This window comes from Corythoichthys intestinalis, chromosome 10 (assembly GCF_030265065.1).
Source record: "Corythoichthys intestinalis isolate RoL2023-P3 chromosome 10, ASM3026506v1, whole genome shotgun sequence".
NCBI classification, from domain to species: Eukaryota; Metazoa; Chordata; class Actinopteri; order Syngnathiformes; family Syngnathidae; genus Corythoichthys; species Corythoichthys intestinalis.
Window position 1 is genome coordinate 6,935,317 of NC_080404.1, and position 128,218 is coordinate 7,063,534.

The 128,218-nt window shown below is 40.1% G+C and overlaps 3 protein-coding genes across 5 annotated transcripts; 2 read left to right on the forward strand and 1 right to left on the reverse strand.

The window, feature by feature from the left end:
- Positions 1 to 3,760: 3,760 nt before the first annotated feature.
- oga (O-GlcNAcase) lies at positions 3,761 to 46,625 on the forward strand. Of its 2 annotated transcripts, XM_057847748.1 has the most exons (19): positions 3,761 to 4,261; positions 6,901 to 6,952; positions 10,473 to 10,570; positions 10,700 to 10,830; positions 21,193 to 21,364; positions 21,454 to 21,552; positions 21,633 to 21,917; positions 22,003 to 22,161; positions 22,239 to 22,423; positions 27,466 to 27,714; positions 27,806 to 28,009; positions 28,310 to 28,484; positions 31,989 to 32,042; positions 35,242 to 35,327; positions 36,352 to 36,456; positions 36,556 to 36,647; positions 40,197 to 40,389; positions 40,464 to 40,623; positions 44,874 to 46,625. In XM_057847748.1, exons 1-19 carry the CDS (start codon positions 4,093 to 4,095, stop codon positions 45,008 to 45,010), a joined length of 2,805 nt encoding a protein of 934 aa, XP_057703731.1. In that variant the 5' UTR covers positions 3,761 to 4,092; the 3' UTR covers positions 45,011 to 46,625. The 2 variants fall into 2 exon arrangements, with proteins under 2 accessions (XP_057703731.1, XP_057703732.1); XM_057847749.1 differs by lacking the exon at positions 31,989 to 32,042 and having other exon boundaries at positions 44,874 to 46,624.
- A 192-nt stretch (positions 46,626 to 46,817) lies between these two features.
- npm3 (nucleophosmin/nucleoplasmin, 3) lies at positions 46,818 to 80,941 on the forward strand. The gene is made up of 5 exons (XM_057847750.1): positions 46,818 to 46,983; positions 47,224 to 47,309; positions 71,132 to 71,251; positions 77,321 to 77,414; positions 80,676 to 80,941. Exons 1-5 carry the CDS (start codon positions 46,911 to 46,913, stop codon positions 80,798 to 80,800), a joined length of 498 nt encoding a protein of 165 aa, XP_057703733.1. The 5' UTR covers positions 46,818 to 46,910; the 3' UTR covers positions 80,801 to 80,941.
- Positions 80,942 to 82,847: 1,906 nt separating this feature from the next.
- sufu (suppressor of fused homolog (Drosophila)) lies at positions 82,848 to 112,965 on the reverse strand. 2 transcript variants are annotated; one of them, XM_057848715.1, is made up of 12 exons: positions 112,159 to 112,965; positions 111,753 to 111,887; positions 111,316 to 111,452; positions 108,495 to 108,637; positions 104,045 to 104,130; positions 103,724 to 103,796; positions 100,954 to 101,107; positions 100,780 to 100,876; positions 97,303 to 97,437; positions 91,624 to 91,762; positions 88,179 to 88,247; positions 82,848 to 88,101 (listed from the first exon to the last, which is right to left on the reverse strand). In XM_057848715.1, the coding sequence occupies exons 1-12, from the start codon at positions 112,305 to 112,307 to the stop codon at positions 88,012 to 88,014; spliced, it is 1,407 nt and encodes a 468-aa protein (XP_057704698.1). In that variant the 5' UTR covers positions 112,308 to 112,965; the 3' UTR covers positions 82,848 to 88,011. The 2 variants fall into 2 exon arrangements, with proteins under 2 accessions (XP_057704698.1, XP_057704697.1); XM_057848714.1 differs by having other exon boundaries at positions 100,954 to 101,110; positions 112,159 to 112,960.
- Between the last annotated feature and the right edge of the window lie 15,253 nt (positions 112,966 to 128,218).

Here is a 128,218-nt window from a genome sequence, read left to right on the forward strand (position 1 = left end):
AACGTGGCTTATATGTAGAACGATTACATGGTTTTGCTGAGAAAGATGAAAGGTCAGCTAGACATTTGGACACATCCACTGTGTGTTCTGGCTTGTCAAATAGAACACAGCGATCTAATTGAAGCAATCCTCTCCATTGAGGCGGAGAGATTTTTTTAAAGTAAAGGAAATTAAGGAGGACTTTTACAAAAAGGGCATAGGTTTGCATAGGGACGGTAGGGACATAACACTACCAACTTTTCAGGATGCTAAAATTGTCCCCACCAACGTTTAAGCAACCTTACCTTTTTTGCATGATATAATGTTCAGTTATATAGGGAATTTAGATCTTTCAATAGTTCCATATGTTGTAAGGATAGAATTGACCCTACCATTATTAAGTGAATTATTTTCATTATGTTTATGCTAATAAAAACCAGACATTTATTCAGGAAGTTTTCTAAATGTTTCTTTAGTATTTTTTTTAAAACAAAGGTTTGAATCGAACAGTGTATCATCTGAACCAATGCACGTAAAAGTTATTATCAGTAGATAAGGATTTATTTTGCATTGATCATTTTGCCTATTAATTAATTAGGTTCATATACATGAGAAATGTGGCCCTTTGCCCCCTTCATCCAATCTGTTTGGTCTTATTAATGTCCCGTCCCCAGCAAAAAGTGTACCTACATGCAGGTTATGCTGTTATATCGTCCCTACGAATGTTGAGACCAAACCTATGCTCTTCCAAAGTAACGGCGGTTTTTGTGGTGAAGGACAGGCGCAAGACCACAAACAGTTTTCATTTCAATCTTATATAAAAAAATAAAAAATAAAAAAATAAAAAAAATAAAAAAAGAACTTACACTAAGAAAAATACAATAGAATATTTAAAAACTAAATTTTGGCCTTAAATAAAATATTCCTTGTTTTCCTTTTCACACTTTTTGTTTAGCAATCTGTAATAAATTGATTAAAGTATCAGAATTACAAGTTTTAAAAACAACTGAATTTTTCACTAAAGGTCAGAATTGAATTATGTGGTTTTGTACACCACTCTTTACTCTCATTTATGTTGCATGAATTATAGAATTGCGACGGCCAACACATTGAGGGTGGACAGCAAATGCATGTTATTTTCTTACTTTTACGTATCGATAATATGTACCGTGTGTGCGTGTTTTGTGAAGAATGCTGATGAGATATGAAATAACCAGTAGCCAATTGAATAAGCTACCCTTTTTGGTTTATATATTTGGAAATCTGACACTAAAGGAGTCAGTGCCTCACCAACCATGAACCTCACCGCACGTCACTGGCCCAGAGTTAGCTGGGATAGGCTCCAGCACCACCGCGACCCTCGTGAGGAAAAGCGGGATGGAAAATGAATGAATGAATGAATATATATAAATTTATACACTAGTATATATAAAAGCAGTTTCTGCTCTTGCACCCCTCTTTAAAATAAAGTGCTGTATTTTAAGCCATAAGAACTGTTGTGTTTTATAAAACAATAAGTCTACTAGTATATGCTGCCATAGCAGTTTCATGGCGCATTAAGCCCCCAAACTATTTTTTATTTGTCCGTTTTACCCTGAAGACTCCCGTTTACAGACACCGTGCAACCGCGTTTGTTTCAACCCAGCCATAAAAAGAAGCAAAGTAATTATATTTATTATATGAAATGTCATTTTTAGCTTAGAATCATTCAGTGATGTCTAATATTTAGTTTTTTTTTAAAATGACTTTAAAAAGTTATTCACTCGCATATTTTGAACTTTTAAACAAATTTCATCAAAACGAAAAAAATAGTGTCTGTAAATAAGTAACGGATATCTACCTCATATATATATATATATATATATATATATATATATATATATATATATATATATATATATATATATATATATATATATATATATATATATATATATATATATATATATATATTAGGGCTGTCAAAATGATCGCGTTAACAGGTGGTAATTAATTTTTTTAATTAATCACGTTAAAATATTTGACGTGATTAACGCACAAATGACCCGCTCAAACATATTAAAAGGACAGCAAAGTGAAAGGTGTACTTGTTTTGCCGCCCTCTGCTGGCGCTTAGGTGCGACTGATTTTATAGGCTTGAGCATCCATGAGCATTGTGTAAGTAATTATTGACATCAACAATGGCGGGCTACTAGTTTACTTTTTGATTGAAAATTTTACATATATATATATATATATATATATATATATATATATATATATATATATATATATATATATATATATATATATATATATATATATATATACATACATATACACAGTGGGGCAAATAAGTATTTAGTCAACCACTAATTGTGCAAGTTCTCCCACTTGAAAATATTAGAGAGGCCAAAATACCAGCGTGTGTGTGAAAAGCTTGTGAAGAGTCACAGAAAACGTTTGGCCTCCATTATTGCCAACAAAGGGTACATAACAAAGTATTGAGATTAACTTTTGGTATAGACCAAATACTTATTTTCCACCATGATTTGCAAATAAATTATTTAAAAATCAAACAATGTGATTTTCTGTATTTTTTCACATTTTTTTCACATTCTGTCTCTCATGGTTGAGGTTTACCCATGTTGACAATTACAGGCCTCTCTAATATTTTCAAGTGGGAGAACTTGCAAAATTAGTGGTTGACTAAATACTTATTTGCCCCACTTATTTATATTTGTGGGGGGTGCGTGCGTGTGTTTGTGTGTACAGTATGTACTGTATTCTGTATGTTGCTGTAAAATGAGTCTATTGCAAAGTTAACAATTAGCGTCATCTAGTGGGGAAGTACTGTACTGTCGCTATCAAGAACACTCAAACAGCTGTTTTTACTTGCAAAAAAAGTGAACTTTTGAAAAATAATAAAAAAAAAATAATAATAATAAAAATGATCGGGGTTAATTTTATTAACATGAATGAAATCTCATCTTGTCCCTTCAGACAAAAATAAATAAATAAATAAATAAATAAGAGTACATCAATAGGATCGTGGGATTTATTGTTTTGTCTGTTTACATTATGAAGTATTGTAAAAGTTCTTTATCAAATGTGATTATTTTAACCATTAATTTTTTAAATTTGCATTCCTAATTTGGTTCAAACTACTAGGTAAAATTAATATTTTGATGGGAGGGTGGATCTCACTTTTGTGTCCCTTCCAAGGTTGCCTTTTCGCTCCTGTTGGGGTTTTTCCTTGCTCTTTGAATGGTTCAACTCGGAGGATGTCTGAATTGTCTGTCATCTGTGGGCCTGTGGAGCCCGTTTAGACGCTTGTGTCGTGAAAGGCTAAATAAATAAATGTGACTTGACTTGACAAAAAATATTCACTCAGTACCATGTAATGTTTGGTGTTTAATTGCAAGCGGATATGCATTTGCAGTATGTTGAAGGGGGACAAAACACTCAATGTTGGTTCCTTGGAGATGTTAAAAAAAAAAAAAAAAAAAACTTTCGTATTTAAAACAACTGCACCACCAATAAAACGATAGGTGTTCCATATCTTTAAGTATCGCGTGAATGTATTTTCCCATTAATCTTAATATGAAAGTTTATTCTATGTACTGACATTCATATGCAATGTTTGCCGTGTATCTACATTTACCAAGATTCTGAATTAACATCTTGGTGTGTCGGCGTTGCTGCTATACTATGGATGTGAACTATCTTGACAGTTGAAGTGCATTTGTGCTAGTTTGTTGGGTCAGATCTGGTTTTGACTGGTTTAAACTAGTCTAGTGAGCATGCGCACTGGGTGTAAACAGGAAGAACGAATTGAAAAAACCGGACCAAATCCTCCAGAAAGAGCGAACGCTCCGATTATACCAACTGTACAATGGTTCATTTTATCTTAACACGAAGAAGTTCTCTTGTAAAATCCGAATGAGATTCTGATTAAGTAAACTAAAAACAAGTGCGACTTTTCTACCATATCTGATAGGCTTGCATAAAAACCGAGAGACAGCTTTGATCGTGACGCATTTGACTTGCTTGGCATTTTGCAAAAATTTTTTTTTTCCCCCTCGATTTCAAGTTTTCCACTCGTCTCTTAGGGTTTTGCGCCCTTTTTAAAAAATGGTCCAAAAGGATAAGACGCTGGAGACCGCACAGGTGGAAGCAGGACCGAGCACTAGCCCATCCTCGGTAGAGGCTTGTGCGGCGAGTCCAGGCCTGTCGAAAGAGTCTGACGACGCCACCGTGGAAGCAGCGGGCCACAGAAAATTCATCAGTGGAGTTGTAGAAGGTATACTTTGAAATGGGTCAATCGAACTTTATATGGGTCATGCGTGTTGTCTAAATACGCTTATCGCTATGTTGACACACTACCATTGTTTACTTAGGCTCAATAGTCTTTCCCCTACAGTTAACAGGATTGTACTATTTTTATGTTAACATAAAAACTAATAATTTGTTGGCCATCTCTCATAAATGACCCAATATGGCTACGTTCATACCGAAGGTCTGAATGTAAAAATCAGAATTTCTTCATGTCTGGTTGTTTTTTTTCCCCAAAAAAAACATTGAGCCGTGAATGTAGCACGCATGCGCTCTAACTCAGAGTCCGACACGCGCTGAGCAAACTGACCCGCATGCGCAGATGCATCAAAACAAACATGATTACACATGCTGGCTCTGCGTAATTCTAGGGTAGGGTTGCCAAAAGTCCCAGATTGTGAGGGACAACCCGGTACATAGACAAATTTCTGAGGTTCTCCCGCTTTACTTCCACATTTCTGCTTGCGACTTCCGTTTTGCACGTTATCTAATTAGGGGTGGGAACCTTTTGTACCTCGCGGTACGAAACAATTTGCGATACAAAGCTCACGATAACGATGATCTCACGATATAACAATAATGGCGTACCGCACGCAACACGTCACTTTTGCTCATTAATATTCATGACAATAGCAATTGTTGCTAGGCGAGCTTGCATTTGTTCCAATGGTAAATGCATGTAAATAGTGTACGAACGAGATGTTTACTGAGCTAAACCTACCAATTCTGTCCGGAAATGATATCCCTGGTGCCTAATTCACTGGTAGAGATGTGGAAGATCATACAAATGTTCAATTCAAGAGATGGCTTGAGTGTTGAGGGCTGAAAATGACGAGAAAAAGGGCTTACCTGATCCAGAGATAGTTCTTTTATCGATACCTTTTTCTTGTGTGCATCACTCTACGCCACTGACAATGACATTCTCTTGTTTCAACAATCTATCCTTTACCACCATATGCCCTGTCTTCCTTATATATTATATCCTCTGTAAGTCTTATGTCTCTGACCGTTCTTGGGGGAAATTTACATTGCTATTTTTGTGTACCGACAAAGCCAACGAACACATAAATTTTTTCATTAATAACAAATCTTAATTCTATTTTTTTATTTACACTTCCCCCTAAATAAAGTTTTTTTTTTTTTTTTTTACAACAGAGAAGGTAAAACAGTGGCAGTCAGATACAATCTTTTTTCCGGTCATTCATTGTCAGACAGAATTAGCATGGCAGAACGCCACGCTAAAAAATAAGTAAAAATAACAAAACGGCTTACCTCTTCGTCCTCTGTAGGACCATGGCCCCCAACAAAATGTTTACTGACTATGAAGGTGAATGGCTTCACCTTGCTGGCGTTAAACTGGTCTTTTGGACGTCCCCACAAGTTGATCTATTGTTCACATTTTTTCCTCTTTTTTGGCTTCGGGAAACGTATGAAGAAAACATCCTTTATACGTCATAATGTCTAGAGTCGTTTCTACAAGTTCAATAGCAGCGGTGTTTACTCGGCATGTTCTTTTTTGAAAGATTACCGGCAGAAAACAAGTGCTGTAGTAATAAAATGAGTTGTATGCAAGGGCGTGACTATGTTGACCCACTTCTGGGTTACGATGGCGACCTCACGGTCTAAAAATAGCATTCGTGCGGTACACTATTATCGATACATTGGTCAGGAAATGATTCTAGGATATTTTACAAAATGACTAATAAGCAGAAAAATACATTATTTTCATCCTTCTGTTGTGAGTTATCACCAGTATGGCCGTCAGTGGTAATCCATGAGTTCAATTTGGGGTCATTTCAGGTCTTTTGCTTTCGATTTTCAGTCACTTTCTGCTGAATTTGGGGCATTTCAGAGTCACTGCCTGTTGATTCTGGGGCATTTCAGGGTCACTTCCTGTTGATTTTGGGTTACAGAACAGGAAGTGACCCGGGAATGAATAGGGAGTGACTCAACTCACACACTCGCACTCAGCAAAGACTTTTAACGGCTAAAGCTATATTGCATTATTTCTTTGGCCAAGAAACCAAATCTTACCGTGTGTGCAAGCCTGCATTAGGACTGAAGACGACACACTGGTGAGTATCGAAGGCGGTGTGGTGCATCATGTCACGAGTGACACAACCAGACACTGCTACATTCAGGCTAACTACACATAAAATCACATACTGTACATTGTGAACGTGTGACGGAAACTTTCACATTTTCGTCTCGTTCTCGTCAGACAAAAACTGGAATTCATCTCGTTATGTTTTAGTCTCCCAAACATGCTTTTAACTCGTTATCGTCCTATCATCGTCATGAAAAAGTGTTCGTTAACGAAATATATTCGTAATCGTCATCGTTGACGAAAAAACACCTTCTCTAACCCAAACAGCAATGTTGAAAACAACAAACAACAATATTAAAAATGTATTCCTGAATAAAAATCCCATAACACAATAACTTTTAATTTCTAAACTGAAGCAAACCCCAGTTGTTCAGGAGGCCACATTTTGCCCATCACTACTGGCAGTAGCTGAAAAGAATAGCAACACCCAAGCGCCAAGATGGCCACTTCTTGCAGAAGCAGCAATACCTGAAAACTGACGATATTGGTTGTTATTGCAGGCTTTTATGGACGCCCATGGACAATGGAACAGAGAAAAGAGCTATTCAGGAGGTAAGAAAATGTCAACCGGTTTACAATGGGTGGGAACCTCTAGTCTCATACAATAACAATGACAATTATGTCATACAACGATACAACCATTATCGATACACGGTTCAGGAAATAAATCTACACTATTCTACAGTGCAACTATTCAAGACTAAAACACTATTTCTAAATAGAAAAATAAACATATTTCAAAATCGAAAAATAAACATGAGTCATTGATGGTGCTAGACGGCCAATTCATTTTGACTGGACATTCAGTCATTCATTCGCCCCCTCCCAGTCAAAATGAATTGGACGTCTAGCAAGGTCAATGGCAGCCAAGGAGACATAGTCACTATTCATTTTCCTTGCCACTTAATCTCACGAGGGGCGCGGAGGTGCTGGAGCCTATCCCAGCTAACTTTGGGCAGTAGGCAGGGTACATCCTGAAATGGTTGCCAGCCAGTCGCAGGCCACAATGAGACAAACAACCGTTCACGCACACACTCATACCCAATGTTCCCTCTAAGCTGCGCACGTGCGCAATCGCGCACTGCTGGCACCTACTCTGCGCACAAGAAATTCTATGCTGCGCACACAAAAAAAAAAATCAACAGAAACGTATTATTGCGTTGTAACTCGGTGAGTGACAGGTGTCCAGCAATGATACGATAAGGTTCACTTCCGCTACGCAGCCAATCATAGCATTGACATTGCTTGTGTATTGCCCAGCCTACACGCGCGGTGTAGGATAGCAAGCTATCAACAGTGCGTGAGTGCGGCAGAGTTGCGAGACGCAAAGGCCAACCCCTTATCATGGCGAAACGAACGGGCAGTGACACATCCACTCACCAAGCCAAAGTAAAAAAGAAATGTGGTTCATATAAAATGGAGTGGCTGCTGGAGGAGCATATGCAAATAGACGAATAAGCGGTGAAACTGTGTGATATTTGCCACGAAGCCAAAGTATCAAGTGAGTTTTCAGAGGGAAAAATGCGGGCTGAATGGAAGTTGGACTACCTCAAGTGTCATATTCAGCAGAAAAGTCATTTGAAAGCTGTTGAAAATTACGAAGATTCAAGATGGGACAGGAGATTGGTACATTATTGCGGGAGAATGCAAAAAGACCGACAGAAGAGAAACGAGCCGTCCCACAAAACAAAATCTGACCCAGAGCAAGTTGAAGTTCTCATTGACGATATTTTACTTTCCATCGAAATGAATGCGTCAATGGTGTCAGTTCAAAAAATCCGCAATCACATGGCAAAGTATGTAAGTATACCAGAAAGCTAGCGAAGTAAAAACTATGCCTTTGAATTTGTAAACTCAATAAATGAGATCGTGGAGAACGAGACTATGTGCAGTGTTAAAAATGCACCCTGGCATACACCGATAGTAGATGAGAGCACTGACATATCAGTACACCAAATGCTAGTCCTATATATTAAGATGTGAAAAATAAGGTGCAATTTAAGTCAGATTGGTGTGTATTCTAGTGACATTTATTAAGATATTTTAATTATGGATATTAATCATTAAATGCTTTTAATACTAGATAATTTACGGGCAGTAAAAATGCTAATAGGCGTGAAAAGGCGTGATATGGTGTGTGGCCGCCATGTACCGTATTATACAGACTATAAATCGCAGTTTTTTTCATAGTTTGGCAAAGGGTGCGTCTTATACTCTGGAGCGACTCATACTGTATGTGAACTTATTCACACATTATTATATCATTGTTGCTAGTTAGCATGTTCTTTATGCTATAGTTATCTGAATAACTCTAAATAGTTATGTTACATTAACATACCAGGCATGTTCTCAGTTCGTTGTTTATGAGTCATGTAATGTTAGCATACCGTAGACTTATTCAGCCTGTTGTTCTCTATTGTATTTTTATTCTAAATTGCCTTTCAAAATGACATGTCTGTTCTTGGTGGTGGATTCTACCAAATAAATTTCCCCCAAAAATGCGACTTATACGATGGTGCGACATATGTTTTTACCTTTTAATTGCGCATTTTTTGGCTGGTGCGACTTATATTCCAAAAAATACGGTACACATCTGATGTTGCTCACCATGGGCCGCAGTGTGCTCAGGGAGCAGGTGTGTTTGCTCAGACACACAAAAAATTAGAGGGAACATTGCTCATACCTATGAACAATTTAAAGTTTTCAATCAGCCTACATAGTCACTATTTTAGTGGAAAATTTTGGTAGCAACCTGTTTTTTCCTTTGTCAAAAGTGACATCTTTTTAAAACAATATATCGATTCTTGGCGGGAGCATACCGATAACCTGTTGGGATGCAATGTAGAGGTGTGCCAAAAAATTGATGATTAGATGCATCGAGATTCGACACAGGACGATTTGATTCCGATTCATAAATGTTAAAAAAACGATGATTTTTCCCTAATAATGATGATAATGACAACCGCTGGTAGCTGAACGAAATTCAAGACACGTTTGCCGCCCGGACACCTTTAACGGACACAGAACGCTAGGACGGCTGCAGCGGAAGTTACTGAGTGAGAGATTTACTCCAGTTCAAAAGACTTGAAAATAAATTTGTGTATGAGACAGGCAGAGAGCCGGCGGTTGCGCTTTGGGTCCTCTTCTGTGCGCAAGTTATTTTTTAGAGCGAGAGGGGAAGAGAGACAGTTTGTTGCTCCTTGTCTTTCAGTTATCCAGCAGTAGGTTCAAGTCGTGTTTAATTGGAAAAAGTCCTTAGTGTTTTGCTAAGTCCCATGTCCGTCTATCAGAGGTGAGTACACAAACCCTCTTGTACTGTTTAGCTTTTATTGCTGTTGTTTTTGAGATGTTACTAGTTAGCGCCGAGCGCTATACTAATTAGCGACTTCGCTGACATGTATTTCCATGTCAATTTGTGCGTTCTTTGGTAGTGTACAAAAGTTACTTCAGATGCAGAATGTGTAAAACCAGGATTAAGTACAGCGGTAACTCTACAAACATGCAAAATAGTACAGAAATATGTGAAAACAAAGTATTGGTTAAAAGAAGTCTTATTTCTAAAGACACTTTGTTTGTTTCCAGGTGTAAATTTTATTGTATTGTTAAGAGAAATAAGTACTGGCTTTGAAACGGCTATGTTTTTGCACCTTCTTGTGAAAAAGAGCATCTCAAGGTCAGCTGTGTGTTGTATAGGCATGTTGAGAAATACATACTGCCTTTAAAATGGTTAATGCTTTTCCACTTGTTTAAAAAAAAAAAAAAAAAAAAAAAAACAGCTTAAGGGCAGCTTTTTTTGTATGGGCATGTTTCCATCGTTCCTGTTGAATCATTAGGATATGTTAAATAAATAATGGACATAAATATGTTAGACTATTAATTATAATTATTAATGTATGATTGACAATCGTCAATACCGCGATCATTGTTCAGTAATCGAGTCGTAGCACCCTGAATCGTAATCAAATCGTGGGGTGCCTTCTTAGGCACCCCCCGAACACAATGTATCATGATATATTACTGTGTTTTGTATGCCTGCCTATGGGTTGTAATCATTGCAATCATTGTTTCACAGGCAGCAGAAATGGGGACTGAATACGTACCTTTATGCACCCAAAGATGACTACAAACACAGAATGTTCTGGAGGGAATTGTACTCAGTCGAAGAAGCAGGTGACTATTGAGCATATGCAGGGAAAGTAATTATAGTTACCATTTACTGAGGTAAACTGAACATTTCCTCACAGTATTAATTTATTTTTTTTTTTTTTTTTTTTTTTCCTTCTTTCCATTTAACGTCAGAACAACTTATCACTCTAATTGGAGCAGCCAAAGAGTACGGCATTGAGTTCATCTATGCAATTTCTCCTGGACTTGACATCACTTTCTCCAATCAGAAAGAGGTCACAGCACTCAAGAGAAAACTGGACCAGGTATTGCACATACATCAAACCTTCCTTTTAAAGACCATTAAAACTTACCAATGAACAAAGAGAGGGAATAAATGTTATCTGTTATTTGATTCACACCATTATTTTACTTAAGTCACACGGCAATTTCAAGTGAAAATGTGACAATATGGATGTATACACAGTATCCTGGAGTAAGGTGATCTTTAAATTTTCTAACAAATTTACTTACTGTGTGTGAACTTTCTGAATTATTTTGTCAGACACAATCTGACATACTTGCAAAAAGCCATGGTTTAAGGCAGTTCTTCTCAGTTTCTGTTAAGCCCCCCGCAGGAAGACGTACACATTTCGCGCCCTCCCCAAAACCTGCCACCACTGTAAATAGTATAATTTGTCTATAAAATTATCATCATTATAAGTACACCTCTGGATAACACTTTATCCTTTATAATAGTAAAGAAAAAAAGTAGTAGATTAACTTAGAATGAAGTATAAGAAGACCAAAAGCTCATCTATCTGCCTGATTTAAAACACAAAAAAAGTCGTATCCAAACTGTAAAAATACACTCAAAGTACATTTTTTGACCATTTGATACTGAAAAATTCATAAAATCAATAAATAATAATATATTCAAATTGATTAGCAACATTAACTCATGAGGACAATAGCCCAAACAATTTGGCCAAAAAAACAAAAAAAAAGAACAAAAACGGCAGTGTCATTCGACAGAGAGACCGTTTTTATTTTTTCTGCAGGCAGTATCAGTTCCTTTGCTATGTCAAGGGGTTATTTTGCACTGAACAACTTGGTATCAGGCATGAAAATCTCTCACCTTTCGGCGAAATTCGCCGTTTTGAAGTAAAAAATGGCGACCTACGTGAATTGCGTAGATCCGAGGAGAAATTCTTTCTGGGAGGAGGGGGGGGGGGGGGGGGAGTCGGGAGGTTTTATTTAATTATTATTATTGTAACGAATCGAGCTATAATGTGGCGAGGGTGTTAGCATGTGTTCCTGAATGCACCGCATGACGTAGAGGGGTGAGGGAGGTGCGGGAGAGCGAGGGACGTGCCTTCCGTGTTTACGTTTGTTCTGGCGGGGGAGATATGTGCGTTGGCTGCGGCAGATAGCAGTCGTGTTGTTCAATAAATTTCCACAAATAAAGAATTTCAATCTGATAAAACGGTTGACTATTATCAACGTTACATTATTATTATCATCATGTGATTAACTTAGTACGTAAACTGAGCACTTAAGAAATCGGTTCTTTAAAAAATGTCACACTTGGACAGTCAGCAAATCCTTCTAGATGCTTCGCTGACGAGAACCAATCATCGGCCCGAGGTGCCTTCCATTATTCCAAACGCGCGCACTCCTTACCGTACATGGAGTGCTCGGAGAGCCTTTGGGTGGCATTGCATAGCTGCGAAAACAAAAAGCAGGCCTTATCCACACCGGGGCAGACCAGAGCGCAGCATACACACTTGCCTGTATTTGCCAGCAGATTGAATTTGGTGAGTAATGGTTTCAATCGTTTTCACGTTTTGCGATATAAAAAAGTTACTGCCATTCGTTGCAGCTTGCGTTGAACACTGCCAGAGCTAGCCAAATCTCCCATGAAAAAAAATAGCTCCCGTTAAATTGGCGACAAGCTTGTGTATTTAGCGGGAATATAAACGAAGAAACACACTGTTGAGTCAAATTAAGCGGCATTCTCTCGGATGGAGGGGGCGCCTCACATCGCTCCCGTCGTCCGCCGGAGACGCGTTATTTTCGGCTTGGATTTGAGCTGACGGCCGGTGTCGGCACAACAGCGGCCCGACGAGTGGTGGGAATGAGTCCTGCTTCTTAAAGCTTTTCAGAAATACAGGGATCCCTCGTTTTTCGCGGTTAATGGGGACCAGGACCCGCCGCAATAAGTGAAAACCGCGAAGTAGCGCCCCAACCCCCCCCCCTTTTTTTTTTTGTGCGTGTTCAATGCATTTATTCAGATTTTACATTGGAAAAAAGATACACATATAAAAATAAGACATGTTTTTTCACTTTTTTCACCAAAGTATCATTTATAAATTGTTTTCAAGCACTTGAAAATGTAAGAATTATGATAAGTTTTAAACATGTTACTGCCCCACCGAGTTATTTTTAAACAAGAATAAAGTAGTTAGAAAATGCTTGGCTTTATTAAAAGCTTCATAGTGAGTCTACTCAAACCCTCTCAGGCTTTGGTAAATGGTGATTGGCACATGTGCAGTTTTTCTTTTTATATATATTTTTTTGTTTGAAGCAACTTATTTGATTAAATAATAAAGACACAAATGTCCTAGCCAAAATGTGGCCCAAACGCAAAACATTACTTAAATGGAAACATTTGTTTCAATCAAGAAAAATAGTTTTCAAATGATTTTTTTGTCTCAAATTTATTATTGCAATCAAAAACATTTTTTTTTATTGAAGCTACTTTTTGGGATTAAAAGTATATACTGTATTTTGATTGAAGCAACATTGTTTTTGATAGAAGTAACTTTGTTTTTTGATTGAATAATAAAAACACAAATCTAACTCCATTGTTACTGAGTGAGAAAGAAATTAAGAAAGCTTTAAAACTAAAAGCCACCGGGGAGTCTGTTTGTTTTTTTAAATATTTATATTTCATTACATAGACATGCGTCGTAGGGAAGGGAGATTGAGGGATAAAAAAAGGAGTTAGATGAGGCTGCTAAAGGCAGTGGATACCTCATCAGCTGGGTGAATAGCAGACCTGGTAAGAACAAGTTTGCAAGGATAGTCGGGTATTAAATCCAATTATAAACACAATTACAATGTTATTTTTCTATAAGATTTTTATGTCATTGCTTTATTAATCATTAGGTGCTAGAGTTGTTAAGTATGGATAATAATGAAATAATAGTTCTAAGAAAACTGTGCTGTTGGTGGCTCAGTGACCATCTGATGTGGTTTGTTCTCAGATGAACAAGTTGAGGAAGGAAGTTTTGATGCAGAGGTTGAAGGAAGAAAAGAGGCACTGACTGAGTCACAGCCAGAAAGTGTTGATGACAGTTTTGATTTCTATACACTGTTGCCCCCTCCCAATTAAAGTATGTCACAGTCGCAGCCAATTATTATCTAAAGCTGGTTAAAATTGAAGTTATGTTGTTTTAAGGTGTATTAAATACTTGTTCATGTGCCCCTTTTGCTACGAGCACCCACCCCTCCACCGGTCTCTGCATGGCCCTGCTGAAACACAGTGTGGGTCGACAGAGCTCAATATTTTGTTGGGGTGTACAATACAGTGTACTGGAACATATTTCCTTCACACCCTTTTAACCCCTGACCCATTTTCATGCCTGTTTTTTACATTAGGCTTAATCTTTGAGTTAGTCAGGGTTTAATTAGTCGTTGGAGTTGATTTGAACAAATTCTGTGCAGTTTGACAGTTATTTGTTAGTTTCAGGGCTCCGGAGTGGCTAAGCTAGCGTGAGTCAATGGTGGTTGAAATCAACTCCTTCAACTAATTAAACCCCCGTTAACTCGAATATTAAAGAGCATACGACACCAGAAAAAAAGTCTTAAATGGCATTATTATGTGAATTAGAATCATATTTTGAGACGATTCGACTATATACAACAATTTAGCAAAGCGCAGATGACGAGAAATTAGTCTTTTAATCTGCCGGTTAGCCACGCCTACAATTATAGGGCTTTAGCGTCCCCAACAGGTGGATGACGTCAGCGGTAGACTAGGCTCATCGGTTTTACTATTCAGCCCATTGAGGGGGAATTGTTCAGAACGAGGAAAACGAGACGAAGAGAGCTGAAAAATGTCATTGTTTCAGTCTCTCTACTCCCAATATTTTTACAGGATATTCTTTTTATCCAAGTATTTTCCCCAATAGCTATATAAATGGCTTGAGAAGGACCAGTCAGCCCGTCGAGGGGGAACTATTCACAATGAGGAAAACGCGACGAAGAGAGCGGCAAAATGTCACTGTTTCTGTCTCTTTACTTCAATATTTTTACAGGATATTCTTTTAATCCAAGTATTTTTCCCCAATAGCTATATAAATGGCTTGAGAAGGACCAGTCAGCCCGTCGAGGGGGAACTATTCACAATGAGGAAAACGCGACGAAGAGAGCGGCAAAATGTCATTGTTTCTGTCTCTCTACTTCAATATTTTTACAGGATATTCTTTTTACCCAAGTACTTTCCCCAATTGCTAAATAAATGGCATGGTCATGACAAATAACTTGTGCTAAATGGAATATAAAATAATAAAAATCCATTTATTCAAGACGACATGGCAAAATTACTCCATAATGGTCAAAACAGTCGACTTTACCTTTACTGTCACACCTGCCGAACGATATTTTATGACACCTAAATCGGACATATGTCATTTCCCTTCCCCGGCTTCGGAGAATGTAAACAGACCAGAAGGAGTGACAGCTAGCCGACATGCTAACCCGAACCGAGGGATGTTTCAAAGTCTTCGAAGTGGAAAATCACACATAACTAGCCTGGATTATTTGACATGACGACCCGGTTGTCGAGTTTCTTTGCGGATCGGCAAACCGCCCGGCGGAGAGCAATTTACAGTTCGTTCCCTGGAGGAGGGTGGCTGGAATTGTTGTGTAGCTAACGTGCTAACAGCTAACTGCTAATGAGCGTGAGGATAGCTTTTCACATGCCTATCAATGATCAAACGTAAGTAGTCCTTTATTTAAAGGAATTTTATAGTGTTTACTTTGTAATCACTGTATTCGTATTTGACATAATACAAAACAAGATGTTTACTCACTTCCTTGTAAGTCCAATGGTCCCACAGTAAATATCCACGGTGAATGGGAACCTTTTGAAACTCCAAAAAGGCGCATACGCCTCTCCCGCATACAGAATGATTTTTCTGCAGCCGTTTGGCTGGCGTGATGCAAAAAATAAAAGTATTAATCCGCAAAATCAGCTGAATCCTTAGTCCTCATACACAACAGTACACTGTAGCGTGAAGAGGACGTCTTCTACCGTACACGTCACAGCGCCCTCCTCCTCAATGCGAGACCGAAGCCGGAAGTCACTCATTTTCCTGGCGCGGGATTCAAAAAACTAAATAAATATGGCGATCGCTTCCACACACATCCAAGCGGTCCATATCATTCAGGAGCATAAAATACCGCGTGTATTATGAAATAAACATGTTTTTTCGTGTCACAAGCACTTTAAGCCTTATGTGAAAAATTAAAATGGTCAAATTCGCCACATGTAGGACGCTTTGCCGACGGCGGACATTTTGGCAGAACGCCAGAACATATTTCCTCCACACCTTTTTAACCCCTGACCCATTTTCATGCCTGTGGTATGCCACCTTACAGTGGTATGAAAAAGTGTCTGAACCTTTTGAAATTTCTCACATTTCTGCATAAAATCACCATCAGATGTGATCTGATCTGTGTTAAAATCACACAGATGTAAAAACAGTGTCTGCTTTAACTAAAACCGCCCGTTTATAGGTTTTCATATTTTAATGAGGATAGTATGCAAACAATGACAGGAGGAGGAAAAAAACAAAATATTAAATGTGATGGTTCACTTACTTATTTTTCCCCCTTCTGTCATTGTTTGCATACTATCCTCGTTGAAATATGAAAACCTATAAATGTTTGGGTGGTTGTAGTTAAAGCAGACAGTTTTTCATTTGTGTGATTTTGACAAAGATCAGATCACATTTGATGGTGATTTTATGCAGAAATGTGAGAAATTCTAAAAGGTTCAGATGCTTTTTCATACCACTGTATATGATGCTAACAGTGCTCGCTGGTTTACTGATGTAATACTGACAAAACGTGACGATTGTTGGCAATATTCGGCACATTTTTGCTGAAAAACAATCAAGCAGCTTATCAATGTGATTGGGCTCAAATGTGTTTATGTGACGTCTTCATTGATTTGGCTTCCTTCTGTCTGCTGCAAACATTTTTAGACACAGTAAACAGACTGGTCATTCCTCGTGTCCCACTGTATTAAAAGTCAAAGCAAAAAGCAAAACGCTAAATGCGCTTCGTCATATTTCCTCGTCTTAGCTCTTCATATCTCCAGTGCTCTTTGCTGTGTACTCATGTTTAGTTAAAAAATACTGTGCACTCTGAAATTGAAAGTGCTACAGCCACCCACTGAGTGGATGTTCAATTACACTTTATTCTAATACGGCAAAGAACTATGTTATTATGCTATTATCCAAATATACATCTCCACAAAAAACATCACACACAGCACCAAATCTACATTTCACAACTGCCTCAGCGAAATTAAATCCTGGATGCAAGTAAACTATCTTCAACTAAACAGTTACAAATCGGACATTATCATCATCGACCCTGCAGCTCACATCAAACAGTCAATTTTCCCTTACCATCGACATCTGCACCCTCCCCCTCTACACACACTCCCGCAACCTAGGTATCATTTTCGACAATAAACTAAGATTCGACCAGCACATCAACCACATCACCAGAACTGCCTTCTTCCACCTCAAGAACATAGCCCGCCTTCGCCCCTCCATCACCTACTCTGCTGCAGAAACCTTCATACATGCATTCGTCACCTCCAAACTCGATTATTTTAACAGCATTCTTTTCAGTTCTCCAGCCAAACTCCTCAATAAACTACAATATTTCCAGAAATCAGCTGCACGCCTTCTCACCCGTACCCCCTACAGGAATCGCATTACCCCCGTCCTCCACAAACTGCACTGGCTTCTAGAGCAAGGCGGTAAACCGAAAATTTACCGTCACCGAAATTCTTAACGATGACCGACGTAATTTTGACCATGTCAGTAAATTCGGTAAATTAATAAAACAAGAAAATATAGGCTTTTCATCCCGCTTTGATTCTGTGTTGTTCGTCTATGTTCATTCCCCTTTAAGAAAGCAGTGAATGTGCTTACGTAGGGAGTCACGTGATCATCAGGAAGCCAATCAAACAAACGCCCGGTAAGCTAACGCTAGCAGCTAACGCTACAAGCAAAACGTGATGGAGTGTGGCTTAAGGGAGGTTCACCAAACTTTCAACCGACATTTAGTTGACTCTTGGTGGCATCCAGACGGGCTTTCACCCGCTGTCCTCCTTTGTTCTCACGATTTCCGGAGATGGTGCTTTCAGTGCTTTCTACTGGTAGCCAGGCTAACGCTAGCTAGCGGCTAACGCTACAAATGAACGTTATGGAGTCGGATAGCGGCTCTAACCTTGTCGAAACGGCTGAACTTAATGAGTGGATTGGGCACGGACTGCATCTAGCAATTACTATGTGGCGTTATTTTGTATCTGTGTGTGATTCCTCTGATAGCTTTTGTGATGGTAAAGCATTCAGCATAAAGTACAATCCAATGGCGAAACTTATAATGACCGAGAAATGGCCCCAGCTATTTTTATTGTACGTGCATTTATTAAAAAATGCACTGGGGGGAAAAAAACCCTTAAACCATAAAGTAAACACTTGTATTTAATAATTATGTCACAGCAGCCATTAACAATAAGTTGTCTTTTTGAAGTGTAATGTTCAAGCTGCAAGTCATTTGTGTTACAATTACATGTTTGCACAGGCATATTGATTTTGACAATGTACATTGTTCAAGTCATACACGCTGTTATAAATGTTCATACTTGAATTCTTATTGCTTACAATACATTTTTATAAACTTAATGTTTAGACTGCATGTACAATTGTTAAATACAGTACAGTGGTACCTCTACATACGAAGTTAATCCGTTCCAGGACCTTGTTTGTAAGTCGAAATGGTCGTATGTCGAGCAGGATTTTCCCATAGGAATACATTATAATTCCATTCATTCGTTCCACAGCCCAAAAACCTGCACTAAATCCTTAAAAAATACTGCTGGTACTAGAGCTGTCCCGACTAGTCGACATAGTCGACGTCATCGATGACGTAAATCCGTCGACGAGCACAACATCCCGTCGACGGTTAATGAAGGGTTAAAAATATATATATATGCGTGGAAAGTTCAGAATGTCGGATGCTCTGTAGGCAAGCGTGGAAAGCGGCACAAAGCCAAAAAAAAAAAGCGCACCAGTGTCCAAAATATTGACTTATTTCAAAGAAACAACGGAGGGTACACTCTTCTGTCCTGTCTCTTCAATGCCAAGCTTGGCTGCACGTCGGCCGTGAATAACACCTCAAGCGCCGTCACCGTTTGTAATTTTTTTTTTTCATGTTTTGTACACCAGAGGGTGCTGTCGCCTTACTGAATAATAATGTTTTTATTGACAATGGGCCTATAAGTGCTATTAGTATTGTCCTTAATGCTAACTGAAAGGTTTATTTCATGTTATGGTTTATTTTATGGTAAAGAAAATTATATAAGGTTAAAAGGTCATAAATATATACAGTATATACAGTGATTGCACTCAAGGGACAGATTGTCAATGATAAGGTAATAAATTAAGGTAAAGGCAATTCATTGATACATAAATAAGGTTTAAAAGGAAAAAGGTGAAAAGTTTTTGTTAATTTCTAATTGTGTTGTTTTATTTGTGTGCACCATAGCTCTTACGGTGTGATTACATCAAGGATGGAATAAAAGTTGTAAACCATCAGTTTAAGAGACCACCTTTTCAATCGGGATGCTACACTAGTTAATTCTGTCAGCATTTGAACTCATTGTTTATTTGTGATTTATTATTATTTATGTGTTTATTTGTACTTTAATAAATAATTTAAGTGTTCCGATATGTTTTTTATGAATTGATAAGCGTCAACAAAAATTTCATTGCTAAATTAGTAAACAAAAACAAACATTTTTTTTTTTTTTTTTTTAAATTATTAGATTAGTCGACTAATCGTAAAAATAGTCGGCTGACTAATCGGGAGAAAATTAGTCGTTTGGGACAGCCCTAGCTGGTACTATTACAAATGGCAATTACATATAGCAAAACAAATAAATAATAAATAAAAATCAGATTAATAATATAATAATAATAATAATTCCTGTAATAGTGTAACGAAACGGGTTCTAATAAGGCGGACGTTTTTTTCTGTACCTGAAGGCACCGCGGCGCTGACGTGACAAAGAGGGAGGGGAGCGGGTGAGAATTTACTTTCGCTTTCAATGCTTTCTTGAGAACATCGTCAATTGCGGCAGACAGCAGGCGTTTTGTGTTGAATAAGTTGTGAAAGAAATGATGAAAACGTGGCGAAGCTGGCGATTTCTCTGGAGATGTTACCACAATAAGAATTGTCAGCTTAACTTATAAAGACTGGCGAACGATGGTCGGAGGAGGACCGTGGAGATGTATTGTTGAGCCATTTCACCCCACGCTCATATTTTTCTGTCATTTGCATCTTCATTTAGAAGGTAAGCGTCAACTTTTTCCTTGTTTCACCACCTGTACCAACCTTTTCTGAAACCTGTGTTGATTTGTCACACAAGAAAATCCGCCGTGCATTCGTCTGCGGTGCTGCCATTGTCGTCGTATTTCGAGCATGTCGTCGGATGTAGAAACAAATGGCGAGTCAAATTTTACGTCGGATGTCGAAAAGTTCGTGTGTCGAAGCGATCGTATGTAGAGGTACCACTGTATATCAAATTGAATGCTGGTAAATAAATCAACAAGAAATAGTTAATCTGTATTTCATGCATTGATTCAGATTTTCAAATTATATAACAGTCCACTTGGGCGAATTTATCGTCATTTATCGTTATCGAGATAAATCTGCTCAATTTATCGTGATACATGTTTAAGGCCATATTGCCCAGCCCTACTGGCTTCCCATCTCACACAGGATACAGTTCAAAATCATCCTTCTCACATACAAAGCACTTAATAACTTGGGTCCTCCTTACCTCACGGACCTTCTCTGTCCCCACACCCCTCCCGTCACCTCCGCTCATCTAATGGAAAAATTCTCGCTCTACCCCCACAAATAACACACCATACTTGGGGGGACAGAACCTCAGACAGGCAGAACACACTCCCTGAAACCATCCGCACCTGTTGTGATCTTCCAACATTCAAAAAATTGTTAAAAACTCACCTTTTTATATTTCCTTTTAATTTGTAATTCTTTTCTCTATTGTTTTTCTTTGTTTCAACTGTAAAGCGTCTTTGAGCATCGGTAGAAGCACTCTATAAATCAAATGTATTATTATTATTATTATGTTCCCCAAGGTCACATGTGCCACCCCAGCATCGCTGCCCCACTATTTGAGAAGTACTAGTTTAAGGTCTTTTTACTGTATGCCGCAGACCTAAATATACTAGACTACTTTCAAACTACAGGCTAATTTTTAAAGCATTAAAGATATTAAAGATTATGCTGGCGCCTTCATACCACTGCTTTGTTGGGTGTTATTAACAATCTCCTTCTCTGTCCATAAGGTGACACACTTTGGGTGCAAGTCATTTGCCTTACTTTTTGATGACATCGATCACAACATGTGCCCTGCTGACAAGGAGGTTTTCAGCTCCTTTGCACACGCTCAGGTGTCCATCACCAATGAAATCTACCAATACCTTGGACAGCCTGAAACCTTTCTGTTCTGTCCCACAGGTATAAAATAAACTAGCTGTAAGGCTGCAATTGCACCCTAGTACTCAAAGCCTCACTATTGTTTTTTTCCCTGTTGTCTTAATAAACAGAATACTGTGGAACCTTCTGCTACCCAAGTGTCTCTCAGTCTCCCTACCTTCACACAGTAGGAGAGAAGCTACTGCCTGGCATCGACATTCTCTGGACAGGCATGTGCAACACAGTTCCTCAGAAACATCAATACTACTGTTATTTTAGTTTGACGCTAACCAGGATTTTCTATTCCCAGGACCCAAAGTGGTATCCAAAGACATCACAGTGGAGTCAATTGAGGAAGTGTCTAAAATTTTAAGAAGAGCCCCCGTCATCTGGGACAACATTCACGCCAATGACTATGACCAGAAGAGGCTCTTCTTGGGTCCTTACAAGGGCCGCTCCACGGAACTCATCCCCAGACTTAAGGGAGTTCTCACTAACCCTAATTGCGAGTTTGAGTCCAACTTTGTTGCCATTCACACCCTGGCCACCTGGTATAAGTCTAACATGAACGGAGTGCGCAAGGATGTGGTCATGAGTAAGTATGATCAATTTTTGAAATCATTTGTATTATTTGCTGTGACTCATGATTAAAACTTTGAAATCCTCTTGCCTCTTATTAGCGGACGGTGAGGACAGCACTGTTTCTATCCAAATTAAATTGGAGAATGAGGGCAGTGATGAAGAACTGGAAACTGACATGCTATACAGTCCCCAGCTCGCCCTGAAACTTGCACTCACAGAATGGCTTGGAGACTTTGTTGTGCCTCACCAATACAACAGTAAGAGAAATGGTCCATGTTTCTTTTCCTACTCTGTTATAGCACCGCAACCAACGAATTTGTCTTACCTTTCCTAGGCCGACAGGTGCCTCAAAGTGGTGCCAAAAGTACAGTTATCGACGTGTCCTCGGTGGCCTCCCCTTCTCTTTGCTCTGCCACCACGGTCACAACTGTGTTCCAGCAACCAATAATGTCTCCAGCCATGCCATCTCACTTACTGGAACCTCACCCATTGGCAAAAACTCCTGAGCAAGAAGAGGAGGTAGTACCAGGGGTCGCGTTAACCGAATATTTTCCGTCGTTGACCGGTTTTTTAAAACGGTGACGGAAAAAGTCCGTCATTTTGACAGGTTGCAATTCACACCCCAGACCACAGGGTGGCGAGTGATCATATTAATTAGCTATTGTCTCTCTTGATGCATGACGTCGTTGGCCTTACTCGGAAAAATGTCAAGGCAACTGAGTGTTTGCCTGGCACGGCCAGACTGTTCTCCCTATATTTTTCAAACACTGAGAGAAAAGTCTGGGATACAGCCTCTCGAGTAGGTACAAAATCAATCGACACATCAGATTTGTTTATTTGCGTGACGTGTTCTTCACGAGCAACGTCACTCTTGCGCGCAGAAAGTCGTCACTACAACAACACGGATGGCGGGAGAGCCGACAATATGTTCCATTCATTCATTCATTCATTCATTTTCCAATCCGCGGTAAATTCAGTTTCAAATGACCTTAAACACATCGACACGAGACATTGACAACAGTCTGTCTCGCCCTAGCCATGTTGAATAAACTCCGTTCTCCTCGTATGTTTACTTCCGCGCGCAAGTCCCTCGTCCTGCCCTCGTCGCTTTGCTAACGGCACGTCTGCCCGTCGCTGATTGGTGCACTCCGCTGTCCGTTTGCCTCGTTAAGCTTGTTCGGACAGAATATTAATTAAAAATGAATGAAAACTAAATACTATTGAATATGTCATTACTATCATTTTAAAAATGTAAATGACGGGTAAAAATAGATTATGACCGGATTTTTATGACACTGTCAGTCAAAATGACAGACAACGAAAAAGTCTAGCGCAACCTCTGGGTAGTACACTGCAAATGTCTAACATCTTAATCAGACTTTTCTTAGATCTAGTCAAATAATTGTCGCCATCTTGTTTTGAGGGTTAAAATCTAGTTAACAGATTATTTTGTCAGATTATTCCACTTACTTTACGTAAATATCACTTTTTGTTCTTATTAAGTCTATACATCTAAAAGTTGGTCATTTTTTCACCTAAATTAAGCAAAAATTGCTTTCAAATAATGTTTTGAACAATATCTATAAAATAAGTCTGTTAAGCTTATTTTCAGACAGGTATTTTCCTTATTTCAAGAAATCTAAATCACTAAAATTTACTTGATGCACTGGCAAAAAATTTCACTTATTTCTAGATTTACACTGAAAACAAGAAAATTTAACTAGTTTTAAGGAGGTGTTTTTGCAGTGTAGTGTGTTCTGCTTCAGAGATCCTCCCCAAAAATCTCTGAATAATTGACGACAATTGAAAATGCATTGGAAAATATGTTTTTCCGAACTTGCAAAATCTTGAGTAAACACTGATAAGGCACCACAACGTCGTTGCTGCAGTTTTTGGGATACGTACTATACACTAGTGTACAGTGCACACTACAATTTATGCTGGCGCCTTCAGAATTTTTAATTTTTTTGCATTAAATGTGAGAACTATTATTTTGGTAAAATGTTTCTCCTAGGCATGTCCCAGTTGCATATTTTTGCACCCGAGTCACCTGATTTTGAGAATCTGAGTCCAAATCCGATACCAAAAGCCCGCAAACAGTTTGCTGAAGACATGTCAACAAAGCACATGGATTACTGGAACCATGTCTGATGAGACGGGCGGGCTTTCTTGTGTACCGTCTTCAGAATAGTCTTCCTCCTGGGGTGACAGCCATGCACACCAATTTAATATAGAGTGCGGCGTATGGTCTGAGCACTAACAGGCTGACCCCCAACCTCTTCAATCTCTGCAGCAATGCTGACAGCACTCCTGTAACAAGTCACATGACATTTTGGAGGGAAAATGACAAGCAGTACTCAATTTGGACATTTAGGGGACATTTATGTAGTTTCTAAGGGGTGTACTCACTTTTGTTGCCAGGGGTTTAGATATTAATGGCTATATTTTGAGTTATTTTGAGGGGAAAATAAATTATTATATAAGCTGCACACAGACTACTTTTCATTGTGTCAAAGTGTGATTTTGTCAGTGTTGCCCTATGAAAAGATATACTCAAATATCTGCAGAAATGCGAGGGGTGTTCTCACTTTTGTGATACATTGTACAACCATGTGAAATGAACAGATATATATTTGTGTGGAAAATGGAAAAACATATATATCTACAGTCCATGAATGACCTTGAGTATTTTTCATTCATTCTAGAGGGTTCAAGCTATAGGTTGGAGCCGCTACATGCGAGGCCGTTTTGTAGCTTTGCCGTTGCAACGGCCGGTAGTCATCGCTCCCACTCGTCCTCGCGAAGTCGGGAGCATTGTTTACATCGTATTCGTGTTACACATTTATGTGTTCAGGTGCCGTGTTCGTTTAGCATCTTTGGGATGTGTTGTAAAACAGACTGATTTTAAAGTGCTCTGTTGCTGCCACGTTTTGTGGCCAAATTGACCGCGTGTGTGTACGGCGTACTACCAGGTTGTGCTCGCGCATTCGCGCCCGCCCTTACTTTTGTGTTTATTGCACTGTGCAATTCATTTTTGTGTTGTTGATTATTGTGCAGTCAATTCGCATTGTTTTACATTCGCATTAAAAGTCCGGTCCGGGTTTTCCAGCGCACCGATTTACATAATCCATTCCAGTTTTTGCTTCGGTTTCCCTAAAATCCGCTCCGCATTTTACGGCACACCTTCAACACACTACATTTACATTATCGTCTCCCAATTTACCGAGTGACTTTATCGGTAAAAATGTCAGCTGTGTGGGATCATTTCCCCTTAAAGGACGACAAAGACGAAGAGGCAGAGTGCAACATATGCCACAATAAAGTCAAGCGTAGTGGTAAAGCTGTCAGAAGTTTTAATACAACCAACCTAATCAAGCATTTAGCGAAATACCACCACAAACAATATGAGGAGTATGTTAAGAAAACCGAAGACAAAAAGAAAGGTCCTACGCAACTAACACTGGCAGAAACTTTTGCTAAGCGTGACAAACTGGCACTCGACAGTCCCAAAGCCCAGGGAATAACAAGAGTCATTGCCGAAGAATTCATTCTGGATGACGAGCCATTATCTCTCGTGAGTAAAGACGCACCATCCAACACTTAGAACCACGGTACAACATGCCCAGCCATCATTACATCCTTGAGCGAGTCAGCCGTGGAAGATTTGAGAACGATTCACAAACATCCAAATTCCGATTATTGAAATATGTCAAGTAAAGCGGAACTAATACACAGCGCGGTCTTCGGGACGCAATGAGAAACTGACCGCATTGCGTCCCGAAAGTAAACATAATGCTTGTCATAAACCCGGGTAATGCCAATGCTCAACTCATGCCGCTGGATAAAAAACACAAGAATACTGCTGCTGACGGCCGCTACAAACTACGTCAGCGTCGTTTTACTGGGGATAATAGATATCATATGTATATAGAACTAGATGCAAAACGACAGACTCGACTGCGTTGGCAACATTAAAGTATTGAAAACCAGATGCGTTAGTAAACAGCCGCCATCTTAAAGCAGAAGACTTCCCTAGTAGGCTGTTGTGAACCTTCCAAGCGAACCTAATAAACTTTTTATCTAAAATACTCCTAAATCAGCAAAATCTTGACTTGAATCTAACTTCAAAACAGTTTTAAAACTTTCACATGTCGAAAGTAGACAGGAGGGAAATTATGGAATAACGGGAGCAATTTTAACAACTTTAACAGTTGACTCGCAAAATTAAATGAATGTAGTTTAAAGCTGCTGATACAGAATGGGGACTTGAGTATTTTATTTACTGTTTTAAAATGTTAACTTGATACTGAAATAGTCGTTTATTTAAACCTGAGAGGCTTTTTATACAATTTTTGTAACTAATGCACGAAACATTTAAAGCATCTAATAGCTTGGGGGATTTGTGGGATTTTCCACTGAGGTTGTTGGTGTGTTTTGCTTTTTTAAGACAGTTTACAATATTATTTGCACGTTTTACTGACTGACTATGCAATTTCTGTTTGTTATTTATAATGTTTTGTGTTTGTCACTGAATAAACAGGTCAGTTTCTTGTTACCAACCGTTGTTGTGTTATTGAAACTCACCTAATTCAGCTGGCTAGTTATCCAGAGTACTAAAACCTTTTTCAACATGAGTCTGACAACTAAGTAAGGAGGCAAAATACCTTTAAACTTTAACACATGCTCAGATAGGTCGGTATCGGTCGGTATCGGATCAGAAGTGCAAAACAATATCGGTATCGGATCGGAAGTCTGAAAACCTGGATCGGGACATCCCTTATATGTACTTACCTTTTGCATTGGTTGTACCTAACTTTTTTCTTCCGGTGCACCAACACAAAATGTAGGCGCGCAGAACTGTGAGGTGAACTTGCTAACCACTGTTGCACCGTGCCACTTTCATAATGTGAATTATTTTTGAACAAGACTAACGTAGAAAAATGCTTGTCTTTATTAAATGCTTCATTGAGTGAGTCCACTCAAATCCACTCCCGCTGCCAAAAACAGCGTCTCACTTGAATGAGTTGCCACAAACTGGTGTGTAACAAACTAAACGATGATTGACACTTTTGCGCCTTCGATCGTAGGGCTACCGAGCCTTCTCTCGCTAGATCAAAGCTACAAACCCGTCAATCATCGTTAACTTTAAGTACCAAACACCAGCTGATGACCAAGAAAAAAAACAAGTTTGTTCATTTTGCTTAGCTGGCAGGAGGGAGGCGAGAGGCTCCATGAGCATGAAGCAGAAAGACATATGTATTTATTAAATTAAAATCACGATCCTTTTCAACAGATTCCGAAAAATGGCGCGATCGGGTCGATTTACGATCAAGTGATCGGATCGGGACAGTTTTTCCTCAGAAAAAATATCACTTATATGAGTGATGACAATTGCCACTAATCAGCAATAAAATGAATTTCAAAATGTAGTTAAGTAGGTCATTGATCAAACTTTATGGAAATGGTCCAATTGCACCATTCACTAAATAAATGATTAATTGTTTTGGAACTATAGATGTTTTTGTCGGTTTTGAAACTATGCTTTTATTGCATCTGTTGAGGTGGAGAAGAAGGATTCTGATGAGGAGCCCATGGAGATGGTGGTGGAAAAGCTGGAAGAGCCTGACACTGTGGTGAGCACGGAGCAGAAACTTGAGGGCCCGGTCTTGGCTGAAAAGATGGCAGATGATCTTAAGCCAATGGATATGGACAAGGAGAGCTTGGTAGAGTCCAAGTCTTCTGAAGAGTCCCTACAAGAGGACTCTGGGAGTGATATTGCCCCCATGCAGACTGACGATCAACTCAAGCAGGTGCCACAGCCAGATTTGAAGGATTTTGAAGGCGAAAACATAATAAACATAATTCTGAAACGGTCTTTTGTTTTTGGATGTTCCGCTACAGGATGTGTTTCTTCCCGGTCCCACTGAGAAGCCACTGTTCACCGTGGAGCCGCTCTCCATCGAGGACCTGTGTCTGCTGGCGGAACTCTTTTACCTGCCATATGAGCACGGCCCCAAGGCCATGCAGATGTTGAAGGAGTTCAATTGGCTGAGAGCTAACAGCAGCGTCGTTAGTGTAAACCGCAAGATGAAAGAAGATGAGAAGGTTGGTTAACTCTTTGATAATACAGGTAGTCCCAAAATTATTGTGCTTTGTTTTTAAAAAGCCCATATGTAAAGCTAATCCAGTGCTGGTGGGAAGAAAATGGTGGATGATATCCATGTTACTTAAGACTGCAACTAGCAAATATTTTAGCATCCTACTGAAATTAAAATTACATTTTGTTTTGTGGAGGAGTAATTGTAAATACACAACAGAAAATAGCACGTTCCAATGTAAAATGACCTTCGACCTTAGGCAAGGAAAATAACTACTTGCTATTTCTCTCACTATTTTGTCATGCAGGTTGCAGAATGGCAGTTGAGGGCAGAGAAGTTTGAGGAGATGTGCTGCTCAGTCATACAGATGTTTACACGCCTGTCTAATTCCGCCAACCGCACCATCCTGTATGACCTCTACCCTTACATCTGGGACATCAAGAGCATCATTTCTATGGTCAAGTCCTTTGTCCAGTGGCTAGGTGTGTATAAGAGAAACCACACATCTCTTCATCTCAAAGAATAGGAGCAGTTTAGCCACAAGTCCTCAGCAGACATTTAATTGATTCATTTATACAGTGACTGATTTAAAGTCTGCTTCACAGATTGCATTTACAGTAGAGGTCAGCCGATATGGGATTTTCAAATGCCGAAGCCAATTCCGATATCAAAAAAGAAATTCAGTCGATTGCCGATTTTGTAAGCCGATATACCTTTTTTTTCTCAAGCACATAGATTATTAAAGCCAATTTTAAAAAATGCTTCAAAAGCATTTTTTTTTTTTTTTTTGCAAAAGCAAAATTTACTATAATGACCTGAGACTTAAAGGATTAATTAGGTCTAGTGTTACCAAACCAACGAACGCAGTACTTTTTATGATTAATCACACTAAGAAGAATAGTACATTATTTTCAAATAATTGAACCCAGCAAGACGTTACGTCGAGATGTAAACAAGTGAGAGTTTAAGCGGATACTTGCCATGCGAAAGCTATTGCTAACGCGAATGCTACGCTAAAGCTACGAGTTACATTTAGAGTGTAAGGATCACTCGGTAAACACCATTAAAGACTAGAGCAACGTTGCATATTCTTTGATGCAAGATAAAAAAAATCTGACAATATTTACAAAACTGCCAAGCCTGAAGCTTCCTATAGCAGCCTGCAGCAGGGTCCTTCCGGGGTCCTACTGTCAGTCAGCGGCGGCCACAGTTGCCCACAAAGATGCCAGATCAAAATCCATTTTTATTGTCTTATTTTTATTGTTGGAAATAAGTCCATATTTCGGCCCGATATCGGTCAACCTCTAATTTACTGTATTGGTGTTTAACCAAAAAGATAATATAGTGTTTAAAGAACATGGCCAGCCTGTCCCCAGGATTAATATGGCCTTTATAATTAAATACTTCCGTTGTAGTTTTTTAACATGACTTTGCAGCACAATGGAATAGAGTCTTATTTCATCCACATTTGTTGCTTCACCCCACCCCTTTTCAATCTTGACTACATGCTGGTTGTGCTGCTACCATCTACCCGATGTACTTTTCCAAACAAATCTCAGTGGTGAACAACCCATATGGAGTTACTGCTGCTTGCTGTGTATCCTGTAACGTCACAAATGCAAGCCCACGCAGAGCAGTTCACTTCCATCTGTTTTGTGACGATAGGCACCCGTGGGGCATCCCATTCCTCCGCGCATGCGACGCGAGCTTGGACAACAAGTTGATTCACTTACCATGGAAGGCCATTCTGGTGCATAATATAGACATCTATTTTTTTTTGCGGCTTTACAATGTAAACTCAGTAATGAGTTTATCCGTTTTACTTCATCTGGATCAGGGTGGATTCCATCTCCTAGTAAAAGAAAGTATTATTTACTTAATACAGTAGATTAGCAGCCCCTCAAATTGTGGTACAGTGTTTTTTAAGAAGGTGTTCAATTATTTTAGGATTAATATTATGGATGACATGATCATCAGTATTACATGATAAAATACATGTGATAATTGTAGTTGTTTTCAAATAAATAATGCAGCTAAATTCAGGGCTCCAGACTGCCCCCAAACTGGGGCATTTTGCGACTAAAATAAGAGCCAGTGCAAGTATTTTTTTCATTTACTTCCACATGCATGACCAGTACGATTGTTTTTTTTTTGGTTTGTTTGTTTTTTTCACGGTTAAATCGACTAGTTTGCGTTAATGTAATGGGCTGGTTTGCCAATGGAAAATACAACAGATGAAAAGGACCTCCGGGCCACTTCCAGGAGAGCAAGACCCCTGGTCGTCTCCGGTTGTCTGGGCCACTTCCAGGTCAGCGAGACCCCTGGTCATCTCTGGTTGTGGTTTGCGCTTCAAGGAAATATACACGGCGCCACAACATGTTTCTATGTGATATTTCCCAAGTGTTGAGTGCCCAACGATTGTAACATCCTCAGTAACGATGTTTGACTTTGTCGTTTTCCATAGATTTATTTCAATCGCAACTATGCGACTGCTTGTAAAAGCAGAGCGTGACCACGCACTCCCTCTCGTGTGATGCATTCAAATGCGTTCACGAAAGAAACGGTGTTCACAAAACGGAATCGGACAAGCTGGCAACAAAACATAGAATATACAATATATATTACAATATATATATTTGTATGGCGGAAAACACTCAGGTGACTTGAAGTTCAGCTCTGAAACCCCCAGCTTGGCCAGATTTCAAAATTGTCCTATATGCATGTGTGATACATCATTGGAAAGCTTAAAATCTCAATTTTCTGGGGGAAGAAAAATTTTGAACAGGAGGCCATTTTAAAAAAAATAATTTTTTAAAAATTAAACAGCAAAACCCTAACTGGAGGTGAGAGCACGCGAGACGCCATGATTTTGACGAGAATGCGTACTTACCTCTTTTCGATCCCAAAACTCCATGTAGCGTGTATCACCGAGTGTCAAGACGCAGCTGTGAATGGCCACAGCCGGATTTTTGGCAGATTTCATGGCTGAAACATGGTAATATACTGTAACAAGGGTCGCGATGCAGAAATTGCAGACATCAAGGAGTGGTCGAGATGTTCATTTTCATATATTTAATCTTTCAAATGTTTTTTTTTTTTTCTTTCTTTCTTTGTATTGATTATTTATCATCTAACATATCGGAGAAAATGCGACAGTAACTAAAAAAAAAATGCAACTAAGCGATAGTTATGAGGTAGATATCCTTGACTTTTTTACAGGCACCATTTTTTTCAATGTGACATAATTTGTTTAAAAGTTTAAAATATACGTGTGAAAAAATTTTCAGTCTTTTTTTTTTTTTTTTTTTTTTAACGAAATATTAGACATCAATTAATGATTCTATATATATCCTGAAGCATTTCAGAAAGAACACAAAATCACTAATAGGTGTTTATCAGCAAATGGCTTCTAATGGGTTTCATGGAATAAATTTGGAATTTCTGAATGGTGAGCCCCCAATACAGCAGGGATTACTATTTTGTATTGTATTCATCTCCTCAAATTGTCGACGCACTCTTCAACCCAGCAAGGCGTTTTAATACAGCTGTTGCCACCACATTCAGAAGTGCGGTATTTCTTCTATACCTGACTATGATCCACTCTGTTACAGTTGAGTAACACTGATTGGCATGAAAAAGAATGTGTTGTAAGTAGTCTGAAGCACCAGCATGGCCTGTAGGTTAATTTCTGTAACGCAGTTTTGTTCACAGGTTTCTGTCATGTATGGTAAAGCTGAGGACTTCAGTACACAGCAGGCAGCAAACCCATGATGGCAAAACCACATTGAAGGCTTTCAAACTTTAATAGTGACTTTTTATGCTCAGATATACATTGTTAAATACTGCATTTTGCACAATTGGCACCCCATCTTGTTGTCTTGCTGGAAGCTGTGCAGCCGGCACTTAGCCACAACCTCCCTGCTTACTGTACTGAGTGCAACTACTAATAATAATTTTCTACTGTTTTCTCCCTTCACTATGTACAGATGGAAGAATCCACAGTACAAGTTTCTACTGCTTTTGGATCGACAGTGGCCGATGTATGTGCAGTGCAGGCGAAACGGATTCATGCATTTCTCTTGAATGCGACTGATAAATTGTGATAGATAAATTGGAGGAAAGGAGGCAGCCCCCTTCCCGGATGAAGTCACATTTTGGCGCAGCGATTTTGAGCTTCGATCGTTAATTCCCAATTGTTCTCTTTTTTTTCCGGCAGCTTCTCTAACTTGTGCTTTTTTTCTGTCAGTAGGCTTGTAGAAGTGGCTCAGACCAGCCAGATGCACCTGCTCAAGGGAATTTACCCTTTGCTTTCAAAGTTAACCCTAGCACTTTAATCCTACTCTTTAGTTGTGATCATTACACTTGTGCGTGCTGTCTGTGCTATATGTTTTGTGGGTGAAATTAGTCTGTAATAATAACATTTGATTAGTTTCACTGCAATCAGTTAAAGAAAGGTCAGCGTTCCCCTCGTGGGTGCATCCGCTTGCTGCGTCGGAAGCGCTTATGGCATCATAATGCGATTTGTAAAGCAGGTGTGCTCCCATTGTCTGGTCACAAGACACGGCCTCTTTTCGAACTGCTGACATACATAATAACTCTGTTCTTCCATTTATTCCATGCTTGGGCTAATCCGTAATTAATATTGAATTGTACCTTAAGAGTTGTGGCTTTGGAATGGTAAGCAGAAAGGACAGATGCGTTGTGGCTCCTCATGGGTCTTCCTAATTTGATGAGTCGTGCGTAAGGCAGATCAGAAGAGAATGTGACTTCACACCGGGTACTCTGACCAGCAGGGACGGCAGCTGAAGCTTACATAGAATACAGTACTTTTGCTGTGTGGTTGGTAGTTTGGCAGCAAGGAAAAGAATCTTTGCATCATGTTAAGAGGGAGTGTGGACGACATAAAAGTTGTGTAGGCCTGTGCAACTGACGTGAAGTTGATATTGCGCTTATCATTGTCACGTAAGCTAAGCCTGGGCGATATGACAAAAAATGTTATTAGGATTGTCATTAGGGTAAAAGTTTTATCGGTCAAAATCATAATTATCAGGATAGTTGCTTCTTTCAAATTTGAAAGCTGAGTTTTGCACCTTAGTGAAAGTTGACAAAACCTGATTCCGCTTTAACCAATATTTAAAGCCAGAACAAAGGTAGACATGGAATCACAAAAAAAATTAAATGACCATAAATAGACAAACTAATTTTAGTTACACAGAGCAACATGTTAAGTGTTTTTTGCATGAAGTCTAAAGGTCGTTTCAAACTAGCGGCAGCCTAGTGTGTAGGGTTCAGCAGCAACCCATTCATTGTGTATGTGGGAGAGGACTTCCCGGCGAAGTGAGCGATGGACGGCAGTTTTGGGTCGAACGGCAAGTTTGAATGAATTTCCGCCGAGAAGCGGGGACCATAATAAAGCTTCGCTCTAATTTCACAGCAGTGCCGTGCTGACGTCAACAACGCATCCAATAGCAGGGGCAGGCGTACTTATACCAGTGTGATCCGGCCTTTTCGGCTCACAAATCATGGCCAACTAAACCTAGATGAATGCGCTTTTTTAAATGTTTCGCGAGCTCTGGAACACTCGAAAAATGACTTATACCTCTCCTTCCTAAGCTAAATGGTACCTTGATGTGCGTTTGTGTGGAAATGTAGTTCACGAACAACAACAAAAACTATTCACCTTCCCACCGAAACTCGTAAAACTCTTTACACAGCTATTATTATGCTCCCAACTACTTGAAATAAAAGAAGTCGCTGCTTTCTTGTGCAACAATGGAAAAATACACGCATTGGTGCTAGGGACTATAGTAAATATGCTTGCCGCTTTTCACGTCCCTAACAGCGTCTACGTCAGGTTATGTGGGTCATCCTGGTTTTCACTTGCCGTGGACCGCTCTTCACACTGGGCTGACGCTAGTGTAGAAAGGACTTTAAAGGTGTCAGACAATATCCACAAAATGAATGGACTAAAGAAAAATTTCGGTTTCAAAGATTTGACAAATAAACAAGACAGCCTTTGCTTTAAAGTTACGAGCCAGAATAATACGTTTTTATTTCTTTAAGCCAGAGGTTCATAACCTGTGGCATAGACTTCATAATGTATTGACGGGGCTGATAAATAGGGGGGCTACATTGTATATAAAAATAATTACCTCAAATCCTCGAACAAATCCCTTCTGAGACAATCCTTCCTGTTTGTATGCGGTACAGCTTTCATACTTTTTCAACAGAAATCCGGTGTTAGATTGTTGTGTGAGTGTGTTTGTGAATAGCTCCTCTTGATGTGGGCGGGCCCCTACTTAAATGCGAGGCGCAGTGCATGACCGAGCTGACCTGTCCATACCATTATGAGTCTATGTCTGTGGTTCGATCGATCCGCAGAGGTTCAGTGGGTAAGTTTAAAGGGTTTGGCGAAGGGCCTTTTTTCGTACACTGACTTAATCTAGGCAAAGAGGGGTTTTAGACCATGTTTTGGACTGGTTTGCCTCCTGTATTTCCATTTATTTCAACTACTAGCTCGCTGTCTAATGAGAACAAAAACTGGTTTGTTCGGTAAAAGGTTGACTTGCACTGGGTATGCGGAAGTACAGCAGACTTGCGGTCAGCGTGGACTCAAATTTTGACCTATTTTAAAGCATACTTGCAAAATGTGACAAAATCTGAAGAATTCGCTTAGTTATTAGCTTTCTACCTTAAATAGATCAGATTTAGTGTTTTTTAAATTTTTTATTATTGCTTTCTTTATCTAATTTGAAGTATTCGGTGAATACACATTTGAAACTCCTGAGGTTTGGTACCATTAGCAAGGTTAAGAACCATTGCTTTAAAGGTGTAATGCTGCTCTGTGATTGGTCACAATAAATTTCCCTCCTGTACTGAATACCCTCTCAGAGCTCGCGTTAACGTCGCATCCGCACCCTCTAGTGTTCGGGTGGTGTAATAAGTTTAAATCGATCGAATTTTATCGAACGTTTTTAATATTTCTGTTGACAAAAATTAGATGACGATAATTTTTGTTATCATTTTATCGCCCAGGGTTAATGTAAGCTTTAGTTGCTGATCCCCTTTAAATTTAAAATGATTCAAAGAGGCGCTACTGTTCATTTTCAATGCTTGAATTCCAATTGAATCATGCTCTTAAAAACCGATAACTGCCATTCCTTCCTCCCCGCTATTTTCATTTGTGTGCAAGAGCCACATGCTATGGTAACACTCTCCGCTTGGCTCTGCTCCTAACAGGGTGTCGTAGTCAGTCATCAGCACAATTCCCTAAAGGAGACCAAGAACCATGGGCCTTTAGGGGAGGTCTAGCAGGAGAGTTCCAGGTATCTAATTCACCGATTTTGTCGCAATCAAATGGAAACGAAAAAGTTGTAAGCAAAGACGACAATGGTCGAAGTGTGAAGGAATGAAGGTATTTGGTCTGTCAAAGGTGAGCTGATTGTTAAGCAGAGTGGAATTGAACCCCCTTCACCTTTTCTGAAGGTTTATTTCTTTGATCATTATGTGAAACTCAATTGTAAGTTGCTCTTGCCAGTTGTTATTTTTGATCCATTTGGATTTCTTTCAGCAAGTGCCCAAGGAGATGCTGCTCTTCCCTTAGCGCAGGCGGCGCATGCGAGCACTGCTAGCGCTTTTACCTTTTATTTTCATGACATCTCATTTCTTTGCAGGAAGCGCACAAATTCCCTCGCCAGTTCTTTACAAGCGCCCGCGTAAGCATCGCAGCGCGAGCGAGTGCGCATGCTCATTTGCAATGGAGAGAAAATTCCAGGATAAAAAACAAGCGTTCGAATTAAATCAACATACAACCTTGGAGAGGAATTCCAAGTGGCATCTGGCATACAATTGACCGACTCACCTGTCTTGAATGCTTGAGACATGTTTTTGTCCCTCCCTGGAGTTCTCTCAGCGCAAGCTTCATTACTTTTTCTCAACAGGAGGGTTGCGCAGCGAAATATTGCGATGCCTTACTCAAGGGAAAGGAGCATCTCCTTTAGCAAGTAAAACCTTGGTCAGACCAAAAGAGCCCCCTGTTTTGTTTTGCTGTATATTTTAAGCAAACACGTGGTTGGTTGTTGCGCCATGCTCCAAAAGTAATGATGACAATGTGGTGATGTTTGCTCTGTTAGCCCACTGTCAGATCAACAAGGAATGGCACTTGCTTCTTTTGTATTATATGTAGATATTTATTAAAAATATCTTTCTTGAGCAGTAGCCTTTATCTTCCACATCCTTTTGGTTTAACAGTGGTTTCAGTGTAGCAAATGAGTAGCAAGGCGTTCTACCAATGCCTCCAACTGTCCCCTGTTTGAAGGAAACTGAATCACTTTCTTTTGACATTCACAGAGATTATTGCCAATTGATGGGGCAAACGATCTTTTCTACCAGCCTCCACCCTCACTGCCAACCTCCAAAATCTATTCAATAAGGCCGTATTTTGCCAAAGATGAGGTGAGATCTTTTAAAATGTCTGCCCTTGGTTGTTGCTCGTCTTCCCTGCTTCAGAGGCCATCATCTAAAGTAAGGTCCATGTGTCTTTTTTTTTGGCAGGCTTCTGTGTATAAAATCTGTAAAGAAATGTACTATGAAGGAATGGAGGATGCACCTTTCTCTGAGCAGGAATCTGACCTCATTGGTGATAAGTACGACTCATTTTTATTTGAGGATTCACCATTAGTAGTCAGAAGACCAGTGTAGCTTCCTAGATCAGTGTTTCTCAATTATTTTCTGTGACCCCCACGCACTTCCAGGAAGACGTAAATGTTTTTCGTGCCCCTCCAAACTCTCTGCCACCACTGGAAATAGTATCATCTTTCTATAAAATTATTAGCGTATTTTTCGGACTATAAGTGGCACCTGAGTATAAGTCGTACCGACCATAAAATGCCCAACGAAGAAGAAAAAAACATATAAGTCGCACCGCAGAGTAAGCTGCATTTGTGGGAGAAATTTACTTGATAAAATCCAACACATAGATATGTCATCTTGAAAGGCAATTTAAAATAAAAATACAATGTAGAAAAACATGGTGAATAAGTGTACAGTATGTTTTTGTTACATGATGCATGAACAACAAAATGCGAACGTGGCCGGTATGGTAACGTAACATAGCTATTAAGAGTTATTCAGATAACTATAGCATAAAGAACATGCTAACAAGTTTACCAAACCATCAGTGTAACCCCAAAACACCAAAATAACATGTGAAATGATATAATAATGTGTTAATAATTTCACACATAAGTCGCTCCAGAGTATAGGTCACACCCCCAGCAAAACTATGAAAAAAAACTGCGACTTCTAACAGCTCTGCATAATATTTTATCCTTTTTTATATTAAAGGGGAATACAATAACGTATAACTTTATTAAAATTGTTTTGTTTGTAACAGAAAAGACTTAAAGCAACACGAGGTAACTTTTCACATTTGTGATTTGTCGACTGACAACTGCTGGCCAAAAGTATTGGTACCACTGCAATTCTGTTAGATAAAACTCAATTTCTCCCAGAAAATGATTGCAATTACAAATGGTTTGGTAGTAATATATTCCTTTATTTTGCTTGCAATGAAAAAACACAAAAGAGAATAGGAAAAAAATTAAATCATTTTACACAAAACTCAAAAAAAGTATTGGCACCTTTTGAAAAATCATGTGATGCTTCTATAATTTTTGTAATTAACAGCACCTTTTACTTACCTATGGCACATAACAGGTGGTGGCAATGACTAAATCACACTTGCAGCCAGTTGAAATGGATTAAAGTTGACTCAACCTCTGTCCTTTTGTGTACCACATTGAGCAAAGAGAAAAATCTGAGGACTTCAGAAGCAAAATTGTGAGGAAGCATGGGCAATCTCAAGGCTACAAGTCCATCTCCAAAGACCTGAATGTTCCTGTGTCTACCGTGCGCCGTGTCATCAATAAGTGTAAAGCCCATGGCACTGTGGCTAATCTCCCTTGATGTGAACGGAAAAGAAAAATTGACGAGAGATTTCAACGAAAGATTGTGCCGATGGTGGATAAAGAACCTCAACTAACATCGAAACAAGTTCAAGCTGTCCTGCAATCCGAGGGTTCAACAGTGTCAACCCGTACTATCCGTCGGCGTCTGAATGAAAAGGGACTCTATGGTAGGTTACCCAGGAAGACACCACTTCTGACCCAGAGCCATAATAAAGCCAAGCTGGAGTTTGCCAAAAACTTACTTGGAAAGCCAAAAACATTTGGAAGAATGTTCTCTGGTCAGATGAGACAGAAGTAGAGCTTTTGGTGAAAAGGCATCAACATGGAGTTTACAGGAGAAAAACAAAGCTTTCAAAGAGATTCCCACAGTCAAACATGACGGAGGTTCCCTGATGTTTTGGGGTTGCTTTGCTACCTCTGGCACTGGACTGCTTGACTGTGTGCATGGCATTATGAAGTCTTAAGACTACCAAAAAATTTTGCAGCATAATGTAGGACCCAGTGTGAGAAAGCTGGGTCTCCCTCAAAGGTCATGGGTCATCAAGCAAGACAATGACCGAAAACACACTTCAAAAAGCAGTGAAAAATGGTTTGAGAGAAAGCACTGGAGACTTTTAAAGTGGCCAGCAATGAGTCCAGGCCTGAATCTCATAGAACACCTGTGGAGAGATCTGAAAATGGCAGTTTGGAGAAGGCACCCTTCAAACCTCAGAGACCTGGAGCAGTTGGCCAAAGAAGAATGGTCTAAAATTCTAGCAGAGCATTGTAAGAAACTCATTGATGGTTGTTCGCAGTTATTTCGTCTAAAGGTTGCGCTACCAAGTATTAGGCTGAGGGTGCCAATATTTTTGTCTGGCCCACTTTTGGAGTTTTGTGTAAAATGATAATGATTTAATTTTGTTTTTCATTATCTCTTATGCTTTTTCATTGCAAACAAAATAAACAAAGATATTACTACCAAAGCATTTGGAGTTGCAATCATTTTCTGAGAGAAATTGAGCATTATCTGACAGAATTGCAGGGGTGCCAGTACTTTTGGCGAGCAGTGTATATGTTAAATTCAGACATATAAAAGCCACATGCCAGACAATTAAAAAAATATTTATTTTATATGTCCGAATCCCTCGCGTTTATAAGCATAAAGTCAACGAGGGAAGTGACCACAAGCAGTCACGTAAACAGCTGGTCGCAACTGGGTAGCCATACTGCGCATGTGCCATAAAGTTCTTCTTGCCTCAACCTACTTTACAAAATGTGCAGTACACATTCCTTCACCCTTACGATCTTTACATCAACTTTGTCATTCAATAATTTAAAAAGGGCTTTCCTTACACACCTAACTGGCTTCCTCCAGCCTCACCCCAATCAAACCCTTCAGAGAGCATTCATGCTGTTAAAATAAACCCAAAACTTTATTTAAACCTTACAAACTTGGTTATAACATACAAAGTTTTTCAGATATCTGTAGCTAAACTAGCCTTTTTATTTAGTCTTTGATATGTTATATTTAAGAAACAATGTTATTGTAAAATTGAACGAAGGCTTCAGTGTCCTATATTTGCATATGTGAGTATAGTTTGAGTTTATATTCTACACATGTACATTAAAACTGTTTCAACATTTGAATGCATTGTGTTTACTTCTAGCTACAGCATAATCATTGGATGGTTTCAACAAAAAAAATTATCACCCAAAAAAAAAAAAGAATGATAAATGTAAATTTACTGTTTAATCTATCACGTGCATATCTATACCTCCCGTCATCCCTTGAGAGAAAATGGCGTCGGTTCGCGCACGCACAGTAGCCATCCGTCGCGATCGGTAATGACACTCGTCTTAGCGCTTCATATCTCTAGTGCTCTTTGCTGTGTGCTCTTGTTTGGTTCAAAAATACTGCACACTGAAAACGAGAGCACCACTGCCAACCACTGAGTCGCTGTGCAGTTACACTTCTAGTAGGACAAAAAATTATGTTCCCCGAGGTCACATGCGCCACTCCTGGCATCACTCTGCGCCCCCACCCCCGCAGCCCAATATTTGCGAAGTAATGTCCTTGATGGAAGTATTGTTTGCCACACACACACACACTTGTTTTTATTCTATTTAAAAGATCTAATTGCATTGTTTTTAACATTTTCTTTGACTAAAATGAATTTGAGTGGTGATTTTGACATATTGTTGCGTGAATTGGATTTAATGTGTAAAATGTGTAATGTGTTTTGGCAGAATGGTTGGTGGTCTTCTGTCTCTGAGCCCTGACTACGGCTTTGTGCTGGAGGATGATGAGGGCATCTGCGGATACGCGCTGGGCACCGTGGACGTCAAGCCCTTTATCAAGAAATGCGAGATGAGCTGGATTCCTTTCATGCAAGAGAAGTACCACAAACCCGATGGTCAAAAGGACCTCACAGAGGCCGAGGTAACTCCTTCACTCTGTCATCGTCCTATTGATATGACACTCAGTCGCTAACTCTTCCACCCTTGTTTCCGTAGAAGATGATTTTGAGTTTCCACGAGGAAGAGGAGGGCCTTCCGGAATCTTTTCTGTCCAACTTCCCCTCCCTCATCAAGGTTGACATTCATGCCAAGGTCACTGATCCCAGTGTGGCCAAAAGTATGATGGGATGTCTCTTATCTTCCCTCAAGGCTAACGGTAGGTCTAGCTTCAATACACACTAGGGCTGCAACTAATGATTATTTTTATAATTGATTCATCGAACGATGAATTTAACGATTAATCGAATCATCGGATGTATGTCATTTTTTTTCAATTACCATCACAATTTAACTTGAAGTTGTTTTAGGCATGTTGTAAGTAACAATGAAGACAAATTGGATTACTATTTCCTTCGGAAATAATATTTTATTACAGCTTCGTGACTTAACTGTCTACAACTGTATAAAGGTTCTAAGTATAAAACAAATTCTCCGTACACAAATCAGACAAAAGTCATGTTCATTCAATTAAAAAAAGAAAAAAGTGCTGCTGATATAAATTGTGTCAATGACTCAGTTATTTTCTTTAAACAAACAATAATCAAATAAGGAAGACGCAGACTAGGAGTGGGAACCTCAGGGCACCTCACAATAAGATTTACGATACAAGGCTCACGATAACGATTATCTCACAATATCACGATACAACAATTATCGATATGTTGGTCAGAAATTTTATCCATGATATTCTACGATACAACTGTTGAAACAAGAAAAAAAAAAAAAAAAAAAGATATTTCAAAATAGAAAAAATACTGTTTAAGTCATTTATTAAAAAGTGACGCCTTTTCCGTGCAACATTGCTGTAAAATATAAATCTACTGCAAATTGTGTACCTACACATTTAGAGGAAACAAACCACAACCACTGATATCTCTTGGAGAGATCATGATGAATCGCACCCTTAATTTCTTTAAAGTTTTTAATCTTTTTGGGGAAAAAATTTACAGTGCTGTAGGTGTCAGCAGTTGAGCTTGGAGTGGGGCAATGATAAAATTGGTGGGTCTTTTCTTCATATATGACCTTTGTTGCCAAAAGCATTGGTTTGAACACTTCCACCATCTGCTTCAGCATTTGAGATGTCGGACTCAGTCACATTCTTCCTCACTTTAAAAACAAAAAAATAAAACAAAATATTTGCTACTTAATAGTTTTTGAGCTGAAATCCTGATTTTTTGTGTGAGTTGGAAGTATTGAGTGAATTTAAAGAATATGAATTGAATGTATAAAAATTAAAAATTGAATAATTACCAATTTTTAACATGTAGGCGACATTAATTATCATGCACGCCACCTTATATATCTTGGAAGCTATTCAAACCATTTTTATAGCTTATTGTATCAAAATGGCAGTAATAACAGTTTGTATAGTAAACTAGATGGAAAGTGGTTCTCAAATAATATCAAATAAGTCAGTAAATTCATGTAGGCTTGTTCGATATTCATTTTCATCCAGTTTAGGGTCCTGGTTTATTTTATATCATTCAACACCAAATGGCATCAAAATAATACATGTAAATTAAAAAATCAATTACATTGCAAAACGTTCTTACCTCAAGTAATGAAAGCGAAGCCGTGAAGAAATCCGGTATCCACTTCGTCACCAGCTGCCAGTGAACCTTACTTTTGTTAGACAATTCTTGCATACAGCAAAGTCCTTGTTCACCTTACTTCCTTTCTTGTTGGTGTAAAATCTAAAGTGTGTCCACATGTGTGATTTGTAGCAATATTTTTCTCACTTTTTCCTCCACCGTTCCCACAAAGCTTTTTTATTTTTTTCAACCCACTTGGAGCTTCCTCTCTTCTTCTCTAGACGACTTGTGCGCACTTTACCTTCATCGCCACTCTTGAGCGCCCCTCGTGGACTGCCAAGGAATTGCTCAGCAAACATTGAGCAGTTTACAGCATCCATACTGCATTTTATGGCCAATATGTCAAATAAAAGTATCGATACTTGGCAAGCGCATATCGATAACCGATCGGGTTGCAAGATATTGCGATATATCGCTGTATCGAGATATTGTCACACTCTTAACGCAGACTGTAATGAATGTTTTTTTAAGTTATTTATAAATACAATCAAAATCCAATTTCAAAGCACACTCTCTTGTATGACATTTTACAGTTTGAATGGAAGTTTGTGTTGAAAGGAGACTCTAACCTGTTATATGAATACTAATATTAGGGCTGCAGCTATCGATTATTTTAGTAGTCTATTGACCTATCAACTAGTTAGAGTAATCGGATTAGGAACATTTAATGCGTTGCAAAAAAATTTAGGATAACACAAAGAAAACAAAGGCTTGCTAAGATTGCACTTTCAAAAGACCATCAAATTCAAATACAAAAAAAAATTCCGGAGTGTTTCTTAAAGCTATGCATAATTGCACTTGCATTTAAAAATGAATTAAAATACCTGAGTTTAGCCTCAAACGGTATAAAAGAAATTTTTTAAATGAGAATTTACGCACAACAAAAGAATTGCATAGCAAAAGTCCGCTAGCTTAAGTGCTATAAAATGCTTACGCTGTTTTACAACACTCTTACCAAATTGTTCCAACACATATTCCCACAAAAAAACGGCCAAAGATACCTATAAACTAAACTATGGATGCATTACATTAGCTCAAACAAAAACTTACCTTGTGTTGTCTTAAAAGGGGGCAGCTGGATTCAGCCATGTAAATTGTTAAGTCATATCCATGGTTTTTACTAGAGGGCAGTGTATCCACCGAAAGCAATAAAACTAAATGCAAACACTTTCAAAACAAACCATTACAATGGCACTCTGATTAAACCAATAGTTGAGGCAACAAAATTTGATTCGAAGCTTTTTTTATAATCGAATTACTACAGTTAATTGATTAGTCGTTGCAGCACAAATATACAAAAGAAGAAATTAGGCAACTTTAGTATCTAACAATAATTCAAGTGTTAATATACTTCTCCATAACACAAAACAAACGGACACTTAAGACACTGATTAGCATCATCGCTAACTAGCCTAGCACTCTGTGCTAAGTAGTAAAATCAACAAAGAATACAAACAATACAATTGGCTTCATTTACTCACCTCTGACAGAGGCACACTGGATCGAACAACATAAAAGACAATCTAAGTCTCGACACTTCATAAAGTTATTGATTCAGCAACCCAACCTGAGTGTAGCAGTAAACTCTCTTACTTGCTCTAATCACTGGCATGTGCACGCAGCCTCGCATTACACACACTGACACACAAGGACCCAAACGGGACTGCTCATAGCTGCTGGCAAAAATGAATTATCGGCAACTAATTTATTAATCGAATTACTTAATTAGTTGTTGCAGCCTTAATGCACACTACACACAAAAAGTTTGTAATTTTTGGATTCCTGGGAGAATTTTCGAAAATCCTCTAAATATGATAAAATAAAATAATCCTTTATGATCCCTTAACCCTTTCGTGCGCATTTTTTTTAAAAACCCTTAACAAGTACCATAGACTTGATAATGTATTGATGGGGCACGAGGCACAGGGCCGATAAATAGGGGGCCTGCATTGTTGGAAAAGCAGTCAAAGTTGACTAAGTGGAATCACAGACAAAGAGCTTTTTTGTTGTTGAAAATTCTTGTGAATAAACGCTAAAATACCTGAATTCTTTAAAGGTGTGGACGTAAAACAGTCTTGATTCTTAGTTAAAAGCAAAAAACATGCAGTTAGCATTTATTTTACGTAAATATGGTGATGTACAATGCTAGTCTGTTAGTAAAATGTAGCTAGCGGCCGCCTTATTTGAACAGAGCTTTTCCGATGAAATTCTTGTCAATAAATGCTTTAATCCCCAAATTCTTTATAGATATGGACGTAAAACAGTCTGGATTCTTGGTTAAAAGCAAAAAGAAAAAAGAAAAAAAGAAAAACGTGCAGTTAGCATTTATTTTACATAAATATGTCAAAGTACAGTGTTTGTCTGTTAGTCAATGTAGCTAGCGGCCGCCATATGTAAACAGAGCTTTTCCGGTGAAAATTCTTGTGAATAAATGCTGAAATCCCCAAATTTTTTATAGATATGGACGCAAAACAGTCTCGATTCTTGGTTAAATGCAAAAAAAAAGTGCAGTCAGCATTTATTTTACGTAAATATTGCCAACTATGATGCCAATGCAGTAGCTGCTAATTTCTCCCATGGATTTTTTTCACAATGTTTCAAAATGCATTTATGGTATGAAAAATATAGCCCCAACTTGAATGCGAGGCACAGTGCATGATTAATCTGACCCATCAATACCATTATGAAGTCTATGCGAGTTCTCATTTAACTCATTGGCTGTGATTAACGGCGCTAGACTTCCAATCTACTTTGACTGGGAGAAGCAACTGAACGTTTGTTCACGCTCTGATTTTCTTTTGTATGTTATGTCCAGGCTCCCAAGGTGCTTTCTGCAAGGTGCGCCAGACTGACAAGAGAATGTTGGACTTCTATAGTAAGCTTGGGTGCTTCGAGGTGGCCAAGATGGAGGGCTTTCCCAAAGATGTCATCATAATGGGACGAAGCTTATGAGTCAAGCAGACTAAGGAAAGTGCAAGCTCCAGTCAACACTGAACCTTCAAGGAGACACACATTCTATGATGGTTTATAATAGTACGTGACTGCCTATGCTAGCAGGGACACATGTTTTTTTAATTTGTTCTAAGCATGTGTGAATCCCTGCTTTTGAATGAGCTGATTAGGAGCCAGCATGGCCAAATTGTAATCAGTGGTGATGAATCAGCATTGAAGAGTAGAGGTGCGTTTGTTATGCCTGAAGCCTAAACACGTGTCCACCTCCAGGGAGAATTGACATCTTTATTAGCCGCCTTGTTTTGCTGAATTGATCCAGCAGCCATTATGTAGATATGACATACATGACGTTGCCTAAAGTGTCTGATCACACACACGCACCCTGAGCTGTGAAACGAGTGCAGCACATATGTACAAAATGTCACATTACAACGGCCTCATCATGAAGCACAGTTCATTTTTTCTTTGTATAGGAAAAGGTTGCGCTGAATCAAAACCGCGCAATTTGAATGGGTAGTTTACGTTCGACGCATTAAAGAAGTGCCCATTATTGCTCAATGATCCACGCAACACCCCAGTGACCATTTTGCCTTTTGGTTCTTTTGCCTTTGATTGTTCAGATTTCGGTTTCTAATAGACCTCAGTGTCATTTTTTTTTTTCACCATTTTGTTACGATAAGGTTTGTTGGTTTGGGATAATCTTGCATCACAACTCATTTATGTGAAATGATTAGTGCATTAGTGTATTTTTCTCCTCTTCCATCAGTTTACCGATCTAAATCAGGGTTGGGGAACCTTTTTCACGGCCAAAAGGCCTCTTCTAAAGTTCATATTTACTGTGGGACCAAAAATCTGTACAATACTGATCCCTTTTTTTGTGGGAAAATGATTTATGTGCAGCTGTTTTTAGGAATGACTGCACTGTTTCTTTCCAACACCTTTATGAGCACGTGCTGGCATGTTAACTGAGCTGTGGAATATTTCAAACTACGTTATGAAATATTTTTCTATCCAGTTTTGCCTTTCTGAGCATGCTTTTTTATCTGTAATTCCGCACTGTACCACCAACCTCTTGTTCCCGCTTGTCACCAAATGGTCTTTTTGGGGGGTGTAATTCATGTTGAATGTTTTGCTTTCTAATGCATTTTCCACCTTTTATTGTAAAAACATATACAGTATAGTGAACAAACAAGCACTTTGGTCAACATGTTCTGTTGCTCTTCAGCCAGACCTAGTGTTCATTTAGAACCTCATTGGAAGGCACATAAAGAAGATGCATGTCACTCACCTCTGTGAGCGTGATAATGTAAACAAATATTAAACGCTGTCAAACATGTTATTCAGTATCCTTTACTGAAATTGTGTCAATTTATTTTTGGCCCGATGTCAAAGAAAATGTGGTCTGAGCTTAAATTCCTCCACAGGTGAAACATGAACAGTGATGGGCTCTGACTGAGTGAAAGTGTTCATATTGTAAATTTTCATTTATGCAAGTTTTGGGGCAGTTTACATGTAAAATTTGTAAGTGCATTAAGTTGACAATAAAGCGTTCTAAATGATCAAGTTGTGCGCCACGGCCAATTTAATTGCAATGCAACCCTACCTACCATCTTCATTGAATGATGAAAAAATATTTACTTGCAAATAATAAAAGTGCTGCGAGATTTGAGCTCATGAAAAGCATTTTATGGCATTAAAGTCTGCTGTTTTTCACTCGTATTAGTACGCTTCCTTTAATCGACGTATACGGAGTTAAGAACAGAGGTAGCGCGCTTTGATTACGTCACCATCGCGTTTTCGTTCTGCGACGTTGCCTTTATTTATTTATTTTTTTTATTCCCGCGGATGATATAGTTGGACTCCAACGTGTTAGCAGCAAAACTTACTTTCACACGGCATTATGTCTTTCACAGACGACGAATCGTTTGATGTCGACTTGGCGAGCCAAACAAAGCTGGAGAGCTTCCTGTTCAGTAAGAAGTTTAAAATATTTTAAAATGAAACGAAACTCCGTTTGAGAGCTTACACGTGGGTTTGGAAAATGGGTAGCCAATACCGCTTTGTGAAACTCCACTAAATGCCGAAGAGCTTCCTTGGATAAAATATTTTAGTTCTGTATACCTTGCATTGTATGATTGTTGTGTTAGCTGAATGATGTGAATAAACCAAACTGTCGTGAGGCTATGTATTACATTGCTGTGCGTGTTTCGTAGGTTGCGAGCTTTCCTCCAAAGTTCCTTTTTACTGCTTCCAAGGAGATGAGGACGACGACATGGAGCACTTCGTTGAGCTCAGAACGGTACACTAAACTTGACATTATGTGCAAGACAGGTTTTAAAACCTTCAGAGCTGAAAACGTTCTTTGTCCCATTCCGAACCTATGGAAATTAGGTGACGAGTGGTCGACGTTACAAGTGTTTTAGGCTGTCATTAGCAACTCCTTGAACCCTTGTGTGCTGGTTTTTTTTTTTTTTTTTTTTTTTTTTTTTTTTTTTTTTTTTTTGCGACACATAGGAAAAAACGTTCCATTTTGGAACGTTGCTTTGTACGTATGGCTGGGCGATATGGCCTTAAGCACGTATCGCGGTAAATTGAGCAGATTTGCCTCGATAACGATAAATGACGATACATTCGCCCAAGCGGACTGTTATATAATTTGAAAATCTGATTCAATGCATGAAATACAGATTAACAGTTTCTTGTTGAGTTATTTACCAGCTTTCAATTTAATATGTTTAACAATCGTACATGCAGTCTAAACATTAAGTATACAAAAATTTATTGTAAACAATAAGAATTCAAGTATGAACATTTATAACAGCTTGTATGGCTTGAACAATGTACATTGCCATAATCAATATGCCTGTGCAAACATGTCATTGTAATACAAATGACTTACAGCTTGAACAGTACACTTCAAAAAGACAACTTATCGTTAATGGCTGCTGTGACATATTTACTTAACACAAGTGTTTACTTAAAGTTTCAGTTTTTTTTTTCCCCCCTGTGCGTTTTTTAATACATGCAAGCACACATGAACCCCCACACAGACACACACACACATTAAAGCTGCATTGAACTAATGACACAGAATTAAGCACATACAGAAAAATAGCTGGGGTCATTAAACATATTAAAATGTTCACTGTTGGATTGTACTTTATGCTGAATGCTTTACTATCACAACACCCATCAGAAATCACACATAGACAGAGATACACAATAACGTGACATACTAATTGCTAGATGCAGTCCGTGCCCAATCCACTCATTAATTTCAGCTGTTTCGCCAAGGTTAGAGCCGCTATCCGCTCAATGCTTTGAAGTGTAATATCAAAGTCATTTCTGATTTTTTTTTTTTTTTACTTGCGACCACTCAAAATGTTCAGTGGCATCAGACCTCCCATCACGTTTATTTGTGGCGTTAGCCGCTAGCGTTAGCCTGTGGCTTGGCTACTAGTAGAAAGCATTGAAACCGTCCTCTTTGGAAAAGGTGAGAACAAGGGATGACAGCGGGTGAAAGCCTGTCTGGATGCCGCCAAGAGTCTATTTAATGTTGGGTGAAAGTTTGGCGAACCTCCCTTAAGCCACACTCCATCACGTTTGCTTGTAGCGTTAGCCGCTAGCGTTAGCTACAGGGCTCTTGTTTGTTTGGCTTCCTGATAACCATGTGACTCCATACGTAAGCACACTTTCTGCTTTCTTAAAGGGGAATGAACATTGCCGAACAAGTCAGAGTCAAAGCGGGATGAAAAGACTATATATTATCTATATTTTCTTGTTTTATTAAATTACCAAATTTACCGTCATGGTCAAAATTACGTCGGTCATTGTGAAGAATTTCGGTGCCGGTAAATTTTCGGTTTACCGCCCTGCTCTACTTTGTAGTGTAATATCAAAGTCATTTCTGAATATTTTTTTACTTGCGACTAGCGGTGCAACGGTTTGCGGTTCAAAGCCGAACCGTACGGTTCGCCCTGTACGGTTCAATACGCCTTTATGAACCGCGCCTTTTCGGTTTTGCAATTAATGTATTCCGAACGCTTGTGAAATGAATTGATCGAACTCTGGTGCCTATGTGTGACGTGAAGCACCGCTGTGGACAAATTCCCGCCCCGCAAGTAAATGTCAGACCGCTGTCAAGCACCTGTGTAATAGAAGCCGTGTAACGCCCTCTCTCGCTTACGAGCGAAGTGAAAGTGAAACAAGAAAGAAAACAAATAGCTATGGCGAGCGGAGGAGTGGAGACCGAATTTTGAGGAAGCACCGGCTTCTTTCAAATCTGCGGTGTGGCAACATTTTGGTTTCCCCGTGGTCTACAATGCGGAGGGAGAGAAAATATTGAAAGGAAAAAAATTGCAAGCATTGCTCAGCGCTTGTTCCCCATGCTAATGGCAACACTTTTATAGCATGACTCCGGCACCTCAGCCTGCATCACCCACAGATATCACTTTCTCAGGGTAGGACAACCCCAAAGATGACACCAGTGAAAACACGCGGGTTTCCTTAATTTATTTGCAACGCTTGACCCGCGTTACATTGTTCCCTCGCGGACATATTTCTCCAGCAACGTAATCCACGACATTTATGAAATGGCACGCAAAGCCATTGAAGATGATTTTGCTAAAGCACATAGTTACGCCCTGAGCACTGATAGTTGGAAGTTGGACGTCCCGTGCTACAGAGTGCTACTACCTAACTGTGACGGTCCACTATAATTCATACCTGTCAAATGGTACGGTCTCGTCATAATTCGTACAAGTGAGCACTCATTTTTAAATGTGTACGCCGTACGTTACGTTCAAAATCTGCACGGTTTTCGTGCATTACGTTTTTTTTTTCATCCGTTTGGATTTGGTCACCGTTTCTGCAATGAGACAATGCGTTGGTGGAATGACGCGAGAAAAGTCAGAGACTCTGAGAGGGAAGAGTGTTTGTTGAGACGCTGTAGCAAACGCGATGCTAGGCTAGGTGGCTCCAATATTACCTGACTTAGCCGACAACATACAATCTACGCCTAGATATCTCATGCATATAGAACTACATGCGAAATAACAGACTCGGTAGCGTTAGTAAACAGCCGCCATTTTAGAGCAGTAAACTTCTCAGAAAGGCTCTGGTGTAGTAAACCTTACGAGCGAACCGAAGCAACTTTTTATCTAAAATACTCCTAAATTGGCAAAATCTTGACTTGAGTCTGTCTTTAAAGGATGAAACAGTTTAAAATTTTTCACATGTCGAAAGTAGACAGAAGGGAACTAATGCAAAAACGGGAGCAATTTTATCAACTTTAACGGTTGATTTTTTTTAATGAAAAAAAAAAAACATGAAAGGTATCACCAGTTAGTTTGCCAAGTAACTTTTATACTACTGTGTGTGTATTTCAGTAGTCAGTCACTAAGAGGCATTTTAACAGTCGAAAATGTTTACATTTTAAGTGTTTATTTCATTTTTTAAAAAGCAAAATAAAGGCAGTTCAAAAAAAAAAAAAATGCAAAACGCAAACCGAACCGAAACCGTGATCCCAAAACCGAGGTTCAAACCAAACCGTGGGCTAACTGAACCGTTGCACCCCTACTTGCGACCACTCAAAATGTTCAGTGGCATCAGACCTATCCATACATATATTGTTTTTATTTATTTTTGATGCCCTCTATGGACAATAAAAGCAATATTGTGCTAAGAGCAAAAGTAACTGTTATCTGCATATATATAAAAAACACATTCAATTTGAAATATTCAATATGGACAAATTAGAGCCTTCGATATGCGAATAAATCATAACATTAAAATTTTTTGGGAACACAACATTTTTGGAATGCAACATTTTTAACTTTTATGCGACACATAGGACAAAACGTTCCATTTTCGGAACGTTGCTTTGAAGTGTAGTATCAGTCATTTCAGAATAATTTTTTACTTGCGACGACTCAAAATGTTCAGTGGCATCAGACCTATCCATACCTATATAGTTTTTATTTATTTATTTATTTATTTTTAGTGCCCTCTATGGACAATAAAAGCAATATTGTGCTAAGAGCAAAAGTAACTGTCTTCTGCATATTAGTGCTGCAACGATTAATCGATTAACTCAAGTATTCGATTACAAAAAGATATTCGAATAAAATTTTGTTGCTTCGAGTATTCGTTTAATTAAAGTGGCGTTACAATAGTTAAGTTTGAAAGTGTTTGCATTTAGTTTTATTGATTAGGGTGGATACACTGCCCTCTGATCTGCCTCTTCACATAGCTGAATCCAACTGCTCCCTGTTAAGACCAACATAGGCTAAGTTTTTGTTTGATCTTACGTTTTTTTAATGCATTCATGATTTAGTTTATAGGTATATTTAGCCTTATTTGTGGGAATATGTGTCAGAACCATTGTTAAGAGCAGTGTTAAAAAACATTAGCATTTTATAGCAATTAAGCTAACTGACTTTTTCTATGTAAGTTAGCCAATTGTTCTTTTGTTGTACATCGATCCTCATTTAAAAAAAAAAAAGAATTCATATGGTTTGAGGCTCAGCTCAGATATTTTAAGTTTTTTATGTTTCTTATTCGATTATTCGAACTGGTCCATCAATTAATCGACTACTAAAATATTCGACAACTGCAGCCCTACTGCATATATATCAAAAACACATTCAAATTGGAATATTCAATATGGACAAATTAGAGCCTTCGATATGTTAATAAATCATAACATTAAAAAGTTTTTTGAACGCAACATTTTTTAATTTTTTGCGACACAAAGGAAAAAATGTTCCATTTTGGAACGTTGCTTTGAAGTGTAATATCAAAGTCATTTCTGATTATTTTTTACTTGCGACCACTCAAAATGTTCAGTGGCATCAGACCTATCCATACATATATAGTTTTTATTTATTTTTGATGCACTCTACGGACAATAAAAGCAATATTGTGCTAAGAGCAAAAGTAACTGTCATCTGCATATATATAAAAAACACATTCAAATTGGAATATTCAATATGGACAAATTAGAGCCTTCGATATGTTAATAAATCATAACAGTAAAAAATTTTTGGAACGCAACATTTTTAAATTTTTTGCGACACATAGGAAAAAACGTTCCATTTTGGAACGTTGCTTTGAAGTGTAATATCAGCCATTTCTGATTTTTTTTTTTTACTTGCGACCACTCAAAATGTTCAGTGGCATCAGACCTATCCATACATATATAATTTTTATTTATTTTTGATGCCCTCTATGGACAATAAAAGCAATATTGTGCTAAGAGCAAAAGTAACTGTTATCTGCATATATATAAAAAACACATTCAATTTGAAATATTCAATATGGACAAATTAGAGCCTTCGATATGCGAATAAATCATAACATTAAAATTTTTTGGGAACACAACATTTTTGGAATGCAACATTTTTAACTTTTATGCGACACATAGGACAAAACGTTCCATTTTCGGAACGTTGCTTTGAAGTGTAGTATCAGTCATTTCAGAATAATTTTTTACTTGCGACGACTCAAAATGTTCAGTGGCATCAGACCTATCCATACCTATATAGTTTTTATTTATTTATTTATTTATTTTTAGTGCCCTCTATGGACAATAAAAGCAATATTGTGCTAAGAGCAAAAGTAACTGTCTTCTGCATATTAGTGCTGCAACGATTAATCGATTAACTCAAGTATTCGATTACAAAAAGATATTCGAATAAAATTTTGTTGCTTCGAGTATTCGTTTAATTAAAGTGGCGTTACAATAGTTAAGTTTGAAAGTGTTTGCATTTAGTTTTATTGATTAGGGTGGATACACTGCCCTCTGATCTGCCTCTTCACATAGCTGAATCCAACTGCTCCCTGTTAAGACCAACATAGGCTAAGTTTTTGTTTGATCTTACGTTTTTTTAATGCATTCATGATTTAGTTTATAGGTATATTTAGCCTTATTTGTGGGAATATGTGTCAGAACCATTGTTAAGAGCAGTGTTAAAAAACATTAGCATTTTATAGCAATTAAGCTAACTGACTTTTTCTATGTAAGTTAGCCAATTGTTCTTTTGTTGTACATCGATCCTCATTTAAAAAAAAAAAAGAATTCATATGGTTTGAGGCTCAGCTCAGATATTTTAAGTTTTTTATGTTTCTTATTCGATTATTCGAACTGGTCCATCAATTAATCGACTACTAAAATATTCGACAACTGCAGCCCTACTGCATATATATCAAAAACACATTCAAATTGGAATATTCAATATGGACAAATTAGAGCCTTCGATATGTTAATAAATCATAACATTAAAAAGTTTTTTGAACGCAACATTTTTTAATTTTTTGCGACACAAAGGAAAAAACGTTCCATTTTGGAACGTTGCTTTGAAGTGTTAATATCAAAGTCATTTCTGATTATTTTTTACTTGCGACCCCTCAAAATGTTCAGTGGCATCAGACCTATCCATACATATATAGTTTTTATTTTTGATGCACTCTACAGACAATAAAAGCAATATTGTGCTAAGAGCAAAAGTAACTGTCATCTGCATATATATAAAAAACACATTCAAATTGGAATATTCAATATGGACAAATTAGAGCCTTCGATATGTTAATAAATCATAACAGTAAAAAAATTTTGGAACGCAACATTTTTAAATTTTTTGCGACACATAGGAAAAAATGTTCCATTTTGGAACGTTGCTTTGAAGTGTAATATCAGCCATTTCTGTTTTTTTTTTTTACTTGCGACCACTCAAAATGTTCAGTGGCATCAGACCTATCCATACATATATAATTTTTATTTATTTTTGATGCCCTCTATGGACAATAAAAGCAATATTGTGCTAAGAGCAAAAGTAACTGTTATCTGCATATATATAAAAACACATTCAAATTGAAATATTCAATATTGACAAATTAGAGCCTTCGATTTGTTCATAAATCATAACATTACATTTTTTTGGGAACGCAATATTTTTGGAACGCAACATTTTCAAATTTTTTGCGACACATAGGAAAAAACGTTCCATTTTGGAACGTTGCTTTGAAGTGTAATATCAAAGTCATTTCTGAATATTTTTTTTACTTGCGACCACTCAAAATGTTCAGTGGCATCAGACCTATGCATGCCTATATAGTTTTTTGGGGGTTTTTTTATGCTCTCTATGGACAATAAAAGCAATATTGTGCTAAGAGCAAAAGTAACTGTCTTCTGCATATATATAAAAAACACACTCAAATTGGAATATTCAATATGGACAAGTTAGAGCCTTCAATATGTTAATAAATCATAACATAATTTTTTTTTTGAAGGAAAACATTTTTTGACAATGGCATTTTGACAATGGCATTCTTTGGGACACGTAGGAATTTTTTTTTTGATGATATCTCCCAAACCGCTATGCAGAATTGAACCAAAGCTCACCAAGTGTTGAATTGTGTCATATTCTAGTAATTACATTTGGAAATTTGGCTCCTTGACATTTGGTTTGAGCGCAATCCTCAACATGAATTTTGAAATCCATATTTACCTCCTTCGGCGGAAATAAGTACGATATAGAAGATAAATGTAATAGTGATGATATCTCCAAAACTGCTGTGCAGAAGTGAACCAAACTTCACCAAATGTTTAATTGTGTCATATTCTAGTAATTACATTTGTGCTCTCTCTTTGATGTAAATCTTGCTAAAACACAAAAGTCCCAAAATGGGACGTTTTTCCCACAAGGGTTAAAATAGTTGAGTAGGTTTGTGCGTGATGGATAGACAGAGGCGTAGCAAGGGTCCCCGGGGACCCCAGGCGACAAGCAACATGGGACCCTTCGAGCGTGTGCAAGTAAGGGCGACAGTTGGACTTAAAGCAATAGCATATTTAATAAAAGTCTAATAACGCCTCAGTCTCATAGAGCGCTTTTTAGGACAGTTAAAGTGCCCCCCCCCCCCCCCCCCCCCCCCATTGCATTATTCTTTCACTCCACACTCAGGGGCAGTTTACATGGAGACTCTGCGACACAAAGACGCAATGACTGAGTTGCGGACTCGCCTCGCGTGCATATGGTGTCGGCGAAGACGGAAGGCGAAGACACAAAATTCTGAATCCTGCCTCGAAAGTGGAAGAATTCGATTGTGGGGGAATGAGGGGGGCTTGCTTCGCATGCATATCAAAGGCTACTGCCGCGCCGGACCCGCGATGATAACGTCAGCACTCGTACACGTCACATTGGGCGTGTGCAGCGGTGCTATTTAACATTAAAAACTGCAAATGGCGGAACGCCGGCTTTAATTTACTGTTTTAATAATATTTTTACATTTAAATATGTTGAATGTTTCCATGTTTTTTACCTTTTGGAGCAAAAGGAAAATGCCACTGCTTCGAATGGGCGGGCATGTTTTCTTCCGGGCTGAGGAGCCCCGTGGGGTCAAAGTGCATCATTCGCTGTCACCTTGTAAATCTGCACTGCCCCCTAGGGCCTGGCATGAATACTACATCGTTTTCATGCGGAATTGCGACATTGTTTGAATGGAAACGAAACCATGTAGATGCACATTTGAAATTTTTCGTCTTCTCAAAGAGTCACCATGTAAACGGCCCCTCAGTGGATGTAAGCTTCTATTGTAACCACAACTGCTCTGGGGGAGACAGACACCTTCTGAAAAAATTCCCAGATGAAAATGTGTGTATGTTGATTCTAAACACTGATTTTGTGTTCTAGGTAACATCTTTATGTATGAAGAAAGGTTAGCATGCTGCAATGCTGTTAGCAAACGCTAACAAGCTAGTTAAACAAGTCAAGGCAGTTAATTGGTTTAGGACATAAAAATACTATCTCCACTACTACTAGTCTGCAGTGCTTCTACTACTTTAGCACATAAAACTACAGTAACATAGTACACTCACCGCTGTCTTACTTCCTTTTCTCTTCTTTTTCTTTTTTCGCTTCCAGAAGGATAGCTTCTCTTCATTTTGCCAATTAAAAAAAAGGCCAGATCACCCTCCACTCTCAGTCACGTGACACACATACATACTCGCGCAGTATAATGAACACAAGGGTGGTGGGGGGGGGGGGGGGTGAGTGCGCGCTCCGTGCACGTGCGGTCATCTTGGCCATAAAAGTGGCGAAAACTAAGCACTTTATACACTGACTCATATGGATTTACTTACATTCGTTCACGGACGCACTCAGATTACTCTCTGCTCTGAAATGCACACCTTACACCTATTCTCGCTCCCAGAATACGCAGCGCTTGTGATGTAAATTATCGCACACTAAAATTTGTTATCGCGACAGGCCTAACGCTGACGATTTATTAGTAACAATAACCCAACCTACACAAACATTACAAACAACGATTAGAGCACTAGAAGAATACGGAACCTTCTCTGGCTATAAAATTATTGTAAATAAAACAATGATATTAACTCTGAACTACAATCCACCTCAACATATTAAGTAGGAATATAAATGGAATTGGGATGCAGAAATGGTCAAATATTTAGGGATTATATTACATAGAGATTTCTCACAGATGTATGAGCTTAATTATGGACCTATAAATGCCAAATTAAAAGCAGCTCTCCTAAGATGGAATGCGGTGCCATTTTTGGATCTCAATTCCAGAATTGAGTCAATAAGAATGAATGTCCTCTCTCAATTGCTGTATTTATTTCAATGTCTATCATTATTAATACCACATAAACAATTTTTGGAATGGGATAAATTAATATCAAGATTTATTTGGATGGGCAAAAAGCCTAGGGTAAAATATTCCACATTACAACTGAAGAAAGACAGGGGTGGTAGAAACCTGCCTAGTTTATGTGAATATTTTTTTGCTGCCCAGTTGAGACCACTTGTTTGTTTGTGCTCCCCGGTTTGCACATTAGGGTGGAAAGATCTCGAGGAGAAGACGAGACAAAATACTCCATTTATAGCTTTACTATTTGACGCAAAACTACAGCAGGAAACTAACTCTAAACAAAAAATTTCCAGTATGATGTTTGTAGCATTAAATGGCATTATTAAAATTACTGGTGGACGATAATTATTGGTCCGATAATTATCAGTCCGATAATAGGAATTATGACGTCACCCCAATAAATCCAGTAACAATTAATTGGACCGATAATACAGTATGAACTGTCCTCCCTGGCTGGGAAATCAGTTGACCATTTGCGGGGCATTGCTGCCACCTGCCGGTCAGAATAATTCGCTGCATCTATAATTTGGCCCACAAACTCATTCACTTTACACAGTGCTGTGTCTACCGTTAGCATTGACAATCGTGAATGCTTTCTGTTACTTACGTTTCCGCCTCGGAAATATGTCTGTAAGTATTTATGTTTACTATAACATATGGATGTGCAATATGTTTACTTCGGTGGTGAAGGCTCATATGTACAGAACTTCATAAGTTGTTGTGTTATTGAAGCCAGCCAATGCTGAAGGCTAGTAGCTCAAGCTCGTGTGCTATGCTATACATACATATAATAGTTGTTGTGTAATGTTAGTCCTGTCTGCATGCTTGGTAGGATTTTATACTATGCAGTAAGCCTGAACGATATATCGTTTAAACATCGCCATCGCGATGTGCGCGATAGTCCCATCGCAAGCATGTGCGATAGTTTTTTTTTTTTTTTAATCCACATTTGCTTTCTGCTCTGCGCACAGCCTCACACCCTCCCTCTCCCAGCCCTTTGTTCCTCTCAGTCACTGCGGCACTTGCTTATTAAAGTTAACGATGACTTTGATCTGGCCAAAGAAGCAGGGCAGCAATCTGTCAATTATCGTTTAACTTGTTAAACAGTTTCTGCAAGGAAGCCGCGCTGGAATTAATGTGTTTGTGTGTGGAGACGTTGGAGACATATAAATGCCAGAAGTGATCATGAGGAGTTTGAAATTTCTACAGTTGTGGTCAAAAGTTTACACACACTTGTGAAGAACATAATGTCATGGCTCTCTTGAGTTTCCAGTTATTTCTACAACTCGGATTTTTCTCCGATAGAGTGATTGGAACAGATAGTTCTTTGTCACAAAAAACATTCATGAAGTTTGGTTCTTTTATGACTTTATTATGGGTTAACAGAAAAAGTGATCTAATCTACTGGGTCAAAAATATACATACATGGATCTGAAAAAGCGAATCATTGACTTGAACAAGTCAGGAAAGTCACTTGGAGCCATTTCAAAGCAGCTGTAGGTCCCAAGAGCAACAGTGCAAACAATTGTTTGTAAGTATAAAGTGCATGGCACTGTTTTGTCACTGCCACGATCAGGAAGAAAACGCAAGCTATCACCTGCTGCTTAGAGAAAATTGGTCAGGAGGGTGAAGATTCAACCGAGAATCACCAAAAAGCAGATCTGCCAAGAATTAGAAGCTGCTGGAACACAGGTGTCAGTGTCCACAGTCAAGCGTGTTTTGCATCTCCATGGACTGAGGTGCAAGAAGGAAGCCCTTGCTCCAAAAGCGGCACCTTAAGGCTCGACTGAAGTTTGCTGCTGATCACATGGACAAAGATAAGACCTTCTGGAGGAAAGTTCTGTGGTCAGACGAAACAAAAATCGAGCTGTTTGGCCACAATGCCCAGCAATATGTTTGGAGGAGAAAATGTGAGGCCTTTAACCCCAAGTACACCATGCCTACCGTCAAGCACGGTGGTGGTAGTATTATGCTGTGGGGCTGTTTTGCTGCCAATGGAACTGGTGCTTTACATAGAGTAAATGGGATAATGAAGAAGGAGGATTACCTTCAAATTCTTCAAGATAACCTAATGTCATCAGCCCGAAGATTGAGTCTTGGACGCAGTTGGGTGTTCCAACAGGCCAATGACCCCAAACACACATCAAAAGTGGTAATGGAATGGCTAAATCAGGCTAGAATTAAGGTTTTCGAATGGCCTTTCCAAAGTCCTGACTTAAACCCCATTGAGATCTTGTGGACAATGCTGAAGAAACAAGTCCATGTCAGAAAGCCATCAAATTCAACTGAACTGCACCAATTACTGCACCAATTCTGTCAAGAGGAGTGGTCAAAGATTCAACCAGAAGCTTGCCAGAAGCTTGTGGATGGCTACCAAAAGCGCCTAATTGAAGTGAAAATGGCCAAGGGACATGTTACCAAATATTAGCGCTGCTGTATGTATATTTTTGACCCAGCAGATTTGATCACTTTTTTCTGTTCACCCATAATAAAGTCATAAAAGAACCAAACTTCATGAATGTTTTTTGTGACAAAGAAGTATCTGTTCCAATCACTCTATCAGAGAAAAATCATAGTTGTAGAAATAACTGGAAACTCAACAGAGCCATAACATTATGTTCTTCACAAGTGTATGTAAACTTTTGACCACAACTGTACATGTCACTCCAACTGTCACAGCTAAGGTAGATAAACAGAAGCATTTAATAAAGCCAAGCATTTATCTACTACAGTACTTAATTCTTGTTCAAAAATGATTTGGCTTTTTTGGCGTTGTCATTCTGCTTGTCTAATTGGTAGACCAACGGATTGCCTTCCTTCCGCGTGAATATCATCGCGCGGGCTGTTCACAAGGACAATAGCTGGACATTTAGGCGCAAATCGCGAAATGAGCGTTTTAATGACAGCTAACGGAGTTGTTCCGGTGTTCATTCATATTGATTGTTGAGTCATTTCAGTGTTTCCCCTAGGATTTTTTGAAGCTGTGGTGGTGGGCTGCATCGGAGTCGGACAGCCTCACCATGTCGTGCCACAGCGAATTTTTTTTTCTTCATTTTTTCCCCCAAGAAGAACCATAACAAAGATATATTTGAAATATTTCATTAGCCAGGCTAATGTTGTACCTCTCAGCTACAGTACATGTATGTAAAATGCGTAGCTGATTACAGCTACGTTACCCGATGTACTAATGCAACTTTTTTTCTCGTGGCAATAGTACGACTTACATCTCGTAGTGACTCAGGGTTGGCAACCCAAACTGATGAAAGAGCCATATTTGACCCCAAAAAAAACAACAAAAAAACTGATACAGTATGTCTGGAGCCACAAAAAATTAAAAGCCTTGTACAAGCCTTATAAATATCGATACTAGCTATATTAGCCTACTATAGAAATGACTAAGTTGGCTAGAAATACGTAATTAGCCTTCATGATTAAATGTTTATTTTCCCTGCAGTGGATCCTATAGAGAATGACGCACCACGTGACTACTCTGTTGTACTATGCCACCACAAGTTTAACTTCATTACAATATTAATGAATTGAAAGAATGTTTGTGTCATGTTTGTCCTCCTAGAAATCCTATTAAAACAAAAAAATATATTTCCCTCCCCCATCTTTTTCCATTTTAAAAAAAAAAAAAAAAGCTCCGAAGCATCGCTAAAGAGCCGCATGCGGCCCGAGAGCCGCGGGTTGCAGACCACCGTCGTAGTCCTCCTTTTTCCTTTTATTTGACCCTCATAAGTACTACATTACCACAACAATAACAGTCCTTCTGTCAACTGACCCATTTAGAGCACTGGGGGAATTCTAATAGCCGTGTAAAGAGTTTTACTTGATTCGGTGAGAAGGTGAATAGTTTTTTCCCCGTTGTTCGTAAACTAAATTTCCACACAAAGGCACGTCGAGGTACCATTAACTTAGCAAGGAGAGGTATGAGAGTCATTTTTCGAGTGTCCCAGAGCTCGCGAAATTTGGGTGGGGGGGCGCATTTATCAAAGTTTCGTCAGCCGTAATTGTCTGAAGTTGGCGCGCCGGTGTTGTGCCGAAAAATAGCCACTGCACGTGAAATGTCCCCCCTGACGGAGCGCCCACACGTCACTCGTACAAACAGCCTTTTCTTACCAATCGATGGACACAGAAACGACGTTCTTGTACCGTGAATATGTATCATTTTACTCTGCTTGAACTGATAAATCGTTTACTGTGACCAACGCTCTGAAAATAGAGCAAGGCTTTATTTTGGGCCCCGCCTCTCCGCAGTCTCTCAGCGCAAGTTAGTCAAAGTTTGCTTTCCGTCCAAGACGGCCGTCCACCGCTCACTTTCGCCGAAAAGTCCGATCCAAATTATTGTAATGCCCCGGATATGGGCAAGAAGGAGAGAAGTCTGTATTTGCTTACCCACTTTATTGTGGTAACAATAATAAAGAAAAACAATAACAAAATAACAGCGGGCTGCTACGACATGCGACCGCTATCTCTCGCTATCTCGCTCGTTCTCCCATTCTTCCTACTCGTTCCCCTTGCGTCTCTTAAGGGGGGGGCCTGCATAGTTACGAACATTAGGCTACAATACACAATGAATAGGTGTCCGCTGAACTCCTCCCACTCGGCTGCCGCTAGTTTGAAGCGGCCTTAAAAATTTTTTTTTTTATTTAAATAAATAAATAAAATACATCTCATTTGCCAGGCGTGGCGGCTTTCATTTTAGTGTGGCGGTGCGCCACAATCTGTTGAATATAGGGGAATCCCTGCATTTATTTATGCGTGTTAGTGCTGGGCGATTATTTAATGCGATTAAGTGTGATTTTATTCATTCACTGTGCTATTTTCCATTGGATTTGCTATGTGGTTTATATGAAATGTCATCCAATATTTATTGATGGTACATTTTCATGCATGATTGTGTGTTAAAGGGAAAGTGCACAAAATGTGAGGGTTCTAAAACGCAAAATGAACACGCTCCACAGCATGAAAAAGGGGTTCCTAAAATGACAGAAAAGGCTCTTATTAATTTTATTGAAAAATGTCAGGTAGAAAGGCAGTCACAATGCAAAAAGGCAACTGCTTCAATGGAAAATCTCAAAGTGCTAATGGACGCAGTTGAGAATGTTTCTGAAGTTCAAACGCAGTTGGACATTATGATGAAGTGCTTAAAAGATGCTCAGGAAAATCATGACTCACTAAATATTCCTCCTGATCAAGCTGCTTTACAAAATCAATGGTTTGAGAAAAAAAGAACACTTTATTTTGGATTCATGGAAAAAGTGAAAGCTTGGCTTTGCAACGTTGGGCAACCACGTGAGGTTTTTTCATAAGTTTTTTCATGAGGTATTTCATAACGACCCAGTTAAAGATGGCGGAATTACAGATCAAGAGGAAGAAGCCAGAGTCCAAGATTCTCTCAAGCTAGGAAACAGTGCTTCAGTTCTACCTTCAAACCAAAGTCAAAAGTCCAAATCTTCATCTACAACATCTTCACAAAAGGAGCGCATCAAAGCTGAAGCTGACAAGGCAGCTCTCATTGAATGTGTTGCTGCTTTGAAGAGGATGCATCAATTGGAAGTGGAGGAACAAAATTTGTGGAGACAAAAGGAACAATTGGCACTGGAGACTGAATTGGCAGCATTTAATGCTAAAATCAATGTTTTTGAGGAGAACGCATCACTGAGCTCCCGAAGTCCGTATGGAAGGAGCTCCAAAGTTCTGCAGGCCAACGCAAACATTTTAAATCCCGTCGCGGCTGAATTTTGTCCAAAGGAAAGGAAGCCAGTTATTGATTGCTCAGCAGCGCCCCCGTTGATTGTTCATCCAAAGGAAAGGAGGACAGCCATGATTGATGATTGTGCTACAGCGCCCCCATTGGCGGTCAATATAAATGACCAGATAGAGCACTCACAACCAAATTATGATGGGCCATTCATTGATCAAAAGCCGCATAATGTATACAATATGGGAAATGCTTCTCAGGTGATTGGTCTCCCTGCATTTCCAGCCCAGTCAGGAGGGCACAGGCAAAAAAATGCCCACAGTTCAAACACATGCAAGACGTAATTCTGTGGGGCATGACACTCATCTAAAGCCCGTGGTTCATACCCAATCACAGGGAACCTTTAATTAATCTTCTTCTCTGCAAACTGTCAATCAAAATGACATTTTCAACATTATGCAAAGGCAAAATGACATTACTACATTGATGATACAACAAAGCCTCGCTTCTGCTCTCCTATCACGACAAATTCCTATTTTTGATGGAGACCCCCTTCAATATCATGCTTTCATGCAAGCATTTGAGAATGGAGTCAAAGACAAGTCCAACAATTACAGTGACCGTTTACATTTTCTCGAGCAATACACAAAGAGGCTTGCCGAGAGAAATTGTGCAAAGTTGCCAGCATTTACCTCCTGACCAGTGGTGCCAAAGGGCAAAAAATCTTCTTTTGGAGCACTTTGGCAATGAGTATAAAATCAGCTCTGCTTACATGAACAAAGCTTTCAGCTGGACACCCATCAAACGGGAGGATATCAAGGCTCTACAGGCTTTTGCCTTATTTCTTCGTGGGGTTGTAATGTGACGGAGCAGATCCAGCACATGAGAGACTTGGATATGCCGTCAAATATGAGGACCATATTGCTAAAGTTGCCCTACAATATGCGGGAAAGGTGGAGAAACACTGCGTGTGACCAGTTGGAGCACTCTGGGCAAAGGGCTATGTTCAGTGATTTGGTGGCATTTATTGAAAAGCAAGTTAGGACAGCCACAGATCCACTTTTTGGCAACATTCAGGATATCCACACTGCTGCCTCAAGTAAAAGCTCAACTCCAAATCAGATAATTTGAATGAGCGCAAACAAAGCAGTTTCGCCACAAATTTGTCTGCATCACAACCCTCCCCTCGTACTTCTCAATACTGCATGTTTTGTAAAAAGAGTGGTCACTCATTGGACAAGTGCTCTCATTTTAAAGGAAAATTGCACCGTGACAAGATCAGCTTCATCAAGGAGAAAGCGATCTGTTTTGGCTGCCTCAAGGTGGGACATGTTAGCAAAGACTGCAATAATCGATTGGAGTGTGATGTGTGCAGTCAAAAGCATCCGGGAGTTCTGCACATCAAGCAGCAAGCTAAGAGAACTCAAGTGAAAGACACGCAGCCACAACAGGATGACCCCAAGGAACCAGCAATCACTGTTGAAACTGTTGCATCTCAGATATGTGGTCATATTGGGGCCGGTTTTGAGGATGATTGCATCTTTTCTATTGTACCAGTCCAAGTTAAAGCCAAAAAGAGTGATGTTGTGCTACAAGCATATGCCTTTTTTGATCCTGGTAGTTCAGGAACATTTTGTACAGAAAGCCTCATTCAGCGGTTGAACATAAGGAAACAAAGGACTAATTTGTTGCTGCGTACCTTGGGACAGGAAAAAATAATTGCCAGTCATGTCGTATCCAGCCTGGAGGTGTCAGGATTGGACGACAATAATTTCATTCACTTGCCTGATGTTGTTGCCTGTGCCCCACCACAATATTCCCAGGCATGATGTGGATAAATGTCCATATCTCAGCGTTGTCCAGCTCCAACAAATTGATTCAAATATCGACCTTCTCATCGGTACTAATGCGTCAAAAGTAATAGAACCATGGGAAATCATAAACAGTCAAGGAGATGGGCCCTATGCTGTAAGGACCAAAGTTGGATGGGTGCTCAATGGCCCACTTCGAGCTGGCAATGACATGTAGTAGCCATGTTAGTTCCAAAATTACTGCAAATCGAATATCCCTAGTACACATTGAGGAAATGATGATTCAGCAGTATAACATTGATTTTAATGAGACAACTTTACGGGAACACCCTGAAATGTCTAGAGAAGACACAAAGTTCATGGACATAATGCATAGCTCCTCAGTGTTTAAGGATGGTCACTACCACTTGGACCTACCTTTCAGAAAGGCAAACCCCATTATGCCAAACAATCGCAGCATTGCAGAACAGCGCCTCATGAGCCTGAAGAGGACTGGAATCCATGCTGCTGTCTGTAAAGTTGAAAAGGATCTTCAAAAACCAACAGAAGTAGTCACAAAGGGAATTCAAGTCTACAAGAGGACACTCGATGGGCAATACCTGCGCCCTGAAGACCTCGCCAAGGCAGAAAAGGCGATATTGTGCTTTGTTCAAGGACTGAAATTTGAGAAGGAAATTGCCACGCTGAAGAGCGGTATCACTGTCAAGAAGGACAGCCAGCTTTACAAGTTAGATCCTGTGCTGGACGATGGACTCCTGCGAGTTGGTGGCCATGTTAGGAGATCCTCAATGCCGGAGGAAATCAAGCACCCGGTTATCCTGACCAAAGATCTTCATGTATCTACACTTATTCTTCGCCACATCCATCAGCAGTTGGCACATGGAGGGAGGAATCATGTGTTGAGCCACCTTAGGAAGAAATACTGGAACACAAACGCCAATTCTGCAATAAGGAAGGTCTTTTCTGAGTGTGTCACATGCAAACAACGAGGAAAGATCGGTGACCAAAAAAATGGCTGATCTGCCAAAGGAAAAAGTCTTACCTGACGTAGCCCCATTCACCAACATGGGGGTGGACTACTTTGGTCCAATCAACGTCAGAGGGGACGGAATCTTCTGAAGAGGTACAGAGTGATCTTCACATGTCTGACAAGCAGAGCTGTGCATCTTGAAGTGGCGTACAGTCTGGATACAGATTCCTGTATAAATGCTGTGAGAAGGTTTATCTGCAGAAGAGGACCAGTGTCTAGTATTCGATCTGACAATGGGACAAACTTTGTAGGAGCCAACAGAGAACTAAAAGAGGCTCCGACTGCTTTTAACCATAACAAGATGCAAGGTGCCTTACTGCATGAAGGTGTAACATGGAACTTTCACCCCCCTGCAGCCTTCCATCATGGCGGGGTGTGGGAACGTCTAATACGCATGGTGAGGAAAGTACTCGAGTCTGTTCTGCATCAGCAAATCCTTGATGATGGTTTGCAAACAGTCAAAGGACTGTTTGCAAACCATCATCAAGGCTTCTGAGGCAGAAGCCATCCTGAATAGCAGACCCATCACTACCATTTCAGAGCAGCCAGACGATCTTGAAGACCTCTCATCAAACCACATCTCTTGAAAGGAAAGCCATGGTTACCTCCTGGATTATTCGAGAAGAAAGATCTATACATCAGAAGGCGGTGGAAGCAGGTGCAGTATATGGCTGAACTCTTCTGGACCAGATGGATTTCTGAGTACCTGCCTATGATGCAAGAAAAGCAGAAATGGTCCAAGCAAAGGAGAAATCTAGTCCCAGGAGACATTGTCGTAATTGCGGATGCAACTGCTCCCAGAGGCTCGTGGATGCTTGGAAGGGTCGTGGAGGCCAAACCTGATGCCAGAGGGCTGGTACGTACTGTGCGGCTGCAGACGAAGACCATTGTACTGGAACGACCTGTAACAAAGCTGTGTCTACTATTGGAGGCAACAGATGAAAAGGACTGATTAAGAATGCAAGACAAGAGGAGTTGATCAAAATTAAGAAAACTCAATTTAGCTAAAAGAAAAAAAAATGTAAACAAAAAAAAAATATGTAGGGGTGTTAGGTTTCATTGAATATATTATTTTGAGTTTAAATGGCTTTAAATATTTTGGGTAATTGTGGAGTGTAACGCACAATTAGGGTCCGGAGTGTAGAAGCCATATTCACTGTCACAATTCAGTGCGTCAATGTGTTTATTTTGAAGCTGTCTTATTGTTTTTTCCACCAGGGGGCACCATCAATTTCATTAGGTATTTTACTATGAAGGTGCGCCTAGAGAGCCACTGTTAATTAGTGCACCTGGTGGACACACGTTTTTTACCATAGGACCATGAGCTGCATTGGAAAGTGGACTGTTTGGTGATAAACTAAAACCATCCATGTGGGCAGTTCATTGCCGGTAGCCTATGCGTACATTCAGGTTCTGAAAGTGTACTCAGTATTGGCTTGATTTTGAGTTTGCTAAAATGCCAATACACCAATATTGTTCAGGCCTATTGTGCAGAGAATAAACCTCATACTTTATTGAATATGGGTTCACTCACTGCCGTTTATATTGATTATTATAAGGTAAGCCATTAATCCTTTTTGTTCTACCATATTTTTGTTTTGAGAAATGAATGATAAACCTTACTATATAATGTTTACAGTGTTAGTTATAAGTTAGTAAGTTATTGAGAGGCCTTTTGGTTATTGATAGGCTTGCTGTCCTAACCTGTCTCCCAAGTTAAGACAGTTGTTTCATGGACCAAGACCACAACAGTCTCCTGTAGCACCAAATATTTTTATCTGATGACAAAGCACAATACCTGTGGGGTTTGTTTTAGTTCAGTGCTCATTGTTCAGGAAACACATCTTCAATTATATTGACTAATTGATTGTGATTGACTCAAATTATATTTATTAGAAAAAATAAATATTGGCACTTTATTTGGAGTCAAGACTGTTCTTGTCTTTGTTTTGTTCATTATAATAATGTTCATGTCATTATGAAATTTCTGGTGAGATCAAAGACAAATCTGTGTTGAGTCCACCATTATTATTTTTTAAACTCCAGGTGTTCAAAAACTCGGGTGAATATACATTTTTAAAATTATATATTTATTATCGGTTATCAATATCGGTATCGGCTTTGAGGAGCAGGAAGTTATCGGTATCGGTTTCAAAAAATGGATATCGTGCACCCCTAATTAAAATATGCAATTTAGAAAGGCAATCAGAAATGTACAGATGTTGTGCCTATGACTCTGATTTCACCCCCAATAAGTATGATAACAGATTCAAACTGTGGATTTCAAAAGGATTAACAGACTATAAATCATTCACCCACGAAGGGGCACTTCAACCGTTTTAAGTTTTAAAACAAAAACATGGATTGGGCTCTGATGATTTTTTCAGGTATTTACAGGTCAGGCACTATATAAATCAAAACATTTAAAAAAGATGTTGCTGAAGGGTTTTTTACAGACATTTATATCTCTAACGAAATCACCTCACCCAACAAGAATACTGTCTAAATTATATAACGGTCTACTGATGAGTAAAGGGGAGCACACATTATGTGAAGGAGAAATGGGAAAAAGAAGGGAGGAGTATTATTACAGAAGAAGAATGGACTGATATATGTAACACACAATGGATTACGAGGAGGTCAAGCAACTGGCATGAATTTTGTTGAAAGAACACACTGAGGTTTTTTGTTACACCGGTCCAGAAAAAATATCAAGGAATGGGAGATGCATGTTGGAGATCCAGCAGTAGCAGAGCAAATCATTTTCATATATTCTGGGAATGTGCGGTTATTTAGGAATGTTGGTTGGACATTCATTATCACCTACCAATTTTTTTTTAATTTTGACATCCCCATGTCCTTTGCTACCATGTACCTATGCAAAATAAACGTGCAACAAATTAGCAATAATGAAAAGAAACTCAAATCTTATTAGCTGCAAGCAAAAAAGCATTGACAAGAAAGTGGCTCAAACCTGAAAGATCAACAACAGATGACTGGATTGAGGTCGTTAGAAAGATTTTTATTTTGGAGAGGCTCTCCTACGCAATAAAGCTACAACTGGACATGTTTTATGTGATGTGGACAAAATGGACACAATATGCTAAGCCTGTACAAAGTGATTTTGATTAATATATGCTCATACATAATGATTTCTTGCATGTAAGTATAGTGATGTAATAGGTTCCCTGCTCCTTGGTCTTTGTTTTTTTGTTTTGTTTTGTTTCATTTTGTTTGTGAAAAGGAAAAGCAACAGAAATCTGTAAAATCTCTTCGTATTGTACGTTGAAAGAACAATATGCTTTTGAAAAAAAAAAGTCAATTTAAAAAAAAAAAAAAAAGTAAACTACAGTGATAAAACACTAGGTTTCCTGGTGACCCACTTTTAAATGCACCAGTGTTTCCAGAACAGTGACAAGCAGGGTGTAAATCTGTGCAAAATGTCAGTCAGGCCCAAGACAACCACATTTATAGAACCCTCCAAACAATTAATAAAATTGAACATCAGCACCCTTAGAACGGACTGGAGAGTACTTACCCGAGCAGCTACAAACATTTCAGAGGCTCTGCACCATCTGGGCCGTTTCAACAAGAGACCACAGATGCACATTGTAGAGGGGTGTACAATAGGCCTTGAACAAGGCGAGCTTGACCTCATCAGAGCACTGACCAAATATTCCAGGAGAAAACATTGGCTTGGACATATCCTGTTGAGGTGGTTGCAGCTCAACGTTGCATTCGTAGGAAAAATTGACGTAGAATAAGTTGTCTTTCAGCCAAGACTCTGCGTGTTTAATTTCCACCGACATGCGGATACATCCTCTCACATAAACTGAGGACACATTTATGAATACTAAATATTTCTCCCAACATTCCTCTCAACACCCCCACTTGTTCTCATGTTGATGCCCTTTTTAACAAACAAATGAACTTTTTAGCCTTACTGTCGAAATGGGCCTGTGATCATATGACTGAGGTATTTTACCTGACTACAGCACCATACCAAACCAACCGTTTATCCTCCTTGGTTCTTAGAATCATAGTGACACTCTTTGAATCATAGTGTTTTATTTTGTATAACTCCCCATACTAGTGAGCAGCTGCTGTAGACTAGCTGAACTTGGGCTAAATAACACAGCCATCTGCATATATTAGATGGTTCTCCACCAACCATGCAGTCGGTTTTAAACTTCCTTAACAGTTCTGACACATCATTCATATACGAATTCAATAAATTGGAGATAGGATCAGACCTTATTGCTAATTTGTATGGGGAAGATATACAATCGTCCCGCTTCACTTGCATGGTTTGATGAGTATATCAATATGAAAGAATTCTTATGATGTCATTGGGAACCCCTGCTTGGCTTAATTTCCAAAACAACATCCTATGTTTCATACGGGCAAAAGCCTTTGAAGCGTCTAGAAAACAAATAAACATAGTTTTTGCTCATATACAGTGTGGAGCAGAAGTATTTGCATTTTGAAAGTTCACCCACTTAGAAAATAGAGGTCTAAAATTTCAATCATAGATGATTTCCACTCAAAGAGACATAATCTAAAAAAAATCCAGAAATCACATTGCATGATTTTGTAAAAATAGTTAATGTTGTTACTTACTTCATAAGTATTTGCACCCCTGAGAATCTGCAATAATTATGACACTCAAAGAGTTTGTCAGTCTACCTTAAAAAAGTCCACCTTTACCTCATGAGTAACCACCCACCCAGCACCCATTTGAGCTCAATATTGTCACCTGTGCACCCCACAGTCAGTCATAATCCAATTACTACCATGGGCAAGACCAGAGAGCTTTCGAAAGACAGCAGAGAAAAAAGTGTTGAGCTCCTCAAAGCTGGAAAAGGCTATGGGACAATCGGAAAGCATCTTAGTAAGAATAAATCGGTAGTTGGAACAATTGTTAGAAAATGGCAAAGGATACACGTGACTGATAATCTACCTCGGACTGGGGCTCTAAGTAAACTCTCCTCGTGGGGCATCACTTAGTCTAGAACTACACAGCAGGAGCTGGTCAATGACCCGAAGAGCGCTGGATGCAGTTTCAAAGCCTACTGTCGGTAGACACTACGGTGCAATGGTTTAAAATCATGCATTGCCCAGAAGGTTGAAGCCCATACAGTTGTAGGCCCTTCTGAAGTTTGCCGGGGACCATCTGAATGACGCAAAGGAGTCATGGGAGGAAGTCATGACCATACCAAAGTAATTTTTTGGGTGCAAACGAAAACGGCAAAAAAGGCGGATGGGCCCAATCCCAAGAACACCATCCCCACTGTGAAGTATGGGGGTGGAAGCCTCATGCTTTGGGGCTGCTTTTTGGCGAAGGGGGCAGGAAAACTGTATGTATAAAGAAGAGGATAAATGGTGTAATGTACAGTTGTGGTCAAAAGTTTACATCCACTTGTGAAGAACATAATGTCATGGCTCTCTTGAGTTTCCAGTTATTTCTACAACTATGATTTTTCTCTGATAGAGTGATTGGAACAGATACTTCTTTGTCACAATAAACATTCATGAAGTTTGGTTCTTTTATGACTTTATTATGGGTGAACAGAAAAAAGTGATAAAATCTGCTGGGTCAAAAATATACATACAGCAGCGCTAATATTTGGTAACATGTCCCTTGGCCATTTTCACTTCAATTAGGCGCTTTTGGTAGATGATGTACATAAATGGTAATGAATCTATGATTGAAATTTCAGGCTCTATTTGCTAAGTGGGTGATCTTGCAAAATCACAAGGGGTGCCAATACTTCTGCTCCTCACTGTAGGTATTTACCAATTCTTTTAAAACATAAATACACATGTCCGCGCCATGTCTAAGTTTAAAATCAAACTGATCATCCCAATGAAATGTTATCTAATGTCATTTTTTCCTGCAGGTATGCTTGGGGGAAAATGCCCTGGAGGAGAGTAACATAGTGGAGGTTACAGCCATGAATCACCAAGGAAAGACAACTTCAGTGCCCATTGCTAACCTCCACATCAACTGCCTCCCAATGGTATTGTCTAATGCAGTTGTTTTTAAACATACAGTGGTACCTCTACTTACGAACATCTCTACATACAGAATTTTCAGGTTAAGACGCACTACGGCAGGAAAATATTGCCTCTTGTTACGAAACAAATTTCGGGATATGAAAGGCAAAAATGGCTGGTACTGGCAGCTCCCAGAGTTTACTGAACGTAACATACTAATTAAAGATGCACGATAATATCAGTGACCGATAGTTATCAGCTGATAATGGTTATTATGACATCACACAGATAATCCACATAAAAAAAAAAAAAAGACATATAATGCAATCCGGTAATTGTATACTTGATGTAGCCTCCAAATGTGCGCAACCGAAGCAGCTTTGTCCACTTCTCCACCGCCGGCTCCTCAATCCCTCCTCTCTCTGAAGCCCCTGAGGGAGAAGGGCTTGAGGAGTATGGCGTCATAGAGGAGGCGGCGTTACACAACAGGGTTGAGGCGATATCATGGCGGCTCTCACTAGGATGGGTTCATTTTTCTGAGTGTGAAACAAACGATGCTCTCGCCGTTTGCAAAACATGCACTGCAGAAGTTCCACGAGGCGGAAAGAAAGCGTCCTCATTCAACACCACTAACCCAGCAGCCATTTAAAACTGCATCACAAAGATTTTTGGAACGAATACTATGCTGCTGCTAGCGCGAATGCTAAAGCTAAACTCCCATAAACTAAGTTATTCTATGGGCGGCTGCATTTCAGACACGTCCCAGAACGGTTAAACGCGTCACACCCGAAACGAACTGAATTTTCAAAATAACATGCAATTAATTTTATCAATTTCTGCCTCGTGCGTACTTTACAAAATTAATCGATAAAGCTTTTTAAAACCTTTCTTAAGAAAAAAAATGATTCATTGAGGCATTTGATTTGCAAAATAGATGTTAAAATCTTTCTTTGTCATTGCAATTATGTTTCTCTTTGGCGTAGGACTTGTTTTTCCTTCTCGGGTCCCGCGCTGGCCTTCTCGGCGTGCTCATGCTTCCGCCTTCCCCCTTCTTTTCTGGCCGGGTATCCTCTTTGGGCTCCGGCGCGAGTTGCTGGCTGGGTGCCGGTGAATCGGCGGTGTGTCACCCATTCCGGGTGGGTCTAGCCCAGTGGGCTGTTGGGGTCCTGCGGTGTGCCATGTCGGTTGGGGGGGGTTGCGGCAGTGGCTGGTGAGCCAGGTGGATGGGCAGTGGTGGGGCAGGTGTGGGGGGCGGTAGCGCATCCCCATATCCCTTCCCTGAAGGCCCGTTAATGTGGGTGCGGATGGTCCGGGGGACCACCCTGTGTCCCAGGGGGATGACGGTGGCCCCCTGATTGGCAGTGGAGCGGCCATGACCTTGGTGCGACCCCGCGCAGCATTTCCACTTATCTGCAGGACTATCACATGTCTGATGGGATTCACGCATGACTGGGTGCAATTAGTTTCTCTACCTGAGTGTGTCTGGATTAGCGACAAGGCAGCATAGAATAGGAAGTCAAAATACACTTACAAGTGATTCACACAATACTGGGTTCTACAACTCACATTGCAGATTTGTGTGCGCTCCACCCCACTTAATCACATTTCTTTCTGATTCTTTTCCGTCATCGGGCCCCCATATAGTGTCAACCGGAAATACAATTGCTAACGACAGCGCTACTATATTCATAGTTAGTGTAGGCGTTGAATGTATTTCTTGTTGTTGTTTGTTCTTCTCTTCTCTCTCCTTCTTTTAATTCGCTTTCTCGTAAAAAAGAAACGCAATGAATAAGGGTGTAACTGTACATGCATTTGTATTGAACCGTTTCGGTACGTGGTGCTCGTTTCGGAACGGTGGCGTACCGAACGACTTCCTGACGTAATGTAACCCTTACTTTTCGAGGCTGTGAGTCGATCGGGTTACAGTTTCTTTGTGTAGATTATATTTACTCCGTCTTCTCTACTATAATGAGGACCAACACGGTAGGACAGTATAACCCAGAAACGTCAACGGCGCGACAGCGTGGCCGCCGCGAGAACGCAGTGAAACGCGGACGTTAAAGTCAGTCAGCCAATGCACACCAGTCGCAGTGCGGCCGCGTGTTAGACGCGGTTCAACGCGACGCACGCGAAAAGAACGGCAGAGTTTGTTATTTGACTCGAGACTCGACCCTCTTGCGTCAATACTACTACCGGTAGCTATGATCGGGCAGACCGGAAGTCACTCGTGTAAAAATATGGTGGATTCGGTCGATTTTCAAACTAATATGCAATCGTAACCCACTTTTTGAGTCCATCAGATCTCTTGAGTGGTAGATCGGGGCACAGTTGACTTGTCTTTGTTGATTTACTGCTGTCTTCTCTGCTATAATAATAACCAACACGCCCCCGTGTTCAATACAAAACCCTCCTACCACAACAAAACAAGTAGGAACTAATATTCTCATAGGAACTAAAGTTATACAACATAAAATGTACAATAAAAAATTTCTCCAGTTAAATGTGGAGAAGACAGAGGTGATCATTTTTGGGCCAAAAAAGGAAAGGTCAAAGATAAGCAGCCAACTTAGCACAATGTCACTTACAGCTACAAATCAAGTCAGAAACCTTGGCGTAATTATTGACTCAGACCTAAAATTTGATAGCCATCTAACGTCCGTCGCTTATTACCACCTAAAAAATATAACCAGAATTAAGGGGCTTCTGACTCAACAAGACATGGAAAAACTTATGCATGCATTCATTTTCAGCAGATTGGACTACTGCAACGGTATATTTACAGGTCTTGATAAAAAAATCAGTCAGGAAACTGCAGCTAGTACAGAATGCTGCAGCCAGAGTCCTCACAAATACAAGGAAGCTGGACCACATTACACCGGTTTTGAAATCGCTACACTGGCTTCCAGTGAGTCAAAGGATAGACTATAAAATACTACTGCTCGTCTACAAAACACTTAATGGCCTTGGACCAAAATACATGCTTGACTTGTTAGATTCCTATGAGACATCTAGACCAGGGGTCCCCAACCTATTCCACTAAGGCACACTGTGGGTGCAGGATTTCATTCTTACCAAACAAGATGACAACACTTTTTCCCCAATCTGGTGTTTTACAAGTGCAATCAGTTGATTGCAGTCAGGTGTGGCTTGTTTTAGCAGAAGCCTCATTGGTTCAACTGTCTCTGCTGGATCGGCTGGAACAAAAACCAGGACCCACAGTGTGCCTTGAGGACTGGGTTGAAAACCCCTGATCTAGACCCCTAAGGTCGTCTGGAACGGGTCTTCTGCATGTTCCAAGAACAAGAACCAAGCAGGGTGAGGCAGCATTTAGTTATTATGCTCCTCACCTCTGGAACAAGTTACCCGAACGTCTGAAGTATGCTCAAACTGTTAGCTCCTTTAAATCAGGGCTAAAAACGCTTTTGTTTGGCACTGCATATCCATAACTGTCTATATATTTCAACCTACCTGCCTTCTATTCCTCTTGTGCTTATCTCCATTGCTGATTTCAATGATTATTAGTAGTAGTAGTTTTTGCTTTATTTTTATTTTTGTTTTATTTTTATTTATTTATTTTTATTCTGTGATTAAATGCGATCATTTGTCTTGGTTTTTACGTTGTGTTGATTTAAATGTGATTTTTTTTATGGTCTTCATGTGATGTAAAGCACTTTGAATTACCTTGTGTTGAATTGTGCTATATAAATAAGTTTGCCTTGCCTTGCCAATAGAAATGAACACTACATAACATTTGTAAAATATAAACACATAATAAAATAAATAATAGCCCATTTAAATAAAATAAATTGAAATGAGCTAAAACACCTGTTATTAATAAGAATTGTACACAGAGCCTGCTTACACAATTAAATTTATTAATTTCTGTGTGGGGCGGCACGGTGGCTTAGTGGTTAGCACATCACGCTCTAAATTGTCCGTAGGTATGAGTGTGTGCGTGAGTGGTTGTATGTCTCCTTGTGCCCTGCGATTGGCTGGCAACCAGTTCGGGGTGTCCCCTGCCTACTGCCCGTTGTCGGCTGGGATAGGCTCCAGCACCTCCGCGACCCTCGTGAGGAAAAGCGGCATGGAAAATGAATGAATGAATGAATGAATTTCTGTGTGGTGCTTTAACTTGAGAAAATCCACCAATAAAGCTTTTGAAAACCGTTCATTTAAAAAAAAAAAAAAAAAAAAAAAGATTCATTGAGGCATTTCATTTGTAAAATACATGTTAAAATCTTTGTCATTGGGATTGCTTTTCTCTTTGGGACAGGACTTTTTTTTTCTTCCTTTCAGAAAGAAAGCTGAGCAATACGCGGGGTCTGAAAGGCAAATTGTTGTTGGATTATCTTTAAATACCCGCTACTCTTTGAGCCGAATTAATAATAAATAATAAACAACTAGCACATTTATATTTTGCATTTTGTTTTCTCACTGTACCGAAAATGAACCGAACCGTGACCTCAAAACCGAGGTACGTAACGAACTGAGATTTTTGTGTACCGTTACACCCCCAGCAATGAATAATCATCACAGTGGGAGTATATCGTACGTTCGTTATGTGATACATTAAAACTGTTCAGGACAGTCAGATTCCCATTCTGTGTCAAGCAGCTGAACAAGAGAGGTTAAACATAAATAGATAAATACCGGCTAATCTTGGACTCGTATGAGGACTCTGGTTATTCTCTCATGAACCGATTGAGCCGTTCCACAGACAGTCTGGTCGTAAAATGCACCCTGTTGAAATTAGGGGTGAGCGTTAGCGGTGCGTTTATGCGTTGGCAGCGCCGCAGACGCACCTGGTGTAAAACCAGGGTAATGCCGTCCGGCCAGTCCACTCTGCTTACCATGGCAGCATGCTTGGCGCTCGATGCTCGCTTAGCTGTGCTGCTCGGTCGTGGTGCAACATTGGCCAAATTCCTCTCCCGGGAGTTCTCCTCTCCCTATTTGAGCTTCCCTTACCTCTGCGTTGCACCCACTGAATTCCACGTCCTCTTTTATTCCAAAAAGTGATTGCTTTTCTGATCAAATGTTAGAGGTGCATGATAATTATCGGTCCGATAATAGGAATTATGACGTCATCCCAATAAATCAGATAACAATATGTTATCGGGCCTATTAATAATATTTTTACCACGGTGTCTGATTGGGATGTGTGCGTTTGTTTCCTCTCCTGTTTTGCCAGTATGCAAAGTTTTGTTACTGTTCTAGAGGCCGCATTTTTTCTTCACTGAGTTACGGTATAAACCTTACTATGGCAGTTAGCAAATGTTTGCATTTTACAGTGTTATGTTTACAAGTTCTTGAAAGGCCTGTTTGGTTATTGATAGGCTTCCTGTCCTATAATTGCCAGGTTAAGAAATTTGTTTCATGGACCAAGACCACAAAAGTCTCCTCGCCTGTTGCACCAAATGTTTTATCTGCTGACAAAGCACAATACCCATTGGGTTTGTTTGTTTGTTTGTTTGTTTGTTTGTTTGTTTGTTTGTTTTGATCAGTGCTCATTGTTCAGGGGAACACATCGTCAGTGATATCGACAGATTGATTGTGATTGACTCAAATTATATTTATTTGAAAAAATTAATATGGGCACTTTTTTTTCAGTCAAAACTGTTCTTGTCTTTGTTTTTTTCATTATAATAATGTTTATGTCATCATGAAAATTCTGGTTCGGTCAAAGGCAAATATATGCTGAATCAACCACTAGTTATTTTTGACCTACAGGTGTTCAAAAACACAGGTGAATATACATTTAAAAATTATATATACATTATCAGTTATCGTATCGGCCTTGATGAGCAGGAAGTTATCGATATCGGTTTTTAAAAAATGGATATCGTGCACCTCTATCAAATGTCCACTTTTGCCATCAGCCAGCGGTAAGACAATGTAAAATGATTATAATATAATGAGGGGAGAAAAGTTTGAAGTGTCTACAGATATTTAGTGGCTCATTCAGAAGTCTTGTTAACAAATACAAACTATTCTTCATTTTGTTTTTGGTTGTTTCTATAAAATTGTGTGTGAATAAACAACTTTGCACGTCTTACATTTCTTTGACATACTTTATGCTACCATTCTTTCTTCAGGTGAGCTTGGGTGAATTTGAGCTCAAGGCACCGGTGACGATCCGCTTGAAGTCTGGCTCAGGACCAGTGACCATCAGTGGCCTGCATTTAATTGGTAACACAGCTACATTATTGTTGGCAATGTCACTTGTGTCTTTTTCGAAAAAGTTGGCAGGGCAGCAACTAACTAATTTTCATTATCGATTAATCAGACAATTAATCAGATAAATGTCGCTTTTTTCAATTGCCTTCACAATTTAACAAAGTTGTTTTAGGCACGTTGTAGGTAACAATGAAGACAATGGATGACTATTTTCTTCAAAAATATTTTATTACAACTCCCTAGCCTACAACCGTACTATTTGAAGTACATAAAAATTGTGAACGTTTTTCATAAAGGTTCTGAGTATAAAACAGAAAAAGAATTTATCAGTACACAAATAAGACAAAAGTAGTGTTCATTCAAATGTTAATAAAAAATGCTGCCGATTCACATTTTTTATCATGTGGGCAAAGCGCTGATATGAATTGTGTCAAACAAACTAAACAATAAAATTGATTAAGGAGGAGGAAGATTAATGAACCACATTTCATTATAAAACAGTTGTTCATCAATACAGTCCAAGTCCAATTTCAAAGCTGTTATATGAATGGGTTTATGTGTGTGGAAAATGAAATGAGACAATTTTACTATCTAACAATAACTCAAAGTGCTAATATGCTTCTCCAAAACAATACAAACGGACACTTAAGACACTGATTAGCATCATCGCTAACTAGTTTAGCGCTCCGTGCTGAGTATTAACATCTCAACAAATACAAACAATACAATTAAATTTGCTTCATTTACTCACCTCTGACAGAGGCACACCGGATCTAACAACACAAAAGACAAACTCTCGACACTTATTAATATTATTGATTTAGCAACCTAACTAGTGATGCACGATAATGCATTTTTCAACCGATACCGATACCGATAATTTCCTCCTCATTCCAACCGATAACCGATAATGTCAAGCCGATAATTCTATTAAAAGATTTATGTAAAATTTTAAAGTATACACAAAAGAAAATATTACTGTGCAAAAATATAATTTATTGCTCTTTTTTTCAACACAATGTATGAACAAGTCGTCAATTCAAACATCTAAATAATGACAGATTGTCTGACATTGTGTAATGGTAAACCTTTGGCAACAATTACTTACAGAGTAAATACCTAAGTTGCACAAAAATGCGTTTAAAAGTAAGCCATTCCTAACATATATAACATTAATCCGCTGCAAAACACACCTCCTTAAAACTAGTCAGTTTTAAGTGTAAATCTATTGGCAATAAGTGAAATTATCTGCCATCGCTTCAAGTGTATTTCTCTCAGATTTCTTGGAAGAAGAATAGCTAGCTGAAAATAATCTTAACATCCTTGTTTTAAGCAATACATTATTATACTTAATCCTAAAAAAAAAAAAAAAACTTGAAGAAGGAAAGATTTTGAATAATATTTGTGGCTACAGAATATTGATTTAAGAATTTGACTATCTACTGTGACTGTAATTGAGCAAAGAAATAAGTTAAATAATTTGAAAAGTGATTGCTAATGTTATATGCTTTGTTGCACACTGTGAAAATGATTACCTCAAAAGAGCGAGATGTCATGTACCCATTCTGCAGCGCTTTGTTTACATTTGCGGCTTTCACGACATTTGCGTTACAGCAGCTAAACTGCTACACGGCAGTACTATTTGGACGGAGTTGGTGCTCGCATCCGTGTGCGTGTTGTTTTGTGCCTGAGTTTTATTAAGCCGAAAATAAAGGCAGCGTTACAAAGTCATCTGACCGCTCGTCATTTTACATTCTGAATGCATTATTGACTGGCTGACTTCGTTTTCTCCATGTTTAGATTATCTTATAACCACTGTGCCGTCATGATAAGCTTGCTTACCGGACATCACTTTTTCATGAAGAATGGTGGTCGTATAAACTGCATTATTTCTTTTATCCAGGGCTTTGGTTCTCGTGTCATTAAGGTAAAAAAAAAAAAAAACTGTGTCTCGTCTCGGCGGCAGCTACATTCGTACCGGATAATTCGCCCGCCCGCCCCGGCCGGTTCGCCGCGGCGTATTCGGGTCCTGGCTCTGCTCGCACGCCCTGGGGGAACGCTCGAGAAACCGGGGTGTTCGCCGGAGGTCCAGAGGCCGGGGAACCGGGCTCGGCCCGCCCCGCCCCGCCTATGGCGAGGCGGCGGCGGCCTGCCGGACTGGCCAAAGCGGCGTGCTCCGTCGGAATTTACCACCCGCCTTGGGCTGCATTCCCAAACAGCCCGACTCTGTATCGTCACAAGCCCTGTAGTTTAGCTTAGTGTTTACAATAGCTTTAGCAATCCTGCTAGCAGCAGCCTCGTATATGTTCCAAAATTCTTTGTGATGCAGTTTTAAATGGCTGCTGGGTTAGTGGTTTTGAATGAGGACGCGTTCTTTCTGCCTCGTGGAACTTGTACGGTACATGTTTCGCAGATGGCGAGAGCGTCGTTTTTTTAGTAACAGCCGCCATAATATTCAAATACTTCTTGTCTTGTAACTCCGCCTCCTCAACCCCTCCTCCCTCAGGGGCTCCAGAGAGGGGAGGGGTTGAGGAGGCGGCGTGCTGAATTCTTCGGTTGAGCACATTTGGAGGCAAAATCAAGTATATAATTATCGGATTGCATTATCGGTTGAATTTTTTAATTATCTGGATTATCTGTGTGACGTCATAATTGCCATTATCGGCCGATAATTATCGGTGACCGATATTATCGTGTATCTTTAAACCTAACCTTAGTGTAGCATTGAACTCTCTCTTTTTTGCTCTAATCACTGAAGTGCGCGCAGCCTCACATTACACACGAATACGGACCCAAACGGGACGGCTCATAGCTGACGGCAAAAATCGATGTTCAAATTTGTTGTCAACTAATTTATTAATCGATTATTTGTTGCAGCCTTACTAGTTGGGTTGAGTTAAAATTTATTACTAGTGAAAAATGTAGATGAGTGGCCAACACAACTCATCCTTGCTTCTGCTGTGCACACGTGTGCATGTTAAAATAAAAAGTATTTTGAGTCATATTGCGGTACAGATTGCCATATAGTAGGCAATAGTTGTCCTTTTTTTTCTTTTTGTTCACAGATGAATGAGAAACAAAACAAATTCTATTAATTGCTACGGCAAACCATTTTCAGGAATTATAGCTATAACTAGGCCTACATATTTGTATAATGTATAATGACCATGTGAAAATCAGTCAACTAATTATGCTAAGTTGAGCAATCTGCATTGAAAAGTTTTGGCTGAAAGGCACATATGAAAAGTGATTTGCTTTGGTTTTTACATTCAGCTTCAGAGATTGACGAGTCCGACTTGGAAGAAGAAGAGGATGAAGATGAGGACGACGACGAAGACGACTCGGAGGAGGATGATCTCAGCCCCGTTAAACCAGCAAAGAAGAAGAAGAAGCAGTAGCTGCCTCATTAGCCCTCTCTTCACTGTTGTTGATACATTTCAGGAAATAATTAATGGACCAAGTATTTGTACACCGAATGGAACAATTGAATCCCTTCTTTTGCAAGGAAATAAAAGTTTGCCTCCACCTGCTTCTGTTCTGTGTACATCACGTAAAATTCTTCAACCTCCCCTATGGGCTTCGTGCTGGGCACGGTGATTTTGTTCTAGTTTATGTAATTTGTTGGCAGACGGAATATGACACCAGAGACTGGGCAAATGGAAAATGGCTTCACTCATTGGTCACTGACGATAACACTGGATATAATGAGCCCAAAGCGTCTCCAGCGACCAAAGCTGTTTTTGCTAACTTTTACCTTAAACAGCCATTGCCAAAGTAAAAGGATATCAGAAGAAGTTCTATTCAACTATTCAAAGTTGATTCTAAAGGTCCGGTTGAAAGTTAGATTGGCGTTTTTGTTTTGTCAAATCACTTTTATGTAACTCATAACTACGTAGTAGGGATGTCCCTGATTCAATCACGTGATGGGAAATCAGGCCTGATAACTTCATTTTCAGATGATTGGAATTTGATTTTTTTTTTAATGGTTTTTTAAAATACATTTTTAAATTTTTTACTAATGGGCTGCCATTGATGGCGATACAGTGGTATGAACCTTTTGGAATTACATTTCTGCGTAAAATCAACATCAAATGTGATCTGATCTTTGTCAAAATCACAAAGATGAAAATAGTGTGCTTTAACTACAATCAAACATTTGTAAGTTTTCATATTTTAATGAGGATAGCAATGAAAACAATGACAGAAGGGGGAAAAAAATAAGTGAACCCTCTTACTAAGGAGACAAAGAGCAATTGAAACCAATTTTTACCACACATTTTAAGTCTGCTGTGTGCCCAATCACTGATGAGTGGTTTAAAGCTGCCCTGCCCACTATAAAACACACATCTGGTAAGAAATGTCTGATTGAGAAGCGGTGTCTGATGTTGACATGGCTCAGTCAAAAGAGCTACCTGCGATCAAGGATTGTTGATTTGGATAAAGCTGGGAAAGGATACAAAACCATCCCTAAAAGTCTGAAAGTTCATCAATTGACAGTGAAAGAAGTCTACAAATGGAGATAGTTTGGCACTGTTGCTTCTTTCCCAAGGAGTGGCCATCCACCAAAGATGATGCCAAAAGTTGAGCGCAGAATAAAACCCTAGCATGTCTGCTAAAGACTTACAGAAATCACTGGCACAGTCCAATATCTCTGTGCACACATCAACTATATGTAAAACTATGGCCAAGAATGGTGTTCATGGGAGGACTCCACGGAGGAAGCCACTGCTGTCTAAAAAAAAAAAAAAAAAAAAAATTGAATATTTGCAAAAAGGCACTTGGACACTCCACAGAAGTTTTGGAAAAATATTTGGTGGACTGATGAAACCAAAGTTGAAATGTTTGGGAGTAACAAACAATGTCTTTTGTGGAGGATAAATGGAACAGCATACCAACATCAACCCCTCATCCCCACTGTGAAGCATGGTGGATGGAGCATCATGATTTGGGGCTGTTTTGCTACTTCGGGGCCTGGACAACTTGCAATCATTAATGGAAGAATGAATTCAAAAGTTTATTAGGATGGTTTGCAGGAAAACCTGAGGCCGTCTGCCAGACCGTTGAAGGTAAAAAGAGGATGGATGCTGCAACAAGACAATGATCCAAAACACAGAACTAAATCAACTTCAGAATGGTTTTAGAAGAATAAAATACATGTTCTGGAGTGGTGAAGTCAAAGTCCAGACTTAAACCCCATTGAGATGCTGTGGCATGGCCTAAAGACAGCGATTCATGCCAGACATCCCAGGAATCTGACTGAACGACAGCAGTTTTGTAGAGAGGGATGGGCCAAAATGGGTCCTGATGGATGTTCCAGACTGATCTGCAGCTACAGGAAGTGTCTGGTTGAAGTTATTGCTGCCAAAGGGGTGTGAGGCACAAAATATTAAATGTGCTGGTTCACTTATACCCCCCCCCCTTCTGTCATTGTTTGCATGCTATCCTCATTAAAATATGAAAACCCATAAATGTTTGGACGGTTTTAGTTAAAGCAGACACTATTTTTATCTGTGTGGTTTTGACAATGATAATGTAAGTAATGTGAGAAATTCCAAAAGATTCTGATACTTTTTATCCCACTGTAGACATCCAATCCATTTTGACTGGGAGTGCTGGCAATCGCTGCCAATGGCAGTTCAACATCAGCCAGCCTTCCCAGTTTAAATGGATTGGATGACTATCACTACAAGGAAAATGCTTCTTGGATAAAACTAGTGAGACTACTAATTTTGGGTCTCTAAAAAGACAAATTAGGTCAAAAAAATTGGGGGTGGGGGGTGTACATGTTTAATTATTTTGTGTGTGCAACATATGAGGTTACATTGCCCATTGGTTTTTACACCAAGTACAACCTGAAAAAATACTTTCTGCATATGACACAAAAGATACCCTTGACTATGTTGGCCATGCACTGCATTTCTGTCAACAACTGTCAATTCAATTTAGACAACAATTGGGTGCCCATGTTTTGATTTCCAAAAATGAGAACACTTGGCCCAGACTCGAGATACTTGAATTTTACTCGAAGTTCACTCAAAGATGCCTAATCATTTTAATATACTTGAATTGTGCCTCCACTTTCTGGATAGAAAATCAGTTTTAAAACAAAATAATAGCCATAGAACCAGACACAAATTCAAAAACTCAAGAGGTTACTGAACAACCTTTACTCAACCTTTGCTTTGCTTAGCTAAAACTACACCTGAGGAGGCATGATGGATATATATATCTATACACACACACACACACACCGGCCACTTTATTAGGTACACCATGCTAGTAACGGGTTGGACCCCCTTTTGCCTTCAGAACTGCCTCAATTCTTCGTGGCATAGATTCAACAAGGCGCTGGAAGCATTCCTCAGAGAGTTTGGTCCATATTGACATGATGGCATCACACAGTTGGTGCAGATTTGTCTGCTGCACATCCATTATGTGAATCTCCCGTTCCACCACATCCCAAAGATGCTCTATTGGATTGAGATCTGGTGACTGTGGAGGCCATTTCAGTACAGTGAACTCATTGTCATGTTCAAGAAACCAGTCTCAGATGATTTCAGCTTTATGACATGGCGCATTATCCTGCTGAAAGTAGCCATCAGAAGTTGGGTACATTGCGGTCATAAAGGGATGGACATGGTCAGCAACAATACTCAGGTAGGCTGTGGCGTTTCAACGATGCTCAATCGGTACCAAGGGGCCCAAAGAGTGCCAGGAAAATATTCCCCACACCATTACACCACCACCATCAGCCTGAACCATTGATAGAAGGCAGGATGGATCCATGCTTTCATGTTGTTGACGCCAAATTCTGACCCTACCATCCTAATGCCGCAGCAGAAATCGAGACTCATCAGACCAGGCAACGTTTTCCCAATCTTCTATTGTCCAATTTCGATGACGTTGTGCAAATTGTAGTCTCAGTTTCCTGTTCTTAGCTGAAAGGAGTGGCACCCGGCGTGGTCTTCTGCTGCTGTAGCCCATTTGCCTCAAAGTTCGACGTACTGTGCATTCAGAGATGCTCTTCTGCCTACCTTGGTTGTAACGGGTGGTTATTTGAGTCACTGTTGCATTTCTATCAGCTCGAACCAGTCTGGCCATTCTCCTCTGACCTCTGGCATCAACAAGGCATTTCCACCCACAGAACTACCGCTCACTGGATATTTTTCTTTTTCGGACCATTCTCTGTAAACCCTAGAGATGGTTGTTCGTGAAAATCCCAGTAGATCAGCAGTTTCTGAAATACTCAGACCGGCCCTTCTGGCACCAACAACCATGCCGCGTTCAAAGTCACTCAAATCACCTTTCTTCCCCATACTGATGCTCGGTTTGAACTGCAGGAGATAGTCTTAAACCATGTCTACATGCCTAAATGCACTGAGTTGCCGCCATGTGATTGGCTAATTAGAAATTAAGTGTTAACGAGCAGTTGGACAGGTGTACCTAATAAAGTGGCCGGTGAGTGTATATACATACATATACATACATATGGGTGGCCGTGGCGTAATTGGTAGCTTGAGTTGTCCTGGGACCGAAGGGTCAGTGGTCAGATTCCCGGCTATGACTGCCCAGTGTCGAAGTGCCCTTGGGCAAGGCACTGAACCCTAACTTGCCCCCTATGGGTTGGCAGCGCCTGGCATGGCAGCAGCCCCATTGGTGTGTGAATGTGTGCGTAAAAGAGGTAAATGTGTGCTAATGTAAAGCACTTTGGGCATTGTAACAATGTAGATAAAGCGGTATATAATATAAGTATCCGCCATTTACCATTTACATATATATACACATTTTTATTTTTTGTTTAGATTATGTCATCTATGACATTTCAGACCTCTTTTTTTCTAAGTGTGTGAATTTGCAAAATCACAACGGGTGCAAATACTTCTGCTCCTCACTGTGTATATACTTACACTGCTGGCCAAAAATATTAGCACCTCTGCAATTTTGTCAGATAATGCTCAATCTCTCTCAGAAAATGATTGCAATTACAAATCCTTTGGTAATAATATCTTCATTTTTTGCTTGCAATGAAAAAACACAAAAGAGAATGAAATATCATTATCATTTTACACAAAACTCCAAAAATGGGCCGGACAAAAGTATTGACACCCTTTGAAAAATCATGTGATGCTTCTCTAATTTGTGTAATTAACAGCACCTGTTACTTACCTGTGGCACATAACAGGTGGTGGCAATAACCAAATCACACTTGCAGCCAGTTAAAATGGATTAAAGTTGACTGAACCTGCCCTTTGTGCACTACATTGAGCATGAACAAAAGAAAGAAGACCAAAAAGCTGTCTGAGGACTTAAGATTGTGAGGAAGCATGGGCAATCTCAAAGCTACACGTCTATCTCCAAAGACCTGAATGTTCCTGTGTTTACCATGCACAGTGTCATCAGTAAGTGTAAAGCCCATGGCACTGTGGCTAACTCCTCCCTAGTGGAGGCCGGAAAGAAAAATTGACGAGAGATTTCAACGAAAGATTGTGCGGATGGTGGATAAAGAACCTGGACTAACATCCAAACAAGTTAAAGCTGTCCTGCAGTCCGAGGGTACAACAGTGTCAACCGGTACTATCCGTCGGCGTCTAAATGAAAAGGGACTCTATGGTAGGATACCCAGGAAGACCCCACTTCTGAACCAGAGACATAAAAAGCCAGACTGGAGCTTGCTAAGAAAGCCAAAAACGTTTTGGATGAATGTTCTCTGGTCAGATGAGACAAAAGTAGAGCTTTTTGGGAAAAGCCATCAACATGGAGTTTACAGGAAAAAAGAAACGAGGCCTTCAAAGAAAAGAACACGGTCCCCACAGTCAAAATGTTTTGTGGTAGCTTTGCTACCTCTGGCACTGGACTGCTTGACCGTGTGCATGGCATTATGAATTCTGAAGACTAATAACAAATTTTGCAGCATAATGTAGGGCCCTGTGTGGGAAAGCTGGGTCTCCCTCAGAGGACTTCCTGCAGGACAGTGACCCAAAACACAATTGAAAAAGCACTAGAAAATGGTTTGAGAGAAAGCACTGGAGACTTCTAAAGTGGCCAGCAATGAGTCCAGACCTGAGTCCCATAGAACACCTGTGGAGAGATCTGAAAATGGCACCCTTCAAATCTCAGAGACCTGGTGCAGTTGGCCAAAGAAGAATGGTCTAAAATTCCAGCAGAGCATTGTAAGAAACTTATTGATGGATACCAGAAGCAGTTGTTCGCAGTTTTTTGTATAAAGGTTGTGCTACCAAGTTTTAGGCTGAGGGTGCCAATACTTTTGTCCGGCCAATTTTTGGAGCTTTGTGTAAAATGATAATGATTTCTTTTTTCATTCTCTTTTGTGTATTTTTTCATTGCAAACAAAATAAAGAAAGATACTACTACCAAAGCATTTGTAATTGCAATCATTTTCTGGGAGAAATTGAGCATTATCTGACAGAATTGCAGGGGTGCCAATACTTTTGGCCAGCAATGACACTGCATTTTTGGGTCATTGCCAATTTTGACAAAACCTTGAACTATAGATCAAATTATTTCTGCCCAATTTAAAAATGTTCTTGTCTATTGTTTAGGCAAGTGATCATATTAATCCCCCAAAGCAGCACTTTTTCATAAGCATTAAAATTATACCAGATGCTTGTTTCACTGCTCCTGCTTTATTTGTGTAACTTGCTACTCTTTTAACGCACTTAGGATCAGTCAAACAAAACCACGTTGTGTAAATTTATAGCTGGATTAAAACATTTTTTAAAATGGGGGTAAAAAAACAGTATACAAGCAGTATAGCGTGACAGTAGACGTGTTCTAGAAAGACAATGAGGTAAAATGAATTTTTCACTTTTGGTAGTAATATAATTCCAATCCAAGCAGTAAGAGTCAACTTTGACCAAGTCAACATATTGTATGTGTGGTCCTTTCCAAATCGAGGCACTGGAAGGAGTTTTACTCAAATGTCATGGTCAAACTGACAACATCAAATCCAAACCTTTTCATTCGTGCTGCCCACTGGAGATAAGGCTGGCTAAATTCCCATCATAATCATGCAACAGCACTGAATTTTGATATACAAACAGAACTATGGCTCCATGTTTGAATTTAAAAAAATCATAGAAAAGAGAATGCTTGAGTTACTGAATCATATATTTTCATACATTTAGTATGATACTTGTTTAAAATTTAGTTTATAAAAATGGAAATACGTACATAATCTAGGCACATGTATCTGCAGCATTAACCAGGTATACAAGAAAGATAAGAGTTGAAATGCTGGCTCACTTCACTCAAAGCACTGGCAGTGAATGACAGCCACGACTTTGGCATCATAACAAAAAAAATGTCCTGCATTCATTGTATGTACACATCAAGGCAATATAAAAGAAAATATCTCTAAAAATGGACCAGTAGCTGACCTTTCTGTCTTTACTGCTGCCACTGGAATAAATAGAAAACAAGTTATTGCCGAGGAAGTCCGCAAAGCTAAACTGTGTTAGCCACATTTATCATTTGGACCTGAGATTGTGTGGCCCAGATCATCTTATAGAGTTCATTTTTAGCGATGACTCTTGGTTACGATGTCTTCTGAGCATGTGGCTATTTGACTTGTTTTTCCTGCATATCTGCCTCATTGCAGAAGGTTATCAAACACAGAATCTGGTAGGATTGAGATCTTCAGCTTCTTCTCAGGCCAGCTGTACTCCTTTGGTAATTTTGTCTATAGAAAAAAAGTTGGTTGAAGGAGTCAAAACTAAGGCAGGGGAAAAAAACTACAATTTGGTAACATTTACTTACATCTTCACGGGTGTTAAGGTCATGTAAATCCCCAAGCATCTGGTCCACAAACTCCTCAGTGAACAGTATCTGAACAGTAAACAAAGCAAAATGACAAACTAAGTATATGGCAGTATGTCATAAAAACCAAGTCTAACTAGTGGTACACAATTGAGCCCTAAGCTATACATGATTCAAAAGCCCACCAAATATCTGTTTTCAGCCTTGCAGAACCAATTATTGTGTATTTCCTGGGGGGGAAAAAACACTCCTAACCCCTTTTCAGACATACGCTGAACTCTATAATGTCTGGGTTTTACGAGGCATGTGTGAAATCAGCCGTTTCATTGAGTTAGTAACTCAGTTACCTTACTTACCTTAGTAATTAGTTACTCAGCAAAGTAACAGATGTTACTTTTCATGTTCTACATGTGATTACATTATACATTGTATAACATTTTTCACATCAGATGTTTATACAGTGGTATAAAAGATATCTGAACCTTTTGGAATTTCTCACATTTCTGCATAAAATCCCCGTCAAATGTGATCTGATCTTTGTCAAAATCACAGTGATGAAAAAACACTGTCTGCGTTAACTAAAACCACCCAAACATTTATAGGTTTTTATATTTAAATGAGGATAGTCCACAAACAACGACAGAAAGGAGAAAAATGAGTAAGTTAACCATCACATTTAATATTTCGTTGGCCCTCCTTTGGCAACAATAACTTCAACCAGACGCTTCCTGTAGCTGCAGATCAGTCTGGCACATCGATCAGGACTAATCTTGGCCCGTTCTTCTCGACAAAACTGCTGTAGTTCAGTCAGATTCCTGGGATGTCTGGCATGAATCGCTGTCTTTAGGTCATGCCACCGTCCCAATAGGGTTCAAGTCTGGACTTTGACTTGGCCACTCCAGAACATGTATTTTGTTCTTCTGAAAACATTGTGAAGTTAATTTACTTCTGGGTTTTGGATCATTGTCTTGTTGCAGCATCCATCCTCTTTTTAGCTTCAACTGTCTGACAGACGGCCTCAGGTTTTCCTGCCACAGCCCTCTCACAATTGGCACTGAGCTAGTGGAGATGGTCAGCAGTTTTAAGTTCCTGGGAGTGACCATGGCAGAGGACCTATCCTGGAACAATCATATTACCAGTTTTTATCAGTAGTTGGTAAGGCCCAACAGCGCCTCTTTTACCTGAGGAAGCTGAGGAGCCACAACATCCCCAGACAGGTGCTGGTGAACTTTTACAGCTTTGCCATCAGCAGCGTTCTGACGTATGCCTTTCTGGCTTGGTACTCAGGCTCCACCAAAGCAGACCAGCAGGCACTCCAGCGTGTGGTAAAAACAGCAGGGAAAATCATTGGGACCCCCTTCCCAGAGATAAGCACTATCTACAACACACGCTGTCTTAACAGAGTGCAGAACATCCTGCGGGACCAATACCACCCTGCCTATCACCTGTTCCACCAAGGTACAGATCCATGAACAGCCGTACTAAAAGACTTGCAAACAATCTGTACCCTCAGGCCATAAGACTGATGAACTCACAAGTACACTGAAACTGCTTTTGTTGTTGTGGGGTCATGAGGATGATTATCATTATTAGTTTTGCACCAAGCACTTTTAATTGGTGCTGACTACATAGTGTTGTTGAAACTCCAATCTAAATTTCATTGTTATCCTCACAATGACATCTGAATCTCAAAACATCCTGATAGACTTTTGAATTCATTCTTCCATTAATGTTTGCAAATTTTCCAGGGCCCGAGGCAGCAAAACAGCCTCAAATCATGATGCACCCTCCACCACGCTTTGCGGTGGGGATGATGTGTTGATGTTGGTGAGCTGTTCCAGTTTTCTTCCACACATGACGTTGTGTGTTACTCCCAAACAATTCAACTTTGGTTTCATCAGTACACAAAATATTTTGCCATAACTTCTGTGGCGTGTCCAAGTGCCCTTTTGTAAACATTAAACGAGTAACAATGTTTTTTTTTTTTTTTAGACAGCAGTGGCTTCCTCCGTGGAGTCCTCCCATGAACACCATTCTTGGCCATTGTTTTACATATAGTTTATGTGCGCACAGAGATATTGGACTGCCAGTGATTTCTGTAAGTCTTTAGCAGACACTCTAGGGTTCTTTTTTTCCTTTCTGAGTATTCTGCGCTGAACTCTTGGGGTCATCTTGGCTTGACGGCCCCTTGGGAGAGAAGCAACAGTGCAAAACTCTCCATTTGTAGACAAATTCTCTGTTGATTGATGAACATCCAGACTTTTATAGATCATTTTGCATCCTTCCCAAGCTTTATACAAATTAACAATCCTTGATCCCAGGTCTTCAGACAGCTGTTTTGACCGAGCCATTATGGACATCAGACAATGCTTCTCATCAAGACAATTCCTACCAGGTGTGTGTTTTATAGTGGGCAGGGCAGCTTTACACCACTCATCAGCAATTGGGCACACACCTGACTTAAATTGTTTGGTAAAAATTGGTTTCAATTGCTCTTTAAGTCTCTGAAGGTTCACTTACTTATTTTTTCCCTTTCTGTCATTGTTTGCATGTTATCCTCATTAAAATATGAAAACCTATATATGTTTAGGTGGTTTAAGTTAAAGCAGACACTTTATTTTAATCTGTGTCATTTTGACAAAGATCAGATCACATTTGTTGGTGACTTTATACAGAAATATGTGAAATTCCAAAAGGTTCAGGTACTTTTTCATACCACTGTATTAACTGATTGAACAATAAAAACACTAAACAGTATTAAGTATTTTAGAACATTTGGTATTTATTTGGTTACTCTTTACTGAAAAAAATAATGCTGTTAAGGCCGTTTCAAACTCGCGGCAGCCTAATGTGAAGGGTTCAGCGGCAACCAATTCATTGTGTATGTGGGAGTGGACTTCTCAATGAAAGTGAGCGGTGGATGGCTGTCTTGGGCGGAACTACAAGTTTGAATGAATTTGCGCCGACAGGCAGGGCCCAAAATAGCTCTATTTTCAGAGCGCTGACGTCAACAACGCATCCAATTAACAGAAGGGCAGGCATACTTATATCTGTGCTACCCGGCTGTTTTGGCAGACGGATATACGCAAATTACGATTTACAAAACCTTGATTAAAAACAAAAAAAACAACATAAGTTTCGCGAGCTCTGGTACACTTGAAAATGGTACCTCGGTGTGCGTTTGTGTGGAAATGAGTAACGAACAACAACAAAATGATTTATCTTATATGCCCCAAACTCCTTGAAATTGGAAAAGTCACTGTTTTCTTGTGCAACAATAATAGGCAAAGAATCTTCGGCGCATCCTTGCAGGTCGATGCAAAAACATGAACTCATCTGCATGACATTTAAACTCTTGTGAAGAGCTACTTATTGGTAAAAATGGAGTTCAAGCTCCTAAATGGACAATGGAAATGATTTGAAGATACCATTTTTGTGTACCTACCTGTAGCCAGGGGCCATGGGCTGCATACGGATGCTCCTCAGTAGCAAAGGCCCCCTCCACTCCCGTAGACACAAACGTGATGGCCGTGTCTCCGTTAATACTTTTGAAAGTAAAATGTCTACCGTGCAGCAAGCGGCCCCTGTGAGACAAAAATTTTAAGTTCCTTATGCAACTCGGGGAAACAGCGTGAAAATTCCCAAACTAAGTGTATAAACCTGAAAGCTTACATTTCTAACTTGTTACCTAACCACTTGGTGAATGTCAAAACATATGTGATCAAGTGTGTCATGACTACATTTTTTCCAGTTGCTAATCCTACAATTACGGTGTGCCAGTAATTTTTTTAATACCAATCTTTGAAAGTTGTGAGTACGTGTGAGGGCTTGATGGCAAAATGTTTTTCTCCAACAGAAAGCCATTTTCCAATTGTAATTGTCCCCTTTCCCTTCAGCAGATAAATATGATGACATTTTTCAATAAAACATTATGCAAACACTTGTTCTTATGTCATTCATCCTCGGTTCTTGAAGGGGACCAATGACATTGTTTATCAACTCCTCTTCCTCCAAATCCATGTCCAGCAGATTCGGAATAATTTACTGCTTGTAATCGCCCTCTACAGATTGGTTGGTCTTCTCCTGCTGTTCCACACCTTCTTCTACCCTTGCATTGTCGTCGTGATGCAATATTTCCAATATAATTGTGATCAAAATTTACTATTCCAGCAGAGAGAGAGGATATAAAACGTTGCGAATACAAGATTACCAACGTGAACTTCGAATGGATTTTTCCAATCGGCTCGGCAAAACCCGTTTAATTACCCGAGAAAAGCGAAGGGAAAGGCAGCAAAAAAAAAAAAAAGCTGAAAATGTCAAAAGTGTGGGAGCATTTCAAGCTGGAGTCCAAGGAAAAGACTGTTTCATGTATTCACTGGAAGACAGGGCTTGCATAACACTACCTTCGCTCGCCTAGGCCACTGCTACCCGCGGCACTACAGACGCTTCCGCACCCCCGGCTGGACCCCGCGACCGATGACCGTCTCCAAAACCCAGGCCAGGCGCCACCGCCCACCACCGAAGGCACCAAGTTTGGTAACACTTTATAATAACTATCCGTTTTACTAGTTAATGGATCATTATGAAACTGTTGATAAAGGATTTATTCTTGATTTGTGAAGTATTTGTTAACAGTTTGTTAAGCATTTACCTGGTGTTCCAATATGGTTGACCCCATTCTAAATGCCCATGCTAGTTGATGGATCTAAATAAAACTATATACACTTTATGTTGAAGGTCATAAGTTTTATTGGTTAAATATACAAAGAAAAGTACAAATATTTGTTGGTTCTATAGCAGATTTTCATAAATGTGCAACATGAGCGCTGCCTGCAAAATGCCTTTTCTTTTGAAGTGAACGGCATTTCTTAACCTGCAAAGATAGAAATGCCAAACATTACACACAAAAACTTGAAACGTTTCTACACAAATTGTGTTTCAGGTTAAGAACACCCTGTAAATGCTTAACAAACTGTTAACAAATCCTTCACAAATCAACAATAAATCACTTATCAACAGTTTACTAATGATTTATTAACTAGTAAAATGGATAGTTATTATAAAGTGTTACCCCAAGTTTACTCCAAGAGCAGAGGAGCGATACTCGACACAAGGTAAAATCAAGTTAACGTAGCGCTAATAAATAAGAATAACATTACTGTACCTTGCTAACGTTACATTAGCCCTGCAGAGGACTACAGAGGATACAGGCTTTATTTAATCTGTGAAAACAGCGCTGTAGAGTAATGAGGGTGTAAAATAAAAACATAATAACACCAACTGTCAATTTTAGCTGGGTAGTCATTGATGGATAAAACACCAAGTGGCACTGGTGCTTAATGTGCTCCAATACAGCAGGTATCATCCATTTATTTTGAACATTGCAAAAACTCAAAATCAGGACATATCAAGACGTACATTTTAGACTTAAAACTGGAACTTAAAAATAGCTTGACACAAATAGAAATTAAATTGAAACACCTGGGAAAAACGCATAACTTTTAAGTGATGTGTGGTATCAAGGGTAATGACATTTTTAGGTAAGAAATTAGATTTTTTTTTTTTTTTTTTTTTTTTTTTTTTTTTTGGAGTGAAAGCAGTGAATTTGTTGTTTTTTTCTAGTCACATCTGAGATGCAATTGTTGGCTGTTTTCAACAATATACATCTAAAATGAACACATTGTTGGTTCAATATTAGCTCAAATGTCTTGTTTTCTCATGTATATATACATAATCGCTGTTTACCTAAAAAAAATGTTTTGTCCGATTACTTGATTAATCAATGGGATTTTCATTTGCATTTATGTTACCAAAATATTCCATAGCTGCAGCCCTGAAATTATTTCAGATGCAAAACATTCCATCGTCAATAACACAGATTTTCATCTTGATAATTGGGCTGTATGCTTTCTGCTATGTTCAGTATGACTGACTCAGTGAGTAGGTTTATATTTTGCCATGCCGAAAACGATGCAGAAATCGTTGCGCTCACGTTGCCTTTTCTGGCGGGCGGGACTATATAGTCAGTAGTTAAGTGACAATTTGTCTTTTTTTTTTAAATGTTGCAAGAGAGGTTGCACAATAGTAGAATCATCCTGCCCCCCGACCAAGAAAAACAAGTGCACTGCTCAGCTCAGCTCTGAAATTGACATTAATATGCAGCATATAAATCTAATGTAATTCGGGGAACTTTTAGTAGCGTACCGCACGAATGCTATTTGTAGACCGCAAGGCTGCGTGACGTCACCATTGTAAACCGGAAGGGGTCAACATAAAAGTGTGCTCACATACAGCCCATGCAAGTACTGCTTGTTTCTGCCGGTAATATTTAAAAAAAGAACAAGGCGATTAAACACTATTGCTATGGAACTTGTAGAAATGACCAGACTTTACATATGACATATGAAGGATGTTTTCTTCATACGTTTCCCAAATCCAAAAACTCATAGGAAAAAATGTGAAGAATGGATCAGTCTGTGCAGACGTCCAAAAGACCAGTTTAACGCCAGCAAGGTGAAGCCATTCACTTTCATATGCAGTAAACATTTTGCTGGGGGCCATGGTCCTACAGAGGACAACGAGGTAAGCCATTTTGATATTCGTATTTGTTAGCGTGGCGTTTTGCCGTGCGTTGACTCACAATCAATCGTGATATTCATGAACAACCCTTTTTATTTAGTTACTGAGAACTGGGAATTAGGAATTTGTTGTTATGTGCAGTTGTTGGTCTTTTTGTACTAAGCCTGTTCATGCCTACAGGTAGGCTCTAGATATACAGTGCCTTGCAAAAGTATTCGGCCCCCTTGAACCTTGCAACCTTTCGCCATATTTCAGGCTTCAAACATAAGGATATAAAATTTTATTTTTTTGTCAAGAATCAACAACAAGTGGGACACAATCGTGAAGTGGAACAAAATTGGATAATTTAAACTTTTTTAACAAATAAAAAACTGAAAAGTGGGGCGTTCAATATTTTTCGGCCCCCTTGCGTTAATACTTTGTAGCGCCACCTTTTGCTCCAATTACAGCTGCAAGTCGCTTGGGGTATGTTTCTACCAGTTTTGCGCATCGAGAGACTGAAATTCTTGCCCATTCTTCCTTGCAAAACAGCTCGAGCTCAGTGAGGTTGGATGGAGAGTGTTTGTGAACAGCAGTCTTCAGCTCTTTCCACAGATTCTCGATTGGATTCAGGTCTGGACTTTGACTTGGCCATTCTAACACCTGGATACGTTTATTTTTGAACCATTCCATTGTAGATTTGGCTTTATGTTTTGGATCATTGTCCTGTTGGAAGATAAATCTCCGTCCCAGTCTCAGATCTTGTGCAGATACCAACAGGTTTTCTTCCAGAATGTTCCTGTATTTGGCTGCATCCATCTTCCCGTCAATTTTAACCATCTTCCCTGTCCCTGCTGAAGAAAAGCAGGCCCAAACCATGATGCTGCCACCACCATGTTTGACAGTGGGGATGGTGTGTTCAGGGTGATGAGCTGTGTTGCTTTTATGCCAAACATATCGTTTTGCATTGTGGCCAAAAAGTTCAATTTTGGTTTCATCTGACCAGAGCACCTTCTTCCACATGTTTGGTGTGTCTCCCAGGTGGCTTGTGGCAAACTTTAAACGAGACTTTTTATGGATATCTTTGAGAAATGGCTTTCTTCTTGCCACTCTTCCATAAAGGCCAGATTTGTGCAGTGTACGACTGATTGTTGTCCTATTGACAGACTCTCCCACCTCAGCTGTAGATCTCTGCAGTTCATCCAGAGTGATCATGGACCTCTTGGCTGCATCTCTGATCAGTTTTCTCCTTGTTTGAGAAGAAAGTTTGGAAGGACGGCCGGGTCTTGGTAGATTTGCAGTAGTCTGATGCTCCTTCAATTTCAATATGATGGCTTGCACAGTGCTCCTTGAGATGTTTAAAGCTTGGGAAATCTTTTTGTATCCAAATCCGGCTTTAAACTTCTCCACAACAGTATCTCGGACCTGCCTGGTGTGTTCCTTGGTTTTCATAATGCTCTCTGCACTTTAAACAGAACCCTGAGACTATCACAGAGCAGGTGCATTTATACGGAGACTTGATTACACACAGGTGGATTCTATTTATCATCATCGGTCATTTAGGACAACATTGGATCATTCAGAGATCCTCACTGAACTTCTGCAGTGAGTTTGTTGCACTGAAAGTAAAGGGGCCGAATAATATTGCACGCCCCACTTTTCAGTTTTTTATTTGTTAAAAAAGTTTAAATTATCCAATAAATGTTGTTCCACTTCATGATTGTGTCCCACTTGTTGTTGATTCTTGACAAAAAAATTAAATTTCATATCTTTATGTTTGAACCCTGAAATGTGGCGAAAGGTTGCAAGATTCAAGGGGGCCGAATACTTTTGCAAGGCACTGTAACAGCTTTACCTTTTCTGTTGTAAAGAAACAACCTTAGTAAGGGTGAAGTGTAAATAAATTGATAAAATTGTTATTATTGAAAACATTAAAAGTGTTTGTTGGCTGTCACTGAGTAGCATTTGCGATCACTACACAATAATAGCAATATAAATTACCCCCAAGAACGGTCAGAGACGTAAGACAACCAAAGGGCAAAAAGAAAGACAGGGCACTTGAGTGTAAAGGATAGCTTGTTGAAACAGGAGAATGTCATTGTCAGTGGCGTAAGGCAATGCACACAAGAAAAAGGTTCGATAAAAAAGCTAAATCTGGATCAGATCGGCTCTTTTCCCAGCCTTTTTCAGCGCTCGACCCTCAAGCCATCTCTTTAACTGAACATTTGTATGTGCTTCCATATATTTACCAGTGAACTTGACCCCAGGACATCATTTTCGGATAGAATTGGTAGGTTCAGCTAAGTAAACATCTCGTTCGTACACCATTTACATGCATCTAGCATGAGGGACAAACGCGAGTTTGACCCCCTTAGCAACAGTTGCTAACGTCATAAATATTAATGAGCAGCGGTGACGTGTTACGTGCGGTATGCTATTCATAATGCCTTCACAGTGTCATCAATTTCAGCCTTATGACAGTGAGAGTTTTATTCAAGGAAGGTAGGCAATGTGCTGATTTTAGTGAGAACAAAAGTTGTATTGCGAACAGGTAAATGTGCAGTACCGTAAGCAGAGGGGAAGCAGCGTGCCGGACTCTTGGTTAAATTTCAGATGGACGCTTTCCAATTGTCGCGTTCGTACTAACTCGTGAGGAACGATGGCTGTTGAGCTTTCGCTTTCCAAACTATCCTTTCGACTCCTGAGAACACACAAAGAAGAAAACTTTTAATAAATAAAATAGAAAAACAGAGAGGGGGGGCATTCATTTGAGTGTGATGTACTTCAATCAACAGTGAGAAAGTTGCTGAGCAGAGGTGGGAATCTTGGGGCACCTGACAATTACGATTCAGAGGCTACGATTTGATTATAAATTGATTATTGATGCAACCCCCAGCTATTAGGTGCTTTCGCACATTAGTTACAAAAATTGTACAAAAATCCTCTCAGGCGTAAATAAACGACTATTTCAGTATCAAGTTAACAATTCAAAACAGTAAAAAAAAAATACTCAAGTTCCCATTCTGTATCAGCAGCTTTAAACTGCATTCAATTAATTTAATGTTGTGAATCAACCATTAAAGTTGTTAAAATTGCTACATTTATTCCATAATTTCCCTTCAGTCTACTTTCGACATGTGAAAGTTTTATAACAGTTTCATCATGTAAACATAGATTTAAGTCAAGATTTTGCAGATTTAGGAGTATTTTAGATAAAACGTTAAATTGGTTCGCTCGAAAGGTTCGCTACAACAGCCTTCCAGAGAAGTCTACTGCTTTATGGCGACTGTTTACTAACGCTGGCGAGTCTGTCATTTCGCATACAGTTCTATATACATGTGATATCTACCGTAGCATTATGTGGGTGTAGTTTGTAGCAGCTGTCGGCCACAGTCAAGTATTACTGTTTTTTTATCTAGCGGCACGAATTGGCCATGACGTTTACTCTCGGTCCCATCCTCATTGCGTCACGAAGACCGCGCTGACTGTGTTTCAAGTTCTGCTTTACTCAGCATATTTAATTAACGGGAATTTGAATTTTTGTGAATTGTTCTCGAATCTTCCGCAGCCGAGTGGCGAATAATCTAAGAATCGGAAATTACACACACCTTTATTGCTGAGTGATAGAAACAATGGATGTGTAGGTTTGTACAAAGCGATGCAATTCAGTTAAAGCTTTTTTTTCCCCCAAGTTTGGTTGTGTAATACAGTGATCCTTCGTTATTTGTGGTTAATGGGGACCAGAACCAGCCGCAATCAGTGAATAACCGCGAAGTAGTGCACCCAAAAAATACAACAAAAAAAGAAGAAATTCAATGTATTTATTCAGATTTAGCATTGGAAAGAGAGAGACATATAAATTCAATAATTATGATAAGTTTTAAAAATGTTACTGTCCCGCTGAATTATTTTCAATTCAGAATAAACTAGTAGTAGAGAAATGCTTGGCTTTATTAACCCTTTAACACCGAACGTGTCGGCAGCGACGCGTTTACGCATATAGTCTTTGAAGCTTCGTCACGCTGTAATTACGTCACCCACGTGCCGCTGGTTGGTCTCGTTTGAAAGTGCGGAAGTTGATGTCCACACCAGTTTTTATTTGAAGTCAATCGACCAAGAAAAACGGGAGATAATGTCATTTGAATTTTATATTTCATTGCACTCATAAATATGCATTAAAACACTGCATGGACCATGTATCTATCTCCATATTTCCATCATTTCTTGTCCTTTTTCAAAACCGAAAGCAGCACAAAAGACTACACATCCCAAGAGCCGTTGTGATGTCAAAAAGGACGAACCGAATGTGATCATTTTTAATAAGTTTCCGAGCGAGGCGCCAACTAATAAAAGGGAGGCATGCGACGCAAGCAACGGCCGGTTGATTTGAGCGAGCGACTTTGAAACGTGCAGAATGAATCTAAAACTACATTTAGCGCAAGCTAATGCATTATTTCATTAACTCAAGGAAGAAGATGAGCCGTATTTGTCGTTGTTTTCCTGGGATGAGTCGGCGTCTCGGCGAGTAGAGGTGACAGCAACGCGCAAACGGCAAAAGAGTAGGCTGTGTGACACTGTGTGTGACGCAGCTCCGTGACCTGTTCAAGAAGAAGCTTTATTGAGTGTGCAAAAAAAAAAAAAAAAACTATATTGGGTCGCATGCCTGAAAGTTTTGAATTTAACTGAACTACTTGTCAATATTTTTTACAATACTTTTTTCCTATGTTATATATATATTTTTCTTCACTATAATCTTTTCAATTTCATGTAGAAGCTTGATTGCATCTACGTGTATAATTTTGATAAGGTGATGGGTACAACACCTAACTTCACAAAGAGATATCCTCCAAACCCTTTGTGTGTTAGATGATATATATATATATATATAATCTTTTTTCTCACTATTTTGCACTGTATATAACCTGTTTTGACCATAGTATGTGTAAAGGCCAAAAACGCCTATGACCATACCTGCGGTTTGTGTTGAATTGTCAAACATAAAACTATTCAATCTTATTTTTTTCTATTGAATGTTTATCCTAACAAGTTGAATAAATATTATCAAGCTTCAAAACGGTTGGTCGAGCATGTTTGGTCGTCAATGGGACATCAACATTACAAATTTTGAAAAAAGATTTTGGGATTTTTTTTGTCTTTTTGGGTCCAAAATGTGGATTATAATTGGTCAGTGAAGAAAACAACAGTTTGGACATGAAGTTCAAGGTGTCCTGAAAAAAGGGACCCAACTTGGCCATTGTAAACATTTTTTTCTTTGAAATATAAAGGCAACATCAAATGCATGCAAATTCGGCCAAAATAGGCTTAGGTGTTAAAGGGTTAAATGCTTCACTGAGTGAGTCTAGTCAAATCCGCTCGAAGCTGCTCACTTACACACAGTAAGTTGCCACAGCAACTGTTTAACAAGTTAAACAATTATTGACGTATGCGGCGCTTTTGAAGTTCGGGACTCTGGCAAGATCAAACAAATTCATCTGTCAATCATTGTTAACTCTAGTAAACAACTCCGGTGAACGTGCACTGCCTGCCTGACAAACAAAGAGCAGCGAGAGGGAGGGAGCAAGAGTGAGAATACGTGAACAGCTCGTGACAGCTCGTCTGTATTTTTTTTTATTTTTTTTTAATCGAAAACAAATCTGTGATGGACTAAGGGCGCGAAGTTTGAAGCGCGAAGTAGCATGGGAATCACTGTAATCTGCATATATTGTAGCATGTCTAAAATTGTAGTAATGCAACGCACATGAGTGGCTTCGAAAAAAAAAAATGGATTCCATAAATTGGGGGAGGGGGTCATTTTTAATATCAGTTTTAATTAACCTTTAATTAACCTTAATTGTTCCAAATTAACCAATTTTTCTAGTAGTAGTAGTAACCTGATTATGACTCCAGAGTTCTTTTGTACTGGAGGTGATGTTTTTTATTTTGAAGACATGTCAACTTGCATTTTTATTGTAGTTGTTTAAGGCTCCTCCAATATTTCTTCATTTACTTTTCAAAGACATTGAAAATGCCTGTGTATACTCACTGAGGTCTATCATGTCTCTGGCTACTGATGGGGGGCAATGCTGCCTTGGTGTTAAACTCCAGGCCTTTCCTCAAGGTTTCCCTGATCTGTTCTGTGTCTGTCGATACACACACATACGGTAAGTTGCCGTGGTATGTATTATCCTACTACACGCTCTATACAAACTTCCAAGACCTTTATCAGAGAGCCTGCGAGGCTGCGAGCCAATGCAGATGGATCGACTGTCCTCGTCGTCGTCGGGCGGTCTACTCAGGTCGTCCCACACGCACTTGGCGCTGACCCCGCTCAGATTGGAGCCCTCCGTCTCGATGCCATGGTCCACTCGGTCCTGCTTGGATGAGCAAATCAGACGCAATCATCAACATAAGGCCTGAAGGGTGGTGAAGATTGCCTGGATTAGAAATACAGTCACAACCTACTTTTTAATTAATAAAATGAAATGTATTAAAAAGCTTTGCTGCAACCCAATTACAAGTAATACTGTTAGGGCGTGGAGGATTACACGGCACATGGAAGGCAGATCGAGGCTTACATCAGTCTTTATACCAATCACGGATAACCCTGATTTCTTACCAGGGACCTTAAGTGGTTCATTTAAGCATTGGACGACTAAAGGAATAGCCTCCCTCGGTGATCTATTTGTTGGGTCTACTCTCATGACTTTCAATCAATTTAGGGAAAAATATGACATATCAAGGAATGACCTCTTTCTTTATTTTCAGGTCAGAAATTTTATCATCAAAGATACATCTTTGCTTGCGGACAATAATGTCACACAAATAGAGAAGCAAGTACTTCTTTCTCAGGGGAACGCTGCCTTTCGGAACTTTTATGTTAGTTTACAAAATTGCTCAGGTTTGGGAAATGAGTCACTGAGGGGGGTCTGGGAGAGGGAAGTTGGTGTTGAAATAGCTGGGGAAATGTGGGACAACATTTGGACGAACGCAAAAAAAAATGGCTGTTTGTAATCGAACAAGAGCCATTCAATTGAAGATTTTGCATCGAGCACATGTTGCTCCCAACCGTCTCTCCAAATATAGGAAAGATGTTTCTCCTGTTTGTCCTAAATGCCAGACAGAAATTGGTGCTCTTACTCACTGCTATTGGTCCTGTATTAAAATACAGAAATATTGGAATGATGTCCTGTTTGAAATACAGAAAATTCTCTTGGGTCTTACAAATGACCGTGTTAATGACAAATATCAAGAAAGACTTTATAATATTCTGACTTTCTGTGCTCGGAAAAATATTCTCATGCATATTGATAAGGCCCCCTCACTGTCGGGTTGGCACAGGACAATAATGGGATATATTCCACTGGACTTTCTGACTTGTCTTTTACACTCCAAAACGGATGTATTTGAACAATCATGGAAACCGTTCCTAGACTACACTCAGGACAATGTTTCTGCCATTCTGACGAGGGCATTTGTGTAATATAGTACTTTCTTCCTTGTATAGCTTTCATTGTTCTGCACTCCTTTAATTATGTTCTCGCTTGCTATTCCCAGCTTGCCGTTTTTGTTGTTAGTTTTTGTTGGTTTGCCTTCATTTGTTCTATCTGTTCTTGTCTTTTGTAATGTGGCATATGTAGAAAATCAATTAAAAAATTTAAAAAAAGAAATAGTCACACACCTAGGACAAAAAAAACCCTATTGAAGAAGGTCCCCTACAAAAAAAGAGGTGCGACTTTAAGCTGTGCAGCCACGCCCTTATTCAAAACAAAATTGAATCTTCTAATTGGGCTAATTCGACCAAGTGTGCCAAATTTCGTGGCGTTCTAGACTGCCTAAAGAAAGGCATTGCTCTGTAATTCACCGCCATGCTACGAGAGAGGTGTGGCTTTGTCTTTGCACCGTTTTGGGGGACTCCTGTCGAATTCCTTTAGTTTTCCTCCTGTCATGTACAGCAATGGCAACGGAGATGAAACATATGTATTTGCAGTTGCAGCTAATCAATATTGAACAACAAATGTTGTTAATATAAATGTTGAAGCGTAGGCGACACAGGAGACGTTTGCGAATGTTTGAAAACGGCGGTGGTGTTGTGCTGAACCGGGAACAACGTTCTGAGCGGACTAATGACAGTCCTTCGACGTTCACATCACGCGCGATGATGTGACGTGAAGTCAGGATTTTTTGGGAGGTGCACGTCAGGCTACGGCGCAGGGTCATAAATCGGGTCTGCGTTAACGGCGTAGGTCCGATATCACCGCTATGCAGAAGCACAAGTCAGATGCAAGATGACAGACTTGACCATGGTCAAATGTTGTTGTGCTGCGCTAAGCAGTTGCATTTGATACACAAAATCGGGATCTAATGTGGCGGTTGTGTTTTGCATACTGTTCCTGAATGGACCGTGTGAGAGTGACAGTGGCCGAGACAGGCGGAGCCTCTCGGGGCGGCCGTTTCGTGAGTCTCACTGTCCTGGAAGTGGCGACAATTTGACAGTCTAAAAAGTCAAAGTGAGAACGACTGTGCGACTTGGGGTGCCACGCGGTCCCCTTTCACGGTTCAATTTTCCCCCATGCATTTTTATATACTTCAGTTCGCTCGGCATCGAGTCAAGAGAGCGCGACCCCGCCGCTGGGCAAGTGACTTAATTTATGCTACATTTCATGCAGCGTCACAGCACTATGCTATGACACTGCACGACCTCTCCCCTCCCAGGAGGTAGGTATTTCCTCTTCTATTTGTCCAATCAATGAGTCTGCCTTTCGTAGTGTAGCTCTCCAACCAGTCCCTGGTCCTCTTGGTCTAATTTGAAAGCGCCCTTAAAAAACTTCTGGAGTGAGAGCCCATTTCTTCCAAAAACAAAGGGAGAGTGCGTTCTCTCCCCTGACAGACAGTATACTGTATAGTCAAATAAATCTTTTGTTTACCCTTAATTTTTATGTAAGCCTATATCCCTTTAAGTAAGTGAACAAAATGTAATTAAGCCTTACTTGTAGGTGTGGATCAATGTCAAAGATGGTCTCCCCTCTTCTCATGTCTGTGATCAGCCAGGGACCGCCGGCTCTGTATACATAAAAGGAAAGCTATCGTTAAAATTAGTTATGCCTTTCACAGACTACATGATTTTTTTGGTCTTGCCCGACTATAGCAGTGTCAGGTTATATGATATTGTGTCATGATGCCTACTGCTATTACTTTTTCATCACTGTGGCCAACCGTGTCAAAATAATTCCCAATTATGCCAACTCGCAACAATGACCCAAAAATTTATTTTTAGTTTTCAATAAATGGTGTGTTGTAAATTTACTCACACTCGAACCCCTCGCATCAGTTCCAAAATGCCTTGACCGTTCCACTGCTGTGCCGCCTGCAGCTCCTCAGTACAAACGCCCACAATCTGCGGACCGAAGTAGAACATTGTTGTGTGCAATGCCCATGCTATGGATCAGAGCAATGATGTGGCCTCAAGCTGCGTTCAGACCGGATGCGTTTTGTCACGCAACATCGCGTCGTTCGCCCAACGCCCGTTGCCAGATGCAGTTTTGTGTTTACACAGACCTTTACGTTGCCAAAAGTCAGCGTACCCCAAACAATTTCTGGTTCACGAAACGGAAATATACTGCAAGTAGAGATGCACGATAATTATCGGTCCAATAATAGGAATTATGACGTCATCCCCATAAATCCAATAACATTGCTAATTGGCCCAATAATATATAATATGTTTGGCACGGTGTCGGTGGATTGGGATGTGTGCGTTTGAGTTGTTTCATGGACCAAGCCCACAAAGGTCTCCTCTACTGTAGCACCAAATGTTTTATCATTGTTCAGGGGAACACATCGTCAATGGTATTGACTGATTGTGATTGAATCACATTTTATTATTTGAAAAAATAAATATGAGCACTTTATTTGAAGTCAAAACTGTTCTTTGTTTTGTTCGTTATGATAATGTTTATGTCATCATGAAAATTCTGGTTAGGTCAGTATTTTTGGCCTACACCTGTTCAAAAACCCATGTGAATATACCTTTTAAAATTACACATATATTATCGGTTATCGTATCAGTATCGGCCTTGGGTAGGAGGAAGTCATCAATATGGGTATCGGCTTCAAAAAATGAATATCATGCACCCCAAACTGCAAGTAATATAACGACTACAATTTTTACAACTTTTTTCCCCCTAACATTACTTAAATCTTCTACTATTACACAAAAAGTAGCATTGCGTTGATAAAAACCTTACGTTGTTAAAAGTCTCAGCCCGTGAAATCAAACGAACTCCAGATCACGTAATGTTATAATAAGCAACAAAATAAATGTAATCTTGAAATACATGTAGTCCCTCGGTTGCAAAGGAGTTCCATTCCTATGCTAGCGACGTAACCCAAATTTCCGCGCAAGTCGGAATGAACTCTTTTAGACCCCTAAATACCACCTTAATTTCAAAATAACTGTTTGTTTGAAAGTACTGCATTATATTTTGTTTAATGACGGAGGATACACTGCCCTCTGGTGGCAGCATTGGGTCTGGCTGGACTTTTGCCTTGTATTGACTGAGAAGACTCGTCTGACATGGCTATAAGGACATGTGTGCTCTGGTTTGGTCCACATAAAGGCCAAATTATACCAGTTAGTGTTGTAGCGGTGGAGCCGATCAGTTTCCATTCCATCATATCGTTCAAATTTTACCGGCCGCATATGTGCTACGGATTGACTGCAGACCAACTCCGGAGTGCCAGAGTCCGCCGGATGATTTGGGCTACTTTCTATTTTTGCTGGAAATGCATCTGTCAAAATGGGCTGAGCCAAGCCTCCAGTCAACAGGCCAGGTGCTTATTCAAGGTTCAAACACCAGTGAACATGAACGATGGAACAATTCATTATGGAGGTGGAAAGTCACAAAGAATAAAAAGGAATCTGCATGGAACGCCATAGCAGAAGCTATGAAGATGGACGGTGAGTTATGCAATTTAAAACTATAATTAAATAGTAGAGAACAGGTTGTTGACCTGGTCAGGGTGTCACAAACCCACGGTAAAAGTAAAAAAAAATCAGAAAAAATGTTCACTCAAATCAGTTCGCCTGTCACCAGGGGCGGACTGGTAATCTGTGGGTTCTGGAGGATCACAGAACGGCCGGTGCCCTGGACGGCCGGCGGCCGCCATTCATTATACATCACTGTTTTTATCCCCTCTAGCCTCTCATTATCTACAGACTCAGTTCGCATCCAATCCGACAGGTGGCAGCAATGCGCTTGGCTGTTCATCGCCAGTCTGATAGAAGAACGAAGAAAACACAAAGTACCCTTCATTGGTTCTTTGTGGAAGCAAACTAGCGACGAGCATTAATGCACAATATGGATGGTGGTGGCAAAAAAAAGGGTGGCGCGGAGAAGGTTAGGGAGAAAAAAAATTAAAGAAACAGGAGAGCAAAGCATTAAAATGTCTTAAGTTGAGAAATATTTTCGCAAGCAGCAGTCTGGCTGCAACGGCCACGTCGGGTAACAGCAGCCTAGCCCCCGGCAATGGTGAGAGGGGTAGCGGGAGCCGCTCTGACGTGCAGCCGGTGCAGGGAGAGAGAAAAGAAGAGGAAGGGTGTAATGATAAGCTGGTGGAAGTTCCCCAGACAAGCGCAGGGCAAGTAAAACGGGATGAAGAGGGTCACTTGCTCGGTATACTGGCAATTGTTATCCACCAGGCAGCTACATTTTAAATGACAATCAAAGGGTTAGTGCCAGCTAGTCCTTTTGCAATCGTGTCAAGTTACAGTATGCTAGTCCTCCTATCACTCTCCTAAAGAAAAATATTTTAGCTGTAAAACAATGTATGCACACGCAGCAGCAATATTAATTCATAAGAAATATAACAAAATATTAATAAAATGAATGGTTTTACTTTTAAAGTTTAGTAAGATAAATTGATATATTTTTTAAATCATGTATATATCGTTTTGTTTTCTGGTTAATACTTTCCAATGAAGGTTATGTATCCAGGATTTGTCTTGAAATGTTTATTGGTATTTTCATTGAAATTTATTATTTGTATGGCAAGATTAATTATGGCAGGGGTCTCCAAACCGGTCCTCAAGGGCCGCTGTGGGGCCTGGTTTTTGTTTCAACCGATCGAGTACCGATAGTTTAACCAATGAAGTTTCTGCTAAAACAAGCAGCACATGACTGCACTTGTAAAACACCAGATTGGTGCATAGGTGTTGTCTTGTTTTGTTGGAATGAAATCCTGCGGCCCTATGTGGAATAGTTTAGAGACCACTGAATTAAGGCATTAACAATGAAATCATTTTATAGACATAGATATATAGAGATATATTATAATAAATTAGATACATAAAACTTGCTTTGAAAAATAAATTCTTTCATTTGTTTTTTCAGGTTGATCATAGAGCTAGTACAGAAAATGAACCCAACTCCAGTTCAGCCTTGCAGTACTTTGAGTGCCCCAAGTCAGACAGTCACAGTCTAGACACATTTTCTTCATTTTCTCTCAAAGTGCACGAAATTGATACATTTTACAGTAAAATGTAAAAAAAAAAAAAAAAAAAAAAAGTCTTCCCGGGGGTGGGGTGGGTGTGTGGGGGGGGAATGCCCCCCATACCCCCGGACCCCTAGGGGGTCTGTGTTTCCCTTCGTATAGCGATTCTTGTGGGCTGGGCTGAGTCAAAGTCCAGGGCTGCTTTTTAGTCCCAGTCCGCCCCTGCCTGTCACTCTGCCTCTCTGTTGAGTACAAACTCCCGTGTGTTTGTCGTTGTTTTTAATGGAGCTGTCGGACCGCAGTTGTGCGCAGCCGGTATGTTTTGTTCCTATTTTTAACGTACTGCAGAGCACGCAGTCAACAAAGAGCATGGCAGATCTGTACCATCTGGTATAATTTGGCCTTAAGGCTATAACATTTCTAATTAAGTTTAGAGCTACAGTTTGTGGAGTTACGTGTGAGCTATTTATACGTTAGCATTTGTAGCATTTAAGCTAGTGGGCTTTGGCTAGGCAAATTAGGCTAATGTAATATAATCATGCATATTGATCAGACTAGAATAACGTTTGAACATTAACTGTTTTGTGTCGAGTGTTCTATTGTTAAAATGTGTGTTGTTTCAAACATAAGTGTAAATATGTGTGTTACAGCTTTACGAATTGTAGCTTCTGAATCATAATCGAATCATTAGGTGCCCCAGGATTCCCACCTCTACGAAGTCTTTTTTTTTTTTTTTTTTTTTTTTTTTAAACTGTCTTTGAGCTTTTGTTGACTGGATGTTGAAGAAGCTTCCGAGCTAGTTCCGGCAACTGAAGTCACGTGAATGAGAAAACATATTTGATTGGCCTCTTCCTCGTCATTGCTGAAATCTGTGACAAAACTCAGCTATCTTCTCTGCGGCGTAAAATTTTAAGGCGACATTGCGTTGCGCTTCATGCGTGTTGCCTGTCGCGCTTATACACGTGATTACATCAATTTTGTATGAAATCCCATCGCACGACGAGGAAAAAGAAAACGCATCCGTCTGAACGTAGCTTTAGAAAAAAACTGATGCATCAACCTGCATGGAATGATTTTTTTTTTTTTTTTTTACAGATAATATGATGTGATTCCTATGGGGAAACAACCAATCAGTAAAAACAAGCATGTCCCTTTAAAAAAATCATCATTCAAAATGTGCAATAATTTAACATCAAATGAGCTGTCAAACTGCATGGCAAAAGCAGCACGTCTGTTGTTGAAGAGTAAGGCCACTCGACTCGAACCCACCTGTAGGAAGCTGACGGTTCCAAAAGGAGTTTGGATAGGGTGCATTTGAGGGTCCTCCGTGAGCAGCATATGCTGAATGCGAGACTCGCTGTTGTCAAGTGGATTGTGCCATGATATGTGGTCACCGCTGCAAAATGTGTTCTCTGTAGACATGAAAAGGTCAATTGTAATCTCTCGTATGTGTGAGTTTGCATTTGGACAAGAGATCAATCGATTAGGGCAGGGGTGTCCAAACTTTTTGCAAAGGGGGCCAGATTTGGTGTGGTAAAAATGTGGGGGCAGACCTTGGCTGACGTCCTTTACGTGGAACAATATATTTAAGCAAATTTTAGCAAGCCATTCTGTGTGTCACATTTGCGTTATTATTTTTTTAATTAATAATTTCCACAAAATCTTGCAACTCCTTTGTAGCGTTTTCTTTCATCTCTTGGGCTCTTGCGAAATACTGCTACTGTAAAATTAAACTAGCTTTAAGTTGCTTCAATTTCCGCTGCGTATCTTCCCTGTAATCTTGTCGTACATGTCAGCAAGTCTTGTTTGGTAATATCGCCTCACATTGTACTCTTTAAAAACAGCGACTGTCTCTTTGAAAATGAAGCAGATGCAGTTTTTGCATATTTTAGTGAAGAAATAGTCCAATTTCCACCTATCCTTGAAGTGTCGGCCGTCACAGTCAACTTTTTGTTTTTTTTGGATTGATGCCGTTTTAGCTAATTGGGAGTAAAGCGTCACGCGGGGTAATGTTGCTTAGAGTGCTGCTGCCTTTTAGTGGGTAAATGAGGAGCAGCATTTAATGTCTAAGCTATTTCATATGCTGGTAGCAGTACTGCTGACCGATTTATTAGGTCTGTGTGCGGGCCAGACATTATTGATTTTATGACAGAGGCTGGGGGACGGATGAAATTTGACCACGGGCCGCATTTGGCCCCCGGGCCGGACTTTGGCCATGTCTGGATTAGGGTGTTTCAGGACCAATACCGATTATTATTAGTTAGAGGGGCCAATAATGGATTTTTGGAGCCAATATTAATTTGCAGTAAAAGTGTAAAATTGGCATAAAAAATTGATTAATGCAAACACTAAACGTCATTGAAATGTCTAAAGCATGTTTATTGAAACACACAAATAAAACGTAATAGCTCCAGAAGTGCCCGAATATCCAAGACTCAGAAACATATCTTATAAAGTTGAATAAAAGGTCAAATAAATAGCAAACTGAAATTTTTCCACAGAAAAGAAACCCCTGATGACGTTGTCAAAGTATCCTTGCGCAAGGTACTAAACCCCACGTTTCTCCTGGTGCCGCATTACCAGTAGGTAGATGATTATATAGTGTGAAGCCAAAGTGGCATTACAAGTGTAACTCCATTTGCCATTACCAGTTAACCAATCAGAGAGTTAACAGGGTTTAAACTAGTGCAGGAGACAGCAGGCAGGAGAGAGAGGCGCGGCTGCTTCTAAACTGAAATAATCCAGTTTTAATGGATTTTTTCCAGGGCTATCAAAATTAACGCGTTAACGGTCGGTAATGAATTTTTTAAATTAATCACGCTAAAATATTTAACGCAATTAACACATGCGCGGAACAACCCACTCAAGCATTGCCGCGAACAGACTACAATGGCGCTGTTTGAAGTATATTGAGAGCTAAGGCAGAGACAAGCAAGTGGAGTGGACGCAGGTGTTACCGGCACCCGCCAAGGGGGCCGCTGTTATTTTCAATGTGACCGGCATTGTCAGATTGAGCAGTGAGGAAGAAAGTGGTCGAGTGAGAGAGGGAGCGAGAGAGTAGAGAAAGTGCGCAGTTAGCGCAGGCTCAAGTGCTGCGTCCCCCACATGCTTTTGTTTTGTTAATAAAAGCACCCACAAAAAGCCATCCAACGCCTCTCGGTGTTTGTAAGAACGCCGCCATCTTCCTCAGGAGGAAATCGGACGAACCGAGCCAACCGACGACAACCAGCCAATATGAATCGCCGGTCCATAGCACCGCCAATTACCAAGAAGGGCGAATTGGTAATGCGACATTTATTTGAGCCGCGCTACTTAATGGAATAAGCGGTGGCATCTCTTCCACAACTGTTTTAACTATTGTGGCAAGCGACATGGGGAAGAATAACTGGAGATGATCTTTTGCTTAACACCGTGTATTGTACTCGACGCAGAGAAGATATACCATTTGCAGCAACCACTGTGACTCATGGTTGCTCAAATTCCCATCATGCATTTGGGCAGTTAAGAACATTTAAGTTGATACAGTATCATTTAGTGAAAGCACAACAAAAATAATATTCCTATCTCTCAAAAATAAAGTAATGTTCACAAAAAGAAAAGCGCTCAATGCAAAGAGATCTGGCATTCCCAATCAAAATAGCTATGCAAAATAATACTCTATTCAAACATTAAGTTTAGCTCAACAAATACACTAGATGGCAATATTTAGTCACAATATACTAACTATCAAAATTACTATAACTTGTACTCACATTTATCTTTTAAGAATTACAAGTCTTTCTATCCGTGGATCCCTTTCACAGAAAGAATGTTAATGTTAATGCCGTCTTGTGGATTTATTGTTATAATAAACAAATACAGTACTTATGTACAATATGTTGAATGTATATATCCGTCTTGTCTTATCTTTCCATTCCAACAATAATTTACAGAAAAATATGGCATATTTTAGAGATGGTTTGAATTGCGATTAATTGCGATTAATTAATTTTTAAACTGTGATTAACTCGATTAAAAATTTTAATCGTTTGACAGCCCTAAGAATTATGTTTCATTTTAAGTTAAATCATCGGTGCACATTATTTCTCACCTGACTGGAAAACGTAGCGAGCCAAGCCTTGCATAAGCTCAGCAGGCCAGGTCGGTGGGGCTGTCTCCCCCATCTCTCTTTTCAGCCTAAAGGTGAGCTCGAAGCCAAAGCCGCTGGGTTTGTCGATTCCTGTGAATCTAACACAAACACGCTAGTGAGGCACAAAACAGCAGTTGTGCTTTTAGGCCTCTTTCATATGCATGAGCTTTGTCTGAGGAACAATAGTAATCAAAATGAACAGCTAGGGGTGAGATAATTAGGAATATGCTGATTAGGAGGAAAAGGAGTGGAGAACTGGGGGTCTCCTCTCCCCATATACACGCAACATGTACTGTATACTAATTCTAGTCTTAAATAGTCAAATAAGACTACATCCCCGCTCTTGCAAACAAAGCTGACACAAGCCAAAATAGTAAACAATGTACTTTCCTACTTACTCATGGACCCTGTTGTCACCATACAAGTCGCTTAGTCCAAAACTGACATAATGCCAATGCTCTTGAACCTCTTGATTTGAACTGCCCGTATTTCGATACATACTAATGTAATCCAACGGGTCTGGACCACCTAACCTGCAAATCAAAACAAATCAAAAATAGTAATGAGTCAGAAAATTCCATGGTTTACCCTCTAAAGTGAATTGACACACAAGTGGTATGTGCACATAATGTATTTATTAGTTTGTAAAGCTTGTGTAAAACTTCATACACTATGAAAAGTTGAAATAGGGTCACGACGATAATGTAGCTAAATTGTTAGCTTCGTAGCCAAGTCTTTTCACTCAGTACCGGTAAACGTAACTCAAGATGAGAAAACATCAACAAAGTTATGTGTTTGGCCTACCAATATTTCACAATGGCTGTAACTTGAAGCGGATTTGCCTGGTCGGGATAAAGTCGCCGACATTCCCCGTAGATAGCCTGCAGTCCTGGGGGAAAAAGAGACGAAAGTCCGTGCGCTTGGGCACCGCTACTAGGCCGAGCTTCATCCATACCGCGGCCTCGAACCGAGATTTATCAGGCTAAAAAACACAGTGCGTCCAACTAGTTGGAAAAAACTACCTCTCCTCGGAGAATATACACTCAACAAAAACATAAATCCTTCACTTTAGCACTGCTACGGACTTTAGTCGTTGTGCTTCGCCCAGATGGGACCCAGCCTGCCCTCTTGAGCATCCTCTCCGATAACGCGGACGATTGGCAGGAATCCGTGAAACGTCATAGATTGACATTGCTATTAACCAATGAAATAAGATCTTGGCTGAGCGTTGATGTAAAATACATAACTATATTTGGCACGAGATGTGAAGAGCGCACTGTCTTGTCGTTGTTCCTTGTCGGCCATTTTGAATCAGAGACATTCGCTACACATTACATTATAGTCAAAGGAGCGCGTCATTCAAAACATTAAATATTAATTAATAAATATTAATATGAATATATATGATCTTTATTCCGGAATCTCACAGTGGGTCCATAGCACACACACACCAACAAAGAAAAAAAAAAAAAAGAATACCGTACATACGGAGACATAATAATAAAGTGAATAAATAAGTGCTCAATTTTCTATCGATTTGCAAACGGCTTGGTTTGTCATCAATGTCAAGGTGCAGTTATTTAGTTGCATACTTATTTATAACTATAATACATAATTTTCAACAAACAGCCTGAATCATAGCTACGTCAAAATGGTTTGTTATAGACCAAACCGTTTGAAAATCTGTCGAGATTTTGACGAGTTAAACATATTTTAGTGGCGAAAATCACCCACTTTTCATTCAGTGCAGTAGAGCCCACTAGAGAAGCTTACTGCTTTAAGATGGCCACCGGTTACTCACGCCGCTGGTTTGCATCTAGTGCTTTGTATATGTGATAGATCGCAAAATTGGACACTTACAATGTTTATTGTTGTTAACCCTTTCACACAGGGGCGGAGCTTTGGGATAAATGTGAGTTGATGGTGGGGTGGCTGCACCAGGGGGCCCAGTTTGTGGGTGTAAGGGGAGCCCGCTCAGGTCGAAGGGCTCCGGTTGTACCAAGTCAGACCTGTTAAGTTTCACGATTTGGTCGGGAGACTCCCGATTTTGACCCCAATGCTCACGCCTCACGATTAGAAAGCCAAATCTCCCGATTTTCCAAAAATGTCCTTTTTTTTTTTTTTTTTTTTTTTTTACGTTTTTGTTTGTCAACGTTTTGTAACGATACCATTCGGCCCGATTCGGAAAGTGACCAACAACGAATAGCCTGGCCGTCTCCGACTTCCCTGCCCTCCCTCCCCTTCAGAGCTGGAAAAGCCCAACCCATAAATCTGACAGGGAGGGAAGAGGCGAAGCACCACCGACTTCCCAAGATGCTGGCACTAATAAACCGGCTTTTAGACTGGTTCAAGTCTTTATTTTGGAAGAAAGAGATGGAGCTGACCCTGGTCGGCCTCCAGTATTCGGGAAAAACGACGTTTGTCAACGTAATTGCCGTAAGTACTTACTCTACCTACCACTTGTCTTACTTTATTTCTATTTTCCAATGTTAATATCTAGTTGTCTAGTCTCTTCATCACTAGTCACCCGGTGTCCCCTTTCCCCCCTCCCCTCTGGGGAGGGGCTATTTTTCAGCTGCAGCCTCCTGACTGTCCGGACCCCTGGCTGGATAGACGTCCTCGCTGCTACCCCCGTCTCATCTGACTAGAGGGACTTCTTCTTGCACCTTCACTCCACTGTATTTTTACGGACTATAATTTCGCTTGCTAATTCCCATTAGCCGTTCTGGGGTTCCTGTCTATCCGTCCTGGGAGTGGATCTCTCCTGACTGTGGTACTCCCCAAGGTTTCTCATTTTTCTCCCAATTGACTCCGGAGTTTTTGGAGTTTTTCCTTGCCGGCATGGAGGGTCTTAAGGATAGGGGATACCCAGGACTTGAACTGCATCTATTCATCTTTGTTGCTTCATTTCTAATTGTGTATCATATTGCCTCTGTAAAGCCCTTTGAGACTTCTGTTGTGATTGAGGGCTATACAAATAAAATTGAATTGAATTGAATTGAATTAAAAGTCTTACCTGCCAGCGATAGCTAACTAGCCTAATGCTAATAGCATTAGAGCTAATGATGGGAGAACGATGACGAGGAAGAAGTCGCTGCTCTACTCTGTGTTTTCGTGGATCGAACATCATGGAATATTAAACCACTGTGGTCCTACCCCCACAATATATGAATTTAAGTGAGAAAGCGTATCGTTACTTACTTGAAGTTTAATCATTTAGATTCGCTATTATGCTAAAGCTAAAGTGTATACTATACACTTTATTACATTATATCATTATTACTGTGCTGAAACAAAAAATATAAAGTTTCAATTCTAGGTTACAATTCAATTAAAAAACTGCCATGACAAAGATACTTTTAAAAACAAATATGGTTAATTTTCTAAATGATGTAATTAATGTTTTTAATCTTGCTGATTTAGTCTCACGAAACCCTAACTGGAGTGATGGTTGATGAGATGAAGAGGCTGCTGAGGAAGCTGATGTCCAAATTTGTGCAAATGGATGTGATCAGGAAAGCTGAGGATATCCTAGATGTTGATTACAGGAACAAGGAGAACTGGCATGACACAGGCAACATAGCAGTATCACATGATGCCAGACAATACATGCAGCAAGTTGAAGACTATCTCTGATGCCACCAAAAAGAGGTTCTTTGACAGTGTAGTTAATTTTTACACAAGTGTTGTGACCAAAATGAACTTGAAAAAAAATGGTTGCATTTTGTCTTAGTGATTGTCGCGCGCGCGTCATTGGGATTGGCAAACAGAAATCTCCCTATTTGCAATTTCTACAACTTAACAGGTATGCCAAGTTGACTGGCCTCAAGGTTTAGAACTTTGAATTATCACAAATACTCATCTAGCCATCCACTGTGGTGACCTTTGTACCAAGTTGACCGGCCGGCCTCAAGGTTTAGAACTTTGAATTATCACAAATACTCATCTAGCCATCCACTGCGGTAACCTTTGTCACGACACAAAGAAAGAAAGAAAGAAAGAAAGAAAGAAAGTTTGATCCCGATCTGACTATTTCACACATTTTAGTACAGGTAGTACCCGAGTTTAAAAAAAGTTCCGTTCCTAGGCTTGTGCTGTATCTCGAATTTCCGCGTAAGTCGGAATTAAATCTTCAGGAAAAGTACCCCTAAATACCCTCTAAACTTCAAAATAACTGTCCAAAAATATGTATACTACGTCATATTGATAAGATAAAGTAAAAAATAAGATACCAAGAGGTCCGTTGCATTAATTGTCGTTATATTGAACGAGTATTAGGGCTTTAAAAAAAATATATATATATATATATTCAGGCTTTACTCACGAGTAAGTCGCCTTGCTGAGAGAAAACGGCGCTGTGGAAAGAGTAGGGAGGCAAAAGAGGGGGGGGATATATCTTGGCCGCTCAGGTCGCCTCTCTTAAAGCGAGCCTGCTGTCTGAACTAAAAAAAACGGATCAGAACCTGCAAGAGGAGTCGGCACCGGGGGAGAAGCAGCAGCAGCATCAGGGGCTTCACTTGCTATTAAGAATTAGGGGGGTTAGGGTTAGGAGATGACCAGGATGTAAGTGAACATAGCGTTTATATATATATATATATATATAGGGCTGTCAAACGATTAAAATTTTTAATCGAGTTAATTACAGCTTAAAAATTAATTAATCGTAGTTAATCGCAATTAATCGCAATTCAAACCATCTATAAAATATGCCATATTTTTCTGTGAATTATATATATTCTGTAAAACAAATTGTTGGAATGGAAAGATAAGACACAAGATGGATATATACATTCAACATACGGTACATAAGGACTGTAGTGGGCATTTCACTCTACTGTCATTTAAATCTGTCTATGCTGTCCTCACTCCGAAGCGTCTACTTTTTCCAAAGCTAGACAGCTAGTGAACGACGCCTTAATAATCAGACTTCTTCCTTTTTCATCTGATTTATTAATAAAATGGCCTCAAACCATTGTCCTCTTTAGACCGTCGTACAACAACAACAACAAAAGTACACAAGCATTGCATTAGCAATTACATTAGCTTAGCACGCTATACAGGTTAACTAAACATAAACAAAAAGCGTCTCATACAAAAAATATAACATTTCGCTTATTAACATAATATGCACATTCTTTACAACAACCATACTTACGGACAAATCTTGTCCAAGGATCATATAAGCACAACAGAGACGTCGTGCAGCCATATTGAACTGGCAAGAAAACAATAAACCATGTCGCAAAGCGACCACAAGAGTTCGCTGTTAGACAGCACAAAAAGCCTTGCTGTAAAACTTACCAAAAGGCAGAATACTGTCTGAGCGGGACATGTGCGTTAATTGCGTCAAATATTTTAACGTGATTAATTTTAAAAATTAATTACCGCGCGTTAACGCGTTAATTTTGACAGCCCTAATATATATATATATATATATATATATATATATATATATATATATATATATATATATACTACTCTCCTACTCACCTTTACAAGAGAGGTCTCTCAACCTTTTTGTTCCTCTGCGCTGACTCCTACGGGTCAATAAAGGTGATGGAGTGATTATTATTAGTGTATTATCATGATCATCCACTGATGATAATCATACAGTGCAGGCCAAAAGTTTGGACACTCGTTCACATTCATGCGTTTTCTTTTTTTTTCATGACTATTTACATTGTGAATTCTCATTGAAGGTAATAAAATTATTAATGAACATGTGTGGAATTCCCTTTGCGCTGATTACTGTTTTTGCACACTATCGCCCTTTGGGGTTGGGGCCTTCATTTGTGTTGCATTGAATGAGGTGTGTCTAAACTTTTGGCCTGTACTGTTCGTGAATGAGCTCAGCGCCTGTACCCATCTATTCATAAAGTGAGAAACACAGCTGATGCTCCAGATTCAAGGAAGTCACCCCAAACATAGTTGTAAAAAAGACTTAACTCTATGAACAAGCTGGACCGTCACAATGCATTTCAGACTAACTAGCTAGCAGTAGCTAAGTAGCAGCGTAATTTTAGCGCTGGGAAGTAACTTTTGACGCCAAAACAAAGAAGATAAGACGTGCTGAGATTGTCTGTAGTGTGTAAGCGAGGTTTTTATATGTCAAATACGGATTATTTGGTTTATTAATTACATGGGACTTTCTTTAGTTAGCTGGGGGTTATAGCTAACTAACTGTTACTCCTAGCAGTGATGAATACTCACTTTCTTGAAATCCGTCTTATGTCCATCCTTCATCCATCCATTCACGTTCATGCTCTACTCGAGACTGTTGGCGTCAGAGGTACACCTGGTACGCGCAGATCACAGGGAAGACGCGGACTGGATTTTTAGTGATGTGGGTGTTCTCGATATGAACAAGTGGAATGGATTGGATAAATACACACTGATGGGGCTCTCTACCAGTGAGGGGAAAGTGACAGATTTATGATCATATTTAAATGAATAGTAACAGGTTACATGATTATTGATTTAAACTAATATTCTGGCAACTTCATAGTGAAGATGCCAGCTTTTTTGTTTGTTTGTTTGTTTGTTTAAATAAAACCACCAATATTTTTAGGGGGGCTTGAAATTATTGAACAACGCCAGTGAGCAGCATGAGAAAAAGGAAGTGGGCCCTGACGCCATCAGGAACTGCAAGATGGCGGCGAGGCTGCTGGAAGAGGAGGGGATCCTCACATGGCAAGAACTAGGTACTGTTTACGTGACTAAAAAAAAAAAAAAAACGACTGGAGACAGAATGTTCGGATGAGAGTCTGATCACGTAAGTCAGGTACGTCGTAGCCCGGGGACTACCTGTATTAAAGGGTACCACAGATAGAAAGACATGTACTGTAGTTCTTAAAAGATAAATGTTAGATTGAGTTCAAATAATTTAATACTAATACCCCTCTTAATGTTTTCCTTTGAATAAAAATTGTTAAATTTTAAATAAAAAAAATAAACTAGTAGCTTGCCATTGTTGTTGACGTTGCAGGGCGGTGACGTCACAAGGCCTCGCTGCCATACTTCACAGTGTCACTCTTTAACTATGTAAGGCAGTGATTTAAATACACCACAAGGTGTCAATGGCGAGTTTTAAATTAATAAGAGGTCAAGTAAATGAGTGCGTTTTGTCCCTCGACTGACGCCGTAGTTTCCTGTTTAGTGCGGCCTATGGTGATTTACGTTCATTTGAGTGTTGTCTTCACAGCAAACAAGAATCCTGATAATGGCTCTAAGTAGGGGTGCAACGGTACACAAAAATCTCGGTTCGGTACGTACCTCGGTTTTGAGGTTACGATTCAGTTCATTTTCGGTACAGTAAGAAAACAAAATGCAAAATATAAATTTGCTAGTTGTTTATTACACACCTTTATGCTTTCAACAATAGGAACATTAGCCTATACAAAGCTAGAATTCTGCTCAAAAAGTAGCGGGTATTTAAAGATAATCCAACAACAATTTGCCTTTCAGACCCCGCGTATTGGTCAGTCTTCTTTCTGAAACAAAGAAGAAAAAAGAAGTCCTGTGCTAAAGAGATGCCAAAAGCAATCACAATGACAAAGATTTGTATATGTATTTTACAAATGAAATGCCTCAATGAATCATTTTTTTTTTCTAATGAACGGTTTTCAAAAGTTTTATTGGTGGATTTTCTCAAGATAAAGCGCCACACAGAAATTAATAGATTTAATTGTGTAAGCAGGATCTGTGTATTATTTTTATTATTTAACTACGGGTGTTTCAGCTCATTTCAATTTATTTAATTTAAATAGGCTATTATTTATTTTATTATGTGTTTGTATTTTACAAATGTGATGTAGTATTCATTTATATTGTATATTTTATGTTGTATATCTTTAGTTCCTATGTGAATATTAGTTCCTACTTGTTTTGTTGTGGTAGGAGGGTTTTGTATTGAACACGGGGGCCGTGTTGGTTATTTATTATAGCAGAGAAGACAGCAGTAAATCAACAAAGACAAGTCAACTGTGCCCCGATCTACCACTCAAGAGATCTGATGGACTCAAAGTGGGTTACGATTGCATGTTAGTTTGAAAATCGACCGGATCCACCGTATTTTTACACGAGTGACTTCCGGTCTGCCCAATCCTAGCTACCGGTAGTAGTATTGACGCAGGAGGGTCACGTCTTGCGTCAAATAATAAACTCTGCCGTTCTTTTCACGTGCGTCGTGTTGAGCCGCTTCTGGGACGTGTCTAACACACAGCCGCACTGCGACTGGTGTCCATTGGCTGATTGACTTTAACGGCCGCGTTTCACTGCGTTCTCGCGGCGGCCACGTTGTCGCGCCATTGACGTTTCTTACTGTCCTACCGTGTTGGTGTCATGATTGTTTGTATTCTCAGTTCATTTTCCTGTATTCAGCACCTGATTGAGCCAGCTGGGCGGGGTAACGTGACACACCTGTGCTGCATTAGGAAGGCTCAATATTTAAGGAAGCCTGTCACCATCTGCAAGTGTCGGATTATTGCTTGCTACTTGCCTTGCTTACCGCCTGTGTGTTCATCGTCAGCCTTCGAGTTTCCCGACGTTCTACGGTCGTATTTTGGTTTGATCATCTTTACGTTAGTGCTCTTTTGGGCCTTGTAGTTAGATTCTTGTATTCTGTTATATTCATGCATTCTAGCGTGCTCTCTTAGTTGTACTTGTTAAACTCGCGTTTGTTAGCGTGCTCCCTTTGTTGTACTTATTAAACTCGCGTTTGTTAGCGTGCTCCCTTTGTTGTACTTATTAAATACAAACATTTACTTTACTGATCTCCTGGTCTGTGTTTTGGATCCACATTAACGGCTTGCCGTTCATAACAGAATAATCCGACCACATGGATCCCACGGACTCGGAGGGTCTTTGCCGTGCCCTCGCTGGTCACGACCACATGATCAGTCAACACGAGCAATCGATACGAAAATTAGTGGATGTGATCAGCTCGCTCACCACAAAAGTTGCGAATGTGGCTTCGCCTGTAAAGCCCAGTGGTATAATTGACGCTGCCGCGGCGCCCGACCTGCCCGCCCCTCCTCCGACGAGCCCGCCGGCATCTTTTCGGGAGCCTATGTTGCCACACCCTCATCGTTATGAGGGAGAGCCAGGTGCTTGCCGACAGTTTATGCATCAGTGCTCCCTTATTTTTGATCAGCAGCCTTTTACGTTTGCTAGTGATAGATCCCGTGTAGCTTATGTAATGAGTCTCCTCACCGGTAAAAGGGGCTACATGGGCGGTAAGCAACACAAGGCCCGCGGTCCTTAACTGTTTTGAAACTTTCGAGACGGAGTTTGTGAGAGTTTTTGACCATCCGGTTAGGGGCAAGGAGGCAGCCAGCCGCCTGTTGGATTTTTTTCAGGGCGATCTGACGGTAGCAGACTACTCTATTCAGTTTCGCATTTTGGCCGCGGAGTGCGGTTTTGGGGAAGCGGCGCTGTGTGGGATTTTTCGGCGTGGGCTGTCTTCTGCAGTGAAGGATGAGTTAGCGGCCCGGGACGATCCTTCGAGTCTGGAGGAGCTGATTTCCTTGTCCGTCTCTCTGGATGGTCGGCTGAAAGAACGCGAGAGAGAACAGGCCGTGGAGCGCCAGGGATGTCCGTGGCTGTCGCCGAGAAGCTGCCCGACTGCCATCGGTGCGGACGGCTTCGTTGGGTCGCCGGTCGTCCGGGCGCCGTCACGGACTCCAGGCTCGATGAGGGAGGAGTCCATGCGAATTGGCGGTGGGCGTCTCTCTGCGGCGGAGCGACGGAGACGGATGAGAGCAGGTGTGTGTCTGTACTGTGGCTTGCCGGGACACCGTCTCGCCGCTTGTGACGCGATTCCCTCGCACCGATCTGGTTCTGCTCTTCCTGTGGTTCCTCTTCCCCGAGGGGGTACGGAGTTCGTGCATGACAATGTTCCATCAATTGAGTCGCCTCGCGAGGAGTTAAAAGAACGAATAACCCCCCAGGATATTACGAGACTGCAGTTACAGGGGGAAATGTCGCATGGTGGGGTAAATATTGGGATTACTGCTCTGATTGATTCAGGGGTGGACGATTGTTTTATGGACCGGAGTGTTGTCGAAGCACTTAAATGTCCATTAATAAAGCTCGCTAGGCCCAAAAGGGTTTTAAATCTCGATGGGCGACCCCTGGCGGACGTGACGTTTATTACGCCGCCACTTAAAACTAAGCTGTCAGGGAATCATTTTGAGGTCCGCAGTTTTCTGGTTATGCCATGTAAATCGGCCCCAGTTGTGCTAGGGCTTTCCTGGTTAAAGGTGCATAACCCTAATATTGACTGGGCCAAAACACAAATAGTAACATGGAGTACGTTTTGTTATGCGCACTGCTTACGTTCGGCATGTTTACTTCCCACTCAAGCGCAGACGGCCACCGAGCCGGTTAATTTGGTGAACGTTCCTGTTGAATATCATGACCTCCAACAAGTTTTTAGCGAAGAGCGTGCTAAGACTCTACCACCACATCCTCCTTACGACTGTGCAATTGAATTGTTGCCTAACGCCCCGCTACCCAGTTCTAGATTGTACCAAGTCTCTGAACCGGAGCAGGAGGCAATGAGGGAATACATCTCCTCTCCTTGGCTGCTGGCCTCATTCGTCCTTCATCTTCCCCTTTAGGGGCGGGATTTTTCTTCGTCGGCAAAAAAGATGGGGGTCTTAGGCCGTGCATCGACTACCAGGGTCTCAACGAGATTACTGTTAAAAACAAATACCCGCTGCCGCTGTTGGATTCGGCTTTCGCTCCATTAAAAGCAGCCACCATATTCACAAAATTAGATTTGCGCAGTGCTTACCACTTGGTCAGGATTCGTGAGGGTGATGAGTGGAAAACCGCCTTTAAAACCCAGCTCGGCCATTTTGAGTACCTTGTCATGCCTTTCGGTCTCACAAACGCACCTGCCGTATTCCAGTCTCTCATAAATGATGTATTTCGTGACATGTTAAACGTTTTTTGTTTTGTATATTTGGATGACATTTTAATCTTCTCAAGAAACGAGCAGGAACATCGCCAACATGTCCGCATGGTTCTACAAAGACTTCTCGAGAACAGATTATTTGTCAAGGCCGAGAAGTGAGAATTTCACCGTGGGTCGATACAGTTCCTGGGTTTTATTGTGGAAAAAGGAAAGCTCAGGCCTGATCCGGCTAAGATCCAGGCGGTGGCAGAGTGGCCGACTCCCACGTCACGTAAGCATTTACAAAGGTTTCTCGGGTTCGCCAACTTTTACAGACGTTTTATTCGCAATTACAGTATGAGAGCCGAGCCACTCACTAGATTGACTTCTAACAAACGGCCCTTTGCATGGTCTTCGACGGCAGAGGCTGCATTTTTAGGCTTAAAACGGGCGTTTACAAGTTCGCCTGTCCTAGTCCACGCTGATTCTGCTCTTCCTTTTGTGGTCGAGGTTGACGCATCGAGTTCCGGAGTGGGGGCCATCCTGTCCCAGAGGTCTACGGTCGACCAGAGACTGCACCCGTGCGCATACTACTCCCGCCGCCTCAGCCCGGCGGAAGCGAATTATGATGTCGGCAACCGGGAGCTGCTCGCTATCGTGCAGGCATTGCAAGAATGGAGGCACTGGTTGGAGGGAACTGAAGAGCCGTTCCAGATTCTCACTGACCACAAAAACTTAGAGTACCTTCGAGCTGCCAGGCGCCTCAACTCCCGCCAGGCCCGTTGGGCGTTGTTCCTGACCCGCTTTAATTTTGTGATCACTTACCGTCCAGGGTCGAAGAACGGGAAGCCCGACGCCCTGTCGAGACTCTATGAACCATTGGAGGAGGGACCTTCGGAGGAGCCGGTGGTACCAGACAACCTGATTGTTGGTGCACTGCGGTGGGAGGTCGAACGTCTTGTGGAGGAGGCTTTGCGGGGTGTAAGGGTGCCGGGAGGCTGCCCCGCTGGCAAGTTGTTTGTCCCAGATGCACAGCGCGCAGGAGTGCTAAAGTGGGGCCACGCTTCAAAGTTTGCCTGCACCCGGGCGTGTCCCGCACGTTCTTTCTAGTTTCACAGAGGTTTTGGTGGCCGGGCATGCGCAAGGACGTGACGGACTATGTCTCTGCTTGCAACATCTGCGCTCGAGGCAAGGCAGTTCATCGTCCACCTGCGGGATTGCTGCACCCACTGCCTGTTCCATCTCGCCCCTGGTCCCATGTTGCGCTGGACTTCATCACTGGTCTCCCACGATCCAGGGGCCATTCTGTCATCTTGACTGTGGTGGATCGGTTCTCCAAGATGGCGCACTTTGTCGCGCTCCCCAAATTGCCCTCAGCTCTAGAGACTGCTGACCTGTTAGTGACTCATGTATTTCGGACTCACGGCATTCCAAGCGACCTTGTGTCAGATAGAGGGCCACAATTCATCTCACGGGTTTGGGGGGCATTCTGCAAGGCCTTGGGGGCCACATCCAGCCGGTCTTCTGGTTACCACCCGCAGTCAAATGGGCAGATGGAACGCGTCAATCAAGAACTGGAGGCGGCCCTTCGCTGTGTGTGCCAACTGCATCCGGCCTCCTGGTCATCAAACCTACCTTGGGTGGAGTATGCCCACAACACCCTGGTTTGCTCGGCAACTGGGAGGTCACCATTCATGACCGCATACGGGTTCCAGCCTCCGTTGTTCCCGTCGCAGGAAGCCGAGGTGGTTGTGCCGTCTGTCCAGGTCCACTTGCGGAGGGCCCATAAAGTCTGGAGGGACGCAAGGGCAGCACTGGTCCGCACAGCAGCCCGCAACCGTCAGATTGCTGACCGCCACCGAAGGCCTGCTCCGGTCTATCGTCCGGGCCAGATGGTCTGGCTATCAGCGCGGGATTTACACCTTGCTGGAACTTCTAGGAAGCTGAGCCCTAGATACGTTGGTCCGTTCGCTGTGGACGCTGTGGTGAATCCGGTCTCTGTCAGACTGAAACTTCCATGCACCATGAAGATCCACCCTGTTTTCCATGTCTCCCTGCTGAAACCGGTCTCCACCTGTCCCTTGAACCCTCCGCCAGTGCCTCCTCCTGCTCCTCGTGTTGTCGACGGTGGGCCGGTGTATACGGTGCGTACAATTCTTGATTCTAGGAGACGGGGTAGAGGGGTGCAGTACCTGGTCGATTGGGAAGGTTAGGGCCCAGAGGAACGCCAATGGGTCCCCCGCTCCTGGATCCTCGATCCGTCGCTGCTGCGGGATTTCCACTCCCTTCACCCCACGAAACCAGGTGGTCCGCCAGGGGGCGTCCGTTGAGGGGGGGGGTTCTGTCATGATTGTTTGTATTCTCAGTTCATTTTCCTGTATTCAGCACCTGATTGAGCCAGCTGGGCGGGGTAACGTGACACACCTGTGCTGCATTAGGAAGGCTCAATATTTAAGGAAGCCTGTCACCATCTGCAAGTGTCGGATTATTGCTTGCTACTTGCCTTGCTTACCGCCTGTGTGTTCATCGTCAGCCTTCGAGTTTCCCGACGTTCTACGGTCGTATTTTGGTTTGATCATCTTTACGTTAGTGCTCTTTTGGGCTTTGTAGTTAGATTCTTGTATTCTGTTATATTCATGCATTCTAGCGTGCTCTCTTAGTTGTACTTGTTAAACTCGCGTTTGTTAGCGTGCTCCCTTTGTTGTACTTATTAAACTCGCGTTTGTTAGCGTGCTCCCTTTGTTGTACTTATTAAATACAAACATTTACTTTACTGATCTTCTGGTCTGTGTTTTGGATCCACATTAACGGCTTGCCGTTCATAACAGTTGGTCCTCATTATAGTAGAGAAAACGGAGTAAATATAATCTACACAAAGAAAATGTAACCGGATCGACTCACAGCCTCGAAAAGTAAGGGTTACATTACGTCAGAAACTCGTTCAGTACGCCTCCGTTCCGAACCGGGCACCAAGTACCGAAACGGTTCAATACAAATACATGTACCGTTACCCCCTTAGCTCTCAGCATCGTAGTTTGTATATTGTGACTAAATATTGCCATCCAGTGTATTTGTTGAGCTAAACGAGTTGCTAAAATGTTTAAATAGGTTGACCAAAGTCTGAGTAAGTTTTATGTGTATTTTGCATATGTGTGAATTTATGAATGCCAGTTCTCTTTGCATTGTCGTTAAACTGTGTGAGAATCGGGCCTCATTAATACAGATTGAAGCACTTTTCTTTTTATTGACTACATTATTTTTTTTAGAGGTATGAATATTATTCTTGCTGTATTTTAACTATATGATACTTAGGTTTGTTGTGAAGGAGTTGCCAAAGCTTATGCCAATAAACGGTGCGTCCCGAGCTACGAATCTAAACGGCTGAGTCCATTCTCTCTGCCTTACACCCCACTAGGGATGAAAGGAAAACCACGCCATCAGTCAAGGGACAAAAAACAATCATTGGCTTGATCCCTCATTAATTTAAAACTCCCCGTTGACTCCTTGTGGCATATTTAAATCCCTACCTTACATAATTAAAGAGTGACACGTTTTTTTTGTTTTTGTTTTTGAAGACACGTGGAATTCCGACAGCGTGGCCATGTGACATCACCGCCCTGCGACGTGAACAACAATGGCGACCTACTAATTAAAATAATTTTACTAATTTTATTGAAACGAAAACATTAAGAGGGTTTTAATATCAAATTATCATAACTCGTACTAAGATTTATATTTTAAGAACTACAAGTCACACTATCTGTGGTTCCCTTTAAAGTGTCATGTGACCGCATCTATAATTGGTTATTTAAATCTCAAACTGAGCAGCGACATGGATAACTGATAATTAGTTATGATGCCATGTTACAATGCCCCCCCCCCTTTTTTTTTTAATCTTTTTAATGTCTACTTTAAAAACACGTTCCAGTTTCAAATTGACAGCATACAAAAATATACAGGAAATGCATTATGATTCGATTACTGGTTTGGTCAGTAGCATGACAAATAGGGCAAAAGTGTTGATCATTCATGAATTAATTAGATCATTAATTCATTCATCTCCTGTAACGGTGCTGGAGCCTATCCTAGCAAACTACTTGAATATTGTGGTACTACTGTATGTGAGTAAATATGAGACAATTGGATAAAGGGAAAAATTATGACATTTATTTCACTTAAAATCAATATGAAGCAGGTTATTACATTACATATATTTCTCGCACAAGACAGTCCTTCTGTGATGGAGTTCCATTCTCTGCTGCCATGTAGCCATTAGTGCCATACCAAAAGAACTGAGCCCATAGATGACACCTGATGATGCTACCATCTATGGAATTCAGTTCTCATGGTGGAGCACATTTGAAAACTCGTTATAGATATGTTCCTTTTACTTTACAGAGACTGTAGCAATATCAATAGTACAGGTCATAATACTGCACATATACAAGCATCAAAACAACAAATATGTTCTAAAATCTGTTGTCAGAGTCAGCAGGGGGAAAGGCTTGAGCTCACGTATAACCTGAGAAAGATGATGAATCTGCAAGGATAGTTTGGTTGTCGATCCATTTTCGATGCTGCTTATCTGCATTGAATTACGGTAGAGCTGGAGCCTTGCACAGCTCACTTTGGGCAACAGGCAAGGGTGTGTGACCAAGACAAGCATTGTGAGTTTATGCAAATACAGTACCATGAGTGAAGGACAGAATTCAAAACGTGAATGTACAAACCGTTCATCTAACATACTGCCCCTTTTGGTTGTGTGAAATAAAGAAATGAACATAGTTTTGGATAACTTTTAACTAATACCTTTTACCTCAAAATCAAGGTTTCACATACATTATCAGCGGAAGACATGGATTACAACTGTATCATACATTGCTTTATGCCGTACATAATAAATCTACTGATAATAAAAATATATTACAACAAACATGGATTGAGAAAGTTATCACCAATAAAATATGTGCCTGATTATTATTAAAGTTACAAAGCCTCTAAAAGGACATAAACAAAAATAAAATAAATTTAACTATCTGGTGCGCACCTAATAGTTTGTAGTGCGCACCAAAAACTATCCGGAGCGCACCAGAAACAATCTGGAATACAGAGCCCGTAACGGGACATCGAGGAAAAATAAAATAAATTTAAACCATCTGGTGCGCACAAAAATAATATCTGGTGCGCACCTGAAACAATCTGGTATATGGAGCCCCTAAAGGGACATCGAAAGAAATAAAATAAACTGAAACCATCTGGTGCAAACAGAAATAAAACAAATTTAAATCATCTGGTTCGCATCAAATAGTATGTGGTGCTCAGTAGAAATTATCTGGTGCGCACCTGAAACAATCAAAATATGGGGCCCTTAAAGGGACATCGATAGAAATAAAATAAATTAAAACCATCTGGTAGACACAGAAATAAAATAAATTTAAATCGTCTGGTGTGCACCAGATGGTATGTGGTGCGCACTAGAGACTACATGGTGCACACCAGAAACAGTCAGGTATATGGAGCTGCTAAAGGGAGGTCGACAGAAATAAAATAAATTGAAACCATCTGTTGCGCACCAGATGGTATGTGGTGCACACGAGAAACTATCTGGTGCGCACCAGAAACAATGTGGTATATGGAGCCGTAACAGGACATCGAGAGAAATAAAATACATTTAAACCATCTGTTGCGAACAGAAATAAAATAGATATAAATCATCTGTTGCGCACCAGATAGTATGTGGTGCGGACTCGAAACTATCTGGTACCCAATAAAATATGTGCCTGATTATTACTAAAGTTACGGGGCCCCTGAAGGCACATCAACAAAAATAAAATAAATTTAAACCATCTGGTGCGCAGAGAAATAATATCTGGTGTGCACCTGAAACAATCCGGTATACGGAGCCCCTAAAGGGACATCGACAAAAAAAAAAATAGATTTAAACCATTTGGTGCGCACAGAAATTAA

Coding starts and splice junctions, on each gene's coding strand:
- oga (XM_057847748.1), top strand. CDS start 4,093: ATGGTCCAAAAGGATAAGACGCTGGAGACCGCACAGGTGGAAGCAGGA. Junction 10,571..10,699: donor GTACTCAGTCGAAGAAGCAG/GTGACTATTGAG, acceptor ATTTAACGTCAG/AACAACTTATCACTCTAATT. Junction 21,553..21,632: donor CATCGACATTCTCTGGACAG/GCATGTGCAACA, acceptor TTCTATTCCCAG/GACCCAAAGTGGTATCCAAA.
- npm3 (XM_057847750.1), top strand. CDS start 46,911: ATGTCTTTCACAGACGACGAATCGTTTGATGTCGACTTGGCGAGCCAA. Junction 46,984..47,223: donor GCTGGAGAGCTTCCTGTTCA/GTAAGAAGTTTA, acceptor CGTGTTTCGTAG/GTTGCGAGCTTTCCTCCAAA. Junction 71,252..77,320: donor ACATCAACTGCCTCCCAATG/GTATTGTCTAAT, acceptor TTCTTTCTTCAG/GTGAGCTTGGGTGAATTTGA.
- sufu (XM_057848714.1), bottom strand. CDS start 112,307: ATGGATGAAGCTCGGCCTAGTAGCGGTGCCCAAGCGCACGGACTTTCG. Junction 111,888..112,158: donor ACAGCCATTGTGAAATATTG/GTAGGCCAAACA, acceptor TTTGATTTGCAG/GTTAGGTGGTCCAGACCCGT. Junction 97,438..100,779: donor CAGAGACATGATAGACCTCA/GTGAGTATACAC, acceptor GTGTGTTCTCAG/GAGTCGAAAGGATAGTTTGG.